This window comes from Corylus avellana, chromosome 10 (assembly GCF_965113065.1).
Source record: "Corylus avellana chromosome 10, dhCorAvel1.hap1.2, whole genome shotgun sequence".
Lineage (NCBI taxonomy): Eukaryota > Viridiplantae > Streptophyta > Magnoliopsida > Fagales > Betulaceae > Corylus > Corylus avellana.
Genome location: NC_142499.1, coordinates 5615383 through 5754861, shown reverse-complemented (window position 1 = coordinate 5754861; position 139479 = coordinate 5615383). Strand labels below are relative to the sequence as shown.

General features: G+C 35.3%; 3 protein-coding genes, 1 non-coding gene and 6 pseudogenes across 7 annotated transcripts; 5 read left to right on the top strand and 5 right to left on the bottom strand.

Annotated features, from left to right (window-relative positions):
- The first annotated feature begins 25538 nt into the window (after positions 1-25538).
- LOC132192318 (dirigent protein 22 pseudogene) lies at positions 25539-26409 on the top strand (annotated as a pseudogene).
- A 9618-nt stretch (positions 26410-36027) lies between these two features.
- Positions 36028-36109, bottom strand: TRNAS-GCU (transfer RNA serine (anticodon GCU)). The gene has a single exon. It is a non-coding gene; the product is annotated as a tRNA-Ser (tRNA).
- Positions 36110-39009: 2900 nt separating this feature from the next.
- On the top strand, positions 39010-39632 carry LOC132161704 (dirigent protein 22 pseudogene; annotated as a pseudogene).
- A 2615-nt stretch (positions 39633-42247) lies between these two features.
- On the bottom strand, positions 42248-42846 carry LOC132161649 (dirigent protein 19 pseudogene; annotated as a pseudogene).
- Positions 42847-45668: 2822 nt separating this feature from the next.
- Positions 45669-60097, bottom strand: LOC132162213 (tyrosine-sulfated glycopeptide receptor 1 pseudogene; annotated as a pseudogene).
- A 7771-nt stretch (positions 60098-67868) lies between these two features.
- Positions 67869-68575, top strand: LOC132192301 (dirigent protein 22 pseudogene; annotated as a pseudogene).
- A 3779-nt stretch (positions 68576-72354) lies between these two features.
- LOC132162163 (dirigent protein 22 pseudogene) lies at positions 72355-72967 on the top strand (annotated as a pseudogene).
- Positions 72968-77040: 4073 nt separating this feature from the next.
- Positions 77041-81801, top strand: LOC132162164 (uncharacterized). Of its 2 annotated transcripts, XM_059572427.2 has the most exons (7): positions 77041-77248; positions 77371-77421; positions 77865-77916; positions 77991-78049; positions 78198-78243; positions 80519-80671; positions 81328-81801. In XM_059572427.2, the coding sequence occupies exons 1-6, from the start codon at positions 77123-77125 to the stop codon at positions 80659-80661; spliced, it is 477 nt and encodes a 158-aa protein (XP_059428410.1). In that variant the 5' UTR covers positions 77041-77122; the 3' UTR covers positions 80662-80671; positions 81328-81801. The 2 variants fall into 2 exon arrangements, with proteins under 2 accessions (XP_059428410.1, XP_088367251.1); XM_088511125.1 differs by lacking the exon at positions 81328-81801 and having other exon boundaries at positions 77042-77248; positions 80519-80866.
- Positions 81802-94936: 13135 nt separating this feature from the next.
- ZFP8 (zinc finger protein 8) lies at positions 94937-95966 on the bottom strand. Its single transcript, XM_059607396.2, has one exon. The coding sequence runs from the start codon at positions 95755-95757 to the stop codon at positions 94987-94989; it is 771 nt and encodes a 256-aa protein (XP_059463379.1). The 5' UTR covers positions 95758-95966; the 3' UTR covers positions 94937-94986.
- Positions 95967-118767: 22801 nt separating this feature from the next.
- On the bottom strand, positions 118768-129197 carry LOC132161895 (C18orf8). 3 transcript variants are annotated; one of them, XM_088511154.1, is made up of 12 exons: positions 129105-129197; positions 128747-128981; positions 128365-128624; positions 127946-128099; positions 125624-125733; positions 125450-125537; positions 122452-122787; positions 122288-122362; positions 120865-121493; positions 120077-120185; positions 119791-119970; positions 118768-119419 (listed from the first exon to the last, which is right to left on the bottom strand). In XM_088511154.1, exons 2-12 carry the CDS (start codon positions 128912-128914, stop codon positions 119243-119245), a joined length of 2286 nt encoding a protein of 761 aa, XP_088367280.1. In that variant the 5' UTR covers positions 128915-128981; positions 129105-129197; the 3' UTR covers positions 118768-119242. The 3 variants fall into 3 exon arrangements, with proteins under 3 accessions (XP_088367280.1, XP_088367281.1, XP_088367282.1); XM_088511155.1 differs by having other exon boundaries at positions 128446-128624; XM_088511156.1 differs by lacking the exon at positions 118768-119419 and having other exon boundaries at positions 119797-119990.
- Between the last annotated feature and the right edge of the window lie 10282 nt (positions 129198-139479).

Here is a 139479-nt window from a genome sequence, read left to right as displayed (position 1 = left end):
TTGTGTGTGACTTCTCTCATTACACATAGTGTTAAGTGTTGATTAAATGATTAAAATTTACATCTTCCTAAAAGCTTAAGCTTTTGGGACAACATGTAATTTAACATGGAATCAGAGATAAATCCTAAAGGTCCTGGGATCGAACCTTGACTCAATCATTTACCCAAATTTCAATTAAATATTTCACGTATTGGGCATCACCCATTAAAAGGGAGTTTGATCCCACAAGTGAGGGGAAGTGTTAAGTGTTGATTAAATGATTAAAATTTGAGAGCCCCTACTATCAGGTCCATTCTAATAACACCCACTTTGCAGCCTCCAATTATTATGTAACATATCATCAATTTAAGAAAAATGTAAAAAATAAAAGTGAGAATAATCACACCAAATCAGAGAAAAAAAAAAAAAACTTGTAGCCGGTGAGACCCACGGACCCACAGGTCTGACCAGCGGTAAAAGCCTCAAACCCCTCCGGTCGTGACTTGTCTCAAAACTCGTTTCTAATGTTTCAAAACCCGTTTCTAATACCCCAAAACCCGTTTATAATGCATTAAAACCCATTTCTAATGCCTCAAAACCTGTTTCTAATGCCTTACAATCCGTTTCTAATGCTTCAAAACCCATTTCTAAAGCCCCCAACCCATTTCTAATGCCTTAAAACCTATTTCTAATGCATCAATGTTTTTGGATTCAAAATTAAAATCTAGAGGTGGAAGGTTAACCCTTTAGGAATTTTATCACCCTAAAATCTAGTGTATTTTGGTCCAACTTATTTTTGTGCACTTTTTTATGTTTTTGCTTATGTGTCGGTTATTGATTTAGGGCTGTAAAAGGGGTGTTATCAGTATATTTTTGCGGGCTGTAAAAGGGGTGTTATCAGTATGTTTTTGCTTATGTGTCGGTTATTGATTTAGGGCTGTAAAAGGAGTGTTATCAGGATGATTTTGATAAAAGGTTTTCTCTTAAAATTTACATCTTCCTATTAGTTTAAGTTTTTGGGATAAGTGATAAAGTTCTTCACAATAAAACACAATTTTGGGAAATTCGAGACTTCAATTGAAACACAATGTTCTTGCAAAATCAAAAGTATTGGATGTCTCTCCCAACATGGTATTCTCCATTACAAGCCTTGCCCATCCACATCTCAACAAAATGGGCTAGCTGAGAGAAAACTTTGACACATCACAGGTTTAACCTTGCTAACACTCTCTAGTTTGTCCAACAAATTTTGGGTTGATGCTTTCTTAAATTCATTCTCTATAATCAGTTGTCCTCCCAGTGTTGTTTTACAGAATTCTTCCCATTTTTAAAAAATTTGGAAAACTTTAAAAGTCTTTTGCTATAAATTCTTCCCTTTGCTATAACTCTTGGCATATTATCAAGCTGTAGTAATGCTGCATAAAAGCATCTTGATCGTCTTACTGATTGAGTGTATCTTTCTAGCCATGATGCTTTTTAATGAGAGCTCATTCCTTGCAAGGATCATGTCATTGTCAAGTTACAATTACCTTCAAAGCTTCTACTGATTTTCGTTGGACCACTACTATGGCTTAAGAACTCAATGCTCTCAAGTCCAATGGTACTTGGACTCATTATCCTAACCCAGCCAATCATAATATAATCAAGAACAAATGGGTTTACAAAATCAAACACCATGTTAATGGCTCCACCGACAGATTCAAAGCCTGATTGGTAGCTGATATAAAAAAAAAATGTGATATTGATTATACTGACACTTTCAGTCCCGTTATTAAACCCACTCTTGTTGTTCAATTTAATTGGCATGTTAGGCAATTAGATGTGTCCAATTTCTTTTTACATGGATCTTTCATTGAAGAGGTGTTCATGGAACAACTTTAAGGGTTTCAAACTGTTAGTGATTGGACCTTAATATACCCATAGTGGAGTTGGTCCATATAAAACCAAGAGTTGTATCTCTTGGAATTAGTAACTTCCATAACCAAGAGTTGTGTCTTTTGGTTGTTTATAAGTAACCCATAGGATGGAAGTTAAAACACAGATTATTCATTCATTCTTTTATAATCAGAAATTCTGAATCTCTCTCGATTTTCTCTTCTATTCTCCATCAAAGAGCATTTAGGTTGTGGGTATATGTGTTTTTGTTCTTGTAGTAAAATACCACCGTTGAGTTATTTCAAATCTATACGTGAGAAGCATCACTATACATTGTAGAACACTTACCAAAGATCCAGTGGCGGAGAGAAGAGGGGGCGACCTGGGGGCGGTTGCCCCTGGTAAAAAAAAAAAAAATTAATATTTTTCTGATTGAATTGTCTACTGCCCCAGGTAACAAAATTTTGTTTTTTGTTTTTTTTTTTTTTTAAAAAAAAGGTAAAAACTCCTCCAGCTGTTTTCGGTTTCTTGGTTTCACATTAAAAAAAAAAAAAAAAAAGAGTCAAGAAATTTAATGTTTATTTATCAATATTTGACATTTTCTTGTCATAATCCAAGTACCCAACCGAGTAAGTTGAGAGTAAAGTTTATAATTAAAGCCATTAACGTTTTAATTTGTCTTGGTTATAACCGCGCTCTTAATTTGTCTTGGTTATAATTTAAACTTTTTAATTGAGATATATCTCTCATTTTCATCATTTTGTTTATCTTATTTTAAAACAATATTGTTATTTATTATTATTATTATTTTGGTGTGTTTTATATAGTACTTTGGGATTTTGTCAAGCATCAATGAGTTTCAGAAGATTATTGCCAATCTTAGATTTGTTCTTTTTATTAATTCATTTTAGGCTAATAGCTATCGAAATATGCTAATAATTTTATTATAATATCATTAGAGTATGAGAAGTAAACAATTATTAAAACAATACTTCGTAACAAAATGGAAGATGAATTTCTTAAAGATAATTTACTTGTCCATATTGAAAGGAGAATTGCTGAAAGCTTCGATTCAGATTTAATACTTGATGGTTTTGTTTCTTTAGGATCGCATAGGATGCAATTTTAGGCACTTTGTATTTTGTATTTTCCTTTATTTTTGTACTAATGCCTACATGGTAACTAATATATCAATTTAGCATATAAATATGCTTTTTGTGATACATATATTGTGGTATAATTTTTTTTTTTTTAATTGTATTTACCATATTATGATAAAAATATAATATATAAAGAGAAAAAAAATTATTTATCATTATATTTTATTATTTTATTGACGCCCCCAGTAGAATGAACTCCTGAATCTGCCACTGTAAAGATCCTTATTTGTGAGTTCTAGAAGAAAGGCACACACATAAAAACTCTATATTTTTATGTTTATGTTTTACTCAACATTGGTATCAGAGCCAGGTTGAGTGTTTCTCATTGTATGTATGTCTGTGTAAATTGTTTTCTATACATGAGAAAATGCATTGAGACCAAGTTTATGATTCACATACAAATTTCGTTAACATATGGCCTTTAATGGCAAATTTCGAAAATGAAGGAATTAGACCACCAAATTTATATATGCTGTAGAGAACATTCATATGAACATGCCCACAAAATTTGGTGATGATTGGACATGTATGTTGAGAGATATACACATTCTTAGTTGAAGAACATGAAACTTTGTTTTTTTATTTTTCTGATAATTGATTATCATCAAATGCATTAATTTTTCATATAGTAGATTATAATTGTCATAAGTTTTAATTTGACATATGGAATGTGTAAAACGGACCTATAATGAGGGAGATTTGAAGGATTTAAGATTGAACGTGAATCTGGAAATAGGGCGACATTTGTTTTTTTTTTTTTTTCATAGGTTGAAGAAGGCCTGGTCGAATTTGTAAATAAGCATTTACATATTTGAACCGTTGCACATACTCAAGAATCTGCTTTGGCATAATGGTAAAGTGGTACTTCTATGATTATCGTGGCCCTGTTTCGATTCCCCTCGCCCACAGGTTTTTGGTAACTTTTTTACTGAAATCATGCAGTCCACGCGTGCGCCTTCAGTAAAAGATAAGGCATGAGGGTTTGAACCCATGCCATGTGGTTAGAGTATTGTGTACCCTAATAGGTGGGCTACTAAATCCTTTCAGCAATGGAGTTTCCTTTGCTATTTATAATACAATAATACATGCATAAAATGAATGAAAATTCATTTGTTGAAGAGATTGCATGTTAAATATTTTTTGTACAGTATGTTTAATATTGGCATGCATGTAAAATTGTTAGAGGTTGTAGTAATTTTTATGGATTTATTTTTATACAAGGATTGTATATCAAAATCCATAATTATTTCTTTGGAGAAATGAAATGTATGCTTACTCTTTTAAATTTGTTGAGTTAATTTTTTAGAGCATGTGTAGCCCCTAATATTATGGCATTGAATTTGTTCTTGGCATGATTTTATTTATGTTTGTTGCCTATAATTAGTTTAAATAGTGGGAGTTAGGTTAAGTTGAATTTATTTCTCCTCCCTTATGTGTTTTTGCGCGAAAATCAAATTAAACGTGATAATGGGTACTTGTGGAGTGAGAGATGATTAAGAGCTTGGCAAATTTTCGATCTTGCGACTTGTGCATAAATTATTTTATTTAATTTGGATTAACGCGGCAAAATTTTGTAAATGTGTGTACATATTAATAATATTCCTCTCGTTTTAAATGTAGTGAAAATGTCCTCTAAGAGTGTTATTGCTGATTTAAATAAAGGAGAGAAATTGGATGGGGATAATTACGACATTTGGCATCGAAAGATCCGATATGTCTTGAACGAACAAGAGGTCTTGGAGACTATAACCCAATCCATGACTGCTCCTCAACGAGGGGACACTCCTCAACATTAACGCGATCTTGATGCCTATAAGAGTTGGTTCAAGAAAGATCGTTCTGCGCGCTTTACATTGTTAAGCAGCATGAGCAATGATCTTATAGGCGAATTTGAAGAGTGTCAGACTGCCCATGACATGTGGAAAGCCCTCAAGTTGAGATATGGAGGCACTTCGGCTAGTAGGTTGCGCGGATTAACAATGAAGTTTGACTCATACTCAATGCGCTATAACCATACAATGAAGTAGCATTTGAGAGTGATGTCTTCTATGATTCGCGAGCGTAAAGTCGCTGAAAACAATCTCACTGAAGAACAACAGGTCCAAGCTGACATTTGTTCTCTTCCAAAATCTTCGGAAAATATGAGCCAAAACATGACGCACAACGAAAATATTAAAACATTTAAGGATGTAGCGGGCCATCTTGAGCTAGAGGTTGAGCGCCTAGAGGCTACTAAACTTGAAGCATTTGTTAATATGGTTGAATCTACTTCGTGTAGGGCATTTAGGCCCAAGCGGAGGAACCAGAGAAAAGACCCCATGCAAGGAATGACTAGAAGACCTACGCCTAAGAAGGCTAAATCCACCAAACACAGGAGAGGCAAGCGTGGTGGGAAGAAAGACAAATCTAAGTTGAACTACTTCAATTGTGGCAAAGAAGGACACTTTGCTTGTGAATGCACTAAGACAAAGAAGGTACTCCCTAATTTCATGTCTCGTGGTATTTATGTTACCAGTCATGTTATGGTTGTTGATTCTTCTTTTGAATGGACTGTAGATTCAGCAGCAACCGAACATGTAGTGAGAGAACATACGAGGTACGTGGAGTATTGTTGCCTACCAGTTGGGAGCCAAAGATTATACATGGGGAACCGATTTAGTGTGGATGTACTAGGCATTGGTACTTACAAACTGGATTTGCAACAAGGGCGCACTTTGTTACTGCATGATGTCTTGTATGCTCTTGAACTTCAACGAAACCTGCTATCAGTTAATTAGTTGCTTAGATTAGGGTTTGAGATTGATTTTAAGAATATGGGTGTAAAGATATTTTTAGATACACATTACTATGGTTGTGGCTTTGTTTCTAATAGTTTTATGGTTTTGGATATCAATAATTTATATTATGATAATACAATTACTTTGTTGACTTATAGTGATAATGTTTATCATGATTCTATATTATGGCATGCTAGATTAGGCCATATAGGACAAGATAGAATGAAAGATTGGCTAGAGAAGGTCTTATAGACCCACTCGCTAAAACGTCATTGCCCACATGTGAACATTGTCATATGAGAATGTAAAAAAGAAAACCATTTGGAAAAGCCACTAGGGCATCTTTCCCATTGCAATTAATTCACTTAGACATTTGTGGCCCAATGAATATGAGGGCAAGGCATGGTGGTTCTTACTTCATCACATTTATTGATGATTACACGCGATATGGTCATGGCTACTTAATCTCCCATAAGTCTGAAGCTTTGAATTGCTTTAGGCGTTATATGATTTTGGTTGAGAACCAATTAGACAAGAGCAGCAAAACTCTTAGAATTGACCGTGGACACGAGTATCTATCTAAGCAATTTAAAGTGCTATGTGAAGGAAAAGGCAGCTAATGATGCCTTGTACGCCACAACAAAATGGTGTGGCGGAAAGGAGAAATCGAACTGTGCCAGAAATGATTAGGTCTATGATGGCGCAGGCAAACCTATAATATCCTATTAGGGAGATGCATTTATGACTGCAGCCTATATTCTTAATCGAGTGCTCTCAAATTTAGTACCTTCCACACCGTACGAGTTATGGACTGGTGAAAAGTCCAATTTGGATAATCTACGACCATGGGGTTCGACGGGTTTTGTTCATGATACTTCCCATAAGTATGGGAAGTTAGGCCCTAGAGGAAAGAAGTGTATCTTTATACGATAGTCAAAACATTCTAAGGGTTACATGTTGATAGGCGAACAATCCGATAGAAGAGTGACTAAAATAGAGTCATGAGATGTCGATTTCATTGAGAATGAATACCCTAGTAGGGGTGAGGTTAATAAAGATTTGGAACTTTATGAATTAGTGGATCAGGAGGGAGACGCTCCAAGTAACCTAGTAGAGAATGAGGAAGAAATTTCCCAATCTCCTAGGGACAGTGGGAGTGACTTGCCGCCTAGTGGGAGCATACCACTAGAAGAGGATTCACAAGAACCTCAATTGTATAGAAGCGAATGTGGAAAAATCCCTCGACGACACTTTGAGATTGAAGGTGATGTTTTCATGGTTGCTCCACAAGATGATGATGAGCCTAGGTCATACCATGAGGCTATATCATCTCCAGCTGGTAATGAGTGGATGAAAGCAATGAATGAAGAAATATAATCAATGGGGACTAACCAAGTCTGGGATCTGGTAGACCTTCCGCCAGGACGCAATGCCATCAGAAACAAATGGGTCTTAAAAATCAAGCGTAAGGCGGATGGTTCAATTGAAAGCTATAAGGCATGCCCTGTAGCGAAGGGTTACACCCAAAAGGAGGGTGTTGACTACGAGGAAACCTTCTTTCTAGTAGTAAGGTTTGCCTCCATTCGCACAATCCTTGCCATTGTCACACATTTGGATTTAGAATTATTCCAAATGGATGTTAAAACTGCTTTTCTCAACGGAGAACTAGATGAGGAAATATATATGAATCAACCTATTGATTTTGTAGTTAAAGGAAAAGAGCGCAAAGTTTGCAAGCTCAAATGATCCATTTATGGTTTAAAACAATCATCTAGGCAATGGTATCTAAGATTTCATCAAGCCATTATTTCTAATGAATTTAAGATGATTGAAGAAGATCATTGCGTGTATGTGAAACAATCCAAAGGAATTTTTGTAATCCTTTCTTTGTTGATGACATTTTATTGGCAAGAAATGATAAAAATATGATTGTTACCACTAAAGGATGGTTGTCCTCTACTTTTGAGATGAAGGACATAGGTGAAGTAGATTATATTCTTGAAGTTAAAATTTGTAGGGATCGTTCAAAGAAACATTTGAGTTTGTCTCAACAAACTTATATCAAAAGGATTCTTGAACGCTTCCAAATGCATAACTGCAAACCCATTGACACACCTGTTTCTAGGGGTGAACCCTTAAATCTAGAAATGAGTCATAAAATTCAAGAAGAAAAGGAAAAGATGTCTTGAGTTCCATATTCTAGTGCCGTTGGTAGTCTGATGTACGCTATGATGTGTATTCGACTAGATATATGTTATGCTATTGGGTTAGTTAGCAGATTCCAATCAAATCTAGGACTTGCTCACTGGAAAGCAGTGAAGAGAATACTTAGATACCTCAAGGGAACGATGGATTATGCGCTTTGCTATCAAGGAGAAGATTTGCGTTTAGTTAGTTACAGTGATGCTAATTGGGGAAGTGACCAAGACAAGCGCAAATCCACGACAAGATATGCATTTTTGCTTAGTAATGGAGCAATTACTTGGAGTAGCAAAAAGCAACCTTGTATAGCTTTATTTACTATGGAGGTAGAGTATATAGTATGCTCAGCAGCAATAAAAGAGGCGGTTTGGTTGAGGCGATTCTTATAGCATTTGAATGTGGTCACAACAATTAATGATCCTGTGATAATTCATTGTGATAGTATGGCAGCACTTGCCTATGCTAAGGATCTAGAAGAACCAAACACATAGACATCAGATATCACTACATACTCTATGGTTGCTAAGAAAGAAGTGGTGCTTAAACATATTTCTACGAGTCAAATGATAGTTGATTCGCTAACAAAGCCTATAGTTCAAGGTGCTCATATGGCTCATGTTAGGAGTTTAGGACTGCGTAGATTATGATTATTTTTGCTGACCATGTACATTGGATGTATTTTACTTGGAATATTATTTTTATATATGTGATGAATTTTCATTTTTGTGTGACATTAAATGAATAATATTGTTGTTTTTACTAGTACACACGTATAAGCCATATTTAGTATTGGCGAAGAAAGTATGTCAACAGGTTTAGATCGGCTTTCTCACACGACCGATCACCTCTAATGCTATGGTAGCACATTTGGCTCTTTGATAGCGAGCAAGTTAAGATAAGGTTGCCTTAGTTGGTGCTAAGGTGAGACACATTTATAGATATGTTGCCTTAGTTGGTGCTAAGATGAGGTCTATGACGAGTATTGTTTTTAGGACCGTGCATAGATATCCCACAATCCATTTACCCTGTGATAAGCCAGATGCAAGATCTTAATTTAGCGCCTGAGGTGGCGAGCAAATAGAGGACTCAAGTTAGGCGCTTGGGTAGCGACTAGACTAAGATTTGTACGGTGTTATTGAGCTTGGACATACACTCTTTTGGAAGGAGAACTCCATCGTAGCATGTATTTCATACTACATGTGCTCGTTCGACCGATAATAGAGGTGAGTGAATCGATCCCTTCTTCCTCATCGTGTGAGTCTTATGAGTCATTATTAAGACCCCAATTATGCTCTATGTGACCTTTGACTATGTTGTGAGGCAAAGGATTCAGTGTTTTCTACTTTAGCATGTTGTTTATGGCCATGAATGATGCGGTCTAAAGAGGCATGACTAGGAAAGCGGTTGAACTTAAGCTAAGTAACATGAGGGCGAGGGAAGATTATTCGGTAACACATTCACATTTTGTATTTATAGTCGACAGGTTATGTCGCTTTTTGAATGTTGCGACATAATCATGAATGCATTATAGTTAGTGGGGGTTTAACATACTTACGAAAAATTAAATTCATGAAGGATCCGAGATGTTTAATTTGATGTGACTGAATGAGTCTAAGGCATAATGAGACCTCGTTTTGTTTTTAGGGATGTTGTTATGCTAGTCTCTAACAAGACTTAGTAGTGCTCTTGATCTTTCTACATGTGTGCTCGATGGTCGTACGACCTATTTGCAAGTATGAATGATATCAAAGATTAATAAGAGAGATGTATCATTATGAGAGATGTATGGTTAGCCCATGCTCACTATGTGTAAGTGGGAGATGTTAGTAATTGGACCTTAATATACCCACAGTGGAGTTGGTTCATATAAAACCAAGAGTTGTATCTCTTGGAATTTGTAACTTCCATTACCAAGAGTTGTATCTTTTGGTTGTTTATAAATAACCCATAGGATGGAAGTTAAAACACAGATTATTAATTCATTCTTTCAAAATTAGAAATTCTGAATTTCTCTCAATTTTCTCTTCTATTCTCCATCAAAGAGCATTTAGGTTGTGGGCATATATGTTTTTGTTCTTGTAATAAAACACCACCGTTGAGTTATTTTAAACCTGTATGTGAGAGGCATTACTATACATTGTAGAACACTTACCAAAGATCCTTATTTGTGAGTTCTAAAAGAAAGGTACACATATAAAGAAAAAAGGAAAAGAAGAAGAAGAAAGAAAAAAGGAAAAGAAAAAACCTATATAATCTAGTGTTTTGGTGCTTGTTTGATTTGGTACAATAATCCTATGTGGCATATTCCTATTGGTGGGCACCAACTCCTTTTAGAAGTTATCCTCCATAGAAGGTTATAAACTGATTTTGAAAATTTAAAATTTATTTTATTACAAGGTCAAATGATGGAGTAATGTTATGAACTATCATTTTATCTTCTCAAAGTTTACGTGGATTTGGAAATAACCTTTGAATTAAAATTCAATAGTGATTCATTCTTGGTTTTAAAGTTGCATCAATTTTGGAGATAAAAAGATGATCTCGCAATACTCCAAACCATGAGTACCAATTTGCAATTTTTTTTTCTTCCATTTTTGTAAAATATTTACATTCCTCATATTTTGTTGTAACCGATAGCCTTCATCTGTTGGCATTTAAAAGCCCAACTCCACCATTGTGGGCCAACCGAATAACCCAACAGCTTCACTCTTTCGGTTGGGTCCAAAAGAAAGCTGAGATGGGAAAAATGGAAAGCTTGATGAAGGAGTTAGTGCGCGCCAATTTTACTCAAGCTGATTCTTGTTCATGATTGACTAATGAAAATTTTCTATCTCACTTAAAAAAAATAAAAATAAAAAATCAATTTTTCCTATATGATGAAACTTGGCATAAAAGCGAAATGAAATTTTCTTTGTAATTCTTCACACGTATATAATCCCATGCTTTCAATTTGGGCGGGGCAAATAAAAGAACTAAACTAAAAATTCAATTTTAAGGAGGTCAGATAGTGAAAAAAAAAAAAAAAAAAAAAAATAAAAATTAGAGGCTAAAATTACAAGAGAAAAAAAAAAATTGTTTAGAGCCGCCCTTATTTCCGTCTCTACTACAAATTGGTTTCATTCAATCATGAGAGCCTATGCACATGAAATTGGATCTTCTCCAATTCATAACAATTTTACCCCTCTTTTTAAAGGAATTGACTCCTCTCGAGTTCATTTGAACTGAAAATGATCAATTTTCATGGACACTGCCTTGTGATACCTCCAACCCATTATCTTCAATGTCCGGTCACAACTCCAAAGTCCGTTATCTTCTAATGCTTGAATGAATCTCAAGAGATGACAATTAATTGCTCAAATTACTATAAATTTTAGTAGATAATATGAGAGATTTTATTTGAGATTTACCTGTCCGGATAAGTGATCGATAAGCTAATTTAAAATTTATTTATACAAGTTTTATATGAAGTCTCTCACATTGTCTGCTCAATTAATTGATGTGTATCTTCATCCAGTGTAGAGTGCCCATTACAAGGAAATTTTAACAACTTAATTCCATTTTTGACGTCTCATTGAATGTCTATAATGCACTCATGAATCTGGATTTAATACTCACTCATTGACTCCAAGCATTTAAAGGCCTCGAATCCATTTGTTCATCCATCAATTGTCTAGACTTCACACATGAGTTTAGATCTAATTCACCTAGTCATCAATTTTTAGAATATACTTTTTCTAATTAATAAGGTGTGAAGCACAACATTATTCATTTATAAATGTCAAACTATACAAGTTTTAGATTACAATGATTCCTCAAAAAAAAAAAAAAAAAACCATCATAAGTTAAGACTTCAAAATATTTTTAAAAAATAATGTTATCTACAACTCTTATCAAGATTACATTCTAATTTACATTTTTTTTTTTATACGTCCGCACAAGAGAGAAAGAGGGATTTGAACTAGTGACCTTCGTTTCATTAGGCGTGGTCCTAACGGATTGAGTTACCTCTTGAGCACACATTCTAATCTACATTTAAACTCACTATCATTATCTCTAATGTTGTTTTATCACTAACGACAACATAAAATTAAGGTCCAGCTATAATTGGTTATAAAAGGAATTTGTGTCTCAGATTAATTGGCTAGCAATTGAATGCCATATTTGTGCCAATGTTATTTTGTTTTTTTAATTAGTTAATCGGTTATAGAAGTAATAAGGTTGAATTTGTGTCTCCAAATATTAAGTGCACGAATCTAGTTAATTAGTTATAAAAGGAATAAAATATATACAGCTTCATTGTTTTGTATTTTTGCATTAAAGCTTAGTTATTTACGTAACTAAGTAAATCATCTATTTATACCTCACATCCGAATTGTTATATGTACACTGCACTCCATACTCATAAAACAAATATATTTTACTCATATCTCACATCTTGCAAGCGATGACTACTTTTTCTTTCTCCCATTTCTTTCTAATTTTCCTTGTTTTTGGAGGTATCTAATTGCATTGTTTTCATAATTGCTTTCTCTTGTCTTTTCATAGTTGACTTGAAAGTTGAAATATGGACGTACGTACTTAATCTTGTTATATTGATTTCTGCAGCTGTATTAGCCATAATTCCCCAAGCGGATGCCCAGAAGAGATGTACTGCTGTGCTGAATGCCAACAGTTGTAACCTTTCAACTTGTCGGAGCGACTGCTTGAAACTTCACAATGGCAATGGAGTATGCACACCCACTAGTTTTGGGAAGTACATTTGCACTTGCGTTTTCAACTGTTCTTGAGTTCTCAATGTTTGTCAAGTATTGTTAACTACTTGTTCTTCAAACATCATGAATAAAGGTGAATAAGATTTGATTGGGATCATCATTTTCTGAGTATCTAAAGTAAGAGCTAATTAAATATGTTATGAAGAAAGAAAAAAAATAAGAGGTGCTAAAGAATTTTGAAAATGTGGGCAAATAATAACCGCCCGCATTCGCTAGGCGTAATAATATTTGCTACTCACTATTCTCATATGTAGATTCAGATAGTGATTTTAGGGTATATGGATGTGGTTAATAACCGCATCCTCGTTCCTTATATATATATATATTTGCCAGATTTGTGATTATAGGCAAAATGATTAGCAAATATGATCTGAAAAATAGTGTTCAACTATAAATAATGCCTTTTTTATTTACTAGAAGGATGGATTACAACTTCATGGTTCAAATGCCCATTACCTCATATGCAGATGGTAATCATATGATGTAGATGTGGATACAGACACCTAAAAGTGATACCTGCATTATGCGGATGGAGATGCAAATATTATTGATACGGCATTCGCAATTTCACCTGTCGTTAGGGCAGTATAAAAATGATTTAGAAGCTAAAATAAGAAAAATTCAATCTTTAAATTTTTGTTAATTTTTTATAAAGCCTCCCTTATTTCCGTCTTCGCTGTGAATTAGTTTTATTGAAGCATGAGGCCTGTTGACAATCCTTCATGCCTCCACTCCATCCCGTTATCTTCAATGTCCAGTCACAACTCCCAAGGCTGCTAGTTTTTCTTCTAATGCACTGATTCACTCGTGAATGAATCTCAAGAGATAAGAATATACGACAATTCCTTGATCAAATTGCTATAACATTTTGGAAGATAATATAAGAGATTTTATTTGAGATTTAACTGTGATTGGGTAGTTTACAATTTATTTAGACAAGTATATGAAGTGGCTCACATTATTTGTCTCAAGTGCCCATTAATGGAAAATTTTAACATCTCAATACCCTGTTTGACTTCTCATTAAATGTCCATAATGCACTCATGAACTCCGGATTTAATACTCTCTCATTGACTCCAAACATTTAGAGTGCATTTGGGATTGCGATTTCGCAAAAATAATTTGCGTTTTTAAAAGATATCGCAAAACGTAAGGCGTTTGACATTGCTATTTAAAAAGCACTTAATTCAAAATAGGCTGGAGACCACGCTTTATGAAGCAAAAGTCACTAATTCGAATCATCTCTCTTGAGTGGACATTAAAAAAAAAAAAAAAAAAAAATAGAAAAAAAAAATGAGATTTCAATAAGCAGGGTAGGGGGTGCTTATTTAAAAAAAATGTAGATTTAAACCAAAATCATGAATTCACATAAAAATATTGAATAAAAAAGTACTTTTTAACATATTTTACCAAACGCTTTTGCGATTTTAAAAAGTAGCGATTTAAAAAACGCTATTTTTAAAATCACACTAACCGCAATCCCAAGCGGATCCTTATAGGCTTAAAGTTAGAATCCATTTGCTCGTCCATCAATTGCCCAAACTTGAGACTTCACACAGGAATTTTAGAGCCATTTAATAAGAGTGGAAAATTTGCAGAATCATTTACATTTTCTAATATATAATTTATAAGGCAGGAAGAGGTAAATATTGTAAATTTCATAGCATATATATATATATATATATATATATATATATATATATATATTATTTTTTCACTACTTATATGCTTTAATTGCATTTTCATATTAAAGTTTATTGATTGACTAATGTACTAACCAGCTGTAAAAGCTTGATTAATAAGCTTACAGTATGACAGATCTGGTTACTCAGCTATAGAATATTAGAATGAATAAGGTTGAATTTGTGTCTCTAAATATTAAGTTCACAAATCTGGTTAATTAATTAAAAATAAAATAAAATATTTACAACTTAATTGTTTTGTATTTTTGTGTTAAAGTTTATTTATTAACCCATGTGATGATTGCTAAGTAAACCCTCTATTTATACCTCACATCTGAATTGTCATACACTGCACTCCATACTCATACCTCATACCTCATATCTTGCAAGCGATGGCTACTCTTTCTTTCTCCCATTTCTTTCTAATTTTCCTTGTTTTTGGAGGTATCTACTTGCATTGGTTTAACTTGTAAACTGGTGACTTAAACTGCTTGAATCTCTTCCAAGTTATAAATCTGCATTAGGCTTGTAGAGTAATATATTTTCTATTCAACAAAGCTAATTGCTAGACTATTTTATGTTAAAATGGTTACATTTTCATATATCATTCACATATTAATTAATTAATGTCGTTATATTGATTTCTACAGCTGTATTCATAGACGTGCCCCAAGCGGATGCCAAACAAAGATGTAGTGTTGTGTTGAATCGCGACAATTGTTACCTTTCAACTTGTCAGAGAAACTGCTTGAAACTACACAACGGCAATGGAGTGTGTATGCCCGCCAGTTTTGGGTATTACTATTGCATTTGCGTCTTCAACTGTTCTTGAGATCTCAATGCTTGTCAAGTACTCTTAAGTACTTGTTCTTCAAATGTATGAATAAAGATGAATAAGATTTGATTGGGATCATCATTTTTGGGTATCTAAATTAAGAGCTAATTCAATATGTTTCTCACTATTTCTTTGAGAAATAATACAATATTAGGTTAATTTTAGGATAATGTTGATATTGTGTGAGATTTTTTTTTCTTCTTTTTTCGTGGCACAAAAATGAGGGTATGTGCTTGATTGTGGGCCTTTCAATTATTTTTTAGTTTGTTCTTTAGCTTGTCTTTATTTTTTGAGTTAAATTCACTTTACTCCCAAAGTTTCAGGAGTTTTTCAATTCGAACTCCAATGTTTAGTTAAAAATTGGCAATGTAACTCCTAATGTTTCAAAAAATTTAAATTCAGACTATCCGTTACTAATTTCCGTATAATTGAATGAAAATCATCCCACGTGCTTCTCACGTGGAATTTTGATGCCCTCTATTTCAATTTTGCACTCATTAAAACTTATGAAATTATGTAATTACCCTTAATTTCATAGGTTTTAATTAGGGTAATTACGTAATTTCATAGGTTTTAATGAGAGCAAAATTGGAATAGAGGGCATCAAAATTCCATGTGAAACACACATGGGATGATTTCCGTCCAATTAGACGAAAATTAGTAACAGAGGATCTGAATTGAATTTTTTTGAAACATTAGGGGACATTGCCAATTTTTAAACATTGGAGTTTGAATTGAAAAACTCCTAAAACATTGGAGCGATTGTTGGCTTCCAAAACCAACAACCTATTCTTTCCAATCTCCACGGGTCAATCTTGCGGCCAACACTATGGTTAGTGATCTTATTGATGGTGCTACGGGGAGATGGAACAGCAACTTCATTTCAGAAATTTTCTCTGCGGATGAGGCAGCAACTATACAAAATATTCCTCTGAGCCCTTTACTGCCTAGAGATAAATTAATTTGGAGGTTCACGCCAAATGGTTTGTTCTCAGTTTGCAGTGCCTACCACTTGGCTGTAGAACGGAAGGCAGAAGATTGTGGGGGAGCATCCAGGCAGGAGCAAGGGAGTGTGATGTGGAAGGTTTGCTGGAAACTGAAAGTACCCAATGCGGTTAAAATGTTTGTTTGGAGGGCTTGCCATAATCTCCTTCCAACAAAAGCATATCTTTTTAAGAGAAGGGTGACCACTTCACCACTGTGTCCAATCTATAATCTAGTAGAAGAAAGTATTGAACATATTCTGTGGTCTTGTCCATCAGCTACTGATGTATGGAGCTGTGGCTCCAATAAGTTACAGAAAAGCACGTGTTCGAAGAATCGAAGGGATTTTACCCACCTTTTTGAAGAGTTAATTGACCGACCAGATCAGTCAGACTCGGAGATCTTTGCGGTTATAGCTAGACGTATATGGATGCGGCGCAATGATGGGGGCTCTTTCACTCATCCTAGGCAAGTCTTTACGAATGCAGTTTCTGCTCTGACGGATTTCCAAAGGGTAACAATGCAATCTGAAGAGATGGGCAGTACAGATCAGCAAATTTCTGCAGTTTCATGGCAGCCACCTAATACAAATATGGTAGAAGTTAATTGGGATGCTGCTATAGTCAGCCTATAGACCAGAAATTTTTTTGTGTTGGATTGGGGCTCTTAGCAAGGGATGCAAATGGGAGTTTTTTAGTTGCCTGTGGTATCAAGATGAGGTTAGTTGCTGACCCAACAATGGCCGAGGCCCTAGCTGCTCTCCATGCAGTGATCTTCGCGAAAGAGCTAGGTTTCTCAAGGGTATTTTTTGAAGGAGATGCTCTATCGATAGTGAAGGCAATAAATTCAAATGAACCTTGTGACAGTAACTATGGTCATTTCGTGGAAGATGTAAAAACCGATAAGGGTTCCCGGGAAATGTCAACGTTCACTCATGTAGTTCGGGGAGCGAATTCCGCTGCCCATGGTCTAGCTAAAGAAGCATGTACCCATGTCATCGATAATATTGAGGACATTCTAGTCCGTCATGTATTGGTAATATTATTATGGAGGAGGAAATGCCCCTCCTTTATTGATTTGTTCTTTTTTTATTGAGCTTGAATAAGATTCCAAATTTTCTCAAAAAAAAAATTCACCTGGTCATTTCATAAGAGTGGAAAATTTTTAGAATATACTTTTTTTAATTAATAAGGTGTGAAGTACAACATTATTCATTTATAAATGTCAAACTATACAAGTTTTAGATTACAATGATTCCTCAAAAAATTAAAAAAATAATAATAATAATAAAAAATACCATCATAAGTTAAGATTTCAAAATATTTTAAATAATGTTATCTACAACTCTTATCAAGCTTACACTCTAATCTTCATTTAAACTCACTATCATCATCTCTAATGTTGTTTTATCATTAATGACAATATAAAATTAACGTCCAGCTATAATTGGTTATAAAAGGAATTTGTGTCTCAAATTAATTGGCTAGCAATTGAATGCCAATGTTATTTTGTTTATTTTTTTAGATAGTGAGAATTAATTTTGTCACTACTTAGTGTATCCAAATATTAAGTGCACGAATCTAGTTAATTAGTTATAAAAGGAATAAAATATACAACTTAATTGTTTTGTATTTTTGCATTAAAGCTTAGTTATTTACGCAACTAAGTAAATCCTCTATTTATACCTCACATCTGAATTGTTATACGTACACTACACTCCATACTCCAAAAAAACAAATATACTTTACTCATATCTCATATCTTGCAAGCGATGGCTACTCTTTCTTTCTCCCATTTCTTTCTAATTTTGCTTGTTTTTGGAGGTATTTAATTGCATTGGTTTATCTTGTAAACTGGTGCCTTAAACTTATGCCCTATTGCATAATTACTTATTTATATTAATTTCCTATAATTATTGTCCATCTGCTTGAATCTCTTCCAAATTATAAATCTGCATTAGGCGTGTAGAGTAATATGCTTTCTATATAACACGCTAATTGCTAGACTATTTTATGTTAAAATGGTTACATTTTCATATATCATGCACATATTAATTAATTAATGTCGTTATATTCATTTCTGCAGCTGTATTCATAGACGTGCCCCAAGCGGATGCCCAAAAAAATTGTAAGGTTGCTGTGTTGAATGGCGACAATTGTACCATTTCAACTTGTCAGAGAGACTGCTTGAAACTACACAACGGCAATGGACAATGCATGTTCGCCAGTTTTGGGTATTACCATTGCGTTTGCGCCTTCAACTGTTCTTGAGATCTCAATGTTTGTTCAGTACTCTTAAGTACTTGTTCTTCAAACGTATGAATAAAGATGAATAAGATTTGATTGGGATTATCATTTTTTCGGTATCTAAATTAAGAGCTAATTCAATATGTTTACCACTATTTCTTTGAGAAATAATACAATACTGGGTTAATTTTAGGATAATGTTGATATTGTGTGAGATTTTTTTTTTTTTTTCTTCGTAGCACAAAAACTTGATTGTGGGCCTTTCAATTATTTTATAGTTTTTTCTTTAGTTTGTCTTTATTTTTTGGGTTAAATTCACTTTACCCGGAGTTTTTCAATTCAAACCCCAATGTTTAAAAATTGGCAATGTACTCCATAATGTTTCAAAAATTTTCAATTCAGACTATCTGTTACTAATTTCCGTCTAATTGAATGGAAATCATCTTATGTGGGATTTTGATACCCTCTATTTCAATTTTGCTCTCATTAAAACCTTTGAAATTATATAATTACCCTTAATTTCATAGGTTTTAATGAGGGTAATCATGTAATTTCATAAGTTTTAATGAGGGCAAAATTGGAATAGAAGGCATCAAAATCCCACGTGAGACGCACGTACGTGTGATAATTTCCATCCAATTAGATGAAAACTAGTAACGGAGGGTCTGAATTTGAAAATTTTTGAAACATTATGGGGATACATTTCCAATTTTTAAATATTGGGATTAGAATTGAAAAACTCCTGAAGCTTTAAGGGATAAAGTAAATTTTTCCCTCATTTTTTATACTTTTTTATTTAGAGTAAAAATGTAATTTTATAATATTATCGTCAAAAAATAATCAAAATTTATATGAAAAGTTTTTTTAATTGGAGTTATATCATTAAAAGTTTATAAACTCATTTTGGATTACAGAGATTTATTTATTATAAGGTCAAACGAAGAGTACCAATTGAAGGATTTTTTTTTTTTTTTTTTAATACAAAATTTATATTCTTTATATTTTGTTGTATCTGGCAAGCGTCGGTTGTTGGCATTTTGAAGCCCAACTCCACCATTGTGGACCAATCGAATAGCCCAACAACTTTTTCAGTTGGGTCCAAACAAAAGCCTAGATGGGAAAACTTGAAGAAGGAATTGGTGTAATAATTTTACTCAAGCAGATTCTGCCTTCTGCTTTATCATTGCACTAATGAAATTTTCTCTCACTAAAAAATAAAAATAAAAAACTAGAAGGCAGAATCTGCTGATCAAAAAGCTGAATTTTACTGTTATATCAAATCATATAACAGTCTATTAAATAACATTAGCTATTTATAAATCCCCCGTTGGACTTTGTACTAAGTAATATTATACACGCTCTAACTTTCTCATACCCATTTTCACACTTAAGTAACTTTTAAACCTACTATTAAATTTTGGAGTAGATCTTTATTGAATTTTTAATTTTTAATCCTATGGTAATTTTGAAAGAGTAGCTCAATCGGCTAGGGATCACGCCTAATGAAGCGAAGGTCATTAGTTCGAATCCCTTCTCCTCCTTCCCTTGTATGGACATGTCTAAAAAAAGAAAAAATTCGAAAGTCACCTAACAAGTATTTTTTTTTAAAAAAAATAACAACAACAACTAGTATCGGAGTATGTGTAACATTATTCATTTACTTGGAAATTTTTATTTTTGACTTCCTATTAAATGTCCATAATGCACTCATGAATCCGGATTTATTACCCTCTCACCCAATCCAAGCATTGAAAGGCTTAGAATTCATTTCCTCATCCATCAATTCTCCAGACATCAAACATGAATTCCTTAGATTTAATTCCCCGGACCATTTCATGAGGGTGGAAAATTCGCGGCATCATCTATTTCTTATTAAATTAAGTACAGAAATTTGTTTTTCGCGTATCTCACACTGCTTGAACTTGACTTTCTCAGTTTCTCCCCCTTAATAATTATTGCATACATATTCCAAAAGAAAATAATAAATCATATTAAATGGTTATTTTTCTTAACGGATTATTTACAGTGGGCTCTTTATATTTAACTCTTCTCTAAAAAATCTAACATAACTCATCAAAATATCTGTTTAACAAGCGTCTCGATCTTATCTACTTTATATTTAACTCTTGTCATAGATGCTCTCTACATTCTAAGAGCCAAAAACAATTAAAATTATATAATTTTTTAAGTTTTTTTTTTACCCCTCTCTCTTGATTGGTTTAAAACTAAGAAAATAATAATATTTAACTAAAATAGAGAAATGTATAAAAAATTTGATGTGTAATTCATTTTAAAAGTGACTCTCTAAATTTGATAAAGTAAATTTTTCTTCTGAAATTTAACTTTTATTTGAATAGTCGATTGTGGATGCTCTTTTCCGTTTTGGCACGGCCGGAATGATTATAGAGGGAATCTAGGGAAGAAAAGATATAAGCCATAGAGATTTTGTTCATAACTCTTAAGTTTAGTCTGAGAGGGAAACCAAATGCAGTGTTAATTTGACTTCACTTACAAATCTTCGAAACAACGTTTTACTTCCTGCTTGGATTCCCTTTAAAAAAACCTACAATTTATCTCACGCCAAACACGGTATATGATTCCTATAAAGCAAAGCTCTCGGATCGAATCAAGTGATGGGCTACCTGAATACAAGTAGGGGTGCAAAGGCGGTTACGGTTAGCGGTTAGTAGCAATAACCGCTAATCGTAACCGCCCTAGTGGTTAGCGAAATAGATAACCGCCCGCTAACCGCTTTTTTGAAATTGGGCTTTTTTTTTTGGGCTTATTGTTTTGGGCTTTTTTTTAACCTCATTTTTTTTTCTTGTATTTTTAATATCTTCTTGGGCCCAATTGCTATAAAAAGAGCCCATATTGAAAAATAAAAAATATTTGACCCAAAATTTACATTTACTTGTACTTTAAAAAAATTTCCTTAAATATTAAATCATAACCGGTTAACTTTTTAAAAAAAAAATAAAAAAAAAATTCAACACAACATACAAAAAAAAGTTCAGAATTCAGACAACTGTCACAACATATAAAAATATATATAAAAAAAGTTCAACACAAAGCATATAAAATAAGTTCAAATAAAACATTAAAACTTCATCAATCCTCTCATTTGACCCTCTAGCAAATCCTGTGGACATCAAAAGAAGAAAAGTTATAATATTAAACATAATAATATTAAGGCACAAGCATGTACACATATCAAAACGTGCTTAATATAATTGTATTGTAATTAAAATACTATGACAATTCAAAAAATAATAACCTTCATTACTAACAAACTTCTAGGCAAAAGATGAAGTAGCACTTGAACTTGAAGGTTGAGTCACATCTATGAATAAATAATATATTGTTTAATTCAATTGAATCAATTGTGATTATCATTGTACATGAATCATATGATTAACTTGTAGACTTATGACTTATGAGTTATGTCATATTATATATGTATTATTTATTATTATATAATCATATGATTTAATGATCAAGTCATCATGTGATATAATCATATCAATTACAGTGATAATATATAAATTACTAAAATTATAATGATAATACATTAATACTTAAATTATGTTTATAAGTAACACATTGGTCATTGTTTAATCCAATGTCAATTACTTAATTTGATATTATACGAATCATATCACCATTGTACATTAATAATATGATTCACTTGAAATCTTGAATAAAGTATTTGAATTGTCATTGAATCATATGATTAAGTATTGATATTATACATTTATATTATTCATATGCATATGTAGACTTATATAGACTTATAACATATATAGACTTATAAGTTTATAACATACATTGGAAATAAGTCTCTAGATATTTAATTGTTGTATTAGTATGAATTGGTATACTTATGAGTTATGTCATATTATATATGTATAATTTGTTATTATATAATCAAATGATTTAATGATCAATCTCATATGATATAATCATATAAATTATAGTGATAATATATTAATACTCAAATTGTGATTTAATTATTTTTTTAAAAAAATTGTGATTTAATGATCAAGCGATTATGTTATATGTATAAATATTTTATAATTATAATTATAAAAATATATTATATAAAAAGGCGGTTAGCGGTTAGCGGTTACGGTTAGTAAACCCAATAACCGCTAACCGCTATGCGGTTATAGCGGTTAGGCGGTTAGCGGTTAATACGGTTAAGCGGTTAGAGCGGTTAACAGTTAGTGGTTAGAGCGATTAGCGGACGGTTAAAAACCGCCCGCCTTTGCACCCCTAAATACAAGGAAGAAAACATTATCGGAGTAACGACAGCCGGAGGGAAACCATTGAGGGGTCTCTAAAGTTTAGAGTTCGATTTTACAAAAATAATATGTGTTTTAAAAGATATCGTAAAATGTAAGGCGTTTGGTATTGCGATTAAAAAAACACTTAATCTAAAATAAGAAAAAAAAAATGCAATTTCTAAGTAGGTTAGGGATACTTATTTGAAAATGCGTGAATTTAAACCAAAATCACCATTACGCATAACAAATATTTGATAACAAAAAATAATTGTTAACTTGTTTTAACAAACGTTTTTGTAATTTTAAAAAGTAGTGATTTCAAAAACATATTTTTTAAAAAAGCAATTTTTAAAATAATACTAAAAAAAAATTAGGTACTCCGGTTCCTGTTCTCGATTTTGGCCAAAATCGGGAACTGGGACCGAGTTGACACCCCTAATTCATAGTGGCTATTCTAATTAACTCAGCCCCATTAGAATATGAACAAGAGCATGTTTGAGATTGTATTTGAAAAATAGAGAGTTTAAGTCAAAAAGCAATTTTGGCAAAAGTTTCTTTTTAAGCTTTTGCTAAAAGTATGTTTTGACAATTTTTAGGTTTTTTGGACGCTTAAAAGTGATTTCAATTTTTTTTACCAAACAACTATTTGTTTATTCAAATAGACCTTTTAAGTATTAAACGCACTTTTAAACCGCTCAAACATGGATCTGGATCCTCTCCAATTAATGACCAGGATTTCTCTAAAGAGATCCTGAGGCCATAAATATGACATATGTCATATTAATAAAAAATATATTAAAAAATTAAGGGGTAGTTGGGGTGGCCCACTCATGGGCCAAATAAAAAATAAAAATAAAAAATAAAAAATAAAATGATTTGGACCTTGGGGGTTCAGCCACCTCCAAGGACCAAATAAAAAAAAAATAAAAAATGATTTAGCCATTAAGGGTGGCCGAACCACCCCAAGAGCCATCGGGGTGGCTTCGGTCACCCCTGAAGCCACCCGCAAGGGCTAAAAAAAAATTTGATTTGGCCCTTGGCCACCCCTAACGGCTATGGGGGTGGGTTCGACCACCCCCAAGGGTCGATCTGGGGTGGCTTCATAGGAGTGGATTGCCCCCTCTCCAAGGGCCAAATCAATTTTTTATTTATTTATTTTTATTTTTTATGTTATTTGGCCTCCTATAATGGTTCGCCCTTGGGGGTGGCTGGGCCATGAGCCACCCCTTAATTTTTTATTTTTTTAATTATTTTTAAAATATATATAATATTTTTTTTTATTTCTTTATTAATAAAACAAATGTCCTATTTATAACTCGAGGATATCTTTAAAGAGATTTTGGTCATTAATTGGATATTTTTCAATCTACTTTAAACTAGAGAAAATCATATTTCCTCAAACATACACCCAAGCAAATCCTAAGTGGAAGGTAATTTATATCAAGCATAAAAATTATAATCACAAAAGTCGAATCCATAACTATCGTATTTATCTAAACTCATAGAAATTGCCTTGGAGTTACTCAACTACCACCCTTAAATGTCCTGCCTACCACCAATTGAACGTAATAATTAGCTTCCCCAAAGGAAAAGGGGCGAAGCAAGTCGGCAAATCTTGCCAAAGACATGGAATGCGGACAATTCGTAAGCGTGGGGGGACCTTGTTTCCTCTTTCTAAGTCTTCACATCTACATAATTCCAAGCATTCAATTTGGCGGAGCGAATCACGAAACAGCGAACATTATAATGATGTATTGACGTACACGCTTTTAAATTATTTAATTTAATTAAATTTTTTTTTTTTTTAAAAAAAAAAAGTACAAATATTGACTTCATATATATTGTTAAATACACTAATTTTAAATTCTGACCAAAAAATAAATACGGTGGTACACCAACTCTCATGGCCACTAGACTTTCTTCTCAAACTTTGAATTTTTTTAAAATCCATTTGCTCATCCATTAATTCTCCGGGCTTGGCACAAGAATTTAGATTTAATATTTCCCCCAAGCCATTTCAGGTGTGTTTGGTAAAAGATTGTGTAATAAATTTGTGGTTTGAGTAGTAATAAAAAGTGTTTGGTGTATTTTAAAATAAATAGAAGTTTTGAATTTTTTGCTTGAAAAAAATAATAATAAATTATTTTGTAATGATTTTTTTGTTTGAATATTAATAAAAAATATTTAATATAATATAAAAATATTAAAAACTAAACTTTTTTAAAAAAAAACAAGAATTGGAACCTTTGCTTTGCCAACATAAATTCACGGAATCAGCAAACTTTTCATAAAGTACAGAAATTCTCTTTGGCGTATTTAGCACTGCATGAACTTGGCTTTCCCCACTTTGGTGGCAAAGAATCTCCCTAGTCCCCCTACTCAATAATTATTGTGGAAATATTCCAAAAGAAATTTAAAAAAACTAATTCAGTTTTCACTTGTATAATTAAGAAACAAGCTAAGAAAAAAAAAATAAAAAAATAAAAAATCTTTCAAGTAAACTCAGTTTTCATCGATCTCTCTACATTGGAGTACAAATCACGCTTAAACAAACTTGTGGATGTGTATGACTAGATCAAGCCTATGAAATCAGAATTAGAACTTGAATTTATGTGCAAATGAGTATATAAAAGGAAAAGAATGGTAAACAAGAAGGTTGAAACCTTTAAAGTAAAGCTTATAGCTAGCAAAAGGGACTCATAAAGTAATGGAATAATTATAACAAAACCTTTTTCACGGGTTGCTAATAGCTGTTAAAGTACTGATGGAATAATTTCATGAAATTGAATTCAAAGTTTGACCCAGACTTGACAGCTGCTCCTCCAGAAACAGTTTTAACTAGAAAGTTCTTTCTGCGTTCAAAAAATCATTAGAAACCATTCACTCAAGCTCTACAACCATGGCCAGAACCCTCCCAAAAGGCACTCCCATGTTCCTCATTCTGTTCACCATCTTCTCCTTCTCAACCTCTGCCGCCGGCGGCGGCTTCTCAAAGATCTTATCTCCGGCGAAACTTGGGCTCAAGCGAGAGAAGCTGAGCCACCTCCACTTCTACTTCCACGACATCGTCGGCGGGAGAAACCCAACGGCCGTGAGAGTTGCGGAGGCCGCCATGACGAACACGTCCTTCACGGGTTTTGGCGCTGTGGTGATGATGGACGACCCATTGACCGTACGGCCTGAGGTGAGCTCCAAAGTGGTGGGAAGAGCGCAAGGGATATACGCATCTGCTGCACAAACTGAGTTTGGGTTCTTAATGGTGCTCAACTTTGCTTTCATGGAGGGTAAGTATAATGGCAGCACTCTCAGTGTATTGGGGCGTAACACTGTCTTTTCGGCGGTGAGAGAGTTGCCGATCGTCGGCGGGAGCGGGCTTTTCCGGTTCGCACGTGGGTATGCTCATGCCCGGACACACACGTTTGACATCGGAACCGGAGATGCTGTCGTGGAGTACAATGTGTATGTCTTCCATTACTGATGGATGTATGTTTCTTTGCCTTTTATGGTTAATACTTTGAATTATTTGCGTCATTTTTAAGGGTGCTTTGAGAAATAAAAGACGTTGGGTTTCTCATTTTAGGATATATAATGTTGATATTGTACGGGTGAGATTTTTTCTCTGTTGAGTTTTTTCTCGATCGGGAAGGTGCCAAACCATTTTTTTTTTTTTTTTAGGTTCTTAGGATTTTTTATTTTATTTTTATTTTTTACTTAAGACTACCCTAACTATAATCATTAATTTTTATTATTAAATAACAACTAAATAACTATAATTTCTTATAAAACGAAATGCATAGTCTCCAAGGAGCAGCTCAATTGGCTCTGAACTACGCTTCATGAAATAGAAGTCACTAGTTCGAATCCTCCATCCACATCCCTTGTGTAGACATGTCAAAAAACCAAATGTACAAACTTTTCAAGATGTGTTTTTGGTAACCTACTTTTTTTTTTTAAAAAAAAAAAAATCCTAAAAAACTGATTTTTTATTTTATTTTTTTAACATTTACAAATAATTTTCTTAATTTTTTATTCAAATAAAATTCAAAACTCATTTTATTCGCATCAACTCACTTTTATGTCTTATCAATCTATTTATTTCTCATTTCTATACTACTAGCGTGTTTGCTTTGTGGTAGCCCGATAGAAATTACAAAAAATTTATACAATTAGGGCATATAGGTTTTAATGGGTAACGACCAAAAGATTTATTGGGCAAAATTTTTATTCAATTAAGACTTCTAGGTTTGAATGGACAAAGGCCAAAAGATTTATTGAATGGGCCAAAAGAATTAGTGAATAGGACCAAAATATTTATTGGGTAAGGCCAATAAACTGAAAGTAAAAATTTTACATATAGCATATTTTTTTTTCTAAGGAATTGGGGCCTTGATTGTCTCCATCTCTCCATTTCTAGCTAGTATCTATTAGTAAAGATTTAAAATTTGTGTATTTAAAGGTGTGGATGATGTTATATTATTTAAATTTTTTAAAAGATGTATTAATATTGATATCACATACACATTTAGAATATAAAGTTTAAATCATAACTATGAAATAAATTCTATCAATTTAAAATAAGAGAAATGTTAGGTTTACAAAATATTACAAAAAAAAAAAAAAAAAAAAAAAAAAGGTGAAAGTCTACATACTCCCCTCAAACTACCACTCAATTGACAATGTTTTCTCCAAACTTTTAATTGTGACAATGTTTCATCCAAACTACCAAAAATTGTCAATGTTCTCCCCAATGACAAAACTACCCTTAGTAAAATAAAAACAAAAAATACTAAAACTTATAGAAAAAACATAAAACTTGAAAATTAAAATTAAAATTCCAAAGGGTGGGAAATTTAAAATTAATATATATAAAATGATTTTATTTTTTTATAAAAATTAATTAAATAAGAATTTCCGTTTTAAAAAAATTGACAATTTTCGTTTTCTAAAACAAATTAAAAAAAAAAAAATCTTTTTATTAAAAAAAAAAAAATTCGTTAAAAAAATAATTTTTTTTAAAATTTTTTTATTTACAAAAAGTGTCCTTTTTAAATTAACATTTTGTTTTTTAAAAAAAGTAATTTTTTTTTTAAATTTATACGAGTATTTTTGTCTTATTGAAAAATATATAGGAGCATTTTTATTTTTTTGTTGGCCTTAAGGGGGACATTACCAATATTTTGGTAGTTTGGGGGGTATTGTCACAATTAAAACTTTAGGGGATGTTGACTTTTATAAAAAAAAAAAAAAAATTGTTACAAAGTAATATGACACAATATGATTGAAAAGAAGATAAATTCAAATTTTGATAAATTCAATTATATTTTATTACATTACTTAAAATGATATTTAAAAAATAAAAATAAAAAATTCTGTGAGCCTACATTTTTGAAAGAATCCTATATATTCCCAGAGTTTATGATCTCTTGATTGTGGGCAGTTAAATAAGTAGTCCTACAAAGGAAATAGAGGATTTTGGATCATATATATCTCTGAGAACCATCATAGATATAATTTTTGGATTTTACATCACTTGTCATTTATCACTTAAAAGAGTTAACAGAACAGGAGAATAACACTAATAAGAAAGTCATTGTACTACTCAGATTTTTAGATTTCATGCAATACGGAATTCATTACGCTTTCTTTTTTATCTGTTCATTTTAAATGAACAATCTAATTCGTGCCAACATTAATGCAAAAGGATAAAAAGCAGGTTTGAGCTATCTCAAGCCAAATGAGATAGCTCAGCCACTGCCAAAATACCTATCTAAGGTTGAACCATCCCATCGTCAAAGGGAGTGTTTTTGCCAGCCATCAAAATCACCTCAACCCGCATTGTTTTTGTTTTTATTTTTTTGGCATTGCTAACACAATTTGGATTATTATAAAAAATAAAAATAAATAATAAATAATAATGCTATATCTTCATGTCAATTTCACACTAAAGTACTGTGTTTTAAATCACTTCTATGTCAACAACTAAAAAAACCTTCTAATGAGGCCAATCAAATATATTATAGGCGTCATGAGTAGAGTTAAAAAAAAAAAAATGATGGAAGTTTTGTATTAATGCATTCCTATTCATTATTCCGTTCTGTTTCATTATTGGCTTTCACTTGAGCGCTAGCTCTACCACCGTTGACGCTCCATCTTGGCCAAAATCCTCCCAAAAGCCACTCCCAACTTCCTCATTCTGTTCACTATCTTCTCCTTCTCAACCTTTGCCACTGCCACCGGCTTCTCAAGAACCTTATCTCCGGCGAAACTTGGGTTCAAGCAAGAGAAGCTGAGCCACCTCCACTTCTACTTCCACGACACCTTTAGTGGGTGAAACCCAACGGCCGTGGTAGTTGCGGTGGCCCCCACGACGAACGCGTCTTTGACCCGCTTTGGTGGCGTGGTGATGATTGACGACCCATTGACCATCCGGCCTGAGCCGAGCTCCAAACTCGTCGGAAGAGCGCAAGGAATATATGCATCTACTTCGCAAACTGAGGTGGGGTTGTTAATGGTGTTGAACTTTGCTTTCATGGAGGGTAAGTATAATGGTAGCTCTCTCAATGTATTGGCGCGTAATTGTATATTCGTATAGAGGTGAAGATGGAGGACGTGTCTCCTGGAGTCATGATTCAAGAACAACACGTGGCAGAAGGGAGTCAAAGTGGAATCATGGGTGAAGATACAAGTGGCGGCTGAGACATGTTGGGAATTAAAGAGGTGTCTTGCTCATAAAGCAAACCCTTCTAATTAGGAAAATAAGGGATTTCATGTCCCAGTAGGAAAAGGACTTCATGTCCCAGTAGGCAAAGGATTTCCTGTCCTAGTAGGAGACGTAGGACTACCATATGTTTCAATTTACTCACTGTATTCTATCTATATAAGGAGGAAAGGTGATTTATAAAATTATGAGAAAAATTATTATACAACTCTTGTAGTTGCTTGGGAGGCTAGGGTACCTCGAATACCCCTTTCTATCTATCACCATAGGTAAACTCAAGAAACCAACTCTTGCAGTTTTGCCGGTATCTCGACCCATAACACGTTCACAATCACAATCCCATAACAATTTGGTATCAGAGCCAAGTTGTGAGATGACAGACCAAAGACTAGAGCGCGTAGAGAAGGAGTTGAGTTCATTGAGCACCATGGAGGAACGCATTGTTAAACGCATGGAGGAGATGATGGCTGCCATGTGCAACCAATTTCAAAACTCTCGTACTGAAAATCTATCAGGTGATGCAAGTTCATCCAAGAACAAATCTGTCAAAGGCCATACTAACCGGACTGATTCTAATTCGGTGATCCCAAAATTAGCCAAACTAGATTTTCCCCAGTATGATGGATCCGAAGACCCAACCAGTTGGGTTTGTAGAGTGGAACAATTCTTTGAATTTCAGAAGCAGCAGAAGAGGAAAAATTGGCATTGGCAGCGTACCATCTTGAAGGAGAGGCCCAACTATGGTACCAACTTTTTAAGGAAAGCGAAGAAGACTTCTCATGGGAGGCGATGAAGAAAAGGCTCCATGTTCGGTATGGACCCACACAATTCGAAGACTTCTTTGGGGATTTAACTAAGCTGCGCCAAATTGGTACTGTTCGTGAGTACCAAAGCCAATATGAAAGATTGCTAAGTAGGGCTGGACGACTGTCCATAACCCAGCAAGTAGGGGGCTTCGTTAGTGGGCTTAAGGAGCATATACGTGCTGAGGTCCAAGCCTCAAGGCCATCATCTTTAATTGAAGCAGTTGGTTTAGCAAGACTGTTCGAAGCAAGGTCCAATGCCCATCGGAGGACCACAAATTTTTCTGACGTAAGAAGGACCACGAATCCATCTAATTTTCCACCCCTTCCCTCCGCAAATTTATCTAGGAACCGTTCCCCAATAATCAAGAGATTGAGCCCTGAAGAACTGAAAGACAGAAGAGACAGAGGTCTCTACTTCAGCTGTGATGACAAATTTTCTCCAGGCCATAGATGCAAGAAATTATTCTTGATTGAAGAAGTGTATGCAGAGGAAAAAGAGATCCAGTTCGAAGGAGGAGCGAATGAGCACGAGTATGATGAAGAATATGCAATTCCAGAAATTTCTCTTCACGCTATCACTGGAGTTAAAAAACCGCAAACTATGCGTATTAAGGGGGTCATCCAGAAAACACGAGTGATGATGTTAGCTGATATGGGAAGCACCCACAATTTTCTAAATATTGAACTCGCTGCACGGCTGGGCGGCTGGGCATACAACCCGACAAGAACACAAAATTTGAAGTTATGGTGGCTAACGGTGAAAAATTTGCTAGCAAAGGAAAGTGTCAGAATGTTCATGTTTATCTTGGAGGTACTCTTTTTGTGCTTGAATTTTACCTTCTTGATTTAAGTGGGTATGATTCTATTCTTGGAGCCCAGTGGTTGAGGACCCTTGGTCCCATCCTTTGGGATTTTCCCAACTACAAATGACCTTCCAGTGGCAAGGGCATGAGGTCACCTTATGGGGCACGACTTCCCCTAAAAATAAGTTTATTGATGGACCTCAAGTGGGGAAAGAATTGAGGCGGCAGCAAGGGGGGTTCTTCCTCCAATTATTAGCTGTCCATATGGGGGTAGAACAACAAGGCCAATCCGTGACAGATCCCAAGTTGCACTAGTTGCTTGAGAGTTTTCAAGAATTATTTTCAGAACCACATGAACTCCCTCCGGCAAGAACCTATGATCACAAGATACCGCTTCTAGAAGGAGCAGGTCCAGTGAGTGTGCGTCCTTACAGGTACCCACATTATCAAAAGAATGAAATTGAAAAGATGATTGTGGAACTACTCAACAACGGGGTTATACGCACCAGCACTAGTCCCTACTCTTCACCCGTTCTTTTGGTGAAAAAACAAGATGGATCTTGGCGATTATGTGTAGATTACTGAGCCCTTAACTGGATCATCGTCAAGGATAAATTCCCCATTCTGGTAATTGATGAATTGTTGGATGAGCTTCATGGGGCCCAGTACTTCTCCAAATTGGATCTACGCTCGGGGTATCACCAAATACGAATGTACACAAAAGATGTGGAGAAAACAGCATTTCGAATCCACCATGGGCATTACGAATTTCTGGTAATGCCGTTTGGCCTTACTAACACCCCATCCACATTCCAATCATTGATGAACGAGATATTTCGTGAAGTCAACCGTAAGTTCGTCCTTGTCTTCTTTGATGATATCTTAATTTATAGTAAATCATGGGTGGAACATTTGAGTCATTTAACTATTGTTTTTAATATATTGAGGGCTAACCGGTTGTATGTGAAGAGAAGTAAATGTAATCTTGGCCAGCAGAGCGTTAATTACTTAGGGCATATTATTGAGCGGAATGGAGTCGCCATGGATCCTGAAAAAATCAAAGCAATGTTGGAATGGCCAAAACCCTCCACCATCAAGGCCCTTCGTGGCTTTTTGGGACTCACAAGGTACTATCGTAAGTTTATCCAAAACTACGGTTCTATTGCACGATCTTTAACATGGCTCCTAAAGAAGGACTCTTTCAAGTGGACTGATGAGGCAGAGCAAGCTTTCTTGCAACTCAAATGTGCCATGACTCAAGCACCGGTGCTAGCATTGCCTGATTTTTCCAAAACATTTATCATTGAATGTGATGCTTCGGGAGTGGGGCTTGGAGCCGTATTAATGCAAGATCGTCGGCCTATTGCTTACTTTAGCCAAGCGCTTCATGGTAAAAATCTTAATCTCTCTACATATGAAAAAGAGATGTTGGCTCTTGTCACGGCCATCCAAAAATGGCGTCCTTATTTACTGGGTCAAAGGTTCGTAGTCCAAACGGATCATCGGAGCCTCAAATATCTATGGGATCAAACCATTGTCACATAGGCACAACAAAAATGGCTAATCAAACTGGTGGGATATGATTTCACCATCGAATATAAGAAGGGTCATGAAAATGCTGCAGCAGATGCATTATCTAGACAAATGGAAGGTACATTAGCGGCTATATCTATGCCAGTGCCGCATTGGGTTGAACCAATCCAACTTGAAATTCAACAGGATCCCACGCTGTAAGCATTAGTGCAGAAAATTTTGCAAGGTGAGGCAGTAGGTCTTTGGCAATTCCACTCAAGTCTCATTTACTTTAAGAACCGGGTGTATATCAAACCAGATTCAGCTTTAGCCCCAGCCATCATAGCCGAGTTCCACAACAACACACATGAAGGTTATCAAAAAGGGCTCCAACGGATTCGGTCAGTATTCTATTGGCCCGGTATGAAGAAACAACTCAAGGATTTTATCCAACATTGTGACACTTGCCAAAGGAAAATTAGCGGCTAATGGAAGGTACATTAACGGCTATATCTATGCCAGTGCCGCATTGGGTTGAACCAATCCAACTTGAAATTCAACAGGATCCCACGCTGCAAGCATTAGTGCAGAAAATTTTGCAAGGTGAGGCAGTAGGTCTTTGGCAATTCCACTCAGGTCTCATTTACTTTAAGAACCGTGTGTAAATCAAACCAGATTCAGCTTTAGCCCCAACCATCATAGCCGAGTTCCACAACAACACACATGAAGGTTATCAAAAAGGGCTCCAACGGATTCGGTCAGTATTCTATTGGCCCGGTATGAAGAAACAACTCAAGGATTTTATCCAACATTGTGACACTTGCCAAAGGCACAAGACAGATAACACTAAACCTGCAGGGCTGCTCCAACCTTTGTTGATTCCGACACAAATCTGGTCGGACATTTCGATGGACTTCATCGATGGCCTACCCAATTCTTATGGCAAAACCACAATCTTTGTGGTGGTTGACTTCACTCCAATAAAACATCCATATACGGCACCTCAAGTTGCTCAGATTTTTTTTGAGGAGATTTTTCGCCTACATGGGATTCCCACTTTCATAGTATGCGATAGAGATCCTACCTTCACAAGTCTCTTTTGGCGCGAGCTCTTTCATCTCAATGGAACCAAATTCAAGTTTAGCTCGGCCTACCACCCACAAACGGATGGACACACAGAGGTGGTAAATCGAACAATTGAAATGTATCTCCGATGTTTCATAAGTTCAGCTCCAAAGTAGTGGGTTAAATGGTTGCCTTGGGTAGAATTTTGCTATAATACTGGGTTTCATTCGGCTACCAAGCGAACTCCCTTTGAGATTGTCTATGGTCGCTGCCCACCTTCTCTTTTATCATACATTCCGGGCACCACATGTCTAGCAGCAGTGGAAGAGGCTCTTGTTGCTCGTGATAATATTCTACGAGAGGTGCGTCATCAGTTACTAGGAGCTCAGAATCGCATGAAGCAAATATATGATAAGAGACACACTGAGAAGGAGTTCTCACCGGGGGAGTGGGTTTACTTGCGTTTCCATGGTTATCGGCAACATTCTGTGGCCCGAAGGTTTAATAAAAAATTATCCCCAAAGTTTTATGGTCCCTATCGTATTATTGACAAAATTGGATCGATAGCCTATCGCTTGGCGCTCCCTCCTAAGTCTAAAATCCATGATGTCTTCCATGTTTCCGTCCTTATGAAATGGGTGGGTGAGGGTAATCCAATTCAGGATCATTTACCTACAATTGATATGGGAGATGAGTTGCCTGTACCCCAAGCTATTCTGGAACATCGAACTCGTCAAGGGCATACATAAATACTTGTTCATTGGCAAGGACGATCTCCTGCAGAGGCCACCTGGGAATCCATAGCTGATTTTCAGCTTCGATATCCATTTTTTACCCTTGAGGACAAGGGTAATTTTAAGGGAGAAGGAGTGTTACAGACCTATATTCCTATAAAGGTGAAGATGGAGGACGTGTCTCCTAGAGTCATGATTCAAGAACAACACGTGGTAGAAGGGAGTCAAAGTGGAATCATGGATGAAGATACAAGTGGCGGCTGAGACACGTTGGGAATTAAAGATGTGTCTTGCTCATAAAGCAAACCCTTCTAATTAGGAAAATAAGGGATTTCATGTCCCAGTAGGAAAAGGACTTCATATCCCAGTAGGTAAAGGATTTCTTGTCCTAGTAGGAGACGTAAGACTACCATATGTTTCAAAATTTTGGAAAATATATATATTTTCAAAATAAAAATGCTTGAAGCATATGCTGGAGATTGAATGTGCCAATCGGTCAATTTTATGAACTTTTATATGTAATATGGCTTATTTAATATTTATGTTTTTAGAGTAGAATGATCATGACGTTTCATTGCAATAATGGTAACTAAATTAATATTGTTCTCGCGATTTGAGAAATAAAATAATCTTTCTCACAAAATATTGATCATGGGTCCAAATGATTTGTAAAATATACTTGTTTATTTGATTAAATTAATATCCATGTCATCTCCAGCAATAGTTGAGAAATTGCTGAAGGATTTTTTTTTTTTAAATTTGGACCGTTTGATGAAATCTAACGGTCTAAATCTCGCTGTGTCCCATTCAAAAAAATCAAAAAACAATTATAAATATTTAAAAAAATAAAAAATTAAAAAATTAATTTAATAATTTGGGGTGGCATTTTCCCCCATAGGGGGTGGCCGGCCACCCCTAGGGCCATGTGGGTGGTGCTGGCCACCCCCAATCGGCCCTTGGGGGTGGCCGAATCCACCCCCATGGCTGGGCTGCGGTGGTCAGCCACCCCATGGTGGCCAGCCACTCCATAGTATTAAATTAATTTTTTAATATTTTATTCGGCCACCCCCATGGTTGGACTGGGTGGCTAATCATCCGTATGAGAGAAAATGGGGTGTCCAACCACCCCATATTATTAAATTAATTTTTTAATATTTTAATATTTTAATATTTTATTTTATATTTATTTTTAAAAATATATATAATATTTTATTATATTTTTTTGAATGGGACACGTGACGAGATTTAGACCTAACAAAAAAAGGCATCCAACGGTCTAGATTAATTAACAAAAAAAAAGGCTTCAGCAATTTCCCAGCAGTATCCAACGGTCTAGATTAACAAAAAAACGCCAGTTATTGCAAGGGATCCAGATCCTGGTGAAATATACTTGTAATAGCTAGGGATCCTTATCCTCTGTGAAATATACTTCCAATTTTTGGCGTCAAGTTCGTCACTTTATTCATCAAGGCAGACTGACAGACGTGCTTTTCCAGTTTAACGCGTCCACCGAGATGCAGCTATGACGTCATACGCTGGCGTGGAACTCATTTCTTGTTTTTTCTTTTTCTGTTATGAATAAAAAATTTTCATTCGTCGCCTGAGAGATTCGAACTCTCGCGGGGAAACCCCATGTACTTAGCAGGCACACGCCTTAACCACTCGGCCAAAGCGACGCTGTGTGGCCAACAGATTTAACCAAATCTTCTTCTTCTCTTCACAAGGGGATTTTATTTTCTTTGTTTTTGTTTTTCTATTTAAAATTTAGTATGCATTGAAGTTATATATCCTGACATAGACATCAAAATAAGCTAATAATTTCTATTAATCGTGAAAATCCAGTTTTCTGGAGAAGTAGTGCAAATGTACTCGGTCCATATTAAGACCGTTTAAAATTGCATTGTGAAATATAGTTTCTGTTAGCTTGAAATAGCTTGGAAATATATATATATATAAAGTTTTGCTTCTCCCAAAATGCAATTTTGAACTTCTTTGAAACAAAACAGTTAAAAAGTGTCTTTTTTTTTTAAAAAAAAAAAAAATTGTTAAACAATTAGGCGTATTTTTGCTTAACGCACAGAACAATTTCTAAATTCCTTTATGCAATCTTAAATAAGCTCCGAAACTATATATTAAGGTGGGGGATTGGGGTCCCTTAACTAATTGCAAGGGCTTATATTTTTAAGGATTAAGGTTGTTAATTTAAAATGAACAATCTAAATTGAACCACGTAAACTTTTGAAGGAAAAAAAGAAAATGGCCAGACTATGTTATTTAGTTTCGATATGATATAAATATGATATGCTATAAATGATATCACAAAGGAATTATGGAAAAGCTTCTTGTTATGGCCTCCTTCCTTCTTAGCTTGCTTCTTAAACTAATTGTTTCAAGCATGCCAATTAGTAGCATTTTATGATATAGTAATGAAAATCATCATTAAATTTTAGATAAATTATTATTAAATTTGAAATTCAAGAGTAATTTTTATTGTTACGCCAAAGCGTGTGAGAGTGATGAGAATATGACATTTTTGGCATCTTATTAACCCAGCCTCTAGAGTGTCAGAAAAAGAACCATGGGTAGAGTGGGGTCATAGTTTATGCAGAATTTTTATGTTAACACATTAAATAGCTTCTAATTAAATATGAAGTAGGTATGATTAGCTTGTGGAGAGAAAGGCGCTGCAATGTTTCTCAAGCTGGATATGCAACCATGTGAGTCGACACTATTTTTAATTTAGTGTCGGTTAAATAGTAAACCGACACTATTATTAATGTCAATTATTGTTCAACCGATACTATTCAAACTGTCACTAAATCTCTTTTGTTTTTTTTTTTTGGACCAACAATCTCTGTGCTTGTTTAAGTGCTTGGTCCCTTATGAGGGGATGGTTAGCCATTTTATAGAAGTAGTGTGACCATCCCCTAAAAGTTTGTGAGGGTAACCTAACTCATAGAGTGATCTACCCTCTCTCTAAATGGGTGAGAGGGTGGTCAAACGATCCAAACCTAAATTAATGTGTCAACTGCTTCCTTTAAATGGAGAAACGATGATGCTGCTATTTGCATCTCTAATTTTTTCCTACATCTATGAAGCTTTTATGTGACTTGATGAAAAAGGGATAGTTGGACGGCCTTAATTAAATAGTAACTGATTACTATTTTATCTTTTGACCTTTTTACAAATGTGGTATTGTATCAGAGAATGGTCAGCCATTCTATGAATGACGAATGAGGTGCGGCCATCTCTTAAAAGTTTGTAATGGTAATTTAACTCAGAGTAATCTACCCTCTCTTAAAGGGTGAGGGAGTGATCGGACGACTACGACTAATCAAGCAAATGGATGATCAACCACTTTTAGTGATCTGACTATCATTTGCTTTTCACTGTGTGTGTTTTTTTTTTCTTGTCCATGAAGCTTTATATGACTCGATCAAATGAGATTTTCAGTAATTTTTTGATAAAATTATTAGTAATTTAGGCAACATATTATAAGAGCACAAATATAAATTTTATCATTTTAAATAAATTTCTTGATTACTCAATCATATATTCTAATAAATAAGTGAACAGAAAATTATTATAGATTTCAATCGATCTACTCTGTTTGATCCTTGCAATTGCTGTCCTTGTAATCCCTAGAAGACCGCAATCCAATGTTGGGGGACCTTCCCTTCCTGGTTCCTAGGCCTTTTCCCTTCTTTTGAGGTTCACGACTTTTAATGCCAATGGATTTTTTCTTTGAACTGTCTGCTTTCTACGTGGCATACATCCTGTTCTCTAGTCAATCCGACGGTCCCTAGGCTATTTACTTTTTTTCTTCTTTAAATTGCGTGGTAGGTCACCTTCCACTCGGAAATTTCAAACCCTTTTTGCTTCTGGTTATCTAATCCTTTATTAAGTCAATAATTTGTCCTCATATTGTAATACCCCATATGGTTTGGTTAGTGATCCCTTTCCATTGAGCCACGTTGATTATTATTTTTTTTAAAGAAGGTTTTATTTGTTTCGGAATAAAATAATTTTTGATTTTTTTTTTGTTTGTATTTTTTGGTATTTTGTGTAATTAAAAATAATAATTAACAAAAAATATTTATGTTAATTTTCGAATTTTTATTTTCTATTTTTAAAAATTGTAAACTATTGCATGAGATTGAGTATTTCATTCTCAAATCAATAGATTCAGTCAGCACATTATTAAAACTCCGCTAGAATTTCAATGGACAACTTGGTTGGGACCACGCTAGAACCTGTCCAAGACTCCACTGAGGCCTAACTGTAACCCGCCTTTATAAGGAATATTTATTTTTTTTAATAGCCCGTCTTTTTTACATTTTTTTAATAGTATTTAAAACAAAAAACAAAAAAAAAAACCATGTTCACATAAAATCCGAATTAGAAGAATTCTTACAATCATGTCGGTAGGAAATTTATACATATATTCACTATAAGTCGTTGAGCTGTCGCACTAACTTTGTCAGGCTTCTTCGATTCTGCATGACCTATCTGTGACAGATTACATATAAAGATACATCAACATTCACAAACTTAAACGCATCGAAACATTCTTTCTCCTCCAAAACCCCACCAACCTTTTCTCGACGCCATGGCCAAAAGCCTCACAAAACTAACACTCATTTTCTTCTTCGCAAGCTATGCCGCTGCAGAAACACCCAGTTTCGCTCGAAATATATCTCCTTCATCGCTTGGACTCAAAGAAGAGAAGCTAAGCCACCTCCACTTCTACTTCCACGACATTGTGAGCGGCCCCAACCCTACTGCTGTGCGAGTGGCGCAGGCCACCACCACAAAAACGTCTCCGACAGGGTTCGGAGCTGTGGTGATGATCGATGATCCGTTGACGCTCCAGCCAGAGAGTGGCTCGACACTTGTGGGAAGAGCGCAGGGAATTTATGCGTTGGCGTCGCAGCAAGAAGCGGGGCTGTTGATGGTATTGAACTTTGTTTTTGTTGAAGGAGAGTATAATGGTAGCACTCTTAGTGTGTTGGGGAGAAACACCGTCTTCTCGGCAGTGAGGGAGATGCCGATCGTCGGTGGGAGTGGGATTTTCCGGTTTGCACGTGGGTATGCTCTGGCGAGGACTCACACGTTTGATCTCAAAACTGGGGATGCCGTGGTGGAGTATGATGTCTATGCAATGCATTATTGAGCAATTCGTGTACATGTTCTTGGCTGTTCATGGTTAATAATTTTTTTTTTTTTAATTTTAATTTTAATTTTTATAAATTTCTAAACTTCTACTGTTAAGTGAAAAAAACTCATCGTGAATTTTGTTGCAAATTTTATATTTGAAAATCCTAGTTTACTAGTTTTGATATACGTTAGGTTTATAAATTGACTAATTCAGTGACAAAATAATTTTGCACGTAAGTTTTAAATTTAGAGTTGTGATCAAGATAAGTTTGGAGCTTAAACAAAGAAAAATCAAGAGTTGAAAATTTGGATTAAATAAAATTTGTCTGGACAAGGAAAAGTGTGTTTGACAAGAACACAAATATGAATCAATAAAAAAAATTTGGATCGATCCAAATTTATGTAATGAGATTTTACCCTAGCTAGCTAGCTTGCTGACTTTGCTCAAAAAACATTGTCTTTAATTCCCTAGTCTATATAAGCTTCATAAATCATAACCAACAACTTTGAGTATGTTAGAAAGGCGCTATTTCACTATTGTTGTAGAGAGTTTTCATCCATGATCTTGAGCCTATACATAGTGTCTAATTAATCTCCTTGTGTCAAGAGAAATTCATGTATTGAGATCTTTCATTACTTGGAGTGTTTATTTCAAATCATATAGTTCATATGGTCTCTTCCTCGACCCCCGTATTGGCTTGATTAGTTCGCGAGTTCTACGTTAGGGTGAAAAGACGGTTAGTAAAATTCACTAATTACCTCCGCTAACCGCCTAGCCTAGTGGTTAACCAGTGGTTTAATAACCGTTAGCTGCTTTTTAAATGAAAAAATTTAAAAAATTATTTTTTTAAAAAAAAATTGAAAATGATGTCATTTCTATACTAATATGATAGTATCATACTATATACGACACCGTTTTTAGATTTTTATACATTTATATATATTTAAAATTTTAAACACAAATATGACATAATTTCATGTATATATATATATATATATATATATATATATATATATATATATATATATATATAGGTGGTTAGTGGGTAGCGGTTAACAGTTATGAAAAAACTTAAAACTGCTAACCGTAACCACCTAAAAGGTTAGTGATTTTTCCTAATTGCCTTCAAAAGTGGTTAGCGGAAAGTTATTAACCGTCTGCCCTTTTACCCCTAGTTCAACAAGAACATGCATGGCTTCGATTTGGAGGGCGTATGGTATGCCCTTGCGGCTCTTCTGAAGGAGTTTTCCCTCCCATCTATTGCGTGCCATCGTTATGGCAAATCTGCATTCGGCTATGGCCCACTTCCTATATGCATTGCTATCTGCTGACATGCATGCCCTATATTGATATTTGGCGACGTGCTTCTAAGAGTACTAGTAGCAGATTTCCTTTAATTTTCTTTAAGTTTAGGGCACAAAATTACTTTTTGCTTCCTTATGAAAATATATTTCCCAATAGCCTCAATTACCTTTTCCTATACCATTAAAATATTATTTCTTTATAAAATACAAGTTCTTTACCTATCCTCTCTTTTTTCACAAAATCCCAACACAATCCACAATTAAAGATAAAAAGATGAAATACGAGAGATGAAAGAGAAATGTTTATATTAAAATAATGTATAGGGAACCACTTTTGGTTCCCTACACATTGGGAAACACAATAGCAATCCTTGAGGGTTGGCTAAATGTAGGGAATCTGATGAGAGTAGATTTTTGTGATTTTTTTGAAATTTTTCCTAAACATAGAAAAGGGAATGACATATAGGACATTTGTCGCTAGTGCTTTAAGGCTATTCCCTATATATACCCGCCGGCGTTGAGAAAATTTGGTGTATCTTTATTTGTAATCTGTCATAGCTATAGATTGTAGGTCATGCAGAATAGAAGAAGCCTCACAAAGTTAGTGCATAAGTTATATTGATATACGAATTTTTTTTTTTTTTATATATATATATATATATATATAAACATTCTTAATAAAGATTTGCCCGAATTAATAAACATCTTCAGTTTTTTTTTTTTTTTTTTTTTTTTTTTACATGTCCGCACAAGAGTCAATTAGGTGGGGGGAGTAACCTTCGCTTCATTAGGCATGGTCCCAGCCAATTGAACTACCTATTGGGGACAATAAATATCTTTAGTTTGCAAGACCGAAATGAACATAAATAAAATAAAATAAGAGTAGTGTTAAGGGTACTACAAATTTTATCAAAAGTTATTTACAAATTAATATGAAAGTAAATAATTATGCAAAAAACCTAGCTTATCAACATCTCAAATTATTTTACAAATTATAAATGATCACATCCGTTTATAAATGAACTGTAAAGTTGTAATAATTATCCAAACATTTACCATAAAAATAAATGAAAAGTCATGAAAATTGTCTGTTTGTATTCACGATAATCTGATAAGTAACTTAAGTTCAGGGATCATTCAGACACTTATAAACAGACCCTCATTTTAATGGCCCAAAAAGGGGAGGGTGGGGGACACTCCACCACTATCAATATTATTCTAAAGGAAAATGTTTGAAATAGCACACTTTAATTATAATATTTTTCAACTGCTGTTATTTTGTTTATAATTTCTTCACAAAACATAATAGTCCATAAATTAAATGCAGAAAAAACGAAACAAACCAACACGCATCAATAATGGAAGACATAGACATTGTACTCCACAACAGCATTTCTAGTTCTCATGTCAAACGTATGGGTGTTGGCATGAGCATACCCACGTGCGAACCTGTAAAGGCCGCTCCCACCGATGATTGGCAACTCCCTCACCGCCGACGACACAGTGTTACGCGCCAATACACTGAGAGAGCTACCATTAATATACTTACCCTCCATGAAAGCAAAGTTGAACACCATTAACAACCCCAACTCAGTTTGCGAAGCAAATGCATATATTCCTTGCGCTCTTCCGACGAGTTTGGAGCTCAGCTCAGGCCTCACGGTCAATGTGTCGTCGATCATCACCACGGTGCCAAACCCAGTCAAGGATGTGTTCGTCATGGCGGCATCCGCAACTATCACAGCCGTTGGGTTTCGCCCGCTGGCGATGTCGTGGAAGTAGAAGAGGAGGGGGCTCAGTTTCTCTCACTTGAGCCCAGTTGTTTCGCCTGAGATAAGGTTCTTGAGAATAAGAAGCCATGGTTCTTTCCGGCGGTGGCAAAGGTTGGGAAGGAGAAGATAGTGAAGAGAATGAGGAAGGTGGGAGTGACTTTTGGGAGGGTTTTGGCCATGGTGGTAGTACAGCTCAAGTGAAAGCAGGTTTCTAATTAATTGGCTTATATTAATTCATATAATGCCTTTCTTAGTTGTTTTTTTGTTTTTTGTTTTTTGTTTTTTTTTTCTGCTTTATATGTAGTGGTTTCATTGATGGAGGCCATTAGGAACAAGTGAGATACACGAGTCATGCTGATGGGTTTGGTGCCTAAAACGAGCAAAATAAAAACAACCGCGCGTTTGTATTAAAAGATTAAAGAGTACTCCATGCGGTTAAGGATTTCATAAAATATAGTCTTATAACAAAAGACCTAAGTCCTCACACATAGCAAAGATTTCTTAAAAAGCCTTGAAACAAAACCTAAATTTTCACCCTTTTCTATTGTAGATATGCCCAGGGAACCACCCGTACTTAAATTTTTATATTTCGATTGTTCTTTTAAACTAATTGTTGATAAATATATATTTTTTCTTAAATATTTTAATCGAGAAAATATATAATTGTAGTTACATGAAATTATGAAAAAAAAAAAAATTATATTGATCCCCAATCAAATTATAGAATTATCAAATTTATGAGTAAATCCTTATTAAGAATTTTTTTTTTATTACCAAATTTAAATAATATATTTTGCCCCTGTGAACAAAATTCATAGCTCCCCCACTATATATATACACTATAGGCCGTTTTTTTGGCAATGGCCATGCCAAAATTTCTTCTTTTTCAACTCTCAACATTTTTATTTTTGGACAAAATTTTTTTCCAAACTGATATGGAGGAAATATCATTCAACCCACATAAAATGGTGCCAAGTGGTTAAGAATTTAATATGCACATTAAATATTAAAGGTCATTAATAGCAGTTTACTAACTAAAGTTAACATTTTTTTTTTTTGTTTTCTTTTCTTTTCTTTTGGTTAAACATGAGACTAACGTTTTGTTTTTTCACCAAGGTTAGAATTAGCGTTAAAAACTGAAGGCCAAACGTAATATATATATATATATATATAAAAGTTGCATTCTAAGGACCCACATGTGACACATTGAAAGGACTAAGTGGAATAATATGAGTGGGTTGTACGAAGTCAAAATCCATTAAAAATAAAGGTGATGAAAAAGAAATGAAAAATCGAAGTGTAAAAAAAAATACAACGACGGTAGATTAAAAGACAAGAAACGAAGGGAAAAAAATAAAAAATTCAAAATGTTAGATAGCTCTCTATTAATGGGATAATTGAATAGAGATTAAAATCAGGGTTAAATACGTAATACTCCCTTAGGGTTTCATATCTTTAATTTTTTCCTTTAGGGTTTGATTTTTGTCACAGGAGGTATCTGTGGTTTTGATAAAGACTAAATTGGTCATTCCGTTCATTGATCGTTAGGTGACTTAATGGAAGTTCACGTCATTGACACATGGACCAATTAAAATTTGACACTTGACATAAGTGGTCACGTCATCAGTGATGACGTGGCCACCTAATTAAATTTTTGTCTTTTTCAAAAAAAAATTAAAATGATATTTTTTTCAAAAAGAAAAAAAATTTGTGGTGACCGCCCAAGGGGGTGGCCGAGCCACCCCCTTGGGACCTTGGGGGTGGCTCCCATTTGGCCAAATGGGGGTGGCCAGGAGGTGGCCAAGGAGCCACCCCAATTTTTTTTTTTTGTTTTTTTGTTAGATTTTTTTTTTTTGTTTTAAAATAAAAAATTTAATTAGGTGGCCAAGTGTTGAATTTTAATTGATCCACGTGTAAATGACGTAAACTTCCATTAAGTCAACTAACTGTTAATGGACGGAAGGATCAATTCGGTTTTTATCAAAACCATAGGTACCTTCTGTGATAAAAATCAAACCCTAAGGGAGAAAAAATAAAGAAATGAAACCTTAAAGGAGTATTAGGTATTTAACCCTTAAAATTAATCAAAATATTATCTAAAAGATGAAGACTCAATTGTTAAAATATCAAGAAGAGTACCTTAATATGATAGCAGTTTTCACGTATATGCCAAAAAATCCCTTCTTCTCCTCACTACAAGAATTTAGGTCTTTAGGGGCGACTTTGAGTCGACCCTAAAAGTCCTAAAGTGGACGCTGTTGACAACAGCGTCGACTTTTGGACCCTAAAGGTGTCGACGCTAATAGTCCGACCCTAATGATCAAATGTGTGATTATCAGCGTCCACTTAAAGTCGACCCTAATGACAACTTTTAGCGTCCACTTTATCGACCCTAAAAATCACAATATTTTGACCCTAAAGGTGATGTAAACGGAAGCCATAGTCAACGATAATGGTTAACCATTAGCGTCGACTTAAAGTGGACGCTAATAGTTAACCATTCGTCCACAAAGTGGACCCTAATGGTCCTAAAAAAATAAAAATAAAAATTAAGTATCAGCGTCCAAATCAAAGTGGATGCTGATAGTGAACCATTAGCGTCCACAAAGTGGACCCTAATGGTCCTAAAAAAATTTTAAAAAAAATTAACTATCAGCGTCCACTTAAAGTCGACCCTAATGATAACTTTTAGCGTCCACTTTATCGACCCTAAAAGTCACAATTTTTTGATCCTAAATGTGATGTAAACGGAAGCCATAGTCGACGCTAATGGTTAACCATTAGCGTCCACTCAAAGTGGACGCTGATAGTTAACCATTAGAGTCCACAAAGTGGACCCTAATGGTCCTAAAATTTTTTTAAAAAAAATAATCTGCGATCGATCGCAGTACCAGAAAGTGTTTGAGATTTTGCGATCGATCACACAATCGTGTGCGATCAATCGCAGTAGCAGTGCGCTTTCAATATTTTGCGATCGATCGCGCTCCAAATAACTGTTGTTTTATGGAGCATTTGGTGACATTAATGCTGGCAATGCACAAAGTTCCTTTGAGAATTCACCTGAAATGAGATTATCAGATAGGTCTAATTGGAAGAGCCTTAGAAGAGTCGACAACCAATCAGGAATTGATCCCACGAAACGATTTGAATATAGATTCAATATGTTCTTAAGCTTAGATAGCCATCTAGCCAATTGACCAGTCAGCTGGGATTCACTAAGACTCAAAACTCGGATGTTTTCAAATCCATCAGAACCAACTATAGTGTCATCACCTGGGATTGCCTCGTGTAGAAAATTTCCTCCAAGGAGGACTATAGTGAGTGTCTTGCAACGCATCAAAATCTTGATTGTGCTTGTGATATTGGTTAGCCTATTGTAAGCAAGTGAGAGGAAAGACAAGGATTTCAATTGAGGCACCTTGGGTAGGATTTGTCCCTCTAGTTGGTTTCGGGCTAGTCGAACGGCGATCAGGGATTTGCATGAGTAAAGGCTTACTGGAAAGTTACCGGGGAAGTTATTGGCCCCAAGTTCAATTACCGTAAGCTGATGAAGACTGGTGAAATTAAGGAAAGATATGTCTCCTTCAAAGAAATTGATTCGTAAAATCAATTGTGAAAGATTTGTGCAATTCATCAAAGATGGGGGTAGAGAACCTGTTAATGAGTTTGTATGAAGGATTAGATGCTTTAATTTGGAGAGCTTTCCAATATTCTCCGGGAGCTTGCCGCTCAATTGATTTCCATATAACTCAAGGTAGGTGAGTTTTGGAAGGTCCACAATGTCATTGTTAATGGGTCCAGAAAGATCATTGGAAGGTAAGGAGATTTCTTCCAACTCGACTGCATTGTATATATCATTACGAAGTGATCCCGAGAGAGAATTAAAACCTGCTCGAAAAACTTTAAGTTTGGAACATGCCCACAGTCCACTAGGAATTCGGCCATTATGTTGATTAAAAGAGAAATCAAGGAGCTTAATAGTGGTAGAATGAACACAAGAAAATGAAGGAATAGGGCCTGTCAAACTATTGTTGCTAACATTGAGCTCAGTCAAATTCAATGCTTGTTGGAGGAAGGAAGATTGGATTGTTCCATACAAGCGATTACTAGATATGTTGAAAATTTGAATGGGGGCAGGCCAACCAGATATATCTCCAATATCTCCAAATAGATGTAGCTCAAATCAAGGACCTTGGGTTGATTCAAGGATGAAAACAATCCCCTAGGGAAAGGCCCCAAAAGTGAATTGTGAGAGAGATTTAGGTGGGAGAGACGTGTGAGGTTTCCAAGAGAGGGGGATATTCTCCCATTGAGGCCTTTAGAAGGTAACCAAATATGGGTGACTTGGTGTTGATGATCACAAGAGATGCCTTCCCACTTGCAACAATCAATGGAAGACCAATTTAGTGGAGGAGAAGACATACGGTTGAAGGCTAAGAATGAGAGAGAGTCACAATCCATTTGGTCGGAGGCATGATTTGTGGCGAAAATTCCAAAGAGAAACAAGGTGAAGAGGAGATAATAAGGCTTTAAATATAGCAACGTTCTTGTTTGATAACTCATACAAGAAGAAGCATAATAAATTGGTACCTGGTTTTTGGGCCAAAGGAATGAAAGGCAAAGTTTCAGAAGAAGCAAGAGAGAAATAAAGTACATCTTGTATACCTCTCTATATAAGTTTCCCCAAATTGCAAGTGTATATAATGAGGGATTGCTTTGAGTCAATTGACACTACGAAAAAACAAATTTTTTCTGACGGAAATTTTCTGACGTTTCTTGGTGTCTGACACGTCAGAAAATTTTTCTGACGTGTCATTCCTGACGCGTGTTGATTGTCAGAAACGTAGGTGTCAGCAAAAAATTTTTACTGACGTGTTAGAGGGTAGAACGTCAGAATTTTCTAACGTTCTAATATACCACACGTCAGAAAAAAATTGCTGACGTGGTAAATGTTACCACGTCAGAAAATTTTCTGACGTGGTACATTTACCACGTCAGAAAATAAATTTTTTTCTTTTTTAAAATTTTTTCTGCAGGAGTGGTCTAGAGATTAAATTAATTTAATCTTTATTAATTTAAATTAATCAGAGATTTTTTCTTTATTAATTTAAATTAATTTTCAATTCAATTATTTTTTTTTTTAGGAATTTCTCTGCACCCCACTCGTGTGGCCGGTGCAGAGATTTTCGTTTCTCTGCAGGAGAGGTGCAGAGAAACGAAAATTTTTTTGCTTCTTTTCTCAATTTTTTCTTTCTCTCTTCTTTTCTCCGGCCAGCTCGATCTCCATTTTCTCACTCTCTCTCTCTTCTTTTCAATCTCCATTTTCAAAAATTCAAACCCAAAAAATCTTCAAAAAATCAATCTGAAAACCCAAAAACCCAAATGCCAAACTCAACAATTCTTCAAAAACCCAAAAATCTTCTTATCTTCTAGAAGAGATCGATCTCTTCTTCTTTCTCTTTTTTTCTTTTTTTTTTGTCTTCTGCTTCTCTTCTCCTCTTCTTTTTCTTCTTCTTCTTCTTTCTTCTTCGATTTGCTGCTTTCATTGTTTCCCTCTAGATCTAGAGGGAGCTGCCGTGCAAGCATGTGCAGAGAACCAGGCCAGGAGATTAAGAGAGGAGAGAGAGAGTGTGTGAGAAAACGTGCAGATCTAGAGTGTGGAGAATTAATTAAAGGGAGAATGAGAGAGGAGAGAGAGTGGGAGAAATAAATGATGGGGAAAAGAATAAAAAGAGTAAAAAGTTGAAGGAAAAAAGAAGAGGGAAAACTTTTAAAATCCCGCCCATATTTTTGCAACAGTATTGAGGGAATTTCTGACGTGGCGATGTGCCACGTCAGAAAATTCTGACGTGGTACACTGCTACGTCAGAAAAATTCTGACGTGGCGGTGTGCCACGTCAGAAAATTCTGACGTGGTACACTGCCACGTCAGAAAAATTCTGACGTGGTAGTGCACCACGTCAGAAAATTCTGACGTGGCACACCGCCACGTCAGAAAAATTCTGACGCAGCAAACATGGCAACGTCAGAAAATATATATTTTTTTATGTTTTAAAATTTGTAACAATTTTCTGACGTTGGAGTATTTAACACGTCAGAATTTTCTGACGTGTTAAAACTAACACGTCAGAAAATTCTGACGTGGTACTATTCACACGTCAGAAAAAAAATTCCTGACGTAGTAAAATTCCAACGTCAGAAAATTAATGACGTGGCAACAATATATATATGTACTGTAGCCACGTCAGAAAATCCTATTTTTTTTGTAGTGTGATTTGGGTGTTGCTTAGTCTTCTTCATGAAAGTTACTATGAATCATAGATAAGTTATAGGTTATTTATTTATTCTGACAACGACAAACCAACCTCAAAGTGTTTGGTGTTTTTTGCCATGATCTTTCGTGGAAAAGGATTTGGTCGTCTAATTATAATTTGTCTTAAATCAAATAAAACCATATTAAATACAGATTGTTAACACGGAAATTTCACACGCATATTAGGTAGAACAAAACCCATGACTTACATATTAAATACAGTATGAATACAAGAAATTAGGTTAAATTATAAATTTGTTTATCTACATTCACGTCATTGGCGATTTTGACCCTTAAGAGTATGATATTTGGTGAATTTATTTATTTATATTTATTTTTGGCTTCTTTCAAATGTCTATATATTATTGCTTCCCGTTAGGCACCGTTTGACAACTATTTTCCTTCCCTTCGACACTATTTACACTTCATTTTTTCAAAAAAAAAATCAACATTAAAACATTCTCACTTTTTTCATTTTTTATATCACATCATTAACTTTTTATTACTATTCAAATGAAAAAATAACTACAAATTAACAAAAAATTTTCATTTTTCAATATAAAAATTTCAAAATTTTATTCTATATCGATCCACGTCAGCTACAGTACTAACAAAGGCAAAAGGGGTTGCCAAACAGACCCTAACGTCCTTTCTTCTCATTCATATATCTCTTATCGTCTCCATGATATTCTTCCTAGGGGTGCAAAGGCGGTTACGGTTAGCGGTTAGTGGCAATAACCGCTAACCCTAACCGCCTTAGCGGTTAGTAGATTTTACTAACCGCAACCGCTAACCGCCTAGCGGTTAACGGTTAGCGGTTAACCGCCGGTTAGCGGTTAGCGAAATAGATAACCGCCCGCTAACCGCTTTTTTAAAATTGGGCCTTTTTTTTTTTGGCTTTTTGGGCTTTCTTTATGGCTTTTTGGACTTATTTTTTTGAGCTTTTTTTTACCCTCATTTTTTTTTCTTGTATTTTTAATATCTTCTTGGGCCCAATTGCTATAAAAAGAGCCCATATTGAAAAATAAAAAATATTTGACCTAAAATTTACATTTACTTATACTTTAAAAAAATTTCCTTAAATATTAAATCATAACCGGTTAATTATTTAAATTCTTATCATATTTACTTATAATCTTTTTTCTTTGAATTGAACTTAATATTTAATGGTAAATGGTAATGTTCAAATTCCTAAATCCTAAATTCCTAAAGTATCTAATAATGCTTTAATTAAATTGTAGACTTGTAGTTATAAGTAATATATTGTTTAATTCAATTGAATCAATTGTGATTATCATTGTACATGAATCATATGATCAACTTGTAGACTTATGACTTATGAGTTATGTCATATTATATATGTATTATTTATTATTATATAATCATATGATTTAATGATCAAGTCATCATGTGATATAATCATATCAATTATAGTGATAATATATAAATTACTAAAATTATAATGATAATACATTAATACTTAAATTGTATTTATAAGTAACACATTGGTCATTGTTTAATCCAATGTCAATTACTTAATTTGATATTATACGAATCATACCATCATTGTACATTAATAATATGATTCACTTGAAGTCTTGAATAAAATATTTGAATTGTCATTGAATCATATGATTAAGTATTGATATTATACATTTATATTATTCATATACATATGTAGACTTATATAGACTTATAACATATATAGACTTATAAGTTTATAACATACATTGGAAATAAGTCTCTAGATATTTAATTGTTGTATTAGTATGAATTAGTATACATATGAGTTATGTCATATTATATATGTATAATTTGTTATTATATAATCAAATGATTTAATGACCAATCTCATATGATATAATCATATAAATTATAGTGATAATATATTAATACTCAAATTGTGATTTAATTATTATTATTTTTTAAAATTGTGATTTAATGATCAAGTGATTATGTTATTTGTATATATATTTTTATAATTAATGATCAAGTGATTATGTTATTTGTATAAATATTATAATTATATTATATAAAAAGGCGGTTAGCGGTTAGCGGTTACGGTTAGTAGACCCAATAACCGCTAACCGCTAACCGCTAGGCGGTTATAGCGGTTAGGCGGTTAGCGGTTAATGCGGTTAGACGGTTAGGCGGTTAGGCGGTTGGCGGTTATAGCGGTTAGCGGTTAGCGGGCGGTTAAAAACCGCCCGCCTTTGCACCCCTAATTCTTCCATATGATTGTAGGAATAATCTTCTTGACTCTCTTCACTAAAATTGCTTATAAGCTCTTAAAAACTCGTCAGATTGATTAAATTAGCCAACAAAAAAGCCAGGTCGCATAACTGGCAAGATTCAGATCTGAAGTTTGAACCACCCTACCATGCATGCTATGAATAAAAGAACAAAAAGCATTAATTCCAAAATCAAAACAAAAATAAAGGTTGCTTGGAAACCAATTGGCTCAAGAGTTCACAGATCTCGTTCAAGGATCTGTCGAAGAAGCACTTGAAGTTCTTCTTGTCAACCAATTTGGGTTTGAATCTTCATATATATATATATATATACTTCTTCTTTGTTGGAGCATAATAATTATTACTACCCACCTCCATATTTCCTTTTCATTTATGAGAAGCCCAATGAATATTTTCTAGTGTTTCTTGCTTTAACCTTTGCTCTTCATCCACACACATGGCTAGAAATTGATTCGTAGACCATTTTTCTTTATACACGTCTTATAACATTTTGCATGGTCCATTTTTCTGAATTCAGGATGTTAAAGGACAAAATGAACAAGAAATAACTCAAACATGTCAACTATGATTTGAGCCATTTAGTAATGAGATATAAAACTGCAAAATAATCATTACATACTCACAATTAATACGCATGCTATAAAGTGTGTTTGACAAGATCACAAATTTGAATCAATAAAAAAAATTTGGATCGATCCAAATTTATGCAGTGAGATTTTACCCTAGCTAGCTGACTTTTGCTCAAAAAACCTCGTCTTTAATTCCCTAGTCTATATAAGCATCATAGCCAACAACTTCGAGTATGTAAGAAAGGCTATTTCACTATTGTTGTAGAGAGTTTTCATCTATGTTCATGAGCCTACATAGTTTCTAATTATTCTCCTTCTTGTGTCAAGAGAAATCCATGTATTGAGATCTTTCATTACTTGTAGTGTTTCTTTCAAACCATAGAGCTCATATGGTCTCTTCCTCGATCCCTGTATTGGCCCGATTAGTTCGCGAGTTCTACGGAAATATGCATGGCTTCGATGACAACACCCTCACCATACCCTTGGAGGGCGTAGGGTATGCCCTTGCGGCTCTTCCGAAGGAGTTCTCCCTCATCCAGGCCAGCTCAACCATTAGGCGAGTTAAGCGGTTGCCTAGAGCTCCCAATTTAATAAAGCTCCAAATTAAAAAATATTAATTAAAAAAAATTTTCCATAACAAAATTTAAAACCCTTATTACCCTCCATATTCTTTAATTAAGGCTTCTAATCATAGTAAATAAGTAATTTAAAAAAGGTCATAATTTAATAAGGCCCTCAATTAATGAATCCTAATAAAACAAGTTCCATTAAAAAAAAAAATTCAACACCTAATTGCCGTTTCCATAAAAAATAAACACAGTCAATATATATGCTTAAATTAAGGCCCCCTACTTAATTTCAAAAGTGCATTAATATCATTTGATTCTCTAATATTCTAAAATAAATAAGGCTTAAAAAATTGATATCCATAGATAAGAAAATCAAATAATAATAAAGATATTCTTTGGGATTGATATCAATAAAGACATTCCGAAACTACATATCACATTCTTTGGGACTGTCCATCTACAAAGGACGTCTGGGGGGAATAGTAAAAGGATTTTCCAAAAAAGTGTTTTTAGAGGATCAGATTTTTTCAATGTAGCTAAGGGTATCTATGTGAGGGGTGATATGGATGTGTTTGGGCTGTTTGTGGAACTTGCACACAAGATATGGAAGAGGCGTAATGGTTGGATCCTTGAAGGCAAATTCATACTCCCGGATGCCCTGATACGAGAAGCTACAAACGCCGTAGAGGAGTTCCAAGATGCTAATGCTAGCAAATAGCTGAATCCTTCTTCTCCGAGTGATGACAGATTTGTTCGGTGGACTACACCCACAGAGGGTTGTTTTAAGTTGAACTGTGATGCTGCCTTAGATAGCAAAGGGGGAATAATGGGGTTTGGCATTATTGTGCGTGATTGGGAAGGGCAGGTTTTTGCTGCTAAATGTTTTTCTCCAAAAGGGAGCTCTAGAACCCACTTCAGTAGAAGCGATGGTTGTGTTCTATGGGGTCAAATTTTGCCATGAAAAGGGTCTACAAAAGATAATTATTGAAAGTGATGCAAATCGGGTTATAACAGGCACCCAAAACCGTGGAGGAGAAACATGCAGATTTGGACATTTAATGGATGACATCTTATTGATATTGGGTTTTTTTTCCTTCTCGGGAGGTTTGTCATGTGAAGCGCGAGGTTAATAAAGCAGCTTATGGTTTAGCTCAGGTAGCAATTAAACAAGTCATTGATGCTATTTGGGTGGGGGAAATTTCTCCTTATATCCGTGATATTGTTTTGGTAGAATTCTCTGCTCTTTGATCCTTTGACAGTTTTGTGACTGCACTTGATCTTTTTGATTAATGAAAATTCATAATCTATTTTTCTTAAAAAAAAAAAAAAAAAAAAAAAGAAGATATTCTTAAATAAAACTCAAAAAGCGAGAAGAATAATTTTTAAATAAAAATATAATTAATATTAAAATAAAAATTATTTAATTAATATTTAAATATTAAAAAAAAAAACCCCACTTAAACTTTTTGTCTATCGCCTCAAAAGAGTCAAAATATATCGGACTGGCCCTGCCCTCATCTATCGCGCGCCATCATTGTGGCAAACCTGCATTCGGCTATGGCCCATTTCCTATATGCGCTGCTGTCTGTTGATTTGCATGCCCGATATTGATATTTGGTGACGTGCTTCGAAGGCTAAATTTGGTGTATCTTTATATGTAATCTGTCATAGATTGTAGGTCATGCAGAATAGAAGAAGCATCACAAAGTTAGTGCAGCAGTTCTAACAACTTATAAGTTATATTTGAAAAGCTTAAAAATATAATTTGAAAAGTTATATTTCTTGGTTTACAATATTGATAAATGTTCGGAATATTTTCACCCAACTGGCCCATCGGACCTTGGGGTTCAAGGCCAATATTAAGCCCACAAAGAAAGCACTATTGAAGTACGTAGGAGTCTTAATCTAGCTCCAAGATATAAATCTCATATTCAATAATATTCAATGAGACTCAAATCTTGTGTATTCAGGCTTACACTCTTCTCTAAGAAACTGCCTTAGGCATTAGAGTTTTTTTAGTATAGACGCTAGTGGACCTTTAGACGCTCTTGTTATTTTGCAGCAATTGTGGAAACTCAAAGAACGTATGCTTCGAATAACGCGTAGCTCACACCGTACCGGAAACTGTTCTAACACTATACAAAAAATTATATATATGTATAATTTTATATACATTAATAAACATTAGCCCGAATTAATAAACATCGTTAGTTTGCATGACGGAAATGAATATAAATAAAATAAAATAAGAGTGGTGTTAAGGGTACTACAAATTTTGTTAAAAGTTATTTACAAATTAATATGAAAGTAAATAATTATGCAAAAAACCTAGCTTATCAACATCTCAATTATTTTACAAATTATAAATGATCATATTTGTTTATAAATGACTTTATAGTAAAACTTGTAATAATTATCCAAACAATTACCATAAAAATAAATGAAAAGTCATGAAAATTGTCTGTTTGTATTCACGACTAATGGATGAAAAATCTAATGGCCATTCAGACACTTACCCAAAAAACTCTACTTTCACATAAACAGGGGAGGGTGGGGGACAGTACTCCACCACTATCAATATTATTCTAAAGGAAAATGTTTGAAATAGCACACTTTAATTATAATATTTTTACAAACGGACCAACAACTTTTGTTATTTTATGTTAAATCATAAGTTGTTTTAAAAGCTTAAGCTTATAGGAAGAGGTAAAATTAATCACTTAATCATTACTTTAACATTCCCTCTCACGTGTGAGCTCAAACTACCTTTTAATAGGTGAGACCTAATACGTATAATATTTAATTTAAATGGGGGTGATTTGACGGAGTCAATGTTTAATCTCAGGACCTTGGCTCTGATACCATATTAAATTATCAATTATCTTAAAAACTTAAACTTATAGAAATAAGTATATTTAATCATTTAATCGTTATTTTAACATTTTATTTATAATTTCTTCACAAAACATGATAGTTCATAAATTAAATGCAGAAAAAGCAAAGCAAACCATCACGCATCAATGATGGAAGACATAGACATTGTACTCCACAAAGAGCATTTTTAGTTCTCATGTCAAATGTATGGGTCCTCACAGTGGCGGATCCAGGATCTTCACTCATGGGGGGCATTTTTTTATGAATACAAAAATAAAATTAATTAAAAATATTAAAATAATAGTTAAATATTAAAAAATGACAAGCTCTTATTTGTAGATATGCTATTCGGATTTGGTTTCTATCACTAGGATTATAATTGCACTTTTTTTTTTCTTTTTTTTTTTTAATTTCTGGGCAAATTTGCTAAATCTACTTCAACACTCATTTAAAATTTAATTTGAACTCAATAGAATCGTTGTTTTTATCTATAATATCAGATAACTACAATTATATATTTATATAATTAAAATATGAAACAAAAAGCCAAAAACTATATAAATTCATAAATAATTAAATATAAAAACAATTATCAAGAAGAAGCTGAATTAATAGCAATATAAAAATTAAAACAATCAATTGAAAAGAACAATTTAAATCTAAATCTAAAAATTTGATTCCATATTTACATGATTACGTGCTTCAATTTTTTGTTGAAGTTATTATCAAGAATAGGCTGAATTACTAGCAATATAAATATTAAAATAATTCATTGTAAAGAATAATTTAAATCTAAATCTAAAAATTTAATTACATATTTACACACCTCAATTTGGTGAAAGTATATAAGAATATATTTCATACATACAATTAAAATATATAACAAAAATTATATATATTTATAAAAAAATTAATTTAAAATAGAAATTTAAATATAAAAACTTAATCAATGTAAAAGTTGTCATAAAAATGTAAATTTACAAAATCAAAAGTTTCACAAATCAAAAGTTACTACTTCATCTCCATTTCTCTCCCCTTATAAGTCGTGCTTTTTTTTTTTTTTTTTTTTTTAGACAAAAGAGGGGGGAGGGGCGACCAGTGTAGATTTCCCCCCCTGGGCGTGACCATAGGGGCCCCCCTCGCCATGGAATGTCCGGTTTGAGCCATAGCTACTGCCTAAGCGGCGAGCCCGTCACCACAGCCCCACAAAGGTGCGAGTTGGTAAAGCCCAGTGTTGAGCACGCACTACTACCGCAAGCGGCCTTATAAGTCGTGCTTATTGGTTGAGAACTATACTTTAGGCTTTTTTTTTCTTTTTTTTTTTTTTAAGTTGTTTGTTTGCTTTATTTATTTATTTTTAGCGAAAAGGCTTTTGTTTTTAATCATTTTTTTCCTAATTAAACCAGCCGAGCCACTGGCCCATAATCCCATTGACGTTTTTTTTTTTCTTCTTTCCAAAGCCCACTTACTTGTAAACAAGAAAAAAGCTAACATTTTTTAACTGGTCCACAAAGAGTCCAAATAGCAAGGACATGATTGTCAATTTGCCTACAAACAGACCAAAGCTCACTTATTAAAACGGTGTGTTTAATTAAAGGGCATGGTTTTCAATTTGCCATCATCTTCTTCCTCATTTCATCCTGTAACTGAATGTCTGAAAACTACAGGCGCAGCAGAAAAATTTCAACGTCCCAACACTGCATCAATCGTTTGCCCCGGATAACTGGGGCATAATCATGGCCGAAGGGGCTAAGATGGGGCATCATCATGGCTAAGGGGTATAAGAAATTTTTTTACCAAGGGGTAAGAAGAACTTTTAGGGGTCGAGAGGGGGCATATGCCCCCTCTCGACCCCCCCTGGATCCGCCCCTGGGTCCTCACATGAGCATACCCACGTGCGAACCTGAAAAGGCTACTCCCACCGACGAATGCCTTTGCATTTGTTCCTTGACAGCCATGGTTCTTTCCGGCGGCGGCAAAGGTTGGGAGGGAGAAGATAGCGAAGAGAATGAGGAAGGTGGGAGTGACTTTTGGGAGGGTTTTGGTCGTGGTGGTAGACTGGTAGTAGTCTAGTAGAGCTCACGTGAAAGGTTTCCAATTAATTGGCTTATATTAATTCATATAATGCCTTTGTGCTTTATGTTTTTTTTTTTTTTAAAAAGAAATCCATATCAATCTCATTTATAGAAATCATGAGCATAAAGTTTTTACAAGCAACCATAGCCAAAGCTACAAGATTACAAGCGTCACAGATGACATATTACATTCCAGATCCAAAACTAATCCACTAACTCATGGCTAATCTACATATTAAAAAATAGATATGTACTAAATAGACTCAAACTAATGCATAGGTGGTACTTATTCGTTGGAACTGAGGGTAGACAAACTTCAAGCCGAAACTCTTCCTCCTCGACCCGAAAGCCAAGATAACGTTCACATTCATAGCCTAAAGGTCTGGACCATAGCAAATAACCCAATGAACATCATGCATGCAGATTGAGAGGGGACAGAGCCTTATTATAAGCAAAAAAAAAGGAAATAAAAGCGTACAAGGAAATAAAAAGACTAAAATAGAAATACAAACAGAATAGAAAAAAATTGGAAAAACAACAGATGGAAACCAACAGAACAGGGAAAAAACAGAAGAATCACACTAACCGGGAAACGGCAGCCGGAAGGAAGCCGATCATGTGCTGGCTGGAAACCAACACGGAAGGTGGCGTTCGAGCTCATCATGGGGGGACACGAGGAAAGACCCAACAGTGGACGGTGGGCGGCAGAGTGAGCGCGGAAGAGATCGGTGTCGCACACAAAACAAAACTGGAGGAGAGTTTGAGTGAATCCCCCAAGAGTATCACCCACAAAGTATGACAAACAGGCAAGGCAACAAAAACAACACACCAAAATACACAGGAAAAGACAGACATAAAGGAAAGGAAATAAAACAACTAGAAACGAAATAAAAAAAACAGCTAGAGAGAACCGAAATCAAACCAGATCTGGAGAGACGGATCCAGTGCAAAAGGTGTGATGGGCATTGGCTGATCCGGGTCGCAAGGTGGTGGAGCGCGCGTTGAGGTGGACCAGACGACAAGCGGTCGATCGGGCAGGACACGAACTGAAGCCAAACCCGACCCAGCAACAAGCGTGGCGGATGGAGAAGGGTGGAAGAACGGCCTCCAAAAGACCCTAGAATCAGAAAAGGGGCGGAGAGGGAGGGAGAGGAAGAAAACGCCCAAAGAGCAAGGGACATCAAGTAAATAGGCTAGCTCTAGGGCGGGGAGAGAAGATGATGAGGAGGAGGAGGGGGGAGGGGGAGAACAGGGGTTCTCCCCCTCCGACGGTGCTCTCTGCTAGAGATGATGAAACCCTAGCAGAGAACGTCTTGAGAGTTGCAAGAGATTAGTCTTCTCTTCTACACAACTAGTTGAGTGCTCTACAGATTTTGTCCCTTTGTGCTTAATATTGTGGTTTCATTGAGGGAGGCCTTTCACAACAAGTGAGATACAAGTCATGCCTATGGGTTATAAAAGGTTGTGTGTGTGTTTATATATATATATATATATAAGGATTTTTTTTTTTATTTCACTTTTTTTTTTGACATGTCCGCACAAGAGGGGGAGGAGGATTCGAATTAATGACTTCCGCTTCATTAGGAGTGGTTTCAGCCGATTGAGTTACGTTTATCTCCCAAAGCACTTAATTGCCCTTATAATTTTAAAAAATAAATAAAAACGAAAAAAAAAAGAAAATAAAAAAAGAAAAACAAAAAGAAAATAAAAAATTGGGTTTGATCGCCAACCACCCCTGTAACCACACCCACCCTCTTTGGCCATAGGGGTGGCTTGACTACCCTCATCTGACCGGATTGTGAACCCCCACAGCCTATTAGGGGTGGCCGACCACCCCCGAACAGCCGAATTGGGGGTGGCGAGCCACTCCGTGGCTCATGGGGGGTGGCCAACCACCCCAAAGGGCGAAAGAGAGGTAATCAGCCACCCAAAATGGCTAGTTATATCGCGAGGGATTGCTTTGAGTCAATTGATTTGAGTGTTGCTTAGTCTTCTTCATGAAAGTTACTATGAATCATAGATAAGTTATAGGTTATTTATTTATTCTGACAACGACAAACCAACCTCAAAAGTGTTTGGTGTTTTTTGCCACGATTTCGTGGAAAAGGATTTGGTCGTCTAATTTGTCTTAAATCAAATAAAACCATATTAAATACAGATTTTCAACATGGAAATTTCACACGCATATTAAGCAGAACATAACCCATGACTTACATATTAAATACAGTACGAATACAAGAAATAAGGTTAAGGTGGTGTTTGGCAAAAGCCCCACGCAGCCTAGACACTGTTCAGTCAAAATTGTGGCTCCTTTCCCTGACGTGCATTTATCGTATTACCCTTCAATTGTTTCTCCAAAAAAATCCCAGCGCATGACTCGAAACGCACGACTCGTAAAAGCGAGCGCTCTTGTGTCTGAGCGAGTGCATTTTCCAAAGTAAAAATCCAACCGTTGAACACACAACCCAGCGATCATACCGGAAGTTCCCCCGGAGGGAAAAGTCAGACCAAATAAAATAAAATAAAAACCTCTCCCAACCGTCAGAGAGATCTTTGTACACTCGGAATTGCGACAGCAACAGAAAAAGCGGCAATGTCGAGCCCAAGAGGAGCACTGGCAGCAGCCGGAGCAGTAGGCCTAGACTCGTGGGACTGCACGCTCCCGAGGCCGCCGAGCCGCAACAACTTTGGATCGGCGGACCTGAGCCCCTCAGGCCTCCTGGCCTTCGCCGCCGGCAGCTCCATATCAGTCATCAACTCCCACTCTCTCCAGCTCATTTCCACTATCCCCCTCCCCTCTCCCCACCCCTCTAACTCCAATTCCGTCTCACCATTCGTCACCTTTGTTCACTGGACTCCTATCCCCCTCCGCCGCGACCTCCTCTCCATGGAGCCCTCATCGTCCCGTCTCCTCCTCGCCGTCACCGACCGCCAGGGGCGCATCTACATCCTCGATTTTTGTGCCCGATCCCTGCTTCTTTGGTTGGAGACCGACTCCGCATCGAAACTCGGCATCCAGGACCTCCGCTGGGTCCAGGCCCGGCCCGACTCCTGTCTCCTCGCAACCATCAACAGTCCCTCCACTCTCTCCCTCTACAGTGCCTCTTCCGCACGCTGCGTCTTCCAATATGACGTCGCGCCTGAGTTCCTCTCCTGCCTCCGCCATCAACCTTTGTTTGTCTGAAACTATGATTGTATTCTTCCGTTTTCTGATCTGCCATGCTTGAATTTTTGACATACCAATTTGGGCCATTATACGTTGTTTGAGGGCTGATACGTGGGGAGAGGGTTGATATATAGGGGTGGGGGGGAGAAATTCTGCTAGTGCAGGGGGGGTTTTGAGTGGCTTTCGGATTCGTCTGAAGGAGGGGGGGGGGGGGGGGGTTGGGGAGACGCTGCCCATAAACACAAAGCGTGGGAATTAGGGGGAAAACCGGTCTGTGGAAAAATTTCAAAGAGAGGGGCAAAATTGGAAAAAATATGCCAAATTTGAGTCTGAAAACCGGTCAATGGCCCAGACACTGAACAGTGTCTGGGCCATGGCTTTTGCCAAACGAACCCTAAATTATAAATTTGTTTATCTACATTCAGGTCATTGGCGATTTTAACCCTTAAAAGTATGATATTTGGTCTATTTATTTATTTATTTATATTTTTTTGGCTTCTTTCAAATGTCCTTTCCAAGATGGATCTATATGTTCTTGAAGTCAGCTATGAAAAACCTTCTCAATCCACAAAATTATTTTTTTGACTTGAAACCAACGGTTGCTACTGTTGTCCTTATACAACACCACATTATTGTTTTAGCCGCTGGTCACATGTAACACCATTACCCCGATTATATATATATATATATATATATATATATATGAGATAAAATAGTTATAGAGTTTTTATCAAGAATATATTAATATACTGATGCGTGACTTAGTGGGCTGCAGTGAATAATAACAATAAAGAATAAATATATATGTACTTCTAGATGTTGATTCTATTAAAGGATTTAAGAAATCTTTTATAAAATGCTAAATATTCTTTAGGTTTTAAAGGAAAAATAGACAATCGCTCAACTCTAAGGCTAAATAATTGAACAAAACTCAATCATAAACAACAATTACGTTCTAGGGTCTATAAAACATGTATATAGGCTCCCAAACCCTAAACTTAATAATAATACGAAATAAAGTCATATTCAGCAAAACTGGGCAGTGCATTTGCAATCTCGTTCGAATGAGGTTGCGGACGAGCCTCTCTGTGACTACTACTAATCCCTCGTTTGCAATTTTGTCCGAACGAAATTGCAGACGAGCCTCTCTGTTGGCTCCTCAGCTGCAATCTTGTTCGAACGATATTGCACACAAACAATTATGCCCAGCTTTCCAGTCTTCTATTTATGTCCAGTTTTGACCTAGTAAACATCAGAATTAGCTAAACCTTGTGAATATCACTTTGTATATATTTGAATTAGCTTTCCAACGCCGCCAAGCTTGCTCCAATCCGAGATCTGAAACTCTAGATATGACATTTTTAGTAGAACTAACGGTGCGAGTTTCCCCCTACATCATCGCTCTTCTTTATGGAATCCTTAACTTTCTTGTCTACATCGTATACATAGTTGAACACTGCTTGTGAGTTTTTTATTTTTTATTTTATTTTTTTTATGTGTGTTCCGTATCAAGAGTTGTGAAAACGGACACAACTCAAAATCCGACGCGTCCACCCATCCTGCTAATCATAGTTCTGATACCACTTGTTGGAGAGATAAGCGGTTATAGATTTTTTTCTTAAGAGGAAATTAATATACATATTTAAACACCATTCTAGCCCAAAGAGGCTTGGGTTCACTCAAGTATATATATGAATTACTATTTTTTTTTTTAATATTTTCTCAATGTAAAACTTATCACTTACAAAATTCTTCTTGTTCATATCTCTTATCATCTCCATGACATTCTTCCATATGATTGTAGGAACAGTCTTCTTGACTCTCTACACTAAATTTGCTTATAAGCTCTTAAAAACTTCTCAGATTGATTAAACACAAATGGTCTAGAAATTTATTTAGACCATTTTTCTTTATATGTGTCATATAATATTTTACATGGTTCATTTTCTGAATTCAGGGTGTTAAGGACAAAAGGAACAAGAAATAAGTCCAACATGTCAACAATGATTTGAGCCATTTAGTAATGAGATATAAAACTGCAAAATAATAATTACATACTTACAATTAATATGCATGCGCTATAACATCACACTAAATTAACTTTATCTAAATCACTAACCCATAGAGATTAAATCAATACATATAACTCACGATAATATAGTGGGTTTCATTGAGGGCCGGGGGATGCATTGATTTAATCTCTATGATAATGTTATCTAAATCACTAACCCATAGAGATTAAATCAATACATATAAATTATGTTCATTGTTTTACTCATCAATTATAATTCAATTTGAAAAGAACTCATGAACAACTAATATTAATTATAATTGATGAGTAAAACAATGAACATAATTTATACAAAGGACAATCATTAATAAATAATACATACAATCATTGCTATTCACCACATATATTGCTAGTACTGTTATACTATTAGGTTGTAGCTCTATCTTTACCTTAAAAAACTTGAAAGCATCTAATGCTTTAGCTTTATGAGATAGTAGGTAAATATAATTGTATCATGAGTAGTCATCTATGAAGGTGATGAAATATTTATGGCCCGTAAAGCATAGGGTCGAATGGCCTATAAATACTAGTATGTATGTGATCTAACACATTTGAACTTCCTGCGGAACCTTTCTTAAACTTGTTAGGATCTGTTTGACATTGGGATTTCATAGACTAAAAATGTGATTTTAAACCAAATCATAGAAAATTGATTATTTGTTATTGCATTTTTTAAAAAATGTGATTTGAAAACACACAAAATCTATATTTTCAAATTGCAGCTAATGAGGTTTTTTTTGAAAAAAAAAAAAATGTACAATTTTAAAGACTAAACTGCGATTTTAAAGGTCAAATTGTGATTTTTTTCAAACACTTTAGCTGCGTTTTTACAAATCATGTTTTCAAATTGCACATTTTAAAATCTCTATTTTTAAGTGCATTTTTTTAAATAACAAATGAACCTTAGTCTATTTAATTATCCTTAGAACCTGTTTGAGATTTGTTAGAGAACTTAAAAAGTACTTTTAGTATTTAAAAAGTCGTGCTAAACAAAAGTTGGTATGTTTGGTAAAAAATTTTAAAAGTAATTTTATTGACTTTTTTACTCTAAAAATTGCCAAAATTAAACGTACTTTTGACAAAAACTTAAAAATGAAGCTTTAAAAAAAAAATCTTTTTCTTACTTAAAAGTTATATTTTCAAATGCAATTCCAAACAAGCTCTTAGTACAATTAATACGAGTATTCTAGTGGCGGAGCCATGTTATGCTTTGGGGGTGCCGTGATTTAAAAAAAAAAAAAAAAAAAAAATTTTGCTTTTTTCCAAACTAGTTCCACACTGACACCGCACCCTATATATATATATATATATATATATTCTCCTACTTTTACCCAAGTTACCAGCACCCTAAAAAAGAAACATATATTTCTTTTCTCCAACCCAAAGTTGCACACAGCTGCACAAGAATATGGTGTTTATAGCAAGTGTGGAGATAACATTATCCTACAAGAACATAAAAAATAAGAATATTTCAGTTGTGGCTTGCTGTTGCCTCTTCTACACAATTCACATGTTTAGGCAATATTATTATTAGCCTTGCAGTTGCTTTTCTGTCCATTAGGGTGCATAACAGTTTCGTTAATAAATCCACTATTAATTTGAATGATTGAATACTCTTGAATATCCGCATAACAATTTATTTTGTTGTTGTTTAAAGTTTATAAACTTTGATTGTCTCTCACGGGTCGTGATTTAACTTGAAAATTTAACTTGTCTAATATTTTTGAACTTTTATAGATATTTTTTTGTAATGTATATATTATGTGAATTATTAAATTTTTCGGATGCTTCATAGGACGCAAAAAATAAAAAGCTTTTTAGGATGCATATATTTTATAGGATGGCAAAAAAAATTTAGCGGCACCTCCAATAAGAATTGTCTGGCTCCGCCACTAGAGTATTCAAGAGTTGGTTAACATTCTATTATTTACCATTCTCCTGATTCTTCTTATGGAGATGTGTCCTAATCACCTATGCAATAACATAGATGAGTTGTCCTTGGAAATGCCGCACTTTAGTCCATAATCTTTCTTATCATGCAGGAATAGTTTAAATTACCATTTATCATGCCATGTAAACAATTATAAGATTTTCCATATGGTTTGGTATTTAACCAATAATATTGGCCTCAATTTAAATTCAATTTCACTGTAAAATGGCCAAAATGTGCATGCATAAAAACTATTGCAAATAGGTCCTTGGTTTATAAAATATAAAAATGGCAAATTGTTACAATAAGACAAAAAACTGCAAACGGATACATAAAAACAGAAATTTTATACATGCATACAGATGAGTAGGTTGGGTATGGGTTAAATTGGTATCGATAGACTTATGTTCGCCTGTTGAACCGACCAAATCAATTAAATCAATTAATTAACTGACTTTATATTGATATATATTAATTTTCACAATTTCGATTGATTTGGTAAAGTCGGTTAATTGTTGGTCAGTTAAGTTGGTTAACTTTAATGGGCCAAGCCTATTTTTATAGGCCAAATCCTAGATGGGTTATTTTTGGGCTCAAATGGATTTTTTAGGGCTAATCAAGTGTTTATTGTGCATGTTTATAAGCACTCTTAACATATTCATTATCTTAGATTATTACAAAATGTCACTAATATAAATAAAATTAAATAAGAACCAATTAATACTTCTAGGACGCTGCCCTACCATATTCTGGTTGTTACGTTTTCGGTTCAGTTCGGTAACTGACGCTGGTATAAATTTTTATTTTGATTACCGACAGCTGAAAGTTGGTAGAGTCGGTATGCGGTTGATGGCGGTTCGATGACAGTCGGTAGGCGGTAATCGGATATTTTGTCCACCTCTACATTCGGGCATTTTAAAATTTGAAATTACAAATAGACCTCTATAAAATTAAGAATTACTTAAAACCTCCACACTAAAAAAAAAAAAAAAAAAACTAATAAAATAATAAAATAAAATAAAATAAACAATGTGCATGGAAATTTAATAGGGGTGTAAACGAGCCAAGCTTGAACGAGCTTTCCTTGTTCAGGCTTGGCTCATTTAAATTTTACTCGAGCTCGAGCTCGAGCCGAGCTCAAGGGCGAGCCAAAAAAATCGAGCTCCAGCTCATAATAAGTTGAGCCGAGTCAGCTCATGAGCTTGCTCTTATATTTAATTTAATTTTTTTTAAAAAAAAAATTAAAACTTCAAGTACTCTTAAACGGCTTAAGAACCAGTTTGCATATGAACATTTGTTTAACCTAACTTGTCAAGTATGGAGCCTGAGTCAATGCAGCAAGACACTTAGTTTCAAAGATAGAGGATATGCATCATTTTATAGATAAGCAAACTTGGGGATTGGTGTTTTCTTAGCAATGTGGGATAAATTAATAGGTTGTATTTAGATTGCATTTGGACAACGCCCCCTACAAAAAAAAAAAAAAAAATTTCAATGTCTCTTTCTCTCAATCTCCTTCACCAGTCGTAGCGCATCTTCCACCTGAACTCTCATTTCCCATTCTCTCACTCTCGCTCACCAGACATGTAGTGATAGTGTTTGGATCTGTTTGATTCTTTAGTAGTTTTTGCCTTTCGCAATCTCCCTCAATAGTTTCTGCTTGATTCTTCTTCTTTCGTTTGAGTCTGCTTTAATTAAATCAGGGTCTTTTTAATGATTACTCTCTCTCTTTGATCACGAAGAGTCTAGAATTTTTCATTTTCTAACGCTTACATATAAATGTAATTTTAAGATTTTAATAATTATGAAGTTTACAATTAATTATGTTTTACTTTTATATATATATACGAGCTTATACGAGTTTGCTCACGAGCCTAACCGAGTCAAGTCAAAGTTGCTTAATTTAATAATCAAGTCGAGCACAAGCCGAGCTTATACTTGCTCACTTAACACCCTTAATGGAAAACATGCATTGGAAAGAAGTAGTGCCAATTGAAAAACTTGTGCATTACAGAAGGGCTGTTAAGTGAGCGAAGCGTCTCGCGAGCAAGCTCGGGCTCGGCTCGCATAAGCTCGGCTTGTGCTCGACTCGAATATTAAATGAAGCACTTCATGAACACAAATCCTGGCTCGAATATTAAACGAAGCAAGCTCGGCTCGACTCGGCTAAGCTCGTGAACAGCTCGTATAAGCTCGAGTGTGTGTATATATATATATATATATATATATATATAAACTAAGTAATAGATAATTAATTATAAATCTCATAATTATTAAAACCTTAAAATTGCATTTATATTTAAGCGTTAGAGAATGAAAAATTCTAGACCCTTCATGATGAAAGAGAGAGAGAGAGAGAGCAATCATTAAAAAAACCTCGATTCAATTAGAGCAGATCCAAATGAAAGGAAGAAGAATCAAGCAAAAACTATTGAGGGAGATTGTGAAAGGCATAAACTATTGATGAATCAAATAGACCCAAACACTATCACTACATGTCTGGTGAGTGAGAGTGAGAGAGTGGGAAATGAGAGTTCAGGTGGAAGATCCGTTATGAGTGGTGAGGGAGATTGAGAGAGAGACGTTAAAAAAATATTTTTTTGTAAAGGGCGTTGTCCCAATGCAGTCTGAATGCAACCTGTTAACTTGTCCCACATTGTTAAGAAAACATCAATCTCCGAGTTTGCTTATCTATAAAAGGATGCATATCCTCTCTCTTTGAAACCAAATGCCTTGCTGTATTAACTCAGGCTCCATACTCGACTAGCTAAGCTAAGCAAATACTTATATGCAAACTAACTTCTTAAGCCATTTAAGAGTACTTGAAGTTAAAAAAAAAATTTAAAACAAAAACATTAAATATAAAAGCTAGCTCGCGAGCTGGCTCGACTCGACTTATTATTAGCTCGAGCTCGATTTTTTTGGCTCGCCCTTGAGCTCGACTCGAGCTCGAGCTCGAGTAAAATTTAAACGAGCCAAGCTTAAACAAAGGAAGCTCGCTCAAGCTCGGCTCGTTTACACCCCTTTACAGTCAGCAACCTCTTAATTTCCACTGTTATTGTCAAAGGCTTTGACATGTTATTAGTGGAATCCGATTTGTGTCACGTTTGAAAACATTAATTTGAACTTACTTTGGGCTGGAGGGAAAGAGTGGGCAACCAACTCTAGGTCATAATGTATTTCCCAAGTGACCACATATACGTGTGATAAATGGTGCCAAATCCCTTTCCGGTGCTGTAACGTAAAAATAAATATATTAATTACCTTTTAATTATTCTTGCTTGTTTTACATACCAAATCCATCAGCATGACTTGTATGTCACCTACTTCCTTTTTTCTTTTTGTAAAAATGGCCTCCCTGGGCCCCCAATGAAACCCACTATATACAGGAGAAAAACGACCTGAGCCAATTAGAAAACCTTTCATATCACTTGAGCCTTAGAGCTCTAGCTACCACCAATATGGCAAGAACCCTCCAAAAACTCAATCTCATCTTCCTCATTCTGTTCATCATGACTATCTTCTCCTTCTCGGCCTCCTCCACCACCGCCGGCAGCTTCTCAAGAACCTTATCTCCGGCGAAACTTGGGCTCAAGCGAGAGAAACTGAGCCACCTCCACTTCTACTTCCACGACATCCGTACCGGGCGAAACACAACAGCCGTGAGAGTTGCCAAGGCCCCCACGACAAACACTTCTGCGACAACTTTTGGTGACGTGGTGATGATAGATGACCTATTGACCGAGCGGCCTGAGCCGAGCTCCAAATTCGTGGGAAGAGTGCAAGGAGTATATGCTTCTGCTTCGCAAACTGAGGTGGGTTTGTTAATGGTGCTCAACTTTGCTTTCATGGAGGGTAAGTATAATGGTAGCACCCTCACTGTATTGGGGCGTAACCCTATCTCGTCGACGGTGAGGGAGTTGCCGATTGTTGGTGGGAGCGGGCTTTTCCGGTTCGCACGTGGGTATGCTCATGCCAAAACTCACACGTTTAACATGAGAACTATGAATGCTGTTGTGGAGTATAATCTCTATGTCTTACATTATTAATTGATGCATGTTGCTTCGCGTTTTATGGCGAGAAATGTTAGGTTCTTTTATTTAATTTAATTTAATTTTTTCAAAAATTTGGTTTTCAAAAGATATATATTACCATCCCATCCCTTTATATCTCTATTTACTAAAATAATAAATTAAATGAGATGGTGATAAATCATTCCAAAACCAATTTTTTGGATTTTTTTTTTTTTTTGAAAAACTTATCATTTTTCTTTTATGGCTAATAATTCCTTTCACACTCTAGTGGCATTTAATATGGAATGAAATAAGAGACACGTTGCTACACATACTTTTAAGTAGAAAATAATGTAAAGAAGTATAAGTGTAGCATTATTCTTAGGTGTGAAGAGTTATCTCTCACAGTAGGTTTAAATAAATTTTGTTAGAAAATTTGGCTACTCTTGTCTTAGATCTAGTCTGCTCAGAATAGATCTGCTCTTTAATTAAGTTTGCAGAGGATTGAAGTCATAGATAGTACCTGAATGTAAGAATTTTTGTTTGCATTTATGACTTTGTAACATCATGGCATGTGGCTACAATTTTTGCAGCGCTTTATACTTTGTGCTGTAAAAACTTTATGCTCATGATCTTTAATCAATGAAATCCTCAAATTTTCGTTAAAAAAAAGTGTAGGATTATTCTTTATGAAATCTCTGAAACTGTTTTTTTCTTTCTTTTTTCACGAACAATCCCTGAACTTACGTTAGTTATGAGATTAATTTTTGCATCCATTAATAGTCATGAATACAAACAGACAATTGTCATGACTTAATTTCATTTGTTTTATGGTAAATGTTTGGATTATAACTTTTATTATAAAGTCATTTGTACACTAATGTGGTAATTTACAAGTTGTGAAATAATTAAAAGAAATTGATAAATTAAGTTCATGGCTTAAGTATTTATCAATTATAAACTGCCGGCCATGTCAAATTCTATATAAATTTATAGCAAAAGTTATAATAGTTTTAACGTCATTATCACTCTTATTTTATTTTATTTGTATTTATTAATATAATTTCCGCCTTGCAAACCGACAGTGTTTATTAATTGGAGCTTTACATCTGGTTAGTAAAATAATTGATCTTGTAAAAGAGACGAACAATCAAGATTCATTAACTGGAAACAACGCGTCAGAGATGGCGAAAACTAATACGTTTGACGTTACATAGTAGCAGCTTTCTTTTAGCTCTCATTTAAGGCTGTTTCGACGACTCAAATTCAGTTCATAAAAGTAAAAATTCACTTGTCAATGCAGAAATTTGCTTGATTATTAAACGAGAGATACCAGTATAAATTCAGCTCAACTCAGTTAACGTTACTAATCGCTTGTCTCGTATAATTAAAGTTCTGTTCGACTCGGTTAATATTTGTGAATATAACTCGTATAAATTAAACTCATTTCAACTCAACTATAATTAACTCGTTGATATATCTCTTTATATATAAACAAATATATATTAATATAAAATAAAAATAAACCCCCCATACAATGAACGCAACAATAATGTAAATTTTCATAACAAAAATTCCTCATAGTGGATCTTGATTTTCCCAGCATTTGAATCAGCAATTATGTAGAAAGCGTCCCGAGAAAGATTAATGGTTATATATATATATATATATATATATATATATATATGAAGCTTCCCTAGCTGCTCCTACACGTACGTACCAGCACATCACACGACACCTTCTAGATATTTTCTTGGACTGAAATCTTCTTTAGTGTGAATTCATGGCGGTGGGCATATTAGATATTTATTCTCTAGATAATAATTGAAGATTTCAAGTATTTTGATATTGATGTGTCCATATAATTGAATTTCTAAGCACAAAAAGCCGGAAGATGGGGTAAAGAACGATGAATGGTACTGGTGGTGTATGACAATTTTGACACTTACATGTCATATGGTATCATCAAAGCATCTTATATGTCGTTGTAAGTGATGCAGCTTTGGCTAAGTTCTGATGTCATGCATGTGCAGGTGACACAAAACAAAATCCAAGCGTCATTTGACAAAATAAATTGCCTTTTATTTTTCATCTTTGTGGGCTTCCTAATTTGTCTGTATGACATTAAGTAATTGCAAGATAATTTGGATTTCCAGCATGGAATTTTATTACTTCTTCTGTATGATGCTCAGGATATGTTATTTTATATGAAGTTTATATCAGTGGCAAAGCCAAAAATTAATGGGACAATTTTACTTTAGACTCCTAAATTACCAAGCGATTTGAGAAGCTTTCAAAACTTCAAAATCTCTCAATTTGGACCCATGAATTTTTAATTACAATCAATTTGAACCTCCCGTCAGATTTTATATGTTAAAAGTGAGATAATGACATTTATACCCCTGATTTTTTTATAAAATTTCAAATTAAAAAATAAAAAATAAATAAAGCTAATATATATATATATATATATATTGGTCTTTTTAAGAGTAAACCAGAGAAGTTAACGGCTAAATCTAATTGATGGGTTTCAATTGACTGCAATTGAAAATTCAATGGTCCAAATTGAGAAGTTTTGAAGTTTTGAAACTTTTCAAATCGCATGATAATTCAAGGGTTTAAAATGAAGTTACTCAAAATTAATTAAAAGTTATATATATATATATATATATATATATATATGGACCGAGGGCGAGGGGGCTATATGGATCATGGTCCCCTCCTTATCCTTCTATCAAAAAAAGAATTGTTAAAAAAAATTAACTCTTAAATTTGTTAAAAAAATATTTTAAGTCTTTTCTCCTTTGAAATTTTTTTAATGCACTTCGACTTCTCTTTAAAGTTTAATTTGATTAGAAATTTAAAATACAATTTGCTTACAAAATAAACAACTTAAGGGAACCCAACCGACTTTATAGCTAAACACGGGCAGGATTTATGGGTGATGATTTTAAGAGTTATTTATAGGTATAGTAAAATTGCGTAAAGTAACGAGAATAAGTGTAATAGTTTTTCGAAGGGATGTTTAGGATGTTGTGTTCCTCCACTGCTGTTTGTGGGGTTTTAGTTTTAGTTCTTTTGTTTTTGTTTTTGTTTTTTGTTCGGGCCTCAAGTTGATGATGGAGTAGATCGGTGTAGGGGTTTAACTCTCACCGCCGGATTTTTTGTTTCTAGCTGTTTTTATTTTTATTTTTGTATTTGGGTTACTCATGCCCTAGATCTAATCTGTACAAATTAAGCAGATTTGTTCCTTACATAGTTATATGTAATTGTACATGGATTAGCAGAAGCTTTTTTTTTCTTTTTTTTTTGGCATGTCCACACAAGAGAGGAGAGAAAGATTTGAACTAGTGACATCCGTTTTATGAAACGTGGTCCCAACCGATTGAGTTACCTTTTGAGACTTTACTTTACAATTATACACATGAACCCATGTCCAAAATTTGAAAGTAGCTGAAGCTTGAAGTTATTTTTATGACTTTATAACCTTTATATTTTTTTGCTATGATTTTTTAAAACTGAATGTTCAGTAATGTAAGAGTTTTATGCTTGTAAAATTAAAAAAAAAAAAAAAAAAAAAAAAAAAAAGTGCAACAGTTTTGAATTTACCGCTGAGATATTTCGCCACCCAACTTGTAAAAACCCGCATATGAATGTTGACTTTGACCGCCCGAACTAAGGTCCAGTATCACCTTGGATTCACTGGCTGCGTGGCCATAGTCTTTCTATCCATAACATGCAGAGGCTGCCAAAAGACATTAATTTTTATTGATTAGTCTTAGTTGCTGTTAACGTTAAGAAATCCATTATATAAATTAAGCCAATTAGAAACCTTTTCACTTGAGCCTTACCACCATGGCCAAAAACCTCCCAAAAGTCACTCCCACCTTCCTCATTCTGTTCACTATCCTCTCCTTCTCAACCTTTTCCGCCACCGGAAAGAACCACAGCTTCTCGAGAACTTTATCTCCGGCGAAACTTGGGCTCAAAAGAGAAAAACTGAGCCACCTTCACTTCTACTTCCACGACGCCGTTGGCGGGCGAAACCCAACGGCCGTGAGAGTTGCCGAGGCCCCCATGACAAACACGTCCTCGACGAGTTTTGGTGGCGTGTTGGTGATGGATGACCCCTTGACCGAGCAGCCGGAGTTGAGCTCCAAACTCGTCGGAAGAGCGCAAGGAATATATGCATCTGCTTCGCAAAGTGAGGTGGGGTTGTTAATGGCATTGAACTTTGCTTTCATGGAGGGTAAGTATAATGGTAGCACTCTCAGTGTATTGGGGCGTAACACTATCTTGTCGGCGGAGAGGGAGTTGCCAATCGTCGGAGGGAGCGGCCTTTTCCGGTTCGCACGTGGGTATGCTCATGCAAGGACTTACACATTTGACGAGAAAGCTCAGAATGCTATCGTGGAGTACAATGTCTATGTCTTCCATTATTGATAGGGGTGTCAAAAATTACTGGAAAACCGGAACTAGAACTGAGAAACTGGGAAACCGGGGTCCCGGTTTCGGTTTCGGTTTGAAAAATTCAAAAACCGGGTACCCCGGTTCCGGTACCGGTTTTTGGTACCCGGTTTTTACCGGGAATACCGGAACCGGGTTTCCATTTTATTTAATAATATTTATATATTAATATATATATTATATATATTAATATTTTTTACACTTAGGTTTAGGTTTAGGGTATTTTAAAAAATTAAATTTTTATTTCTAAGGACCAAATAGGCAAAAACATTGATTTTTTAGGATTTTTGGGCTTTTTTAGGTTTATTTTTTAATTATTTGGAACAATCACAACAAAGCCCATTTAATTTAAACAAAGAAACTAATAGATTTTAAAAAAAATGGGCCAACTTATGAAAAAAAAAAAAAATTGGCTTATTTTAGGCCCAATACCTAAAATAAGCTCAAAAACCAATTTTTTAAAAAAACCGGTTACCGGACCGGGTAAAACCGGAATCGGCCGGTAACCGGGACCTCGGTTAACTGGGGTACCCCGGTTCCGGTTCCGGTTTTAGTCAAAAACCGGGAAACCGGACCGGGTTGACACCCCTAATTATTGATGCGTCTTGCTTTGCTATTTATGGAATAGGGTCTTCTCCGGTTTAGAGAATATTTAGTTAATGGTCAGAGATAAAGAGTTTCTGAAGACATAAATAAAACATCTGTTTAATTAATAAAAATAATTAAAAAATATTATATATATTTTAACAATAATTATAAAAAATTATGAGGTGGCTAGCCACCCATTGGAGGTGGCCGGACCACCCCAATTGGGGCTGGGGGTGGCTTCGGCCACCCTAAGCCACCCATGCATGGCCCTTGGGGGTGGTCCGCCGGCCACCCCACAAGGGCCAAATCTAAAAAAAAATCGTTTGACCCTTCGGGGTGGTCCACCTTGGGGGTGGCCGGACTACCCCCAAGGGCCATGGAGGTGGCTTCGGCCACTCCAGATCGGCTAGTTTAGGTGGCCGAAGCCACCCCATGGCCCAACGGGGGTGGTCCGCCCACCCCCAAGGGCCAAACAATTTTTTTTTTTTTTTTTTTTTTGGTTTGGCCCATGGAGGTGACTGACCACCCCAGACCACCAATCTGGCGTGGTTTTAGCCACCCCTTAGTTTTTTATAATTTTATTTTTTAATTATTTTTAATATATATATATATATTATTTTTATTAATTGGATAGATGTCCTACGTATGTCCTCAGAATCTCTCTAGAGAAATTCTGACTATTAAATGGATATTCTCCAGTCCAATATGAACGGGAGAGGATTATATTCCACTTTTTATGGCTAACTAATAATTCTTTTAAAGCTTACGTGGCATTTAATGTTGAATGAAATTAGAGAAATTCTACACATATTTACTCTATATATGACAATAGAAATTATCGTTAGATAAAATAATAGGGTTAATTATTTTTTTAGCATCTACATTTTTTTATTTTTATTTTTCCCCACTTTGGTTTCAAATTCTATCATAAATAGTATATAACTTGTGGGAAAAGATCATTTTAATACTTTCATTACATTCCGTTAGCCATCTTAGTACTTTCATTACATTCCGTTAGATTTGTCGTCACATACAAATTTGGCTAACGGAATGCAACATGTCGTCACATACAAATGCCACGCGTCTTAAAAAAAATAAAATAAAATAAATCCTAAAAAAAAAAAAAATGAAAATTATGGGGTGGCCGAAATCACCTTCAAAGGCCTTGGGTGGCTCGGCTACCTCCCAGAAGTCATGTGACGGAAGTATTAAATTGGTCTTTTTCTATAAGTCAAAACTGTCAAGTATGATATGTGACAAAATTTAAAATCTATGTGAAAAAAAATAAAGTAAAAACCTAAATAATAAAGGAAATATATGTAGAATTTAATGATCATTTTTATTGTCATATCTGAAAGTGAAAAGTGAACGCTTGTAAGTATCTATAACATTTCTCGTAAAGGAACTATGCAAAATTTTTAATTATTTTATTAATTTTTAATTGTCAAGTTTTATAAATAAATTATAATAAAATAATAAAAGTTGTGGGTCAATTTGTAAAAATAATATAATAAAAGTGTGTTTGAATAATAATTATTAGGGGAAACTTCACTAAGGCCCCCTAAACTTCCGGCCGATTTTGCAGACCCCCTGAACTTCAAAAATTCTCATTTTGGACCCTTAAACTTCCATTTTCTCTCACTTTGGACCCCTCCATCAGTTTTCAATGTTAGATTTAACGGTTTGACTTTTTTTTTATACCCATTATACCCCTCGTTAAAACTACACCGTATTGGATCCCTAAAAATTACAACTCACCCAGCCCAAAACGACGTCGTTTTGGGCATTAATTTTTTTTTTTTTTAAAAGCAAATTATTATTATTTTTTTTAAAAAAAGAAGTAATATCAGCCACCCCCTGGCCGATCTGGGGGTGGTCCGGCCACCCCCTTGGCAAAAAAAAAAAAAAAGGGGGGGGGGTGGGGAATCGGTGCATTTGGGGTGGCCGGACCACCCCCAAGGGGTTGGGGGTGGTTTCGCCCACCCCACACCGGCCGTATGGGGTGGGTGGACCACCCCCAAGGGGCTGGGGGTGGTCCGGCCACCCCAAATGCACCGATCCCACCCCCCCCCCTTTTTTTTGGGAAAACTTCAGAAAGCCCCCCTGAACTTCCAGCCAATTTGAAAAACCCCCCCTGAATTTTCAAAACTCTCATTTAGGCCCCCTGAACTTTGGTTTTCTCTCACTTTGGACCCTTTTAACATTAAACTACGTCGTTTTTGGGCTAGGTAGGTGTTTAATTTTAGGATACAAAACGACGTAGTTTAATGTTAAAAGGGTCCAAAGTGAGAGAAAACCAAAGTTCAGGGAGCCTAAATGAGAGTTTTGAAAATTCAGGGGGGGTTTTTCAAATTGGCTGGAAGTTCAGGGGGGCTTTCTGAAATTTCCCCCCTTTTTTTTTTTTTTTGCCAAGGGGGTGGCTGGAGCCACCCCCTTGGCCAAAAATGGGGTGGTCCTGCGACCCCGTTTTGGCCAAGCCCGATCCTTCTCCCCCTTTTTTCCCTTTGCTTTTTTTTTTTTAAAATAAAAAAATAAAAATTTAATGCCCAAAACAGTGTCGTTTTGGGCTGGGGTGGGTGCTGTAGTTTTGGGCATTTTCGGAATTTCAAGTGGGCTGGGTATGGGTATAATGGACATTTAACATTGAAAACTAACAGATGGGTCTAAAGTGAGAGAAAATGGAAGTTGAAGGGTCCAAAATGAGAGTTTTTTAAGTTCAGGGGGTCTGCAAAATCGGCCGGAAGTTCAGGGGGCCTTAGTAAAGTTTCCCCTAATTATTAAGTTGTTAAAAGTAATCATTGCCAATGAGGATTCTTTTTGGTTATTGACTTTTAAAAGTGGGATTTTAATACATAGTTAGATTTAAAATTGTAGTTCAACTTTTAAAATTATGCGTTATAAATTATTAAAATGCAATCTGAATGATTTATTTTTGGGAAAATTAAAGTTTACCCTCCTAAAGTTGACAGCGTTTTTCAATTCGAACTCCAAAGTTTTAATTTTTGCAATTCACCCCTACAAAGTTCTAATTTTTTTTCAATTCGAACAATATTATCCCAAAATTCTTATATTGCCCCTAATTTTATTTATTTTTTAATGAAAATAAATAAATAAATTTGAGGGTGCAAAAAATGGCCAAATGGCCAAAGGATTGGCTATGGCCACCCCGAATTTTTTTTAAAATTTTTTTTTTTATATATATATATATATATATATATATATATTATGAGCAATATGAGAAGTTTTGGATATAATTTGTTAAATTGCAAAAATTTGAAACTTTGGGGGGTAAATTGTTAAAATTGAAACTTTGGTATTCGAATTAAAAAACACTGTCAAGTTTAAGAGAGTAAACTATAATTTTTATTTTATTTTTTGCAACGGAATGCCTACCAATATAATAAAATTTTAATTATTTAACTAAAAAAAATTATAAATGTTTACAAATATGCCGTTCGATGTCAGGCCACGTGTACATTGACCTCTACTCTGTGTCTTGGCTAGGCTTCTCTTCTGACCCTTGAGAGTAGATGCGTGCGCGTTACTGGGAGGAGTTGTGAAAAACATTATGGGGACGAGAGAGGTGTACGAAGAGAAGCTAAGGAGCGGCAATCTCTACCACGACCCTACCATCAACCCCGGCCTCGGCTCGCCTCGCTGCCCTCGCTGTCTCTCCCTCTTAATCCCTAATTCCGTACGCCGCCTTCACACGCTCTAGCTTTTGTCTCCTTTGTTTTCTGAGTACAATGCCTATGACCTGTTTGATGATTTTACTCTTCCGTATATTTCTTGTTTGTTTTTCTTTTGATGATTCAGTTAAAGGGTGAATGGACCATCACTTCCGTCCTACACAACGCCACTGGTGTGGTCAGTTTCTTCTCTTATCCGCTCGGTTGATTTTTTTTTCAACAGTTGTTTTGGATATGTTTGATTGGGAAGTGCCTTTTCGATGAGTTCTTGTGGGATGGGCGTCATGTTTTCGAGTAAAAAATTCTGAATTACTAAATAAGAATTGCGTTTTTTAAAGTTATGAGATTTTTGTTTGTGCTAGTGGTCGTTGGCTTCTAATTGCCAATGCCACTTTCTGGAGTAATACTGCGGTTAAGTTAATGTTCTTGCATGCTAAATGATGTGAGCACCGATAAACCTAGCAGGAAACGGTCTGTTCCTGCTAGCTTTGTAGTGTATGGACTAAAATCATGGTTGGAGTCCAGTGATTAATGTGATGGGTATATATGATAGTGCAAACGTGTATTAGTTGTATGGGTAATTTTACTTCTTAACTCTTTGGGTTGTTTTCTGTTAAATAGGCTGGGGCAGGTATTGGTGCGATGCTTAGTGCAGTTCATGGTTTCAATACAGGTATGTTCGTGTTCCTTTGTATTTATAAACTTTTGACTTATGCATACAAATTGCTTAGTATTCTTTGATTTCAGGTATCCCGCACCTTCAAAATCGTGTGAAGGGACCAAAGTGGCTTCCTTTTGTAGTTGGGGTAGATCTCATATACTTCTTGTTCGTTTTTCTAATATAAAAGAAGACTTTCTAGTTATTCTTTCCATTTTGTGTGGAAGATCTGTCTGTTAACTTGCATGTAAATATGCTTTAGCTCACTTTGCGTCATTGTCTTTCTTTGTTCACAGCTTCCTCCACTGCTAATCGTTTCTGGTGCCAGTGCTGCATTTGGAGGTAAGGATGTTCCCTTCTTCCACTAAATTAAAATGGGCGATTTAATTACAATTTCAATTCTATTCTTAAAAGGGCTCTAAAAATTCCTTGAGTTCGATGCATAATACAATGTCTTTCACTTGCAGTATTGCAAATATAGTTTCTTGGAACATATGCCATCTAGGAATATTGTCGTAGTCTCTTATGAGCTGATTTCCTATGAGTACTACTCATTCATATGGGTAAGCTGCAATCCAAATCTTGAAAAGTGATGGATTTAGTGATACTTTTACTTAAAAGAGGCGAGCCCAAGCTGGAAGGAGCTTGTTAGCTGTATTCAGAAGGGGAGGATTGCGGATATTTGGGGGGTTTGTTTCATTACCCCTTGGCTAGCCTTTGGGTAGTATATGCTTTTAGAATGTGGGTTCAAAGGGTCTTGACTTGTTCTCTCTTTCTACTTAGGTTTTTCTCATGTATACTCTTTGTGTACTTGAGTTGCACCTTTTGCGCTTTTAATGATGTTTCGTTTATTTATATATATACAAAAGTGAGTTCAAAAGGAAGTATGTTTAAACATATCTCCGAGTGGAGGGAGGCTCTGGCTGGTGAATGAGGCTTATGTACAGGGAGTGAGAAGGTGCAGCTCTTAGCAGGCATGAGACCTCATGTTAAGGAAAATTATAGTTATCACTGCAAGGCAGATGAAAAAATATATGAATAAGATAAAATATATTTGAAGATAAAGGATACAAGGTGTTATGTTCGACTTTCCCACTATCCCTGGGGGCCACCCACATAGAAAAGACAAAAAGCAGAATTCTCAGGGCTGTGATTCCAATTGTTGGTGGACCAGCTCTTGATTCCTAAAAGTTCCAGGTCTATAATTGGACTAGGACTGTGATTGCTATAGATTATTCCAAGCTAACGGCAAGATGGTAGTATAGGTGATGAAAATAGTTATTAATTGGTTGGGAAATTGATAACCATGAGCCCCCACTACTGACATATTGATCAGGAAAATTGTGTCTGTGGTAGTTTATTTGATAATTAAATAGTTTAAATGAGGCTCTTCTAACTTTTATTCTTTATTTAATTATCAACCAACTGGAAATTTCAAATCGTTGTAATGCGGTAATGCTCATGTTACCTGTATCTCTAATTTGTGTGATTGTTTTGCACATTTTGAGTTCTCTTAATAGGTCTGAGTCTGATCGAAGGGTGAGAATTAGTTGTCATTAGGTTTTGTGATGAATCTAATCTGCAGAATGATTGTTATCATTTCTCACTCAGATTATTTCCTACTGATTTGAGCTTACAACTCGAAGCTTCACTAAGAAATTGATAGCACTAAATGCTCCTTTCTTTCCTTCTCTTATGTTCCTCTTATTGCGTCCTTAAAACTTAGTCTGATACAGTTTTGCTTATTGTAACCGCTATAAACCAACAGTCAGCTTTCTGAACCTTAGTCCTACTCCCAAAACATATCTGCCAATCCCTAATTTACCCATCACAGGGTTTTAGGGTTCTTACAGTTGTTTGATGTCAGTTATTTACAATCTGAGAATTATGTTTAGCCACTGAGAAACTAGAAGAGAAATTAAAAATAAGAAGAAAGAGTAAAGAGTAAAATTCCAGCCACACCTCCATCCAGGCTCCAGAGCTGCTAGTTTTCATGCCTCATGGCAATAAATCCTAGTCATTAAATCAAATAAATGCTAGCAATAAATAAAACCCTTATTAAAAGATCCAAAAAGACCAACAACATACCAAGGCAAGCTCCCTCACACAGTGGCATGAATAGGAGCCACTACTATAATATGACATCTCTGCTAATTTAACAAATAAAGAAACATTTAAAAAATTATTAGACAATCTAGGCTACTTAATGGCCGAAATAAATGTGGAACACTATGGACACGTTTTTAGACCAGTATGTCTTCCTTGGCGTGGGTGGACCCCAAAAGCTCTATATTAGGCTTCCATGGTTGTCAACATCTCCTACAGTGCCTATCAAAAGAAATCACGATTTAAGGCTTTGTTGAGTTCTAGAATTCAGTGATCAATACTGTTTGGAAGCTGCTGAAGTTCGACTTTTGTGACTTGTGTTCAGGTTTTAAAACTTCCATTGGTCAATGTCACTTGTATCATTTTTTTTTTTTCGCTTATATATAAGAATTGTTGGTTGGTCTAATGAGGCATTGAGTATCTTGGCACAAGGGATTCTAAGCTTTGTGTTTCAATGAAGTTTTTCAGTTTTGGAGATATATAATTCGAACTGGCTGTTAATCTATTGTAGGTTATGCGCTTCCAAAGTTTACTCAACTCACAGTGACATCCTATTATGCTGCCTCAAGTGCCTCTCATTATGGGATATCACTTCTCACCCGTCATATTGAAGAGACCCATGCTACCCAGACTCGGCAAGAAAGGCTTCGATGATTTCATCCAGGTGCACATATTAAGAAGTCTGCTTTATCCAATTTTGTAATCAATGATACAGTTGTGGTTATACATGCATAAACTCGTAGATGGTGAGCATTGTTCTTCTCTTATTTGTCTCTCTATTTGTACATTTTATTATAAAATATTGCTTTGCTCTGGTGGAAATCCATGTTAGAATAAAAATGATGATAATCTTATCAAAGATGATTTTATAAACTTTTTAACTTACAATTGGTTGAATAGTTGGATACGTTGTCTTGAGGTGGGTGATGTAGGTTGAAGATAACCACTTCTGATTACATTACATTACATGATGAACTGTTCAATCCGTGCTATATGCATGAATTATGGGAAAAACTGATTCTAGTATGTCTCTTGATGTCTTATAAAATAATGATACATTAGAAGTATAACATTAAAACCTAGGACAACATGGTTTGTGCAAGGAAAATGTCTTAAGATACAAGCAAAAGAGTGACTAGAGATAGCTTTTTGTTCTTAGAAAATCTACAGGGTGGGCTAACCAAGTATATCCTAAAATCTAAAATATGGCTACTGTAAGAGGAAGCCAACTCAATGTCCCATGAATTGCATTATGCATATTTGTGGAGGTTTCTTAAGAATATTATATCAATTATGTGTTCTTCTTATTGTATTTGTTAGGGTAAAAGGAACTACAGTGAGATTCAGCTATGGCTATCCAGATTTGAATGATTTGATTTATAAGGAATTGCTTCGATTCTTCACCTTTTTTTTTTTTTGGTGTTAATATAAAATATTATACTAAACATCAGCTAAATTTATGTAAATGCGCCAACATTTGGTGTTATTGGTTTCCTCTTCCAAATATATATAAATATTGGACGAATGACTAATTTAGAGCTTGATAATCCCACACCCTTCTTTGTCGATCATATACAAAGAAAATCCTGAAGAACGTACGGGACCAAAACCCTCTTCTCCTTCTAATCTAGAAGTCAAAGTAAATCCTGATTTTGAGAAACCCGATGATCGTCTACTAATTCCGCCCCCTTCATCAAAGAGAAATGATATATGTACTTCTAAATACATTTTCTGGCGTGTCAGTAAAAATTATTATTGGATTTAGAATAAATTACTGTTGGATTTTGGATTCAATGGTGATTTTCATTGTATTTTAAGGAGTACGCACTTGGAAGTCAGGAAGTGCATGTAGCATTTTTCTGCAAGATATATTACGTCTTTTTTTTAAATTTATTAAAGTTGAAAAGCTGAGACGGGGAAAAGCCACCTAAAACCAAAGATTAGCAGCAACTTTCACAATTAATTCACAAATCTCCTTTAGTTCTTTGTTTTCTCACTTGAAAGAAGAAGAAAATTACAGAATATTCACCGCTTTTTGATTGGTGCGAATTGTTTTGAGAAAAGAAAATGTGGAGACAATGGCGGTTGGTGATTTGGACATGGACGAGGGAGTTAAGAGTGAGTGAATGAAGAGGATGAGTCGATATTATTGAAATAAAATGACGTGGCTTATTTTGGACCATTTGATCAAATTTAAATTATACATATTCTACGAGATGGTACTTTTGCCCATACATTCAACCCAGTTGCCTTTAGTGGTAACTGGCACAAACTTTTTAACTTTTTTTTAAAAAATTTTATAAATTAATATTCATGGAATGTCGTTTTCAAGGGAGGTGAAGCTCCATGGACATTGTTAAACAAGTCTGCGGAGGAAGTACAGTTTTTTATTGGTTGATGGCCATGTGCTCTGCATTTACAGCATCCAGCAGTAGAGTTGCCTCTTTAACTCTCTGGGAATTCAGTAAAAAGGGGAAAGAGATGAAAGTACGGACAATCAGTGGGTCGGGCTTAAATTGTGTACTGTTTTCTTCACTTGCCTGCTCACTTTTGCCTCATCAATCTGATTTCACTCAGACTGCTGCTGCTTTGGACGGCCATCGGCTGCCCAACTTTAATGCTTATGATATAAATAACTATTTTCTGCATAAGGTTAGATTTCACGTATCTAATAGCATATATTGTCGAATTGGGCAATTTCGATAGCAATTTGAATGAGTCTTTCTCTATTTCACTTTAAATAAAAAATAGAGAGAATCCTATTCTAGCTCTTTGTGTTGGGTAATATAACTCTTCGCACTTGTACACTCGTGCCGTAACATTTCACATGATAAATGAGTGTAAATAGTGGATGAATCCTCTGCATCTTGGACATTAACTTTTCTTAAATAAAAAAAAATAAAAAAATAAAAAAGGTGGACATGTATAGATGCCACTAGCATTTCTATGGGCCATGACAACAGGCCAGGCCTTTCTGATGTGAGCCTGCAATGGTTAGTTGGAACTCGGCCGAGAGAAACGTCAAGGTCCATTTGTGATCTTCTCCATGAAGTTCTTCTTTTTCCCTCTTGGTTTTCTGTAAACGAATAAAAATAGCTTTTAAATCTACATTTCTTTCAAGCATCTGCTAGAAATTAATCCCTTCCATCTCTTAAAAAAGAAGAAGAAATAGTATTCTTTTAAAATCAATATATTACCAAGGTGACACTGGGCTGAATTAAAAGGTTGTACTGGGCTGGGCTCAACGGCAGTCGTTTGGGCAAGTCGAAGGAAATTATCTGCTTAACCTAAGGAAGCAAGATGATGAGCATCTCCAACAATAAGAGGTATTCTACTTGGTCAAAAAACACAATTCTCTATTTTAGCTACTCATTTTTTAATGCCAACTTTAATAGATTATTTATTTCATTTACTTTTTTTAAATATGATTTTTTAATCTTTCTTTATTATTTTATGTGAGGGAGGGAGAGAAGAGAGAAGAGAAAAAATATTAAAAAATTTGAACATTGTGCTACAGCGAATAGCAACTTCTTGCTATTTACTGTAGCAAAATATGTAGTTTATCTATTCTAGAGCTAATCTATTGGAGACAAAAAAATGCTCATAGTAGCTAAATATAGCTATTATGAGTCATTTAGCTACTCTGCTGGAGATGCTCTGCTGGTGTTATTAGCCCTAATCCCGTTGCCAAAATAAAAAATAAAAATTAATAGGGTAATCATATAGAGAAATGTTAAAAACCACATTTTTATCTCACAACTATTCTATAATATTGAGTTATTGATTGGCCAAACTCCCAACTAAGGATTAGTCATTGTTAAAAAAAAAAAATTTTAAAAAAAAAATCCAAAGATTGGCCGGTTGGAATTGTCATGTTGGCATTGTAGGATAGTGATGAGATAAAAATGTGGTTTGTAACATTACTCAATTATATAAGAGTAATGCTATATACTACACTTTCATCCCACTGAGTTGATGTGGCAGTTTCAACCAACCCTTGGATCATCAATTATTAAAAAAAAAAAAAAAAAAAGTTGAAAGACCGATGAACATTGTCACGTCAACGTAATAAGATAGAAATTGGATGAGAGTATATAATATATAACATTACTCGTGTCATCATATAATATACGTGGCGGAGATTATGAAACTAATCATACACAACCATTATTAGCCATGTGATTTTGATTCAATTAGAAATTGATCAACGGTATAAAGATCGTAACATGTGTGTATATATATACTGAAGATCCTATATATATATATATATCGATGATTTCTTCATGATTAAAAAAAAACAAAAAAAAAAACCGTGAAACTCGTTTAGTTAAAATGCACCCACAGCGTAGGTTAGAGGGAGGAGGGCCACTAGTACTGTATAAACTGTCAACCTCGTTCACGACTTTATAGAGGTGTGGGCCGATGTTTCTTAAATTCCACTGCTCTCTGTCTATATATATATATACATATAAGCACCGATGATCTTTAGCTATCTGTGTATATGAGTAGAAGAAGTGGTCCTACTGATAATGTGTATACTCTTCGCTGTCTTTATTTTGCCTTTTATCATCTTTGCTCCTCACATGCTCCCTTTGATGCTGCATTTAGTCGTGGACCCCCTTGATAGTTGGGTTGATGTTAACTCTCTCACTGTGCTGCATTGGCTATATATATATATATATATATATACCCAATGCATCATAACAATAATTCTATGCCCACGTAGGGGATTTTTTTTTTTTTTTTTCAACTGCTAGTAAAATCTTTCAAGACAACCAAAAAGAACCCTACTCTTGTTTTTCTAAACAATCTAAGTTTCTAACTATCATCTGAAGTATACATAAAGGTTATGTTTAGTTAACGACTTTGTTTTTTTTGTTCTGAAATTAAAAGGCAATAACAAACAACAAAAAACATAAAACTTGTTTTCGCCTTAATGTCACGTTAAAACACTTTTTTCAAATCATATTTTTGTTATACAAACATTTCATAATGTTGTCATGACAGTTTCAACAAACTCATAAATTAGCCTTGTTAGTACGAACTATTAGGTCAGTACTTCGAGATAAAAGATATAATTTTTAAACCTTACTTTTTACCTAGGAAACTAGAATTATGCTGGAAAGCTGTGTTTGTTTTGATTTTATTTGACTAAAATGACCTAAACTTGGGGAGATATGGTGTATACGATAGAAAGGGTAGAAATGGCTTTCAAGAAGGGTACCTAAATTACTGGCTCAAAGAAAACGTGCTACTGCAGGTATCTATCACTGCAATGCCAGTTGGTTGCAAAGGTCCTTTATACACATGTAGTTATTGTGTATAACCCAGCACTCATAGGTCCTCAGAGAGCATCTTTTCATCAATGGTTGTCCAAAAAAAATCCTTCATTAATACTTTATTCTTGTTATTTCTCTCTCGATGCCTTGCCACCACACATAAAAGAACTGAAAATCTCACTAGGCCGGGTTGCTTTTTGTCCTTAATGATTTGGAGTTTCTTATTTTCAAGGTTGGAATTTAGAAGCATTTAATCTAAATATATAATACGTATAGTTTATTAGAACATAATTATGAAATGATAAGAAGACTACACAAAAGTTCAAAGTTTATTACACTTTCATCCGTTTCAAATGTAATCAAAGTCCATTCCACTTTATGTTCTAACAGTTGCAGATAATGAATAGCCTCAATTAATGTGGTTTTATTTAATTGTTATTTAATACACATGAAGTGGGAAGTATCCAATAAAATGAAGTGTGAGAGACAATTATAATTAAAGTTTGTTTGAATTCTATTATGGTATCAGAGCCAAAGGTTTTGAGTTCGAACCTTGACTCCGTCAATTCACCCCCCATTTCAATTAAATATTCCATGTGTTAGGCCTCACCTATTAAAAAGGGAGTTTGAGCACACACGTGAAAATGAGTGTTAAAGTAATGGTTAAGTGATTAAATTTACCTCTTCCTATCAGTTTAAGCTTTTGGGACAAATTGTAATTTAACATGGTATCAGAGCTATAGGCTAGCGCCATTTGATCTTGTAGTTTTTTACTCTTTAGTGATAGCACCACCCGTGTGGTTAGTGCACAGGCAAAGTTCTCCAACAACACTATCTCGTTTATTTATTTATTTATTTATTTATTTTATTTATTTTTTAAACTTAGTTTTGTGGTGTTGTGCTCAAACCCGTCGACTCCATATATTAGCCATTGGTTTATCTTCATTACCTATTACCAAATCCAGTCTTAACGGATGTCTCTTTCTCTCTTCTCCATCACTCTTACTTAATGAGTGAGTGAGTGACTAAAGTTGGTGCTACCATCGGATCGAACACATGTTTCATTGTCGAAGCACCCTCACATAATATTTTCGGCCAAAATAGCTGATGTCCAAGTTACAGCCATAGTAGCCATTGCTGGCCAAAATTCGCCGATCTCAAAATCCCAGTCAAAAGTAACCGATGCCGGTCAAAAAGCTGCTGATGTTCAAGTACGGCGAAAAGTAGCCGATACCAGCTAGAGTTGTTGAAGTTCAAGTTTCGAGCTGTCGGTGTTCTAATTTAGGCCATAGAAGTCATTTCTCAGTCCTTTGATGTTCAAGATCAAACCTCAACGTACATGATCTATCGTTGGGTTTGCGGGGGCGTATTAGAACATAATTATTAAATGATAAGAAGACTACACAAAAGTCCAAAGGATATTACACTTTCATTCGTTTCAAATGTTACCAAAGTCCATTTCACTTCATGTTCTAACAATTACAGAAAATGAATAGCCTCAATTAATGTGGTTTTATTTAATTGTTATTTAATACACATGTAAGAATGTATCTATTTAAATGAATGGAGAAGTATCCAATAAAATAAAGTGTGAGAGACAATTATAATTAGAGTTTGTTTGAGTTCTATTATCGTTTTAGAGGATAAATGAATGTCTCTTAAAGGGGCGGACTAAGGGGCAGAACCTAGGGCCCCCTTAATTTTACAATTTTTGCTTAATTTTTCTTTATTAAGTTATATATGTAGGCTTAATTGAACTTGTACCCCAAGTTACACCGGGCAATGGGTCATGTACCCCAAATTATATAAAGAAATTGATCATGTATCTCATATTAGAAACGGCTATGTAGCCTAGAGTGGGCTATTAAGAAATGGACCAGAATACGATCATGAACCTTAAAGTAAATTATGTTGGGCAATTAGTCAGCATGAGCCAGAATAGGGCTATAAGCCATACGATGAACAACTTATTGAATAGTCGTCCGACGAATGATGAAAAAGACATTTAATTTCTTAGAAATGTGGGGGAATTTGGTGTAGACATAACATAATATATTTATATTCTGTTGCAATGATATGAACTCTGATGAATCATTGCTGATGCATGTAGCATTGTATGACATATTATATTGTCAATCAGGTTAATGCATGGGTTCATGGCATATATATTGTGGTATCGCTATACCATTGTGACAATCTGCTTTGTTGTGGGTTATCATTTTTTTTAAACAAAAATTTTTAGTTATATTTTATCAAGTGGGTTGTCACATTCGGTGACCTAATCTGGGCACCCAAAGTCACTTGACTCACCCATGCCATCACAAGAGACAAGGCACCGAGTCTTGGTCCAATATATATAAAAAAGGACCTAGCGGGTGGAAATGGCTCAGCATAAAAATTACAAGTTGAAGCGTGAAAGTTAAAGGTTATGAAAATCTCATTAGCATTTAATGTTGTCATGTAAAGATAGTCATGAGTGATAAGTATCGCATTGCCTAGTCACTAAGTGAAACTAGGCTTTATAATGAATTTAGAGAAGCTCTAAATTGAATAATCATTTATGGGTGATAGCGCAGATGTAGTTAACGCTTTTTTTTAGGTCGTTGCAAATGGTATCAGAGCCACTTAGTAATGCTAAGTTATATGGTACTGGAACACTGCATAACATGGAACTAACGAGGATGTCAAAAGTTTAAGAGAGAAAATTTGTAACACCCATGTCCCATATTGGGAACATGAGAAGTAACCCATATAGAGTGGGTAGTTTATAAAGATAGTCATGAGTGTTAAGTCCCACATTGTCTAGTTTATAAAAAAAAAAAAAAAAATGGGTGTACTTCCAGCGGAAATTGCCTAAATATAATAGTTATGACGTACTAAAACATTAGTTTTCTGCATTAAAACACTTAGGCGATTGCCGCTAGAAATACACCTCTTTCTTTTTACAAAACGATATTTTTATGGTGTATCAACAGAAACAATACATCTTTCAAATCTTTGTCAAACTAAACGTTTATTTCTGCTGAATAATAATTGGCTCATGTCATACCCAACTATGAAGTTCACTTACTAAGTCTTTAGACTTAGACAGTTATTATATCTTGTATGAAACCTCTTTTAGGAAGAGGATAGTGGCGAGGTTGCCGGCCACTAAGTCTTTGTTTAAGACAAAAACTTCATGTTGATACCAAGTTTGATCAGGTTATTATTAGTTTCTCTGTGTCTATGTTTTCGAAGATAATATATGTTTCTTTTATGGTTATTAGATTTCTCATATTTATTTCACCTTCCTATGCATTAACTCTGATTATACTTAGAGGGGCGATTCCCCAGTTAGCTACCAATTAGCTATATTGGGGTAGTTACCAGTAACCCTACCAAACTAGTCAAAGCTAGATTTAAAGGCGTTACAGTATGGTATCAGAGCATACGGTCTTACCGACCATAATGAACAATCTAAGATTAGGTTGTGACACGCTAGGTATAAATCATGAAAGACTGGAGCATAGGATAGACCTAGGTTCTCTGATCTATTGCTTGATTGAGGTGCAGGTTATAGTAATAGCCTTCTTGATTGCTTAGTATTAGGTTGAACAAGATCATCTGCTCTATGTTATAGGCACTTGATCCTGCTCTATACTTAGATGTACGACGCTGGGCAATTGTATGCGATTGGACGGAGGAGTACGGGCCCTACACATCGGAATACAAGCCTCGCTCCATAAAACCCAAGATTCCAATCAGACCCTTTTAGGAGCAGAAGGTTCTACCACACAATCGGACCCAAACAAGGTAAGTACAACCAGGCTCCGAGGATAGGAATGTAGTGGAAAAATGGAAGCGTCGCAACGTATCGGTATACGGGGTTTCCTAACCATCCCCGGGAGATATAATTCTTACCTTATGACGAAAAGGAAGCGGGAAATGCACAAGCACCTGATTCAAATCGCGGATGAATACACCAAGATGGAGCAGGAAGAAATCCAATTATTAAAGGCGGGAACCCTGCCATTTGGGTCTGAACAACAGAAGACCGCCTTCCTCTCCAGCATCGACAGGGACTACGAGACGATGGTCAAAGATGAAGAAGATCCGTCAAAGGAATCTACTGGGGAGTGCTAGACAATAAAGGCCAGGTAGCTTTTGGATAGATAGCAACGGGGAAGCTAAGCTACGTACTGTACTTAGTAGTACATCTTGTGTTAGAAGCTCATGTATTTCAAAATGAATTTCACTCATGCCTTGAAGTTCGCAAAATCAATTTTTGTGTCAATTCTAGTAGCCATGTTTTGGTACCTTCCACCTGTTTTAAGAAATTATATTGCCTTAAAATTTTCTGTTTTCAAAGAAAAATGAGATTTTGGCCTCTGCCCGAATGTTCGCACTTAAGTGGCCGAACGTTCACCCAAAAACCCATGTGTTACTAGTTTAAAAACGGCCGAATGCTCTTAAACCCTATTCATTCCAATCTTCTCTCATTTTCTCTCAAACCCAAACACTTCTAAGTTGATTTTCGGCCGTGTCTCTTCAAGAATCAAGCTTCAATCCTACTTCTTAACAAATGTATGTGAATTTTAACCATTTTCTTTCAATTTTCGCAACCTAGGTTTTGATATTGGGGTTTTTTCTATTTCTTGATTTTATCGTTTAATCTTGGAATGTAGATGGTTGATTGGGTACTAGGAACATGCTTTAGGATATATGTGGTTGTGTTAAGCATGATTTTCTTCCCAATCACCACCCATTCAGATTTGAGGATTTTTACCCTAAATCCGAAATCTTTGAATACATTGACTATACCATGCAATTGATGCATGTGTTATGACCCTAATGCCCCCATTTCAACTTATGAGTAAAACTCAATAACCCATTGGCCAAATTTTGGCACACCCAAAACCCTAACCCTTTGAATTTAGAAGTTTTTGCCCTACATTTGAAAATTTTGGTTTTTGTGGTCTTAATTGAGTCCCATGACCCATTTGAGACTCAAACCCCTTAATTAAAAACCCGATCTATGTTTTTGACCTATTGGATTTGGGAGTTTTTGCCCAAATCCAAAAATGACCAAAATGCCCCTAGCCTTAAAACCCTAATTTTCATACTCTAGTAACCTCACATATTGAGGTAGGCACAATGAGAAATTGCTGCTGGAAGTACACCTCTTTCTTTATAGACAACACTCTTATTTACTAAGGAAGATAAAGAAGATTACGAGTAATTAGTTACAAATGATAGTTATTGGATAAACACTCATAAGTGCTAGACTGCCTATAGAATTAGACTCCATTGCCAGTTGATCTTCTACTGTTGGAATAGCACTCCACCCTCACTTGACTTCTCCTATACGAGTAATGTTATAAGTCTCTCTTGAGTCCCTCCAAGAATGATGTGGCTATTAAAATCACCATTGAACTTGTAATTAATCATTATTGGATTTTGATCGAATGATAATTTCAATAACCATATCATTCTTGGAGGGATTTAAGAGGGACTTTTACAATTACTCCTCCTATACATGCTCTTCATAGTCATTGGTATCTGGTAATTGAATAGGTAAAAGAGTATAAGAAAGATGGAGACTGTAAGAAAAATAATACTAATTATGTTTTTGTATGTAGTTGTTGGCTCATATAAGGATGTCATCGACAATTGCTGAATTGTCCATGGTGAATGGCGCTGTGTGGCCTCACATGGTGACAACTCATGCAAAAGGACTAACAACAGGACTGGTGTGACAGGGCATTTAACTAATCTCCAAGTCAAAGAATGGTTAATCTCCCCCTCAAGAATTTTCAACTTTAATGACTCGGTTAATCTTCCCCCTCGATCAATAATGTCACCGCTATTGAGTGATTATTAGCAGCGACCCAAACAAATCGCTGCTATATATTGATCATTAGCGTTGGATCAACAGCGTGAAACACATTAGCAGCGACATGTGCCACTATTTATCAATAGTGGCAACAAAGTGATCATTAGCGACGACTTCTAGTTGCCGCTAATGAGCTAAATTCTTGTAATTTTTTGTAATGGGTGATAGTCATTAGCCACTAAACCCGTGATGCAGATTGGACGTCAAACAAAGAGCAATCAGAGCATCCAGTTCGCAGCCACGTCCAGGCTGTCTGGACGTTTTGTTATTTTTCTCGCATTTTATGATTTCAGTTTAGTCCCCGTCCGGACGGCTACTTGTCCCATCCGAATGCGTAGCTTTGTTTGACTTAGCCGACTTTATTTCATATTTATTAGGTTTAGGGTTTGGTGAGTCTTTATTTCGTGTTTTATTAGGGTTAGGGTTTTGGAGTCTATAAATTTATGTTTATAGCCTCCAAAAAAGTCAGTTGTTGTTTATTATTGAGTTTTATTAATGAGAAAACTCAGAGTTGAGTTTATTCATCTTTTTTCCTTCAAAATCTAGAGAGTATCTAGTTTTTCAAGAATTCTTAGATCATTGATAGATTCAAGATTTAGAATTACCTATCCGCTGCTTTATTGTTGTTCTTCGCTGCAACCCACCAAGTCAGGCTGCATCAACCCGGAAAAAGCTGTTCTTGTTCTGCAACTACCGGGTCACATTCTCCCGTGACTAATCACTCATTCTTTTCCTCATTTATTGAATGATTAATGTGTATTATTCGTTTGGATATCGGTTAAAAAAATGATTGGAGTATTTTCTTCATATGACTATTGCTATTATCGATGCACCGTTCACGCACTGGTACGGGTTATCTTGCTGAACACTTCCTGGAGATATTTTACGCATTAATTTGAGCACCTTTTATTCCTCACCAGTATGGATTCCCTTGAGTCTAATCCCGAGAACTTGAGCCACTTGTTGATCTGGTTGCAAGTCTTGTGGCCTTAGTAGCCGTTGATTCGTTTGATTAACGTGAGTGTTAGGCTTGATTCTCTTATCCATCAACAAACTTCTTTTTTAATTAGATTTGATCCCTCATTCAATTTTAGCTTATCAAACGGGAAATCCTTGGCTTATCTAGATCCTAAAAGCTGTGGACAGAGAGTTCCTGAATTTGGTTTAGAAACAAATTGTCCACCTAACTCTTTTCTAGTTTTTGAATTAATACAGAAATTGCCCATTAATTGTGCTCAAATCTAAATGCTGAGGTGACCCCAAACCCTTTCTATCCGTTAGTATCTATCTGTTAAATCACATTACTACAACATATGCTATAGGTTACTATAAATGGTCGTGGGGTTTCTAGACGATGTCTGCTTCACGAAACACTTTTGTTCAATTCTTAAAAAGTGCAAATTATTATATATACAAATGTCTGTTATTAGTGGAGGGAAACATGTACATATATATCATCATTATTTCAACTTTGGGTAATGCCAGGTTTAAATATGATGTTTTCTAATGGTGGACGTATTTCAATATGCCTCAAATTATTTTAGCTAGGTACATTAATAAATGCCAACGATAGGCAAATATTCCTATGACTCATGCATCTTCATATAATGATTAATGGCTTCCTTCGCAATGTTGCAATCATTGAGTTTTGTTTCGCTGCAACTGATAATTAGCAGCTTGAAATGATCGATGAAATAATACTTGGAAATTAAAGGTACCAATATTGTGATAGTATTTGCTTTAAAAATGGGGTAATAACTTATTTGACCCCATTTCAGTTAAATATTTTTATATATTGGCTCAACTAAGAAAACCCATATAACAGCTATGGATCATTTCGAATAATTAATTAAACATCAAATAAAACTTAATTCAGTTACCATTTAATTATGAGATCATTTTATTGACTTTTTGATTAATGCAATTTACCATGTTCCCCTGGAATTAAATCCATGTTGGGAAACATGAAATTCCTTTGGTGTTGCTCCCTAAAAAACGTGCAGGACTGCCATTATTCTCTTCTCTCCGATCCCCTCTTCAATCAAGCAACTCCAAGGGGGGGGGGGGGGGGGGGGGGGGGGGGGGGGGGGTGGGAGGGGAAGGGGGAAGATGAGTGAATTCAAAACAATCTAGAGATGGAGCACATTAATTTCGTTGAAAGAAGGTTGAGACAACTCATCCACAAAATCAAGTCAATAACAAAGTTTTGGGCTCTTTATCATTGAGTGCTTTCTCCGTATTCTGAAAGGTATTCATTGAGTTGTTTCAATTATTGTCTAAAACTCTGACCACTTCTGCTACCACAATAATAGACAGATTAAAAAAAGTAGACAGATAGATCCCTCAGTACTATGTATATATCACTCTCTCAATTGTTGCCAAGAGAATGCCCTTCCATCTTCTTCCCTAGATCGGATATGTAATCTCTCTAAAATTCATAGCTCCACTCCCCTAAAACTCTCTCTCTCTCCCTCTCTCTCTCTGACATAAAAGAAAGGTACAAAAAGATGGAAAAATAAAGACGACAGTCAGCTAACTACCATGTTCATATGTTCGAGTCTTTTAGAGGGGAAAGGACTGTAAGGAGGACACATCCTTTTCGGAGGGGTTGGTTTTGCCATCTCAAAGCAATGAAAGCTTTAGACTGCTGCCTCTAAATCTTGAAAATTTGTGTTAGACAAACACACAGAGACGTGGCCCATGCTTTCCTACTTGTAGACCCTAGCTCCTCATCAACTTAGTAATCACTCAAGTCACCTTTTTTTTTTTTTTTTTGAATCATCTCATCTCGTTTTCATTCCACTACTCCAACATGTTGTGTCTTACTCTCACATCTCAGTTACCATTTAATTTCTCAACTTTTTGCTTCACAACAAACGTCTCACCATCCAGCTCAAACCCACTGGCCCATATGATCTGAACGGATGGAGCAAAACTCGGTAAGAATTGATGAATTTAATTATTTATATTTTAACACTTTCCAAACGTGTGGATTCAAACTCTAAACATGCAAAATATTTAATTAAAATAGAATAAATTGCAAGTAGAGTCAAATTCGAACTTTACCCTGATGTGTTAAATCATTTAAGCTAATAGAAAGATAATAACATTGATGTTCTTCGACAACCCTAGGTCTCATGCTCAGAAATAAGTGAAAAGTAAAAGTGGGTAGAAAAATCTATGCATTTACACATTGGCAAGCAATGGGCAGCCCCTGTGAGGCCATGGAAAAGGAAGAGACATCAAAGCTGTATCACCTGCAGAGATCTTTCTTATCTCTCTGCTGCACTGAAACAAATCCAACCTCCCTCTTCACTCCACCTGTCTAGACAAGATATATAGATCTACGCACACGTGTGTGTGTAGACAGACTTCATGCGCACCAAACAGACACCATATATATTCCTCACACGTGTGAAATGCTCTGAGAAGGAATAGATAGCTAGATTGCACTGCACATGCAGTTTTTACCATGTGTTTCTTTCAAACCCTCCCAAACGAATTTTAGCAAGAAAGCAAAAGGTAAAATTCTACCCCAGTTAGCATTTTGAAAACACACTTGAAAAGTGTTATCAAAATTCTAACCTAAAAAATCGAAAATTAAGGGTGAAGAAGAACATGGTGCGTGTATCACATTCAAAAGACATAAAAATAATTAATTTAATTTCATGTACATATTAATTAATTAACTGAAACTAAAATTACGACCCATGTTAATAATTAATAGAAAACAGTAATGGGTGTCCTCAGAATTGGCTAAAAGATTGACAACCCGATCTAATCTCAAATATCAAATTCTTCTTTGATTACGATGTTGTCGAATTACAACTACAGATGAAGATCCAAACTCACATGATCTTGCACGCTCGTCTTCTGTTCGTAAACATACCTGCTTTGAGGAGTGGACCCACCAACCTGCAGCGAGCCAGGCTTCAACTCATCGCCGGAAAACAACGGCAACGGGTGCACCGAACGGTCCCTATCAAAAGTACTAGCGTTGTTACTTTGGACGGCAGGGATTCGCCACAAGGCCAAAGGACTCCCGTTTATAGGCGCAGGCTGAGAAAACGAGCTCTGGCTTCCATAATACCTACCATGACCAGCAATGGCGCCGTTAGAAGCACTACTAGTGTTCCACGATGGATAACTCATAGCCGGCAGCGGAGCCGAGCCGAGCCGGTAATTCATAAGCCCGTACACGTGTGCATCAGAGAGGCTACTATGCACCATGGCCGACTGCAGGTGCGCCCGTTTTGCATGCTGGCGTTCCCTTTTGTGTGCGTTTTGATGACCGCCTAAGGCTTGAGAGGTGGGGAAGTTTCGACAGCAGTAATGGCACTCAAATCTCCTGTTACTCTCCCCGTTCTCGTTGCTTTCCTTTGCAATATCCTCGCACGCGTTGGTATCCGCAGACTCCGACTCATCCGCCGCCGCCACAGCCGCAGCCGCGCCGTGGTTGTCACCTCCGAATTCTATGCCGAAAAGCCTAATGCCCTTTTCTTTAACCGGTGCGGGGCGGATGAAGGGTAGCTGAGAGAAAGACTCGACGTTCATGAAGTCATGGGTCTCCCTCTCAGCCTTGTCCATGGAAGAAGTCATGGCGGCACAAAGAGGAAGAGAGAGGAGGAAGAGTTGGGAGGAGAATGGGAGAGAGTCAGAGGATGTGTGTTTGTGGGTCCTATAAAGGGAGGGGGAGGGGGTTTGATTTTAAGGCAATTGGGGGGCTGAACCATCTGAGAGTGAAGCCTGACAAGGCCTCAAGTTTGAGAGTGGCTTTGCCTTCTCAAAGTACCACCCTTTGCCTCCTTGCACTTATTTTTTGGTTTGACATGGAAAATTCTGTGAGCAATTTACACAATTGCGCCTTAATTTCCATAATATTACATCCACGGCCCCGTATATGTCACTATGAGTGACTACTTAATTAATTACTATCAATTATATCAGTAATAATGAGAGAGATCGATGTGTCTCTTATAACTTAATTTATAGCTTTGTCATGCCAAAAAACATGGGAATTCTCTTATTAAATTACGTGTGACGTTTAATCTCATCTTGTGAAGTTGGATGTAGCATGTAAAATATGTCCTCCCACTCCAATATATTAGGAGAATTTTGTGTTTCATGGTATCTTAAAAGAGTAATGCTACTTACGTCTTTATCTCACCTTTATTTCATTGGATTAGTATGACAGTGCCCATTAAGTATTAGATCAGCAATTGTAAATAATTTATATAAAAATAAATCATTAATTGATAGGCACCTACACATCAACCCTGTAAGATGGAGATGTAGTATATAGCATTACTCTTCTTTTGTTTGTTTTTTAAAATGCATATAGAATATTGTTTTATGGATTGGGATTCATAACAATTAATTGACCAAATTGCTATTGTGAGACAGTCCATGTGGATCGAACCCAGCTGCTTGGATAGGTGATGTAGATCGGCAAGCTTTGTCTGCAAGCTCGTCTGCAGCCTGTTCGGACGAGCCTCCACCCGAGAGCCTCGTTTGCAAGCTCGTTCGTAGACCACCTAAACGCCTATGTTATTTTCATCTGACAACTTTCACTAAAAATGTCATATCTAGAGTTTCAGACCTCTGATTAGAGCAAGATTTGTGGCGTTGAAAAGCTAACTCAAAGATCTACAAAGTCATGTCATGAGAGTTTGTTAATTCTGATGTTTACTAGGTCAAAAAAGCCTCCGTTCGCAGGACGTTCGTTAGCTGCTTGAACAGCCCAATGTTATGTTTCAGCTTTCAGTCATTTTACGTATTTAAATTTCAATTTCTTTAGGGACCGTCTGAATGGGGTAATGTCCCATCCAAACAGGCCTCGTAGAAGTTAAATTCTGACTCTATTTCGTATTAATTTTAGGTTTAGGGTTTGGGGGCCTATAAATACATGTTTTATAGACCATAGAACACAGTTGTTGATTATATTATAGTTTTGTTCAATAAGAAGCCCCAAAGTTGAGCATTCTTCTGTTTTTCTTCAAAACCTAGAGAGTATCTAGCGTTTTAAAGAAGATTTCTTAGATCCTTTGATAGAATCAAGATCTAGAAATACATACCCGTTCCTTGTTGTTGTTATTCACTGCAACCCACTAAGTCACGCTGCATCAATAGGTGATTGAGCAGTTCCAAATTTATTTGCACAGATGGGTTCCATGACATAGACTTTCTCACCGCTAGCAATTTGGACAGTTAGTTGTTGTGGATCCCAATCTTTATATTATAGCGAATTTGGCTTAAGTACTATTGAAAAATTACAACATGTGGGGTAGTTTTTCAACGGTACACATTTGATTCCAAGTTTTTTTTATGAAAAAAAAAAAAAAAAAAAAAAAAAACGTACCACACATATATATATGCTAGTTTTTCTACCCCACCTAAACCAAATCCTTCTATAGCTGTATATAAAGGGAAAAGAATATGTTGAGTGCAGAAATTAAACTTATTGTGTGTTAATGGCTAGCTAGAGAATTTGAGTTTACCATTGTTGCATGTCCTGTTTGTTAATGATTTTGTTTTTTTGTGGAAGTCAAAGATATTAGCGCCTGTTTAAAAACTGTTTTAATTTACTTATCTCACATTAAAACATTTTATTCAAACAAAAAAACAAAAGTTCTCTCAAAACGCATCAACATATATAAGAAGGTATACCCACTGACGTACGCTATCCGCTAGCCAATAATATTGGCATGAAAATTTAACTTGATGCCAAAGTAAGCGACACTGATATAGCAGTTTGCCCCAGCAAATAAATAACGAATTTACATAATTAACAATGTCTGTTTCTGTAGTACAACAAGTATGAGGAACATGCCAATCTAGTGGTAGGCCTCCCTCGACTGCAATGTTCCAACATTATATATATATATATATACCAAAGAAACATAGAAAGAATAATTTGCTATAATCAAGTGGCTCGAGAAAATAGAAAATCCAGCATAGATCGATAAGTGTTACTATATATATATGTTCGTGATCGTTTATATTGTCTCCCCTTCTAAATCTTTAACAGAGCAATAATTAATATTCTTAGACTATAAATGTTTATTAGGGTTAGGCATCGGTTCGGTAGCGGTATGGGTATTTTCACTTACCTAACCATGAAAGTCGGTTAAGTCAATTAATTAACCGACAAGGAATATTTTTGACTTTTGTCGATTAATCAGTAGTTGGTTAAGAAGGTTAATTGTCGGTTACAAGTTTTTATGTTAAGATTTATCAATTTTCTTGTAACTACAAAATTAGTAAATTGAGCATATGCTTTATAAATAAAATGGAAAAAAAGTAAATCCATAGAATACAGACTAAAAGGACAAACACAAAACAATAGGACAAAATAATAAGGAAACCAACCAGATAAAATTTAAAATTCACTTAAAAAATCATTAAGTCGGTTAACCGACGAAAAAAAATTTCTACCGCCTACCAAACCGGACTAAAGTTGAAACAGTATTTTTATTCCGCCTACTGACTTTCGGAAGTCGGTTGCCGCTCGGTAGACGGTTGGTAGGCGATAAACTGTTAATTTACCCACCCCTAATTAATATTTGATCAATTGAAAAAAATAGAATCTCTGATTATAAAGTAAATTAAATTTATAGATACCTTTGGTAGGTTGCAATTACTAATTATATGGCCCTTCTACGTACCATTTTCAGATTATTTATGCATGTTTTTCTTTTCTTTATTACTATGAAAAACACATAGTTAATTAATTCATCATCAATACGATATGATGCTAACATTATTATGTTATGTTATTACTTCAACAAGTGACAACTTCCTGGAGTTGAGAGGACACATATTATGATCAACTTAATACTTGGATCATAATTGAAAGTTCATCTCCAAATTTCATGGGCCCTCTCTCTCTCTCTCATCAAAACACCTTTTTTTTTTTCTCTCTCTCTTTTTTTAAGGGCATGACATGCGTTTGATTTGAGTGTAACGTCAATTACGGTCATAAAGTTCAAGTTGAAGAAAAAGAAAAAAAAAAAAAAACTGCTGTCTATATATATATATATATGCTCCTTTTGATGGTTAGTAGTTTTAATTATGTAATCATGATTGGTTGCACATTTTTTGTCTATGTTTTTAATTATATACGTAGGTTAGATATATACCCGCATTGAGCTATGAATGAGGTTACAAAGAAAGCTAGCTGCACTTAAAATCGTCACCAAAAGGTACGTGACACTACTAAATCATGTGTAAGGATTGGAGACAAGCTGACAGGACGTATAGTAATTGGACCATATATCATGTAATTAATAATGTCTCTTTCCTAGGCCAAAATTGAAGATTCAAGACTTGTATAGATCATCAATTAATTGTCGATCATACTCAACACCGCTACGACCGTCGACACCACAAACAACATTATAATTGTTATATGTTTTATCATAAGATATTAGATGATCATAACTCTCTATATATATAAAAATAAAAAGATGATAAGCTCCTTGATTAGAGTGTGTATGTATATTCAAAAATAAAAGTAGTATTTACATACATTTTATTTATACCTTTTTATGTTCTAATACATTTGTTAGAATATATGAGAAGGATAAAAATCTTTTATCATAAATGGACATTTTTCATCCTAAATTAAGGAATTTGATTACATTTGAAATTGATCAAATCATTTGTAAGACTCTATGAATCGAGCATTGTACACAACTAATAAAACCAAAATCTAGCCTCTAGGTTTTCACCTGTGTATGTAGGTCATAATTTTTGTCTCTTCTTTTATCTCTATAGTTATTATGAGTTTTTTCATGGTATCAAAGTCATCGACTAATGCCATTCTTCAATCCCTAATGGCCATGCGGTCTCCAATAATAGTTAATTTTCTTCCTTTTATCCCTGGATTCTTCACCCCCGTTCAATAATCTTTTACCTCGAATCCTATCAAGCTTTGGACCACATTACTCGAAAGCTTAATGGCCAATCTAAAAAAGTTCACAACCCCACAAATATCAACCAAATTACACGGCTCACGCGCCCACACGCACCACCCGAGCTTCGGCTAGTCATGCCACGCGCCGCTACGCACCGGACACGTCATTTAGTTGGTTCAACGGTTTTGACCCCTTCTATATACGAAGTTAATTTCATGACACACTTTATTTTTGGCGTGCAGATCTATCTCTCCCTCTGAAACTCTCTAATTGCATGAACGTGTATCCTTGGGTGACCACAACGTTTGTAAGTTGTAAAAGAGTTGAGCAAGAAAGAAAGAATTGACTTCAATTCCTTGGTAAAGTCTCTCACCCTCTCTCTCCAGGACCAGAGTACTAATTGTTGGCGTTGGTTCTTTATAGCATTGTTGGCTGTTTATATCAGTTGCAGGGATTCTGCGAAGTGGTCCTAAAATAATGTTAACAGGATAACACAAATGAGAAAGAGCAAGTAATCATCATCATCGCCCCCGGCCCCCCTCTCTCTCATGCTCTGAGTATATATACAAAGTACAACGGCTTCTCTTTTTCCTCCTTCATATATTTCTCTGCTGCTTTGTTCGCTTGATTGTGATTGCATTTATTTGGTGTTGTAATTTTGCCTTCTGACTTTTAGTACTGCACAAGCAAGAGCCAATCCACTCAAGGGTGAATGGTCTTTAATTGTTTGATTTTTACCTACACTTGTTTTATTTTTAATTTTACTTGGGTACACCCATTAAGAGCATCTCAACAAAACATTAAATTAAATATTTTAAGGTCCAACATGTAAAATATTTAATTGTAATTATAACATCAAGGGATTAACTCAGTTGGCGGAAGCCTTGGTCGTCTTTAATAGTCTCAAGTTTGAAACAACTCGCTAAATGCTAATTGTCTATTGGAGCCAGCCGGCCAGCTTACCTGGCAAAGCTCTCAACACAACCCGTCCAGCCATGTCGAGACGGGTGCGAGGTATGAGTTCTGGATTTAGAGAGGTTTTCACTCATAAAAGAAATAAAATAATTGAAATTGACGGTAAATTGTGGAGTTAAGTTGAAACTCATTAAGTTTGCTATGTAAAAACCCATTTTAAGAGAGAGAGAGAGAGAGATTTGTGGTAGTAGTTGTAGTAAGGGGTGTATATTTGAGGGTTGTGGGAATTTGCATGGTTATTAGCAGGAATAGTAAGGTAATGATATTTTGGGAGTGTCTGCAAAAAAACGGTCAGCTTTATTCGTGAATGCTTCACTCGTTTTGCAATTATTCCCAGTCCAACTGCCTCTCACTTGTTTCATAATTCTACCTTTTGTTGCCACCGAAGACACGTCACTGTCTCACCTCTCTCTCTCACATGTAATTTATTGGGCTTTGTCATCTAGATTATGAGCTCCTATTAGACCACTTCCACCTTTTTTTTTCTTTTCTTTTTTTTTTTCTTTTTTTTTTTTTCATATCTACACCTTCTCATCTCATAGTGGACCCACTTTTTCTTAACCCTAACGACAACAACAATAACAACCACCACCTTCAATCCATTCATGCAATGGCAAACACCCCCTAACTCTTTGCCAATTGCCATTAAAGTCATAGTCCCCGACACAGAGAGAGAGAGAGTGTGTTGTGAGGGGACCATCCATTGGGTTCAATGCAACTGCACCATTTATATGTGTATGTATTTGTATATGTGTATGTATATGCGTATGTCTCCTTCTCTCATAAAAGTAGAAAATTATCTGATGTGAACCCAAGAGCACTTGCCCTTGCCTTTGCCTCATGATGTGGTAACATCACATGCGACGTTTCATGCCCCTTTATTTCATTTCTAATTTTTATTTCTTTCACACGTTTAATCTAATTCCTTCATATATCTATATATATATATATAAAGGTTTCTAGAGTGTTTAAGAAAATCAGAGCCAACTTCTTGTGTATTTCACGTTTCGAGGTCTGGGAATTGGGAGGCGCGACAAGAAGATGATGATCAGGATGGATATTGACGCACTGAAAATTCTTAATTATTACGAGTACGTGTCGGTGGTGTCTTAATGGCTTAAAAAGATGGGTTTTTCGATTCAACCGGATAATTTCGTTTCCTTCTTCTTCTTTTTTTTTTTTTTTTTTAAGCTTTTTTTTGTTTGCCGGGGAAAGGTGTACGTGGAGGGTAAAAACAATTAATAAAAGGTTAAAGAGATGTGTAAAGCAAAGCAACTAAAAAAGATGTCCTGGTGGCTGCAGAGTTGCAGTGCGTTGTGATGAATAAACAGCAGGTAAATTGACCAATAAGATGATTTAGATATACATATGTACTTGTTTTTCTTAAATATAGATTTAATTAGATGTACTTGGCATTGGAAAAGGTTTTACATAAGAAGCAATAAAACGGCCCATCACTCTACCTTTTTTTTTTTTTTTTTTTTTCCCTAAGCAAAACAGTCCATCACTTAATTAAATAAGATCATTAATTGGCTCCCTATCATATAGTTATATGAATCATAATAAAAGTTGAGAAGTGCTATAGAGCCAAATAAATGAGGACCGAAAATTTTTTAGACTAACGTGGCAAGAGTTTTCAAATTTAAAAAAAAAATGCAATTCTCTCTCTTGTCTATCATATCAATTTGAAAATTTTTCTGAGTTCATTTGTTTGGCTTTCTAGCACTTTTTATAAAAATTTATGATACCCAAGTGAAGGCTTAATTGGTTGGGTGGATATATATATATATATATATATATATATATGAAGAAATTGTGTGAATATATGTAAAACAAACCAAACAAATCGGATTAAAAATTAATGTGATGCTCTAATGAACCTCATATATATTATTTCGATGTTAGGTATATAATTAGAAGATATAGAAAGTTTCAATTGTGATTTACTAGATATTATATTTTTATCTTATAGTTGTCCAATAATGTTGATGTGACATTTTAAATTAATTATTGAATTTTTTTATTATTATTTAACAAGTATTAATCCAAAAGCTAGTTGAGATAAAATTATTGTATCTAGCATTTCTCTTACGGATATGCATAATTTTTTTTCTTAATTTCCCTTAGAAATATAATAAAGAAAAAAATAAATTAGAGGGAGGGTGATTGATGATGATCCTTTTGTTGATGCCCCTATACATGCATGAGTATGATTTTTATTGGAATCCCAAGAACAAGTTACCATTTATGAACAAGACCAAGTCTGGCGCCCACCAACAAAAATGTCACTATCTTGAGAAACCCTAATTCTCTTCCAAGTAGAACATAAGGTTTAATTGGTTTTACATGGCTCATCATCATCATCATGGTGTCTTCTCTCTCTCTCTCTCAGCCGCGTTGGTTAATTGTCTCTTGTGGCAGAAAGGAAGGGTCACTATCTTCTTGTTCCTCATCTCTCTTTCCCATTAGGTGGCTTGAATGCGACATTGCCTTGAGAACTCCTCTCTGGGGCCTCCCACTTTGCTCTTTCATGCAAGCCACCATCCTTCCTCCTGCAACATATGTGTTCTCATGTGTGGACCAAATGGATAGAAATAGAGTGGTCATGTCCCTCTAACCAAAGCTTCTTCGGATGCGACATTTTTATTTTTTTCACTTTCATTTTCCTCTTCAAATCCGCTACCTCCATTTTAACAAGTTTTTTTATATCGTGTCAGATGTATTTTTCAGGCTAGTTTTTAATATATATATATTCAAACTTCTTGTCAATCCAATTCAATTGGTTAATTTTCTTGAATTTATAAGATGAAGCTTTATAAAATTTTGCTGTGATTGATGATATATATAGAAAATTTTCAATTTGGAATTTTTAGTGGTTTCCGTTAGCGTTTAATGGCAAAAATTGACGGAGCGAGGTTAATTGCATCAAATTGAAAGTTCATAAGGTGAAATTAAGAATTTTTAAAATTTGAGGGGTATTCTCAAAACAAGTGGTAGTTCAGGGATCCTAAGTGAAGTCATCACTTTTCTTTAAAAAAAAAAAAAATTATTATTATTATTTCTTTTAACATCTATAATCACTTCTCAAAGCGAAATTTGGTTATGTTTGTTTTAAAAGAATTAAATAGTACTTTATTTCATTAAAACCTATCAATTCATTTACTAAAACTCCCTTTGTGCCATCAGACACCATCAAAATTTAGTGACTTCATAAAGAGCAGACAATGAATATAGATGTCCCTCTTTGCCAATTATAATGCATATGATGTATTTCTCGAAGCTACAATATATATATATATATATATATATATATATATATATATATGTGTGTGTGTGTGTGTGTGTGTGTGTGTGTGTCATGCCCATTTGTATTCTTCTATCTAGAATAATCCTAACGGGATTTGACCCTAAGAAAATGTTGAACAGGTGTAAAGGGGAAATGTTTTGAGACATTCTTTTTTGGCCCTTTCATCACATGTATGTGACTTCGCATTGTAAACTACAAACCCAAATTATTTAATGCATGTCTACAGAAGAGATATTTTTTCTAAGGAGCCAAACACAATAGAAAAATGTGGATGCAAGAAAACCAAAGAAAGTGGTAATGAGTACATGAGAGCCGACCATTTGTTTGAAGGATAAAAAGCAGGCTAGGTAGCACCATCAATTGCGCACATATAACAACATGCATGGGGCTAACTGATGACCATGATGGATGGTGGGCTTTTCTCTACATGTAAGACCTGAACTGTCAAAATATATATATATGGATAGCTCTTTGAACTTCTTCAATTAAAAGCTTGATGGGTATGATATCATTGTTGTCTGAAACTGGAGGGTTTGGACCACAAAAGGGCATCTTTTTCAGATGTTGCATTAACGCGGTAGGGGCATCTTTTAATTATGTTATAGCCTTGGTCCCTTTCCACCACACCCCCCCGCCCCCCCCCCTTTTTTTTTTATATGTTATATATGCTTTATATATATATATATATATATATATATGCATTGATGAATGAATCGGCCATGATTTGGTGGGCTCGAGCATCCTAGGGATTTCAACTTTCTGAATCAAGAAAAGCAGTCACATATATATTTTATGAATGCCTCCATGCTGATCATGAGAGCACAAAATTTCCCCAGTTTTTGTGCTTAATATATAATCAAGTAGCAAGGCGGAAATAATAATAATAAAAAAATTCAAAAGTATTAGAAGAACAATTGATTTATTAAATTATCCACACAAAAATAGTTTATAATGATACTTAATGACTTATCGTTGTTTCCTCAATTAGCTTTAATAGTGGGACATAAATTTCCTCCAAATCGGTTTGAAAGAAATATCCTTCAACCTACATAAAATGGTGTCAAATGTCTAAGCATTTAATATGCACATTAAATATTAAAGGTCATTAATAGTAGTTTACTAACTAAGGTTAACCCTTTTTTTTTCTTTTCTTTTTTTTTCGGTTAAGCCTGAGACTAACGTTTTGTTTTTTCACCAAGGTTAGAATTAACGTTAAAAACTGAAGACCTAACGTCATATTAGATAAAAAACCAAAAAAAAAAAAAAAAGTAAAGAGCTAACGTTGGCTTAAAAGAAGAAAAAAAAATTGCATCTAAACAAAGTTAGAAACTTTTAGTAAACCTAAACAAGGTGAAGTTGATGATTCATATTAGAAGCATACTTTTTTCTTCATTCTGTGTTTCTCAAGCTCTTTGCATATGTGGCTGAAAGACTGTTGCTTTAGAAGAAGAAGAGATTTTTTGGCATATACGTGAAAACTGATATCATATTAAGGTACTCTTCTTGATATTTTAACAATTAAGTCTTCGTGTTTTGGATAATACTTTGATTAATTTTAATCTCTATTCAGTTATCCCATTAACAAAGAGTTATCTAACATTTTGAATTTTTTTTTTTCCCTTCGTTTTTTCTTGTCTTTTAATCTAACGTTGTATTTTTTTTTACACTTCAATTTTTTTTGTTTTTTCATCACTTTTATTTTTAATGGATTTTGACTTCCTACAGCCCACTTAAATTATTCCACTTAGTCATTTCAATGTGCCGCATGTGGGTCCTTAGAATGCAACTTTTATATATATATATATATATATATATATATATATATATATATATATATCCCCTTTTTTTCCTTTCCCTGTATAGAACAATATGCAACTTTTATATATATATAAGTTGCATATTCTTCTATACAGGGAAAGGAAAAAAAGGGGTTTGGGAAAAATTGTTAAGCCTAGCTATGAGCTTGAATTGGCCTCGGGAAGGATCATAGTTGGCTTAGTCTTTGGCCTAGTATCACCGCCCAATTAAGTCATTCAACAAACTCATTGAGTAGCAGAAAAGGAAAGTCAAGAGCATGTTTAGCAACAAAATAATAGAAATGAGTAACTTCACTTTAAACCCCTAAATTACTACGCAATTTGATAAGGTCTCAAACTTCAAAATCTCTCAATTTAAACTAATCTGTTAGATTTTAAATGTTAAAAGTGAAACAATAACGTTTATACCTCTGACTTTTTTATAAAATTCTAAATTTACCCTTAATTTCAAATTAAAAATGAAAATTAGGGATATTTTGGTCTTTTTAGGTATTGTCGGTAGAAGTTAGCGGCTAAATCTGATGGAGAGTTCAAATTGACTGCAATTGAAAGTTCAGATGTTCAAATTGAGAGGTTTTGAAGTTTGGGGGAAGGGGGGTGGGGGAGGAGAAGGAGACTTGTCAAATCGTGTGGTAATTCAGGAGTCTAAAGTGAAGTTGCCCCTAATAGAAAAGTTTAAGAGTACGTTTCAACAAAAGAAACATAATAAACAACTAAACCTTGCAATCTGGAGAAAAAACTTCTCAACTACTGGAGCATGATTTTGTTTTAAACAAAATAACCCAACTAAACCTAGTAAAAACAAAATAAAACATAGCCAACAATCTTGAATTTAAGCAAAACACATAAAAGTTACTATTGAGTATATGTGTGAGTGTAAAAATAATAGAATCCCACATTATAAATATATAAGAAGTGTAAGTGGTTAATATAGCATTGTTGGGTGCAAACCCATGAGCTTAAGCTTTTGGGTTGTATGGCGTCTCAACATGCTATATTATGTCTCACAAAAAGACTCCTCAAAGGTATTAATCTTCTAACAATTGGTATCAAAGCTAAGTTTAGTTTTCTGGGATGGCTATCAGGAACGTGTATGGTTTGGAGTTGTGCCGGTTCCTGCAACTCTTGTACGTGTGACGCACTTAAAAATGTAAAAAGACTCATAAGCGAGGGAGAATTGGTCCAATGTGGTGATGGACTCACACATAAGGGGAGATTGTTGAGTATATGTGTGAGTGTAAAAAGAATAGAATCTCACACTGAAAATACATAAGAAGTGTGAGCGGTTAATATAGCAAGTATTGAAAATTTGGTTGAGTTTACATTTCAACAATTTAAAATATCAAAATTAGCACTCAATTTTCCAACATCCTCTATCAAAGACCAATCAATCTCTGATTTGTTTTCTACATCACTTTTAAAAGCTCGGTACTTTCGAAACTTATTCATGAAGTGAAGTGAAAGGTTATCACTCTCACTTTCATCTATTGTTATCGAGGAACATTTTGGCAATTTACTACCATGTTGAACATAATATGAACTCCCACCAATGTTGTTGTATTGATCATATAAATTGTTAATGTGGTGCCTTAATTTTGTAACCATATGAATTGCTTGCTCAGCATCAAGAACTTCTTTGAACCAAAAATCTAATGAATCCAATTTAGTGTGTGGATCAAGTATAACCACAAGAAACAACATCAAGTTAACCTTATCAAGATTTCCCCAATACTTGTTGTACTTTACCTTCATTTTCTCTACCATGACACTCAATACATAATCAACACTCTGATTATTAAAAGCTTGTAAATGTGCTTGAATGCCTCAAATTTTTTGGAAGTACACATTAGTTGTTACATACAAAGCCCAAAAGCCGCATTGTAACATTATAAAAAAGTTTGAGAAACTTGATAAAATTCCTAACATTGTGCTACGGGAGTAAGTTGAACGTAACTTGAGCTATGGGTGTACGAATCGCACATAAGACCCCAATCCAAAAAGCTATATATATATATATATATATATATATATATATATATATATTTTTTTTTTTTTGCACACACCCTAGTCACCCATCTATGCTCAATGAGTGCTTTTCCAAGCTCAAAATTAATCGATTTTCCTTCCAAAATTCCTTTTTAAGTTGTCCTTTACCATTTCTAAGAAATGCTTATTTCTATTAGGTGCGGCTAGGATTTCTTCTTTTCGTATTCAAGATTCCTCTTTTTCTTCTTCTATGTCTATTTTCGTTACAACTTCATGCTTCTGATTTATTATCCATGTTTTGTTAGAATGCTCTATTAGAACATCTCCAAAAGAATAGTCAAATACACATAATAGTCAAATTTGACTATTATGTGTCTTTTCGTCTCCAAATAGGCAACTTAACGTTTTTTCCTCTAGTGTGAACAGTAAATAGTCTGATTAAGAGTAGCTCTAGCAACGATAGGTATTTTAACTACTCAAAATTCACCTTTTTGTATTTTATCTACTAGTTTTTCAATACAAACTCCAACAAACTATCTATTCAATTCTCTACTTTCTTTAAATATTATTTTTAACATTATTTTTATTTTTTTTAGCCACACCTTTTCTTCCCCCCTCTCTCTCTCTCTCTCTCTCTCACAATCCCTCTCCTCAACAATACCAACAGATTTACCATCTTCAACCCCATCCTTAACCCAGCAAACTACAACACCATCAACAAATTTACCGCCTTGATTGTCTCTCATGCTCTTTCGTCAACAAAGACAACCAAAATTTGAGCTTTACCCAATTCATATTTCGGGTTAAATTTTAAAGCTTTAGGGTTTTGGTGGTGTTTGGCATGATGGGTTGGAGATATAATGCAATATTGGGGTTGATTGGCACCGTTGTGTTCATATAGGTTGCCTTTGCAAAGATCACACAGGTTGGGGTGCACCACCACTCTCTTTTCTAGGGCTGGCAAAATAGGTACCTGGCAAATAAACAGGTATTTGTTTATCCTATGCATGTAACTATTCTTTATGGCGCCTAAATGAACCTTATTATAAAAAAACATGCATAGGATAAATGGGTTATAAATAAGTCATATCAAGTACCTGTTTTGCCAGCCCTACTCTTTTCGGTTGAATTTGATGCTTGGGTTGTGATTTTTGTTGGGGTTTCTCTTTCTGCCATGGCTGTGTGGGTATGTAGTTTGCTGGGTTTTTGGATTTATGAGGTGAAGGGACTAATTGAGGATGATTTTGTTTGGGGTTTGGCTTTCGATTTTGGGAGGACCGAATTGGCAATGCTTCGTTTAGCATTTTTGTTGCTGATTCAAGGTGTCAAGGAGGCATAGCGAGGACAAGGACACCATTGTTGTATGGACGGGGGAGAGAGAAAGGCAAAGGGAGAGAAAAAACAATAAACAAATTTTTCTAGTGTCTTCAGTAAATAGGCTAATTAGCATATTCACTGTAGCAAAATAGCTTTTTAAAAAAGAAAGTTAAAAAGCCTAATCTGCTAGAGATGAAAAATGGCTCATAATAGTCAAATCTGACTATTAAGAGCCATTTGGCTATCTTCTTGGAGATGCTCTAACATATTCACTGTGCACATTATAAACTTTGTTTATTATTTTTTTCTCTCCCCACTTTATTTCATTTACTCTCTCTCTCCTTCAATTTCATTCACACTCTTTCCCACACAAAATAATATTTAAATAAAATAAAGAGTAGGGTAGAGAATCTATTGGAGTGTATATGAAAAAATGAGTGGCTAAAGTAAAAATTTGAACTCTTTCAGTATCTATTTTGCCTATTTCTATCAAAGATACTCTTAGTTTTACACAGAGCCAATAGGCAATATGCACTCAATTGAACTTTTCCAATTCTATATTCTATTTTTGTTAATATTTTTCATAGGCGCTACATGCTTTCGTCTCAATCAAGAAACTCCTAGTCATCTTCAGAGACAAAAAATAAATAAAAAATAATTATTTAACCAAATCTTTTTGCTAGAATAGTCCGGCATGGCGACCAAAACCTTGTTGTTGGCCTTGCTTGAATGGAACATGCTCTTATATAAGTGCATCTCATTTCTCATACCCATAAAATGTAGGACACCACAATCACTCATTCTTTGGACCCATTATTCTCATTGACGACCCTCATGGGCTTGTGCACACCTCCCATCCCCCCTCCCTCTAATCTCAAGCTAGGCTTCAGCTTTGATACCATATGTAACAGCCCGTTTCAAGCGGTATGATACTGTCCACTTTGGACCGTATACCATTTAGAGAGAGCATGCTCATTTATAATTACATCATCTTTCACACACTCAGGCAATGTGAGACGTTACATGAGCAGTTGACATTAAATGTCATCTGACCTACAACAGAGGGAAGGTTACCAGGACATTCCTTGTCCAAGCCGATGATCAACCTCCATGAATTCACTAAATGCCACCCAATCGAAGGAGAACATGTGGCAGATCTTTGTGAAGAAGGAATGGTCTTCAGTTGGAAGGAGCTGTAACGCCTCGTGGAAATCAATTAACTGGTAATTGACTCTATGGTTCGCCTCCCAATGTTGTCCCTCACATAATAAGACTCAAGGATCGTAACTTTTCCTAAACGAGAGAATACAGCGGAAGACTTTCAATTATAAGAATAAAAAAGCAAGAACTAAATACCACAATCATAATAACCAGAGTAAAGATAAAACATCATAGTATAAATAGATTCTCAAATGTACTAGTCAAAGATCGAACATTAAACATATATTACAAGCCAAGATAATTGTCTGAAAAGAAGATAACAAAATCAACGCTTAAGCTTACGTAATGCTAGCATGATAACAATCTCTATCATCTCCGCTCGTGTGGTTCCTCCGTCGTCTCACATGGACTTGAGCCAAACCAGGTTCATGTCCTCAAAAATGACCTGAATCATGTCCTTGGCCACCACCGGCTGGCTGTCCATATCCATCCTCCTCTAAGCTAGCTAAACCGCTCAATTATACATAATAAAAGGGAAAAAATAAAAGGACAAGTCTAAAGACTTAGTGAAAAAAAATGCATAGAGTATTTATGTCATTTAGTGATGAACTCCGTTTAGTAAAGTATGCAGCATTTTAGACATGACAGTTTTTCATGAATGCAATATAGGTATAATACATGCTATAATCATGTGAATCAATGATAGTTCAAATGTATAGTCTACCCTAGATATTACCCTTCTCAGTAGGGTTGGTGCTGTCCTGAGGGATCTGTAATACAATGCTCATACCCTGACCATTGTACGCGACTGTCCACAACACTAACAACCCGACCGAGTCTAACCTCTGGTGGCCTATACTATTAATGATGTACGTCCTGTAGTGACCCACACCTTAAAGCTGCACCGGTCACGAATTAACCATTAGATCAAAGGTTCATATTTCATATCCACACAAATATTTGATCATAGAGTTAACATGTATAGTAAGCCCATGGCCGTTATCCTACATATACCCGTGTATCATGCCATATGATGCAATTAGTCTTGTTCGTATTTTACATGCATGTTAGTACAAATCTCATCGTCTCATTATCTTGTTAGATAGCACATTTCACAAACGATAGAGTTCATAATGCAACAAAATGTATTTCATGAAAATTGTAAAATGCATATTTGGTACACAAAATAGTCGTGCAATGCGGGAAAAGTAATAGCTAGTATTATATGAGTTTGCACTCACCTAGGTCGTATAAGTACTTCGAAAATTCCTCCAATGGGTCTGAGTTCTCCAAATCTATGGAAACCTAATATTAGTCATAAGTTCAAGCTAAAACAAACCTAAAACATGAAACATGGGCTATGGAATGACTGGACAAAATGGCATTCGTCCTTGAAATCGCTTCTAGGCGAGCGCTTGGGCTCGATGCCGAACGTTCGGCCAAAAAGATTCAGGTAGAACTTCATTTTGTCTAACGATCTCATAAGCAATTCAAACAAGTTCTAAGGCTACAAAAGGTCCTCTAGCACTTCCTATCCCAAAACAACATCTTCATGTAACAAGAATAAGTCTAACGGAAATGAAATGTTTATAACAAGATTAAGACCTATACTTCTAGATTTCTAACAATTAAGCTACTGTAAAACATAAGGCTAGTATAACATCTTAAGAAAACACTTCCTATCATGAGCGTTCGGCCAGAAAGTCAAAATTTTCAAAATGATCCTTCAGCTGTTCCTAGTGACCCAAAAGTCTAATTAACCCTCTAACCAAGCTATCTCAGCCTAGTTAATTATTTTGGCCACTACAGGAGCAGAGTTCAAAAGGGAAAGCAAGCACTTCACTTTTTTATTCGAAGCAGACACTAAATTAGAGCTTCTTCCCCCAAGGAAGAAGAGTTTTCCCAAGTTTCTTAATGACTTAAGCATCAGATGTGTCCCCCAACAACAAAATGATTCTCTCCAGTTCAACATGAACTGAAAAGTATCCAGTCCTTTATATCACAAAGGCAAAATTATCATTTCATATATTTTTGACAATTTTATCCTTGTGATATAAACGACCGAATACCTACCGTTCAAATCTGGTCCCCCCGGCCAACAAGCATCCACTCTTCTCAGTCGTAATCACAGGTTTTCCCACCAAGGAAGTAGGCTAGTAGCCATGTGGATTTCAATTTCATCACATTCGAATTCATAAATGCAATGGAACTCCAGAACTCGAAGAACTGGCCTTCAGAAGCTTTCCATCTCTAGGCTCTAGCTAGTTGACTCCTCGTTGACTGCCAGCAGTTGCCGGACCACCCTTCCCTTGCCTTCAGACTTGACATGTTTTCCTGCCCTCGGCCTTCAGACGGATGCTCTGGTTCTTCACTGCTAGCTTGTAAAATATCTCAGAAATTTAATTTCTAATGATGATTAAAGAATATCAAACACTTGAAATATTCAAAATTTTCACTTTGTCCCACAAATTCTCCATTATAAAGATGGCTTATCGCTGTTGTCCTATCGCTTTCCTTAGATTTTAGTTAGATTTGCAATGATTGCATGATAATTTCTTTTCTTTTTTTTAGCCGTTCCCTTTTTGTTAGGTGAATGTGGAGATCGATCACATGGCCACATGATGGAAAATTGAAGATAACGCGAACTTTCATCTTTTACTGATCATCACTTAACTCTGCCATTGATAATTGTGGTCATTATGGTAATTAAATGCTCTTAGAATATACGATCGATTGTAAATCATAGATTGTAACAACTGCATGGCATGCTGAGATCACTGGAGATAATTCCGTTTCAAGAATTAATTAATGTTCAGCGCATTAATTATCAAACCAACCTCTGCAAAATTGCTAATTATACACGTGTTGCATTAATTATCAAACCAACCTCTCCTGATATTTTTTTATCATTTTTTTAAAAAGTAAAAATGAAAGTGGCTCTTATTTCTCTCACTTGATTTTTAAAATATAATATCTACCTAGAACTAAAAGGACAATAGGAAATTAAACACTAAGAAAGCCTCTAGCATATCCTTTTTTTTTTTCTTTTGGTAACAAACATTACATTAAGAACAAGGGAACATTTCAGCCCCTCAAGGGGGAAAGAAAAACAGAAGGAGGTTCTAAACCATTTAAAGTAGAAGAGAAAGGTGAGGGAGGAAGTAGGTGTGAATGCAGCCGGAGTGTACCCTTTTTCTTAACGTGCGTAAGGAAATGGACAACGGTAAAATGCTATATATATTATATTAGACATGGAGCTATAAGAGTAAAGGTATATATATGTATCTCGCAAAAGAAACAATGAAGGAAGCCACTGAGATAGCTAAAATCAAAGATTCGGCCAGTGACCAATAATTGTACCAATGCACCTATAAGCTACCATGTAGCTAGTTGAGACTGGGTTACTTTAAGTTCCTTGAACTGTCAATCTACTGATTGTACAAATTTTTATGGACCTATGTGTTTAGTTGTCACTATGACTAATAATAATAATAATAATAGTAATAATAATAATAATGATGATGATGATGGGACTATATATGTGTTTGTGAGAGTGAGAGAGAGATGTATAGAGATTTCTATTTACTTTGAGTTCGACATTAAGTGCCACAGCCATCGTACGTATCTGAATTTGGTAGTTGTAAGTTAACGACGTTCACATGAATAATGTTCCCCACATTTACTTCAATCACTGGGAATTGGTCCACATATTCATGCCAAGACGTTGACAGGAGAGAGCATGCACTTTGAATAATCTCTTGTGGTTTCTCCATCCCATTATCAACTTAATTAATGATTACAAAAAAGCAATTAAGAAATTCAACAAACTCTTGAGCAAATCTTAGTTAAAATTTGGGAAAAATTCAGTTTACCCCCCTGAAGTTTCAGAGGTTTTTTAATTTTAATTCCAAAGTTCAAAAATTGGCAATTTATCCCTGAAGTTTCAAAAATTGGCAATTTAAACCCTCCGTTTAATTTTTCCGTCAAAATGGACGGAAATCTATGAAATTACATCATTACCCTCAGGCTTTTTTAAAAAAAATTTCATCCAATTTAACGAAAAAATTAAACGAAATGTTTAAATTACCAATTTTTGAAACTTCGGAGGGGTAAATTGCTAATTTTTGAACTTTGAGGTTAAAATTGAAAAATCTCTGAAACTTTAAGGGGGTAAACTGCATTTTCCCCTTAAAATTTATAATACTATCAAGTCCAGCTCACTCAAACCATGCAAAAGAGATTGTTTAGAGATCTTTTGCTAGCTATCTTCAAAATTTTCTTTTTTTTTTTTCCCTTTTTTTTTTTAATATTTATATTTATTCTATCTTTATTGAGTCAAACAAATGATTTAAGAATCAAAACCCTACTCGGCATCATCATCATATCCAGCCTTTCAACACCGTTATCGATCACAGCCATGGCTTTCAATTCAGACCCGTCGCTCTCTCTCTCTCTCTCGAGATCTCTAAATGAAGATGAATAAGAGAGAAAGCATCTTGACCATTTCTCCTTCTGGGTTCTTTTGTTAAACTCTTCTCTTGTCTTCTGTACGTGCAAATTAACCCAAGAGGCTCAACTCAACCCACCTTGATCGTGATTAGGCACATCGACAAGAGAATCTTTTCGTCCATGACTAAATATTATCATTGCCGCACGTACCATCATCTCCCTTTATTAAAGTATATATATACATACACAATCAAACATATATTCTTCTCACTTTTCCTTCTGACCAATTTTCACCGTCTAGGACGAAGCCTTTTCCTCCAGGTATACAAGAATTTACTTTCCCCTCCGCTTAAAATTTGTAACGTAAAAAACCCGCCACTTGTCATTTTTATCATTTCTGCATTCTCTATGGTACTTGTTTGAGCAACCGCACATGTGGCTGAGAGAGAGAGAAAGAGAAAGAGAGCGAGCACTTGGTCGTTGGTAGGGCATAGTACTTGGCTTAATTGATCGATGTCCAGAGCTCTCTCTCTCTCTCTCTCTCTCTCTCTGTGGTGGTCCAAAATATACATAAACTTTCTTGACTTTTCCTTCAATGTTTAGTAGGGTACGGGGCAGAGGATGATGGGAAAGCTATGCAAAAAAAACAAAAAAACAAAAGATAAAATAAAAAATAAATAAAGGAAATGCGAAGCTAATAAAGTACAGGATCATAACTAGGTATAGAAACCCAACATCATAATTTTGTTTCTCATAATAGCAGTTTTCAGGTTTGGGAAAACAAGTTTCTGCAGATGCCCACCCCCACACACGCAGCTGTTGTCATAAAAAAGGTTGGTACAAATTGGAGCCAAGTGTCAAGTTGTAAAACCTCAACTGCCATCTTGTCATGCCATCTGATCACTACCTTAATTAGAACCACTTCAATCACATGATGTCAAGGAGGGAGGGAGAGAGGGGGGGGTCCTTGATACTGATGTCGTTTGGTTTGGTTGCCCAATTCCATCATTGTAAACTTTTCTAGCTATAGCTAGCTAGGCATCTGGGGATACCCTATTTCCAGCCCCATTTGATTGGAATCTCTACCTAATTACCCAACCTATATATCCACAATAGGTGCATAGAGAAAATATATATATATTACTGGAAATAATTTCTGTTTAAGGCAAAGAGTGAAATCAGTACTCACAACTGATCAAAATATATACATATATTCACCAGCTGGAATTCAACCAATTCTGGCTATAAATGATTTATGTAGTACTCAATTATTGGGTTCGGTCACTTTCGGATGTATAGATTAAACCATTGGATCTATTTAAGTGCACCATCAAGGGTCATTAGCGCCCTACAGCCCAATGTCACACGGGAGTGTTCTTTCGTACTAGAGTATACACTAGTGTATATATACTCAAGCTTTTTTAATAGCTTAAAGCTTGTTGAGCCTTATAAATTAATTTCAGCTTTACTTTCTTTCTTTTTAATGTGGGACTCTTTTTATTCAATGCTCTTTAAAATCTTTCATTTTAAAAGATTTCTAATATACAAAATAATATTTAATAACTATTAATTTTGAAAATATTTCTACATCCAACATATTCAAATTGTAATACAGTTGTTGTATTTTTTTAGCTAGACTTTCTTTTTGATGCACAGAATCTACACATACAAACTTCAACGGTTTGAGAGCGAACGGGCTTCAAATCCAAATATGGAAGTCCACGTGTGCCATGTTTCAGAGCAAAATCATGAGGAAGAGACCCAATATATATATATAGAGAGAGAGAGAGAGAGAGGTCTCTGCATGCGTTTATAAATAGAAATGGGCTGGGGTTTGGAGCAACGCTAGCTCAAACTTAAGCCTGAACATATAGAGACTGGCTCAAGCTTACATTTTGGTTGAACATAAAGTGGGCTATATCGGGGCAGGCTCAATGTCAATGAAATCTTAGTGATTAGATCTTGTGCACAAATTTAGGCTATTTAGCATTAATGTATTACACAGACAACGTTTTCTTTTTAATTGGGTTAATCACCGCCCCCTATAGGCGAATTTCAGCCTTACCCTGCCACTGTATCTGCTTCTGGCGGGTGCGGCTTTCACTATCCGGGCACTCATCCACATCGAGCAAAATCCCCTTTATCAGTATCAGTGTAACACCCGCGACAAATAAAAACTAAAGGAAATTAAGAATTTGAAGAAAGTGAAATAAAATAATAAATTAAGTAAATATTTCGACGTTGTACAGAACTAGGAACATCCTGAATTTGAACTAGGAGCTTAAAATGAAACCAAGGAGGAAAGAGGTAATAACAAGTAGGGCAAAGAAAACAAACATTTCTTAAAAATGGCAAGAAATAACTGTTAAAAAGTAAGAGTGTCAATCCGATCGATAATAACTGGCCAGCAACCGGTAGCCGGTAACCAGGAGGAAAGAGGTATATGTATATAAGGGGTTATTCATTATTGTAAGGGGTTATTTTCTTTGGTTGTTGGTTTGTATGCATACTTGTTTTTTTTTTTTTCTTTGGGTTTTTAGGGCACTTTTAAAATGTATTATGAAAGCAAAGAACAATCATAACTAAGTCTAGTTTATTGGGCTAAAAAAAACATAATTATTTTTTTAAAGGGCCAAAAATGCATAAGTTAAGCTTAAAAAATAGGCCCAAAATGAACAATTTTTTGAAAACCCGGTTACCAGTTGAGATAACCGGTTACCTGGTTATGTATCAACCGGTTACCGGCCAGTTATTACATAACCAGGTAACCGGTAGCCGGTTACCGGTTCTGGTTTTCTAAATTTAATAACCGAATACCCCGATTACGGTTACCAGTTTTAGCCAATAACCGGTAACAGGGATTGGGTTGACACTCATATCGAATAAGGGAAAACAATAAATTTTGGTCAGCACTCATCGAGCAATTTTGATATCTATAGCAAAAGTTATGTCTAATTTAATATTATATGCGCAATGTTGCTCCAATTATGTGTTAAATTATTTAGGGATTGAATTCTAAGTTAGAACTTTAAAATTTCCTACCAAAATGTCTCATTCCAACAAGACATAGTGTCACGTGTCGATTAGTGGCAAGCACGGGAAAACAAACAGTCGAGATTAAATTTTCGATGAGCGCGTTCAAGCAGAGAAAAGTGTCATTCGAACGGCAAAGCGCGCATCTCCATGTATTAGCACAAGATCGAATAATCAATGAAGATGGATGGTTAGAATATCATCATGTGCAGAAGAGAATGATTAGATGTTCATTTAGCACAGCTGAATTGCAAAGTTGCCAGGATAGCTCAGTGTTCTATTCAGTCTTTATTACGTGGTGGAAACCCCTATCGTAACTGCATTTTAAAGGCTGATTAGTGCAGCGAGATTCAGTTAATTTCATTCCAATGTTTATAGATTGTTAATCTTCTTCAAGGAACCAAATGATCTTTCTTGTGAGGCTTGGCTTTAACCCAACATCTTGAGATTAATACAGCATGTTTTTGACCATCTATCAATTGTTGGAAAAGCAAGTGATGACATGATTCATAATTTTGTCATTTTAATATATAATTTAATGAAATATAATGAATTAAGAAGAAAAAAATTAAATATCTTCTAGATGTGATAAATGTTATGATGATAAAATCTAAATTATTTGATAAAAATAATGGTTAAGATAAAAAGCGTTAGGAATAAGTAGTAGTATTAGCTCAAGGTTTCACAATACATTCAATACTGCTCAGGAAAAGGAAAAAATCAAAGCAGCAAAGTACAGAAGACTAATAAGCAAATTCACTGTGAGAACAAGGACGTATTGCACAGTGGGCATGTGGGAAAAGAACCAAGCAAGTGTCATTGAGGTTGTGATGGGTGAAGTGTTATCAAATTGTACAGGTCGATTTGCATGTAGCACAAGATGAAGGGAGATAGCTGTTAAGTTTGACGCCCTTCCACTCTTTCACCATACTAGTTTCTCTTTTGCTTTGGGAGAGAGAGAGAGAAGCCACATTTGTCAGTTGTAGCTTATCATATTTCATAAAGTTCACATATTCCACGCGTTCTTACCAAGAGAGTTCTTGGAAACTTTAGCAGCACATACGCATTTTGCTAACAATGACCAGCAATTCCAATCTCCAACAATAAGTAGCTGGTCAGAAACTTCAAGCAGCAATGGATGAGTTCATCTCACTGAGAATCCGGTAATATTTATTGTGATCAGAAGTGTTTTGGAAGCCAGGAATAAAATCCGAAAAGAACCTTAGAACTGCAGCTAGATGTTGAGAGTCGTTGGAAGCAAATGCTGCTTCGAGAAACAATGAAGGCCGGATAGAATTAACCTGAAAATTTTACTCATTTGTTAAAATCCCCTACATCAATCAAGCCAAACCACCAACTAAAAACAAATGTATCCTCCTTTTTGGCATTCAAAAGGAAAACCCAAACCATCAAATAAACAGATAGCAAATCCCAAAGATTTTAGGAAAACACAGCAAGATGCAAACAAGGGAGAGCTTTAGGCATTAATTAGTTCTCCACATTAATAAATACAGACTCTTAAAAGAATTTCAGCAAGAGCCTGATAAATAACAAAAGACAAAACCAGCTATTGAGAAAACAAGACAAATTGAAAACATGAAGCAATACTCTAATTTTTTTTTTTTTTTTTTTTTTTTTTTTTTTTTTTATGAAATTGGCAAAGTAGAATTACCTTGCACTTCCGTGCATAACGTAAAGCTTCAAGATAATAACCGTCTTGCACCAAAAACAACACATAGTCTTGATGTAAAGAAAGCTGCCTTAGCATATCCAGACCCAGCTTCCTTGTTTGGATATTCTGACGACCGGACTCCAGGAGTTGCAACGCAACTTCTTTAGAAGGTTCGACGATCTGTGAGAAAACAGCTTTCTCTGTTCAAATCACACATAAACAAACCATAAACAGCCTTCATTACTTCCCAACCACACACACATATAGAAGGCAACAACTAGGAAACCTTGTTTATGACAAACAGTCCAAGTTCTGCATATCTCTCGTTGCGCGCTAGCTGTTGTATGGTCAAAACATAGATATTTGAATGTGCTTTAACCTTCTCTGAATTAGCACTGCAAAAGCAAATACAGATAACAATTCATGTGACAAAAACAGAAAATAATAGGTATTGCTTATACATGCATGCGTGCACACACGTCGAAAACGTGCTTAGTGATATCTTCAGATCATCATTTTTAAATACTGACCCAGCCAAAGTGACCTAATAATTTAGAGACCACTCTAAATCCAGGCATTGTACTACATTTCCTTGCTCGTCAGATTTAAGCAAGGCAGCATATAATAGCTTGATTACATTTTCAACCAGGTACAGAAAGGAATCAGAACCTTTCTGCCATACATTCTGTACTTTAGAAATATTAAACTACCAAAATCACATTTTTATCAGTTATTTCATGGAAATCAGCAAACTAAGTACTTATTCATGGGAATTCTTATCAAACTTATTATACGCATTTGTACAATTTGGGCATGGATGAGGACATCATAATTCAGTTGACTGGCCCACAACAAACTACCAGACAAAAGCATCAGGCCTAACAAGACCATGATCAACTAACTCAAGGTAAAATCCTGAGTTCTTCAAAACCACATTGACCACATTAATGGCTACAGAAACATAACAATAAGTAATTTCAGTAGTAGTTATGGAGAGCTCAGACTTTAACTGTTCCAGAAAGACTTTGCTTGCAGAGCCCAGAATCACTTTCAAGTTCATAGAATACAACATACCTGCGAAGGAACTCAACAATGATGGCAACCAAGTATGAAGGGTCTCCCACCATCTCCTCCTCAACAGGAGCAAACACAAAGCTGTACATCTCATCAGGTGAAATTGCTGGCGAAGTAAGTTGAGCCTCCTGCTGCTCAGAAACGTTAGCATTCAATGGGTTGTTACCTTGTACAAGAAGATGATGTTGTAAAGACGATGGCTGAACTTCAGTACTGGAAATTTCAGCACCCATTGACTTTTCTCTGTCCACTTTACTATCAATAAATTGAAGGTCACTTGAATTGGTCTTTGGTGGTTCAGAGCTGTCTTTCTCCTCAGAGTCTAAAGCCGAAAAAGTTGAAGATCTATTAAAATAGTCACCGTCCACTCCAGCAGCAGATTCAAGTTTAACAGCTTTCCCTAGTGCACCTACTCTAGTGGCAGATACATCAGCCCCAGAGTCGGGACTAGTGACATGCGGCACGCTAGAAGGTAATGCCTTCTCAGATTTTATTCCCTTAAAATAGCTACCCGATTTGATAGAGTGGGCGTAAGAGGTAACTAAAACATCCATTGCCCTGGCAACCATAGCCACGGGCCTCCGTTCAAGAATAACAGTGCGTGCTATTGCCAAGCACAATTGTTTAGCCTGAAAAGCAGAAGTAGACCAGAATCACAACTTGCTTATTCAACAAGTAATTTCAAGTAGAGAAGAAAAAAGAAATACCACAAGGAAATGAGGCCATTTCAAGCCATCTTGAAAACCAATAGAATACTTCTACAACTCCAGAGACAGTAACAAAAGTTTTATATATATTTGTAAATCATTCTCATTAAAAACGTAAAGGGGGAAGTGTACAAGAGAGACCCCCTATATTAAAGAGGAAAAAAAAAAGAAACAAAAATCCAAAAATTTAAAAAAACTAGAAAAATGCGGACTATTATACGCTGCTATCTATGTATATAAAGAGACTTGAAGATGACATTCTTTAGCTATTATTCCACTGAAATCTCACGATCTTCAAAGCACCTAGCATTCCGCTCTCTCCATATACAGCACATTAAGCAAAAAGGTACCATCTCCAAGCTTCTAAAATATTACGACTTCCCAATTGACCTTTCCAACATGTCAACAACTCTATTACCCTCCCTCCTAAACATGACCATTCTACACCAAAGAGACGGAAAATCGAAGCCCACAATTCTATTGCCACTTCACAATGAAGAAGAAGATGATATATAGACTCCAAACTTAAGTTTATGTTTTATTATTTTCATAGTGATCACCATATTTTAGTTGGGCAATTGCCTTCATTTGTAATGATAGATATAAGTTGATAGTCATGCAAGAAGGAATGAATTAATTACTACCTGGTGTATATATGACCCATAAAGAATCAGGTAAATGTTGGGTATAAACAGTTACATAAAGAGTACTACTACCTTATTGGCTTCCAATTTTCGGCGCTGCAAGAATTCTAGTACTGATGGCATTTCTGAGCTACTGGCAGAAATTGCCTGCAAGAAAAAAAAAAAACATTAGACACTGATTGCAAGAAGAATATCTAAATATCAATAAATGATGCCAAAAAAAGAATTGAACTTGCCTCCAAATCTAAATGAATCTTCCATAGAAACTTGTTAGCAACATCGCATACAAGGTCAGGAACAAGAAAAATCCAGTCATCTCCGTAGATGACTGCTTCACTGTCACTTACAACATTACCCTCTGAACTTTCACTCTCTTCCCTGCTAGACCGAGAAGTAGAAGTACTAAATCTGCGGAAACCCCTCAACAATAGAGGAAGTGGGGCAGATATGGGTGCCCGAGAATCTGCAAATATGTCATATAGTATGACGACCTTTGCATCAACTTGGTGAACAAGCAGTACATTATCAACCACACTCACAGCAATCCTGCTTGAATAAATGGGCAAAGAACCCTGCAGATAATCAACATCAATATGTAAATAAAGTACAATCTAAGAGTAATGTCAAATTACTGCAATCATTTGTGATCCGGAACGAATATGTAAGTTAAAATAACTGCTCCAAAATAGTATATAAAAAAATAGAAGAAAACAGTGTCAGCCATCAGCATGCACAAAATGCACATCAAAGCAGCATCCAAGCCACATATAGAGCTCTCTTCTCCTTCAATATTCCAGTTGTTATGCTTCATTAAAACACACCAAAAACATAAAGGGACCTCTCATTAGAGAAAAAGGGCAATGCTCTCTGCTTCCCTTTATACTTTTGTGGGATTTGAAGAAAAAGAGGATTATGAGAAAGATTGTTACCCAGCACATATAGGAAGAGAGGAAGAAGTGAGAATCTGTTGAGATATTTTCCATCCTCCGTGTGAGTGTTTGTGTGTGTGTGTGTGTGTGTGTGTGAGAGAGAGAGAGAGAGAGAGATTTGTTACTTGACTTTGAGACTTAATCAGTTCTCAGTTACAAGGGAATATCGTGTCCTTTTGCTACACCAATTTAGGAACCCCTTCTTGCTAGGAAGAAAACGTCACCCCAAGGAATTTTAAAATTAACTAGACACTAAATTGAAAATGCTTAAAATTAAATACTTTTCAATTCGACATTATTATTTATGTAAAAGTAATTTCTTAAGGTGGGGAGCAGTTGTTATCTATTTAATTTCACCTTATTGAGATCAGGTTGGAGGTTATTTATTAACTAAAGATATCTAACCACAAAAAGAGTTTACTCAATAAAATAGTACAGATTTGAATGTAATCCCAACAGTAAAGGTGCTGGCGCTATTAATATCAGAAATAATGCCATCATTTAGCCCTGCCTAGCCGTGCTAGTTAAGCATATGAAAGCCAAGCTTCTCGCCTTCTCCCATGGTAAGAGGAAATGATATTCTCACTATTTGTTGCAAAATTAGACATAAAATCAAAAGCATGGAGATTGTTTTGTAAGTGCATATTTATCTACTGCTGCAAGTTTCATTCACATTGCAAAATTTCCGAAATTTAAAAAAAAAAAAAAAAAAAAAAAAAAGGCTCGTTTGGTATGCAGAATAGTCCGCTGGAATGAAATGGCTATTGGAATAGCCATTCCTTTGTTTTGTTGCACACTAAGCCTTGCAATAGACAATGCTTTCCAAAAAAGACCCCACAATATTTTTACTTTTTTTCAAACCCTTTAAAATAAAAAATTTAAAAACAATTTTTTTGTTTTCTTCAAATTTCTTTGAGAAAAAGGATTTATCTAAAAGAACAAGTTCAAATATCCAACTAGATTAAAAAATAAAATAAAATAAAAACTCAAGCAATTTGTTCCCTTCTTTTCTCACCAAAAACTAACCATTGTACATAAGTGTTTTTGTTTCTATGAGTATCTTCCCATCGAGGGGGCTTTTCAAGGTTTGGGCATTGGGAATCAAACACAGACCTGTTCAATCCCCAGACGATCATGGACTTGGACTTCTCGACAGGTGGGCTCACATGAAGGTCCAAGTCTGACTCAGACTTCGCATTCGCCTTCAACAACAACAATTTCTTCAATCGGGTCCTGAGGATCGAGATAATCTCCGATTTGTTGGAGACCAAATCAAACGGTGAGGGTGGCACAACATCGTTGTTTGGGCCAGCAATAGGAAGGGACAGAGGGAGGAGAATAAGAAAGAGACTGGTACAAGAGTTTGTGTTTGTGTTGTGAATTGATTGTTGAATGCAACTCAGTTCTACATGGTTTCCGAGAAAATGAAGAATTCTAAAGAAAAGTTTTGGGCTTTCCATTTTCAGTTGTTTGGGGTTCGAAGCATTGATGAAATTATGTTTAAAAAAAAATTATTAAAAATATAATAATCTAAGTTTTATTCATTCAAGTTTTTTTTTTTTTTATAAAAAAAATGTGGGTATTTTAGTAACTTTGGTTCAATTTCAAAGATAACATGTGTTGTCACCAAATTAAGGAATATGAATAGCTATTACATTCCACCTTCTTTAATTCCTAATAATAGCTATTCATTTTCTTAATGTAATAGTCATTCCATGTATCGAACGTGCCCTTAAAGAAATCAAATCACACAATTGGCAAGGAATCTACCAAAATGATATACAGACCCTCCACCAGCACCTTCTTGCCTAGGTTTATCAAGCACGGAACTGCAAAGTGAATCTAGAAAAAAGATTTGTGTGTATTATTTGTAATGAGTTCTGAAGATTTAGACAAGAAGATGTGGCAAGGGATAGATACATAACTTGAGCTTTTTTGATAAAGTGACCCATAACATTTGAACTTTATGATTCATTGAAAAAATTAAATAAAAATGAAATAGTACATTGGCATTGTTCATCACCTGAATGATTAGCATTACATAAGACCCTCATGTATATTCATCCTTATCATTTAGAAACAGTAACAAAGCATGTCTATTTATATTATAATCAACACTCTAAATTTTGTTTTCAAAACTATATATGTAATATTATACGATTTTTTGCACTAAAGGCATGCAAATTATTTGAACTAATCCTGCCAGTCTGCCACCAATGGCTTGAAAATTCAACTCATAAAAATCAAAGGATTGGGGAGGGGGGGGGGAAGGAAATAGAAAGAAAGAAATTTGGGCAACACCTACCTGCTGTACAACAGCATCGCGGTAAAACCTATACAAATGGAGGAGCATCGCAACTCTATCAACTTGCAAGCAATATATTCTACCATACCTGTGAAAGGAGAAAAAGACTAAATCTCTGATTTTGAGAAACAGTTTAAATATATTAGCAACAGAAAATGAACAATAGGGACCTACGCAGTGACAATATAGACATCTTCAACAGCTAGGACAGGCTTACTGTTAGCCTCAGATTTAGCCATTGCCATATCAAACCTTGGCAAGCGAATAATGCCTGCAGATGAAAGCTAAGCAAAAGAAATAGTAGCTGTGTCAGACTATAGGAGATGCTCAAGGATAGCCAAGCAGCTCTTATCAGTAGCCATGTTAAACAACATATTTACATCAAGAAACACAGCAGAAACTGCATTCTATGTGTCTTGAGAAGTAATGAAACTTTCTGTTCTAGACTCAACCACACATTGCTTTTCAAGGAAAATAACCAAACAGATGGAGATATTCATCGACAATGAGACTTGCATGCAGATAATCGCAAAAACTAAATATAGAAAATTGTAAATGGTCTAATCACTACTGTATTTTGATTTTAAAATGTTAAAAATGGTAGCTCATATTCTGAATGAGGAAGTAACACCGGTTTCTAGTACAAAGGCCCCAAGAGACCCATTGCAGCCTAATTTCATTTAATTGCGCATATCCCAAAGACTTTACAAGAAGCATCATTACCCACTAGAACAAAACCACAATTTTGCTGACGTGTAGGTGTCAAACCAATCCCTTTAAGGGGATGTGACAGGAGCATGCAGAATCCAGAATTTAGGAGTCTGTGAAGTCATCAGGACCTGATGAGAAAGAAAGCATGAAGCCATAACCGCCATCTGAATCTTCATCCACTACATTCACTGAGTTTGAGGATCCCCCTTTCCTCCTCCTTACCCTTTTTCCCCTTCAGACAACTCCGCTTCAGATGCCCCTTTTCCTAACATTCGTAGCACTTTATATCCTTTTTCCTTGACTTCGATCAGTTATTCCTTTTATCCGACCTATCATTTTCTGTCCTCCTTCCATGATTCCGATTACCCTTTGCTACAAGCCCTTCACCAGAACCCTCAGCTATACTTTGTTTCCTCTGATTGCATGCCAATAGGATTGCCGTAAATTCCTCTGTTTCCAGAGTTTCCTTCCCCCCAAAGCAGGGTTGTAACTGGATGCGGTAGGAGGTCAGAAGGGAGGTTAGAAGCATCAATGACTTTTCTTTTTCATCGAACTTTACATCAATCGTCTATAGATCATTGATAATTTGGTTAAACATATTGATGTGTTGAGTCAAATCTATACCTTAACCATCTTAAGCTCGTATAGTTTTTACTTAAGATAAAGCTTGTTTGTAAGTGACATTAACATGAACTAACTCTCAAATCTTGTCCAAATTCCTACGGGTGACTCTTTGTCCATGACATGGTACATAACCTCCAAACAAAGTCGAATGGTACTTGCCACCCTCATCTCAAGCTCTTCCCATTCATCATCTGTCATCTTCTCTGGTTTCTTCATTTTCCCATAGAAAGCTTTCACCAAACCTTGTTGTACCAACAAATCCTTCACTCTTCACAGCCACAATCTGAAATTCCCAGTTCTATCAAACTTCACCACATCATATTTGGCAAAAGAAGCATTTACCACCATTGTTTCGACTAACAACTCTGATACTGCTTGCAGGAAATTGTGGAGACGAAGAAATTTGGTGAAAAGAACAACAAAAATGAGAGAAAACAGTACACAAAGAATTTACGTGGTTCAACAATGTGTCTACATTCACAGGAGTGAGCAACTAATTTTTCACCATGTCAACAAAGAATTGGGTTACAACATATATATATATATATATATATATATATATCACCAATTAAACCCTAGCCCAGTACATTGAAATTCTCAATATACATTCACCATACCACAGGAGGTGAAGCCACTCGCACCCCCAACCTATATTTGATCTGACACAATAAACTTAAATTAAGCTACAACAGACCTCATAGCCCCCGCCCGTTTCACTTATGCTCCATTCACTCAGCCCATAAGGCCTTTCTACTAGAAACCAGTATTACTTTCTTATTCAGAATATGAGCTACTATTTCTAACAAAAAAGTTAATATGTAACTAGAGAACAGCTATTCAAAAAAAAAATGTCCATGCAGGCATTCATCTTAAGATAGTGAAAGAAGATGAGACACTCAATCCTAAAGTAACGTTGTGATGCCATATGAGACTGAAAACTTAGGTGCTACATATTGGGAGGGAAAGGAATGAATATGAAATGACAGTATAACATAAGTTGGCTATGCGACCCATTTCTAAACATCCTGAGCAATGCTACTTTCTTGGAATCAATTTCTGGAGCCATTTTCTTCCAATATACCAATCCAGTCTGACAAACATAACCTACATCAGCAACGACTAAAAGATACATAAGCTTATAATGACAATGGTACCCCATACCTGAAATCCGTTGAAGGTCTTGGACTGCATTCCAGAAGCAAGAAGAACCAAACGACTTTCATGCGTGTAAACATACCAACTGACATTCAATTTCCTTGTCTCCACTAAATTGAGCGATTTTGACTCAGAATTGTATGCAAACATGTCAAGCCCGCTGTGATATCACTCCACTTAGTGAAATTAAAGAGAAAAGAAAGCACTAAAAAAAAAAAAGGCAAATATGCTGAAACAACCCCACCCCCACCTCCCCACCCCTGGGAGCTGCCCAAAAAAAAAGAAAAAAAATAGAAAGAAAAAGGCTGGGATGTCAAAAGTACCAAATTCATACTGATAACAGTTATGGTTAACAATTTAATATGTTCAAGCCAATGTAATTTATGCTTCACTATTCACATTAAGCACACAGGAACTTCCCTTACCTGGTCTTTACAAATACAATATCGCAGAAAGGACAATCTGTCCAGAAAAACCCCAGAATTCTCTCTGACTCAGACCCATACCTCTGACTGAAAGTTTCGCCAGTTTCTCTATGCCAAAATTGCACCTCATGATTAGATCGTTGGATCGCTATAAACTTTGTATCCAAAGAATAACGGATAGATAAGATGGGCCCTTCACTTATCGAATCAGATGTAGGGGGAACAAGAGGAGAAAAAGGAACAGTTTTCCACGAGAAGACCTACATAAAAAGAGAAAGGAAGAGGAAAAATAAAACACCACCATTTAGTTAATCTGTATTATTTAATTCAATATCTTCAGATGCAAGTACACAAGCATTTCATTAAAAGATTTTCTCATTACCTGATCAGATGTTGGGGAGAGTAGCAACTTATTTCCATCATCATAGAATAAACCCCTTGATCCAGAAATGTCGCATCGTAGGGGTGGATATTGAATATAAACATGTGACATTGCATCAGATCCGCTCAAACCAACACTAGGCTGTGAACTTGATGCTTTCCCAGACATCTCTCCTAAGTATGGAAAGTACTGCTGCGGATAATCTTAAAACTGGAGCTTATACACTGAAAGTACACTGTAAAAGATAGAAAAGATCACATCACTGGAACAGCAGAATAAGAGATCTGAAGGGGCATAACATCCTGGAGGGAAAAAAAAAATTATATTTTGCAATTGAATGAATTGATGAATGAAAAACCTCTTTTCTGCATGCTTCCAACCACTGCCTTCAAACTTTACACATGGTGCTTGCAGTATTTAACGTATGCATCAACATAGTGATGAGAACAGACTACACAGTTAAACCTTTCCTTGCAGCTATTCAGGGAAGGGGAAAAAAGATTTTAGGTCAATTTTTCTAGAAGACAAATTGCAAGAATAACTTTCTTCCTCCTATTACACCATAACATATTTCTTATCAACTGTAGATTACAGTACCGTTTTCTGCATGCAACTCTTTAGTGCTACAAATTCTTTCAAACACATATCACGCTCAACTTCTGGAACCTTGGCCGCAACACAGCCTCCATAGTCTTTCGCCTATCAATAATACATTAAGCAAATTTCAAACACCCTATATAGAGCAGCTCTCGGCAAATTGTGTTTCTAAAATTTCAAAATGAAAAAATAAGCACAGAAACTAGAAGTTAGATTCATTACATACTGTATCCTTTTTTTTGATAAGTAATTACATACTGTACCCTTTTTATAGGTAAGTTTTATAAAGACCTTAGTGATATTTCATTCTCATGTTCTCCTCAACTCTTTTCCTACATGAACATTATCTAGTCCAAATTAAAGAGACATATTCCTAAATAAAAGAGCTAAATCTCGTCAACAAACCTGCACTGCACAATTTGCTAAAATACGCTTGAGAGTGTTAGTAGTGTTCCTTTCTTTCATGTCCACAGCACTGCCAAATAAATGTCCAATAAATAAACGCAGTTATTGATAGTACATTTTAGCCTGGAAATTTCATAGCACAACTGAAAGTGATAAGAAATCTGCATAAAGATTCAAGTGCCAAGTGTTTTTGATATTATAGAAGGGAGGTTTTCCATCATTTCATCACAATTGTCAGTGGTGGGCCAATTTACCTAAAGCCTAATTAAACCGAAAGAATTGTGTATAAAATTCGCTAAAAACAGATTAATAAAACCCTAATTAAACCCTAACGACTAATTGGAGTCAATTTCATGAGCATTTATCTAAGCAAAATCCCCTGTTCGTCGCACTATTGAGAAATAATTTCAAGTACGATTTGAGAAATCGGAGAAATACCTCGTGAATTGAGCATTGGGAATATCAGGATTGGTACGGACTCAGAACACAAAACGAGCCTTCCTTCCTCGCGATCTTACTCTCTTTGTTTTGTTCCGTTTTGTGAAGAAGTACCTAACAGTCTTGTTGCTGAATGTTGGGGATTTGATTCACTGGTGGTATACGTGGGCCTGTTTTTCATCAACAGGCCTAAGTGGATCTGGGCCTCTTGTTTGTGTTCAAACAAACAAAGTGATCCACTTAAGTTGGGCTTCAGGATCAGAACAAAAGTAAGAGTTCCAAAAGAATTTGAGTGCCCCTACTATGCGGATCTGCAAACAATGCCTTTTGCAGCATTCAATAGTTGACTGACACATCACCTTATTACACAAGTATACAACAAAATTAAAACACTTAATAAATTCCTCTTCTTTATTAAATCAAATGGGTTCCGATTTCTTCTTCTCTCTAAAACACTCTTCTCTTCTTTTCTTTTTCCATGTTCGTCGATTTTTCTATGTACAGAATGGGTTGCGGCGCCGTGGGTCTGGCGAACGCCCAGCAGCGTTCTGGGCGGGATGTTGGCCGATTTGGGCCGGCGTTCTGGGCGGTAACGTTCCAGACCCACGCTGGGATGCTGGCTGGCAGCGTTCTGGGCGTTCTGGGTTGGGTGGCAGCAGCGTTCTAGGTTGGGCAGCAGACCCAAAGGAATTTCCTAAAAATTTTGAATAACAACAACACTAAGTGAGCAAAAATCTATTCGTTTAATCCAAAAATGACTATCACTACAAACGTAAAAAATGACCCACTAAATTTAATCTCTCAGTATCAAATAAAGGCAAGTCCAAGCAACAATCATTCAACAAAATTGAAAAAACAGAGCTTGGACAGTGGAACAAAAAATTGAAAAAAATAAAATAAAAAATTGCAACAAACTCACCTTACTGGAAGGAACAAACCAACAACAAAATATCTGCCGAATACGATTGAGCATTGGGCAAGGGCGGCAGCGATTGGGCGAGGCTTTAAGCAGGGGCGACAATGATTAGGCGAGGCTTTGAGCAGGGGCAGCAAAGGCTTGTGCGTTGGGCTTGGGCAAGGGCATGTCTTTAGTTTGTTAGGGATGAATAAGATAAACAATGGGTATATTAAGTGTTTTTATTCCAGTGTTAGAGGTCCTATTCTATTAATTGTATCTAGCTTAGGTGTACATCTTCTATTGGTTGCTGCAATACTTAGCTTTTGCAGATGGAGCGCATAGCAGGTTTTCCCAAAGAATTTTACTTGAATTTAGGTCTTGTTGAGAGTCATGGAAAGATAAACAAGCCAGGCTATTCAAGAATTTGTTCACCTGGGTTGGATAGAATTATTGTGAATTGTTGGTTAAGATTAGGAGTGATAATTTGTGTTTTGTGTATTGGGTTTAGATTGTGTCGAGGTAAGAGTATAAGACTACATAGGTCAACGAGTCGAGTTCGAGGATCCTGTCAAAAAATTTCAACCCTAAACATTATGCGACGGGTTCGGCTCATGTCGAGATATGGGTATCAATCCTAACTCAATCCATTTAGTTGAAGGGACCAAACTCTTCAACCCTAATTAAGTTCATATTGGATTCGCAGGTTTGTGTAAAAAATTGTTGGCCTTACTCAATATTGTCAAATTAATATGCCTCCATTTTGGCTATTTATAAAGTCCACTATACAATTTAGTTAGATGGGTTGCTTCTAATCTCATCACCGGAAATAATTTCCATTTTCTTTCTCCTCCCTTATGTTATATCCCTAACTAGCAATTTTAAACCCACATGACATGACCCTCCCCCACCTCTTCCTGTCTCTTTATTTGCTCAGCAAAAGAAGAAAGGAAAAAGCAAGGGGAAACTTCACTGAAAACCCCCGAACTTTCACCCGTTTTGAAATACCTCCCTAAACTTCAAAATCTCTTAATTTAGTCCCTTAAACTTTCAATTGCTCTCAATTTCGACCCTTCCATCTAAATCAATCGTTAACCTCAAACGGAAAACGAAAAACATGAATTGCACATGACTTTTTTTGCCTGAACTACCCATTATACCCTCATACTCCCTCACCCTTACTAACTTAAATGTCCAAGAGAAACCCACTCGATTTGCAGGCCAAAATCACACTCGAAGATGCACTCTAACACTGACGGGCAACCCACATGAAGAACCACTGCAAATCTGAGGAAATCGCAACCGCAACCCACAGCTTCCACCCATCTGAGGAAAATCGCAATCGCAAAACAAGTGTTTTGTAACAGCTGAAGATCATGATCTACACTCGTTCCCCTCTGCCAGCGACGAGCTCAAGACGGTGAAGGAGTCCCACACAATAACGAGGTTATGATGGTGAAAGATGGAGCACTCCGAAGGTAAGGTAAGGGATTCAGGATCGAGCCATCCGATTTGCAAATGTGGGAGCAAAACAGTGATCAAAACAGTTTCCACAACTAAAAATCATGGCAAGATGTTTTATGCCTGTGTAAATTATGTGGTAAGTTTAGGGTTTAGCAATTTTATTTGAACAAAGATATAATTTTAGGTTAATCCTAACTCGATTCATTTAATTAAACGAGCCAGACCCTTCAACCTTAATCTGTTAATTTCATGCTAGGTTCACGAGTCATGTCAAAAATTGACAACTTTACTCAATATTGTCAAATTAATATGCTTCCATTTCGGCTATTTATAAAGTCCAGTGTAGTGTTAATCTCAATCCATGATTTAATTAGATGGGCTGCTTCTAATCTCACTATCGGAAATAATTCCCATTTTCTTTCCCTCCCCTTGTGTTATATCCCTAATTAGACATTTTAAACCCACATGACATGACCATCCCCTACCTCTTCCTGTCTCTTTATTTGCTCAGCAAAAGAATAAAGGAAAAAGAAAAAAATAATAATCAGGCCAGGCTCCATGCTCATTTAATGATTATGCAATAATTTTTCCTTGAATGATCGTAGGAATTTGGCTTGGGATAGTTTCCAACCTTGGAGATCTTTGTTGAGTTGGTATACAATAATAGAACATGGTATTTATATGATCATAACAATGTCTTAGAAGTTTCCAAAAGGTAACTCAATCGGTTGAAACTATGCTTAATGAAGCGGAGGTCACTAGTTCGAATCTCACTCTCTCCTCTTGTGCGGACATGTCAAAAAAAAAAAAAAAAAAAGTCCTAAAAAATTAATATCGCAACACATGCTGCTATCCAGTAGGATTGAGATTAGCAGCCTGAAGGCAATCCGGCGGTTAAAATTGGCCGATCTCCTCATTGATATCCAATATCCATTCAGAACTCCATACCATAGGAGCTAAATCCTCAATGAAATATGCTGGCCTTTATAAAGACTTTTCAACCACTTTTGGCCATTGGATTGGTTTTGAATGCTCATCATTGTGCCACATCACCGTATATAAACATGCTTGACTTTTATTCCTAAGAAATTTGATTAAATTCAATGAAAGTGAAACGACTTCATTTTCAGCCGTCAATTATGGACTCGACGAGCTAATGACTACTTGATCCAATAATACCACCCTTAAATTGTCAGTTTCGTGGAGGCCAAGCTTTATCAGGAATTTCTTGTCTTTGACTTTTGGTCAGCCGGTGGATGGCCGACACCACCAATCCAAAATTAATCCAAAATTAATAAGTAAAAATTGAAATATTTATTTCATTTAATTAAATAAATCGAGTTATGGTTAACTTATATAGCCTTACACATATATCTCGACACGATCAAAACCTGATATTGATATTTATGACTGAAATTTTTTGACACAATCCAAAAGTCGAATACAAACTCAACACAAAATTTACAAGTTTTTAATTGAAGTGTTTAACCTATTTAATTAAATAAATCAAATTATAATTAATTTAAATAATCTTATACCAATATTACAATTTACACTCAACTAACTCAATGTGCGAATACAAATTGCTATATCTATGCTAATTATCGTCAACCATACAAACATGGTATTTTTTTTAAACTATTTTGTATTAAAGTAATGATTAAATGATTAAATTTACCTCTTCCTATCAGTTTAAGTTTTTGGGACAACTCGTGATTTAATATGGTATCAGAGCCAAAAGTCCTAGAATCAAACCTTAACTCCGTCAATTCACATCCCATTTCAATTAAATATTTCACGTACGTGAGGAGGAGTGTTAAAATAATGATTAAGCGATTAAATTTATCTTTTTCTATTAATTTAAGCTTTTGAGATAAATGATAATTTAATATTAGTTATCCAATGTCGCTGTGATTTTGTTGTCATGTCACTCTACTGTAACTTAAAAGGTTATCACCCAACCTCTCTCTCTCATAATGAGAAATGATGTTTTCTACAAGCGTGAATTTATCCAACGACTATTTACTCTTGTAATACTAATGTATAAGTAATAGTACTGTTTCTCTGTCAAACATTTAGGGACCTACGAACTAAAGTATTTACTCAATAGTGGTATTTTATGGTCCCCAATGGGTAGCTTAATCGGTTGTGGACCACGCATAATAAAGCGGAGGTCACTAGTTCAAATCCCCCCTCCCCCTTCCCTTGTGTGGACATATAAAAAAAAAAAATAGTGGTATTTTATGTTGTTCGTAAAAAAAAAAAAAAAAAAAGTGAGAAACTTCAGTAAGCTCCCTTAAACTTCTAGTTAATTTGACAAGCACCTCTTGAATTACTAAAACTCTCACTTAGGCCCATTGAATTTTGGTTTGCTCTTACTTTAGACCCTTCTATTAGTTTTTAAGGTTAAAGTCAAACAGTTTGACTTTTTATGCTCATTTTACCCTCAACTAAAACTACATCGTTTTGGACTTCAAAACTACATCACTACCCAACCCAAAACGATGTCGTTTTGAGCATAATATTAAAAAATAAATAAAAAATAAAAAAAATAATAAAAAGCAAAAAATATATATATTTTTTTAAAAAAACAAAGAAACCGGGGTGACTCCAGCCACCCACTTAGCCAAAAATGGGGTGGCCTGGCCTGACCATCCCCTTGGCCAAAATGGGGTGGCAGGACCACCTCATTTTTGGCAAGGGGGTGGCTCCTGGCCGGTTTGGGGGTGGTCGAACCACCCCCATGGCCAAGGGGGTGGTCTGGTCACCCCTAAAAGGCCAAAAAAAAAAAAAAAAAAGGTGGGGGGATCGGGTGTTTTGGGGGTGGTCCGGCCACCCCCCAAAACACCTGATCCTTTTTTTTTTTCTTTTTTTTTTTGCCTTTTGGGGTGGCCGAACCACCCCATTTTGGCCAAGGGGTGGCTGGAGCCACCCCGATATCGTGTTTTTTTTCTTTTTCTTTTTTTTTTTTTTAAAAAATTAATGCATAAAACGCGTCATTTTTGGCTGAGTAGGTGTTGTAGTTTTAGGGCACAAAATTGTGTAATTTTTGGTTGAGATTAAAATGGGCATAAAAAGTCAAACTATTTGACTTTAACGTTGAAAACTAAGGGTGTGTTTGGGAGTGCGTTTTTTAAAAAATAATCTGCGATTTTAAACTAAATCGCAACTTTAGGGCATTTGGGATTGCGATTTTAAAAACGTAAATTTTAAAATCGCAAAAAAATCTACGATTTCCATAAGCTGATTAGAGGGTGCTTATTTGAAAAAGTGCGAATTTAAAACAAAATCACGATTTTTATTAAAAAGATATTTGGTGCAATAGTTACCTTTTTTAGAACGGGAATGAAAAAAATACCAAGAATACCCACCTAAAATATATTAAAACCCTTTTTTTCTCTTTTTTTTTTTTTTTTTTTTTTTTCTTCATCCTCTCTGTCTTGTTCATCCTTATTGGTAATTTGGTTATGAAACCGCAATTATATGCTAATGTTATCCAAACACTCAATTGATAAAAAAAGTACTTTTAAGTATGTTTTACCAAACGCCTGTGCGATTTTAAAAAGTAGCGATTTTAAAAACGCAATTTTTAAAAACGCAATTTTTTAAATCGCACTTATTGAAATCGCACTCCCAAACGAGCCCTAAGAAGGGTCCAAAGTGTAAGCAAACCAAAGTTCAAAGAACTTAAGTGAGAGTTTTGAAAATTTAAGAAATGTTTGTCAAATTGACTGAAATTTTGGCGAGGCTTAGTGAAGTTTCACCCAAAAAAAAAAAAAAAAAAAAAAAAAAAAAGAGAAGAAGGGTGAGAAGGGAGGCGGGGCCAATGGTAGGACTGCATGGGAAAGGCTGAAGGTGGAGGGGTGGGACGAGGACATCGAGTATACAGAAAGAAACAGAAATTAAAGAAGAAGAAGAAAAAGACAAATGATAGAAAGAAGAGGGGAAAGAAAAGGAAAAAGATAAAAAGAAGAAGAGATGAGGAAGAAACCAGGCAGATCGAGGAGGAGAGGACACTCTCTTGGGAGACGGTATCCAAGAACATTTATGTACCATGCTGCAAGTGAAGGTTGTAATGATAATTTGCCATATAACTCCCAAATTTCAGAACAAAACAAGACACAGAAATTAGAAGGTTGATCTGTTTGGAATTGCGGTTTTAGTAAGTGCGATTTTGAAATCGTTACTTTTTAAAATCGTAAAGGCATTTGATAAAATATGTTGCGAAATCGTGATTTAAATTTGCGCATTTTTAAATAAGCACCCCTAAACTACTTATTGAAATTGCAAATTTTTTTCTATTTTAAAATAAGTGCTTTTTAAATCGCAATACTAAGTACCATATGTTTTGCGATATATTTTAAAAATGCAGATTATTTTTATCAAATCGTAATCTCAAACGCACCCTTAGTGTAATAAAGTTAATGTCAAAACGGGTCAACTTAGTTAGACACAGTCAATAAGAAGGCCAAATTCATATTAATCTGCTTATTATTAATCCGCATAGCCTATATAATTAAATTATTTATTTTACCCTTAAAAACTTTAAGTACATAACCAAATTTAAAAATAAAAAATATATACAAAAAAAAAATCCTCTAGTTTTCTCACTGCTTTTAGTTCTCTCTCTCACTTCCACTTTTGTCTTCGCTGTCGACCTCGCTTGCTAACAGGGACGGAGCCAAGAAATTTTATGGGAAGGGGCTAGCTAAATTATTATTATTATTTTCAGTTCTTTAGAATTTCTTTTATTAAAAAAAAATTATTTTGGTTATTTTTTATGAAATAAGGACTACCGTAAGAGCCAAAAAAAGTGAGCATTCGAAAGTAAAGGCCAAAAAATGGACATTTGAAAGTAAGGACCGAAAATAAAAAACAAACTTAATGGGTATGGCCCAAAATAATTAAGAATATAGCAAAAAGTTTTTATTAGATATGGCCAAAAAATCTAAAAATATGACCAATTTTTTTTTTTTTTTTTTTTTTTAACTTATAATTTTTTTTCTCCTTGTTTTGGGGGGGACCATGGCCTACCCCGGTCCCCCCCTCCCTCCGTCTCTGCTTGCTAAGCCCGTGCTGTTATATTTGTGTTGAGAAATTGGATTATATTTATTAACTATGATTAATTGATTATGGATATCAATTATCAAATTGATTATAATTGATATTATTTGTGTCTAACTTAATTCATTTACATTAAAATAGTTTGAAATTGGTTGAAACATGCTGCCTTTGCATCAACTCAACACAATCTATTTATTAAAAAAGTTATACAAATTTGTTTAATTAAATATGTTGTGAAATAGTTAAGATATACAAATTTGTTTAATTAAATATGTTGTGAAATAGTTAAGATATTTGACATGAATAAGTACATGTGAACACATATAGTCCATATACTCGTCACTCAATATGACACGGGTAGACAGTTCATATCATATGCTTGAAGTTGTAGACAATAATAAATTGGTTGTCTGGATTTATTGAATTAAGTAATAGTGCAACTAAATTTAGATTCTTAAAAGAATCTGACAAGCTAGGTTGATTGATAGCCATGGTGACAATGACAAGTTTTTGCGACCAAAATGGTGGAGGAGAAAAAATTAAAAAAGGAAGAAGAAGGTGGCCGGCTTCAGACAGCCACCTTGTCAGATTGCTTTTAATAAAATTTAATAAATAAAAAAGAGAGAAAATAAGTTCTTTCTTTATCAACGACCAAATATGAAAAACATTTGATTAGGTGGTAATCATCGTCATGCTTCTTATAATTACATTCCAGTTGTTTTCATTCGCAAGTAAATCTCACTCTCGCATTATAAATTACGAAACACTAGCTGTCATCTGAAGACGTCCTAATGCAGCCGCCTTAAATGGGCTACGCAAAACCGAATTAAATGTTGTTCACGTCAAAGATCAATATTATATTATATAATTCAAGAAGTCAAATCAACCGGCCGCCAAATGCCAACATATGTGAAATGGGTAAAGCGGGTAAAGATATTCACCACGCCTGGCGTGCATCAACAGTGATGCACGCCAGGCACAAAATTTTTTTTTTTTATTATTTTATTATTTTAATTTTTTTGAAAAAAAAAAAAAAAAAAAATTTTGTGCCTGGCGTGCTTCACTGTTGAAGCACGCCAGGCGTGCTCCCAATCACGACTCATGTGAAATTGATGAATGGCCACCTCATAAAAAGGCTAGGGTGGAGATAGTCTCGAGGTCCCGAGGTGATCTCCACCCCATTGTAGAGGCCTTACCACCTCCGCCCTTTAGCGATGAGGTGGGTGAAGGCTATTATCGGCCTTTATTCACAAATTATTATTATTATTTTGGTTATATAATGGTGGGTGACTTGATAATTGGACTGAGGTGGTTGAAGGTGCAAAAATTCTGATGGCAGATAAAGAAAGTTGTGTTTGGAAACGGTTCCTTAAACAAAGTTGTGTTTGGAATTGCAATGAATTTAATTTATTGATAGATCCCACGGCTTGAAGGAGGTGAAAGAATTCAATATATATGTTATTATTATAAGATATATTTTTCAATGTGCTAAGCGATCGATCTCGATTGGCGATGAACTATACGGTAGTTGGACAATCATTCTCAATAATGATGGTCCGGAATCCGGATGGTTACAAATAGTTTGTTAATTGTTATACATGCTATATTTAATTATATCATTTTGTTTTAAAAGTATTTTGTATTAATATTTTTACTCTAAAAAAGGTAAAATCTTTTTAAAAAATAAAGACCGTCAAACTAGCTAGCCAATGTTTCTTATGCAATTTTTTTTATTTTTTTTTTAAAAAAACCTTCACCTACTATCTCTCATCTTCGATCACTTTCTCAATCATGCTCTTTAACTTTAAAAAATGTTAATTTAGAATTACTATTTTTCATAACTTTGCAATGTCAATATTCCCGTCTAAAT

Bases quoted from the DNA above. Each gene is read 5' to 3' on its own strand.
- LOC132161895 (XM_088511154.1), bottom strand. From the start codon at position 128,914: ATGTCTGGGAAAGCATCAAGTTCACAGCCTAGTGTTGGTTTGAGCGGA. The intron at 125,734-127,945 runs GTATGGGGTACC...TCTTTTGCTTAG, and splicing joins AGACCTTCAACGGATTTCAG to CTTTCATCTGCAGGCATTAT. The intron at 125,538-125,623 runs GTAGGTCCCTAT...CTCCTTTCACAG, and splicing joins GATGTCTATATTGTCACTGC to GTATGGTAGAATATATTGCT.
- ZFP8 (XM_059607396.2), bottom strand. From the start codon at position 95,757: ATGACTTCTTCCATGGACAAGGCTGAGAGGGAGACCCATGACTTCATG.
- LOC132162164 (XM_059572427.2), top strand. From the start codon at position 77,123: ATGGGGACGAGAGAGGTGTACGAAGAGAAGCTAAGGAGCGGCAATCTC. The intron at 78,050-78,197 runs GTAGATCTCATA...CTTTGTTCACAG, and splicing joins GGCTTCCTTTTGTAGTTGGG to CTTCCTCCACTGCTAATCGT. The intron at 78,244-80,518 runs GTAAGGATGTTC...AATCTATTGTAG, and splicing joins TGCCAGTGCTGCATTTGGAG to GTTATGCGCTTCCAAAGTTT.